We start from the raw sequence: 144,179 nt of genomic DNA on the forward strand, positions 1-144,179 counted from the left end.
AATAAAGGGATCTGGGGACAACATCATGAGTATGTAGAACAGCTGATAGTGAATCCATGGATAACAAGGAGTCAGAGTACTTCTTCCACCATTCCATCTCAAAGGTGTGACAGTGTCGAAAGGGAAGGTATATACAGGAGGATGAACTCCAGGGACTACACATCCCTGCAGAAAAAGCAACAGAGGATGGATAATACATGGGCAAATGAATAACTGGGAAGGAGATAGACAGAGAGGAGGCTGGAAGAACACAACAAGCCAGGCAGCATCAGGGGGGTGGAGAAGTCAATGTTTCGAGTGTAACCCTTCTTCAGGACCCGGGGTGGGTGTGGGGGAGCTGCAGATAGAGTGGATGGCCAGGGCAGGGCAGTGAAGTGGGGAATAGGTGAGGACAGGCAGAAGGTATGACCTGGTTGATCAGTGGGAGGAATGAATCCGGTTGGTGGCAGGGGACAGTGGAAGGGAGTCGGGGGCTGGGAAGGGAGGTTATTTGAAATTGAAGAACTCAATGATTGGTGCGCTGGGCTGTAGGCTGCCCAGACGGAAGATGAGGTGTTGTTCCTCCAATGTGTGGTGTGGTTTGTTGTGGCAATGGAGGAGACCAAGGATGCTCATATTGGAAAGAGAGTGGTTAAGGAATCGAAATGGATAGTGACTGGGAGGTCCGGTCAGCCCTTGCAGACCTGGCTGAGATGCTCGACGAATCGTTCCATAAGTTTATGTTCGGTCTCCCCAATGTAGAGAAGACCACATTGGGAGCACCCGATGGAAGAGAGGCAGATGAACCTCTGTCTCACCTGGAAGAACAGTTTGGGGCCCTGGATGGAAGTGAGGGGTGTGGCGTACTGGCAGGTTTTGCATCTTTTCCAGTTGCAGGGGAAGGTACCTGGGGGTTTTGGGGATTTTCGGTAGGAGGAGTGAAGCAAACCAAGGACTGTTAAAGGGAACGGTCCTTGTGGAAGGCAGAGAGGGCTGGGGAGGGGAAGATGTTCTTTGTGGTGGGGTCAAGTTGGAGTTGGCAAAAGTGTTTAAGGATGATGCGTTGGAAGCAGAGACTGGTGGGGTGGTATATGAGGACAAGGGGATTCTGTCTTTATTGTGTTTGGAGGGGTGGGTTTTAGAGCAGGGGAATGGGGAATGGAGGGGGTGCGAAGGGAGGAAAAGCGCATTATTCAAAATAGGTGGACATCTGGGATGCTCGTGAGTGGAATGTCTCCTCATCCAAGCATATGCAGCGGAGGCGGAGAAATTGGGAGAAGGGGATGGAGTTCTTGCAGAATACTGGCTGGGAGGAGGTGTAGTCCAGGTAGTTATGGGAGTCTGTGAGTTTGTAGTAAACATCTGTCTGGGGACTGTTGCTGGAGATGGAAATGGTGAGGACAAGAAAGGGACGGGAGGTGTCCGAGATGGACCAAGTGAATTTGAGGGCGGGTGGATGTTGTGAGCAAAGTCAATGAACTGCTCCAGTTCAGCCTGGGAGCAGGACGCTGCACTGATGCAGTCATCAATGTAACGGCAGAAGAGTTAGGACGGCAGTCCCCATACAGACGTTTATTACTGTGCTGTGTTTACATCTCTAAGGAGATAGACTGGTGCAGTCTACAAGGAGTGAGTACACAGGAGGGTGGGTACACCATCGGAGGTGATTCTGGAGTTGGATACACCAATTGAAGCTATGCAGGAGGAAAGATACATGGGAAGATAGGCAGTGGATTGTGTGCACAGGATGGAGGATACGTGGGAGGGCAAATACTTTGGAAGGAAGATAAGCAAGAGGAAGGATATGTTGGAGGTGTACAAAGTTAAAAATCACACAACACCAGGTTATAGTCCGACAGGTTTATTTGGAAGCACTAACTTCACAATTTAAAAGTGAGAAGCATCCAAGTAAATGTCAAGATTGTTAATCATTAATTTTATTAACTGAAAGACGATATATGTACCCCTGGACCATTGCCTAAAATATATTTTGCTGCTTTGAGGTTTTAGTGAAACTTATGAATGACACATAATGGTTTAACTTGTCTCATATTTCAAAGTGGAGCTCCTGTACACCCAGTACATTAATTCCCATAGATTATTATTTTTATTTTCCTTTGGGGCCCTGTTGGACAATAGCCTGGCGTTGTGTGATTTTTAACTTTGTACACCTCAGTCCAACACCGGCTCCTCCAAATTATGTTGGAGAGGATATTGTTCCAAACACACTAGCCACTTCCTCAGAGTGATGCAGGACCTGTGAATTTATAAAGCTCATTTGTAGCCGGCTTTTAATTTTTGCATATTTCAATTTAAAAATAACCAGCAGCACAGCTTTATGTTTTAAACAAGATAAAAGCTCAGTTTGTTATGCAACGAGTGCTGAAAGTTATAAACAGTGCTAAAGTAATTAGCTAAAGTATAGATACAAAGATTTCAAGCACAAACATTGCAGGCTTGGGTTGCTTGAATTTTCTTTTCAAAAGTAAATTTGTGACTTGAAGTAGTTGTGATGACTTCTGTAATTGAATAGTATAAGCCTGGTTTTGTGTGATCAACTCAGTCCATCCCAGTCCAACAGCGGCACCTCCAAATCGTAATCGAATAGTCAGGGTTTGCCTTTGTGGGTGGACTCAGTCGGTTCAATAGCTTCAGAGAGTCAATGAAGGAACATTTTCTTTACTGGTTCTGCTGGCACAATACTGTACTTGAAATCTACCTGGAATCTTACTTATTGGAACAGGAGTTTTCTGAGGACCCTTTTCACAGCAACTCCTGGTGAAAGAGAGCAATCCTAACTCTCAGCTATGTTCACAGCTAGTTCAGCTGAAACAGGTGCCCGGATCACCTGACATGATCTCCTGAGATTTCTGCATGAAATGAATGCTCACAGCCTGTCTTAAGTAAATAAATCACAAATATTTGCTATCCTGGAAGAAAATAAAAATAGTAATCCATGGGAATTAATGAACTGGGTGTACAGGAGCTCCACTTTGAAATATGAGACAAGTTAGACCATTATGTGTCATTCACAAGTTTCACTAAACCCTCAAAGTAGCAAAATATATTAGGCAATGTGTAGTTTAGCCCTGGGGTACATGCACATTATATTATCTTTCCTTTGATGTCATTAACGATTAACAATTTTGACATTTGGATGGTTCTCATTTTTAAGTTGTGAAGTCAAGCTAGTCACACCTACTGAGGACCCATTGTCAAGGAGTTTTTCTTTATCCTCTAAAACATTTCATTGACTTTCAAACGTCATCTTGTGAATTCTTCCTGTGGTAAATGCAGCCTCATCCCAATAGTAACTGAAATCCACAAAGGTAATCATGTGACTTCTGGGAAACGTTTGGTAAGATCATCACAAACTCCCTGCAATGTGGAAACAGACCATTTGGCTCAACAAGCCCACCCAGACCCATTCCCCTACCCTATATATACCCATGACCTACACATCCCTGAACACTATGGGCAATTCACCTCACCTGCACATCTTTGGATTGTAGGAGGAAACCCACGCAGACACGGGGAGAATGTGCAAACTCTATCAGTCTTTTGAGGATGGAATTGAATCTGGGTCCCTGGTGTTATGAGGCAGCAGTGCTAACCATTGAGCCACCATGCCACCCATCAAGATGTTTTGTCCGTTTTAAGGACAGATTGGTTTTCTTTACAAAGTATATGTTAATTTCACAATTTAGTGGAAGGAGGGTGCACACACAGGAGGAAACACTAAAGCCACCTATAAACTGAGCCTATATATGGGAGAGGGGTTATGTGGGAAGAAGGAGACATGATGGAAATACTTGGGAGATTACAAATGGTGTGAATGTTGGATCGTTTGTTAATTTTAAAACTGAGGTGGTCACATTTTTGTTGAGCAAAGGTATTGACAGATATAAGCCAGAGGCAGGTAAATGAAGTTAGGCCACAAATCAGCCATGATTTCATTTAATGGCAGGATAGAGTCAAGGGGCTGAATGGCCTACTCCGGTTCCTATGTTCGTAGCTCAGTATGTAGGTGGCTTATTTGGTTGATGAGTCATGGATTGATTTATGTGGTCTGTTTTGACAACGTTCAAGAACCAGTTGAGCTCCTTCTTACAAAATTAAAAAGATTGAGAGTACTTTGTAAAATTGATGCAGAACGAATAATGATATTGCAGTAAAAGAAAGCAGAGAACTGGAGATTTGAAACAGAAATTGCTGAAGACACTCAACAGGTCTGGCAGAATCTATGGGAAGAAAGCAGAGTTAACATTTTGAGACATCAGGACATCAGGACAGTTAGTAGCTGCAAAAAAGTGGTATTTATGCTGAAGCTAAAGTGGGTGAATGGGTAGGCAGGGGAAGTGAGCAGATAGGTAGAGATTGAACCCAGAATGAGAGCTATCTAAAAGAGATTGGTAAATAAGGAGACTATGGATAGGAGGCCAGGACAAACGAAAAGCTAAACAAGAAGTAAGAGTGAGAAAATGGGTTAGCTGTGAATGGGTTAGTAATCCATATAATGTGATAATGGGCCTAGCAGTACATGGGAACGGGTAACTGTGGTAAAAGCAACCTTCACTCGATCTAATCCACTGTATTCACCGTTCACAATGTGGTCCTCTCTACACTGGGGAGACAAAACACAGACTGGGTGATCATTTTGCAGAATATCTACATTCTGACTGTAAAAATGACCCCGAGCTTGCAGTTGTCTGCTGCTTCAACACACCACCATGTTCTTGTGCCAATGTTTCTGTCACTGGCCTGCTGTAGTGTTCCAGTGAGCCTCAGCACAAGCTCGAAGAACAACATCTCATTTTGCACTTGGGAACCCTACAGCCTGCAGGCCTCAGCATCACACTCGGTAACTTCAGAGCTGGATTCCATCCTCCCATGTTTCAGATCCATCACACACCTGCTCCTGTTAAGACACGCATTGCAAACTGTAGATGAGTGTGTCTGTGATGGTCAGTTTAGATATAAAGGGAGGAGACTTGATGAGGTGAATAGTCACCGTCTGGTGGATTGTAAGTAGTAGGGGGCTGATTATACAGCTTTGGCTGACCCCAGCTTGGGTTTTGAAGGTATCCATTCCATGCCTCCCACTGAACACAGTTGTGATCATATCATCATGAAGCAATTGAAGGATGGCAATGAAGTTTCTAAGACATTCACATATTCAGGGCATAATCCACAGAATCTGGATTGACCGAGTCATTTGGTTGGGAGGTTGATGAGTGGAATGAACAGTTCCTAGCATTGTTCTCAATATTTAATGTGGGACAAAGATGGTGTCAGAGGTTACTGTGGGAGTTTTAAACCCACAGTCTGTCTCTCAGCATTGAGGGGATTTCCTCAGCACTGTGATAGGCAATACGACCTTGGTGGGTAGATTTTAGTGGTGTGCAGTACCATGATTGACCACCATGTCACAGTAGCCTTCTAGCACCTTTGCTGCTGGTGGAACATACAGTTCTACATTGCCTTTTCCTGTCTTTGAGGAACTTTTGTCTGTCACCTCACCCCAACATTGAGGCTATGGCTGGCCCTACCACGAGCAAAGAGCTTCCAATGACAATGCTCACAGAAATATCAGAGCACAGATGCCTTTTCATTGCTTTCAGATGGCAATCCATGGAGGGATCAACTTTAAAAAACTTAATATGAATGCAAGAACTGACAAACGGTCACTGGACCCAAAATGTTAACTCTGATTTCTATCTACAGATGTTACCAGACCTGGTGTTTCACTCACTGTCTGTTTTTGTTTGTGATAAAGAAGTGATTAACTGGAGATTAGCACATTGCTATTTGTAGGAGTTTGCGGGGCACATACAGGCTGCCTAGTTTTCTACACTAGAACAGTTGATTATGCTTCGAAAAATATTTCAATCGCAGTAAAGTACTTTCAAATGCCTAGTGATTGGGGATAAATGCCAGTCTTGCTTCCTTTCTAATTATAGAAACATTGCAGTAACTCATGCAGCATGCAGCACACAATGCCCAGTCAGAGGGTGACAAGGAACAGAGACACAGTGATCCTCTCCTCCCCTCCATGCTGACTGGAGATGATCAGAAAGAAATGCCTGGTCATTTGCTAGCTCTAAAGTCTAGATGCCTGCAGATGTAAGCTTAAAAATGTGTTGCTGGAAAAGCGCAGCAGGTCAGGCAGCATCAAAGGAACAGGAGAATCGACGTTTCGGGCATAAGCCCTTCATCAGGAATGAGCCTGCAGATGTAAGGACAATCTTACTATGTCATGTAGTAATGAGGGGAAGTTACAGTGGGTACTTTTCAAATCTGAATATTTCTTTTAAAATAAATTGCAAAAAGTCCCTTAGTAATTTCACTCCTCTTCAAAATCCCTTGTGTGTTGTTCTGTAGTCTGACTCCTTCAGTGCAATATTTACCTTGGCATTGACTTTATTTTCAGCACAATTACCTCATCAGAATGTATACGTTAGACAGGGAACATTACCGAGGTGAAAGTGAGGACTGCAGATGCTGGAGATTAGAGTCAAGAGTGTGGTCCTGGAAAAGCACAGCAGGTCAGACAGCATCCGAGGAGCAGGAAAATCGACATTTCGGGTAAAAGCCCTTTTTCAGGAATGAAGCTGGGAGTCTTGGGGGTGGAGAGATAAGGATGGGGAGTGGGGCTGTGGGGAAGGTAGCTGAGAGTGCAGTAGGTGGATGGAGGTGGGGGTAATGGTGATGGGTCAGAGAGGTGGATGGAGCGATAGGTGGGAAGGAAGATGGACAGGTAGGACAGGTCATGGGGGTGGTGTTGAGCTGGAAGGTTGGAATTGGAGTAAGGTGGGGGGAGGGGAAATGAAGAAACTGGTGAAATCCACACTGATGCCATGAGATTGGAGGGTCCCAAGGTGGAAGATGAGGTGTTCTTCCTCCAGGCATCGGGTGATAAGGGAGTGGCAATAGAGGAGGCCCATGACCTGCAGGTCCTTGGCGGAGTGGGAGGGGGAGTTGAAGTCTTCAGCCACAGGGTGGTGGGGTTGGTTGGTGCGGGTGTCCCGGAGATGTTCTCTGAAGCACTCTGCGAGTTGACGTCCTGTCTCTCCAATGCAGAGGAGACCTCATCGGGAGCAACGGATACAATACATGACATGTGTAGAAGTGCAGGTGAAACTTTGATGGATTTGGAAGACTCCTTTGGAACCTTGGATGGAGGTGAGGGGGGAGGTGTGGGCACAGGTTTTGCAATTCCTGTGGTGGCAGGAGAAGGTGCCAGGACGGGAGGAGAGGGTGGGTTGTTAGGGGGCATGGACCTGATGAGGTAGTCGTGAAGGTAACTGTCTTTACAGAAAGCAGATAGGGCTGGGGAGGAAAATATATCTCTGGTGGTGGGACCTGTTTGTAGGTGGCGGAAATGGTGGAGGGAGTGTTACCTGAATGTTCACCAATCAAACTCAATAGTGACAACTGTTCTAAATTCTGCTAAGAATACAAATCATCCAGTTTTAGATCTCAAGGTTGTGAAAGACGCTATATAAATGCAAATCTCACAGGTTTTTGCCTTTCGCTATCATCCTTTTGTCAGTTAATCAGTCTCGTTTTCACCTCAACACAGACCTTCCCTTTTGTTCTGCTTCCCACCTTAGCCCCTTTCCTGGATTCTGTGTTTGCTTTAAATTTGTTTCATCTCTGACTGTTCCCAGTCCTGATAAAAGGTTGCAGATCTGAAACGTTAGCTCTGTTTTTAATCCATAGATGGTGCCAGGCCCTCTGAGCATTTCCAGTGTTTCCTGTTTTAACCTATTTCTCTAATCAATCTGTTCAGAAACATTGTTACACACCTCTGGAGCAGGTGGGATCTGAACCCAGACCTCCTGATCCAACTGTAGGGACGATTCCACTGCTACAGTTTTAATTTGAAATATATCAATGGACAGAGCTGACTCAGAATATCAGTTGATTGCTTTGTTAAAAGTGCCCACATCCTCTATCTCTGAGCTCTGCTGTGTTCTTGCCGTGAGATCACAGAGCACAAAACATTGATGATAGTGCTACATATGAGATTGCAAAGTAAATCGACCTCACAGCTGCATTTTGGAATTTGGTATTTAAGTTCCCTGCATTAGGTTAATTTATAGCATCTTGCAAATATTAATATTCTTGTAGAACACAAAAAGAGGAGCTTTCGTGTGATTAAGATAGTCATTGTTACAGGTAAAAGAAGCTAAATGCCAGATCAGGAGATCTTTGAAAAAAGAACTTCTCCCAGTTACTATTCCAGTGGCTGATCCTTATTATATTGCATATCTAGCAATAGGTATTGAATGACATTCTAGTGAGAGCTAGTGCTTAAATGAATTCTCGCTCTTGTCCTCAGATGTAATGTCATCCTTCTGAAGGTGACTGAATCATGCTTGGCATCAGTCTAAATGCAAGTGATGTTTGTGATTTATGTCCCAGTATCATTGAAGAAAGCTTTTTTTGTGCTGGGTCCAAATGTGAAAATACCGTCCTGATATAAGAGCACAAATTCCATCACCACCACCTTACCTTAACATTACATCCCTAAATTTTAAAAGGAAAGCATTGCCCCAATCACAGATTTAGGAGGTTAGTTGGATTGTGCACTCAAGATGTCCAGTTTGAGGTTTAAACCCACGACTTTCTGGTTCAAGAGTGAGAGTGCGTCCCCACTGAGCCACAGCTGAAATCTATGTTCACACCAGAGCTGAAGGTCATCTCCTATCTCACAGATCCACACTCATGAGCAAGGAATGCCATTCCCTGTAATGAAGTGCATGGAGTCCACCAAGCACTTTGCTAAATTAAGGGCCACTGGAGATCTGCTGGTAAAGATTAAAATTGCTATTGCATGCATTTTCTGGCTGAGAAATAATATTATAAAGAACGGGAGAACCTCTCCAGGAGTGCAAAACGCCAGATCCAGAATTACCGCAGCATCGTATCAGACTTTTGTTTGGCAGCAGTGTGGGAGGAAATTCACCAACTGCAACTGTTCAAGACGACATTCTATTACCAATGCCTTCAGGGCAACTAGGGTTGAGCAATAAATGTCAGCCTTGCTAGTGATGCCTGCATCCTGAGAAACAGTTTTAAAAGCAAATTGGGACCAGGAATTTCCAGAGGACAAACTCTTACTGATGAATATCAATCCAAGGATGTGAGGTTCTGAGTTCATTGATTGACGTTTGAAGCTGAGGAAGAATGACACTTGTTTAGTTGCTTAAAGTGATAAGAGCAGCCGAAATGTTAAATGGAGAGAAATTATTTTCTCTGGCAATAATATTTGGAGCGTGGCTGCACGATATTCATCTGAGAGAGCAGCTTTACAAGTCTCGGCAGTGGGTAACTGCAGCTTTGAACTCCAAAAGGTCGAGATTCAGTTGGAAGTTTCAGTTGAAGTTGTGGTCCAATCAATGGTGGTCTCATTAAATGACAGAACAGGCTGAATGACCTCTGTCCATTCCTGTGTTGCTTCAGTTGTTGTTCCTGTTGTTGTTTTATGGCAAGAACTGGTGTTCCCATTTTCCACTGTGCTGCCTGCACCCTTACTGTTTCCACATGATTCGTATACTTTACAGAAAGTGCCTCCACTGTTGTAGTAACAAAGTTGGTTATTTAGAAGAATTCTCAGAATCCAAGGGAAGTGCTCCTCAATAGAAAATGCAAAGCGTTTGGCTATTGGGTGTTTCACAAATAAGGCTGGGGAAAAGCATCATTCATACCCTTGTTAAAGGAAATTATGTGTGAAATGAACTGTTATAATACCATAGGAATTATTTTTAACCCATATTCCTCTTTGATTTTACAGACGAGAAAGCTGGAGATGGAACACTGTGCAGAACATGAGATTGACAAGGTAAAATGGCACTTACCTCAGATCACTCACTAAACATTTTAAAGGAGCTCTCAATACACTTAAAGTTAGGGTTAGAGTGAGATCCTGTTGCCACTTAATAGATTGCAATTAATTTCCCTGCATTGGAGTAATTTATAATAGTTTGCATATATTAACATTTTTGCTAAGAGAGGAGCCTGCTGCATGATCAAGGTAGTCCTGATGAAGGGTCCTGCCGGAATGGTTGACTCTCCAGATCCTTGGATGCTGCCTGACCTGCTGTACTTTTCCAACACCACACTTTATCGACTCTGACTCTCCAGCATCTACAGTCCTCACTATCTCATACTGTCATAATTAGTCACCAATACAGGCAAGATTAGAATGGTGCTGGAAAAGCACAGCAGGTCAGGCAGCATCCGAGGAGCAGGAAAATCGATGTTTCGGGCAAAAGCCCTTCATTTATCCAAAATGTCGATTTTCCTGCTCCTTGGATACTGCCTGACCTGCTGTACTTTTCCAGCGCCACTCTAGTCTTGACTCTAATCTCCGGAATCTGCACTGCTCACTTCCACCATTACAGGCAAGACAACCTAAATATCAGACGAGGAGGTCTTTTGAAAGAAGGACTTCTTCCAATTAGTATTTCAGTTATTGATCCTTATTATATTGCATATCTAGTATTAAGTATTGAATAGCATTCTACTTGTGAGAGCTAGTGCTCAAATGAATTCACACTCTAGTCCTCAGATATAATGCCATCCTTCTGAAGCTGCATTTTGTGTGTCATCAATCTAAATACAAGTGACATTTGTGATTTAGGTCTTTGCACCATTGAAGAAAACTTGTTGGTGAGGATTACATATGAAAATGCTGTTCTGATGTAACAGCACAATTTCCATGATCATTATCTTGCCTTAACATTGTATCCCTAAATTTTAAAAGGAAAGGATTGCCAATGATTGTCCATGAAACAAAATTCTAACCACACTGTGCTGAACATTTCCAAATTAATTGTCTTCATTTCGTGTGGCACATGTTTCTACTTCTAGAAATCCCCACCCATCGTGGGGATTCTAACCACACTGTGCTGAACTTTTCCAAATTCATTGTAAATATTTCCTGTGGCAAATATTACTACTTCTAGAAATCCCCTGGTCTCTGTCTCAAAATAATCAATCAGAGTTTGAAAATGCTCAGTTCTCTTTTACAGAGAGATTTGAATGAGAGCACAGCTCACTAATTAACTGCGCTGAACAAAGTTTAGCATTCCTTTCCAGGAAATCAGAATTCAGAGAGAGAATTAGGGCACGTGTACTTAAACACATCATGTTTCAAAGGTCTTGACTTACATCAGCTGCTAATCATTGACAGTGATTATGATGGGGAAGAAATGATCTGCAAACTCATATTTCAGGCAGATGAAGTGTTATCATTTTAATCCAAAGTTTTCACCAGGGGACTATCCCAGTTCTGGTCATAGCAGCAGTACTCACATCCTATAAAGGGAATTGTGTGTTCAAACTGAAATCTTAGCAGGACTTATACACTTAATGTTAAGGTCCTAGGAAGTGTTGCTGAACAAAGAGACCTTGGAGTGCAGGTTCATAGCACGTTGAAATTAGAGTCACAGGTAGACAGGACAGTGAAGAGGCATTTGTTATGCTTTCCTTTATTGGTCAGAGTATTGAGTACAGGAGTTGGGAGGTCATGTTGCGGCTGTACAGGACATTGGTTGGGCCACTGTTGGAAAATTGCGTGCAATTTTGGTCTCCTTCCTATTGGAAGGATGTTGTGAAACTTGAAAGGGTTTAGAAAAGAATTACAAGGATGTTGCCAGGGTTGGAGGATTTGAGCTATAGGAAGAGGTTGAATAGACTAGTGCTGTTTTCTCTGGAGCATCAGAGGCTGAGGGGTGACCTTACAGAGGTTTATAAAATTATGAGGGGCAAGGATAGGTAAATAGACAAAGTCTTTTCCCAGGGATGGGCAAGTCCAGAACTAGAGGGCACAGGTTTGGGGTGAGAGGGCAAAGATATAAAAGAGACCTAATAGGCAACCTTTTCATGCAGAGGATGGTATGTATATGGAATAAGCTGCCAGAGGAAGTGGTGGAGGCTAGTACAATTGCAACATTTAAAAGGCATCTGGATGGGTGTATGAATAGGAAGGGTTTGGAGGGATGTGGGCCGGGTGCTGGCAGGTGGGACTACATTGGGTTGGGATATCTGGTCGGCATGGGCAAGTTGGACTGAAGGGTCTGTTTCTGTCCTGTACATCTCAATGACTCTATGACTCTGTATGAAAATAATGATCACCCTAATCAGTAAGTAACTCCTTTGCACACCATTTCAGACTGAAGCAGGAAACATTTCAGAAACAGAAACTGCTGGAGAAACACAGCAGGTCTGGCAGCAGGGTTAATGTTTTGAGTCCAGTGACACAACTTCAGAGCTCATTTTGGGAAATATTTCGGCCAGATGTTTCCAGGTAAAAATCCCCCTGGACCAACAGCACAGGGTTAATCAGTTTACGTTTTTGTAAGTTTGTATTGTGAAGTAAAACTAAATTAAGGAAATAGCAATTTCCAAACATTTATGTAAGTTTATTTCCTTCCACATTCCTTCTGACTTAACTGAAATTATGATGTTAATGTGATTTATATTGGTGCTAAGGTTCTAGGAAGTAGGTTGTTTGTTTAAATCCATCTAGTCGAACTCATTTACCTGCATTAAACCTCAGACCTTCGAGCAAAACATGCTTCATTTCACTCTGACTTCGGGAAGTCGCATGTAAACTTGGAGTCAAAACAAATAAATTCACAAAAGAAGTAAACTCAAACAGTTTATTGATGTTTTTCACATCAGAAGGTCCCACCTCTGAATGTGTGTTTTTGGGAAAAGGGTAAAATGGGTGAAATGAATGACTGAAATATTGGGGATTTGGTGCATTCCAATGTACCTAATAAGTTCAATCACAGATATCTAGTTAACAAGTTCATTTATTCATCAAAAAAACAAAATGTACTCTGCCACTCATTCACAATTTAGATGGCTGATTTTGATGAAGTCTTATGTGCTATAAGGATCTCTGAACCAAACAGCAGAATATAATGTACACAAAAGTGCCTTCTCATGGTAAATTTAAACCATTGCCATCAGTACACACTCTGCTGCTTGGATTGTCCATTTCCAGAGAGTTTACGATAAACCATCTTACTTTGTGATGTTAATACCAAAGTAGGTTGATTCAATAATACAAACCTCTCTAGACCCAAGTCCATGATTCCATTTCCTCAATACTAATGGCAAATTTTAACTTTAGCATAGATTGGGAGTGGCAGTCAAGCACCTGTCAGAAAAGTGTGAATTTCTGGAGTAGTTTCGTACAGCAATGTTTCCTGGTTGCAACAAGGAAGCATATTGGATTTAGTAATGAATAATACTCCAGTAACCTAACTGTGCACAAACATTTATCAAATAAAGATCATAACATGATCAAGTTCAATGCAGCAGTTGAAAGCAAAATGCATGAATCAGCGACTCAAATGATAGATTTTGATAAAGCCAACTTTAACGAGATGAGGCAGAGACTATCCACATTAAACTGGGAGACTCTGCTAATGGGTAAAACAACTGAAGAACAGTGAAAGATGTTTGAAGAAACAGTTAACACAATCCAAAACCAGTTTATATCCCTGAGAGGGAAAAGCTCTACTTCACAAAAAACAGTCACGGATAACTAGAGATAAGGGATAGCATAAAACTGCAAGAAAAGGCTTACAAAAGTGCAAAAGAAAGGGAAAGATACAAAGACCAGCTAAGGACCACAAAACAGCTTATAAGAGCTACTAAAAGCAATTATGAAAGGAAACTTGCCAGCAATGTCAAAATCAATAAGAAGAATTTTGAGTTACATTAAGGGAAAACAGCTGGTCAGGAGCAATGTTGACCCAATAAAGACTGAAAGTGGGGATATTGTCAATGACAATGGGGAAATAGCAGATATATTGAAATGATTTGTTTGAGTCAGTATTTACAATAGAAAAGAAGGATAGCTTGCCGGAAGTCCTGAAGGAGATAATAGTGGATTGGGAACAGGAACTGAATCAATTAATGTAAGTAAAGCTCAGTAATGAGGAAATTATTGGAATTAAAGATGATAAATTCCCAAAATCTGATGGTTTTCATCCAAAAGTGTTAAAGGAAGTAGGGGATACAGGAATCATTCTCTGGATTGGCAAATTGCACGTGTCACCCCACGTTTTAAGAAGAGCAAAAAAGGAAAACTACAGAATAATAGACCAGTTAGCCTAATATCTGTAGTGGGGAAATTTCTGGAGTCTATACTCAAAGATAGGAGTAACTTAAACATCTCAGGGAGAGCCAGCAGGTAAGCTCATTACATTTTTTGAAGAGGTGACTAAGATGGATTGGACACTGTCTTTGGATGTTGTTTATATGGGCTTAGGTACATAGGAACGTTGGAACAGGAATAGGCTATTAGTCCCTAGACCCTGCTCCACTATTCAATAAGACCTTGGTTGGTCTGTGGTATAACTCCTACATGCCTTGGGCACATATCCCTAGATATTCTTGCTTAATAAAAATGTTTATTTCAGATTTAAATTTAACAAGTGAATTAGCATCAAACATGATTTGAGGAAGAGAGTTCTAAACCTCCACTTCCTTTTGTATATAAAGTGCCTTCTAACATCTCTCCTGAACGGCCTGGCTCTAATTCTTAGTCCTTTCAGAAGACCTTTGTCAAAGTTCCACACAAGGGACTGTTAACTATGATAGAAGCCCCACAGACCTGAGGGCAAATGACTGACCTGGCTGGAAAATTGGTTGAGTGGCAGGTGATAGAAAGTACGGATAATGGGTAGCTAGTCAAATTGACAGAATGTGGCCCGTGGTGACCCATAGCAATCTGTTTTGGAAAATCAATTATTCACATGATTTACTAACAACTTGGATAATGGCATAGAAAGTCATATATCCATATTTGCTGATGACACAAAGTTAGGTGGCATTGGGGACAGTGTAGATGATAGCACAAAATTACAAAGGGACATTGCTAGACTAAGGATGGATATATGAATAGGAAGGGTTTAGAGGGATATGGGCCAAATGCTGGCAAATGGGATTAGATTAGGTTAGGATATTTGGTCTGCATGGACGAGTTGGACCGACGGGTCAGTTTCCGTGCTGTACATCTCTATGACTCTAAGACTGTAAGTGAATGGGCAAAACAGTGGCAGATGGTCTTCAAAGTTAGCAAGCATGAGGTTATCCATTTTGGACTGGCAAAAGATAGATCAGGGCATTTGCTAGATTGTGTGAAGTTAAATACAGTGGATGTCCAATGAGACCTGAGGGTTCAGATGCAAAGATCTTTGGGTGCAGAAAACAATAAAGAAAACTAATGGAATGCTGGCCTTTATATCTAGAGGGCTGGAGTACAAAGATGTAGAACATGACCTGCAGTTACACAAAAACATTTGGAGAACTGTGAGCAGGTCCGGGCATCACAACTTAGGAAGGATAGATTGACCTTGGAGAGAGTACAGTGTAGGCTTACAAGAATAAAAGCTGAATTTCAGAGACTTAGATATGAGGAGGGATTGCAAAACTTAGAGTCAAATGTGTCGTGCTGGAAAAGCACAGTGGGTCAGGCAGCATCCGAGCAGCAGGAAAATCGTTTTGGGCAGAGGCCCTTCATCAGGAATGAGGCTGGAAGCCTCAGGGGTAGAGAGATTAATAGGAGGGGGGAAGGTAGCTGGGAGTGCAACAGGTAGATGGAGGTGCGGATAAAGGTGATAGGTCAGAGAGGAGGGTGGAGCGAAAAAATAGGAAGCAAGATGGACAGGTAGGACAGGTCATGGGGACAGTGCTGAGCTGGAAGATTGGAACTGGGGTAAGGTGGGAGGAGGGGAAATGTGGAAACTGGTGAAATCCAAATTGATGCCCTGGGGTTGGGAGGTCCCGGGACTGAAGATGAGGTGTTTTTCCTCCAGGCATCGGGTGGTAAAGGAGTGGCGATGGAGGAGGCCCAGGATCTGCCTGTCCTCAGCAAAGTGGGAAGGGGAGGTGAACTGTTGGGCCACGGGGCGATGGGGTTGATTAGTGCAGGTGTCCCGGAGATGTTCTCTGAAGCGCTCTGCGAGTAGAGGAGACCGTATCAGGAGCAACAGATAAAGTACGCCTATTGCACCCTCAGCTACCTTCCCCCAAACCCACCCCCCTCCAATTTATGTCTCCATCCCTGAGGCTCCCAGCCACAGTCCTAATGAAGGTCTTTTGCCTGAAACATCGATGTTCCTACTCCTCAGATGCTACCTGACCTGCTGTGCGTTTTCAGCACCACATTCTTGACTCTTATCTCCAGCATCTGTAGTACTCACTTTCGCCTAATTGTATAAATTAATCCTGTTTTATCTGTAATTTATATGGTTAAGGGATGATCTGATCAAAGTGTTCAAGATATTAACAGGAAAAGATAGGGTAGATACAGATAAACTATTTCCACTGGTTAGGGATTCTAGAATGAGGGAACAGGGTCTAAGAGTTAAGGCCAGATGATTCAGGAGAGATGTTAGGAAGCAATTCCACAAGCAAAAGGTGCTGGTTTTTAGAACTCTTCACAAATGGCAGTGGATGTTGGATCAGTTAATTTTAAATTTAAGCAAAGGTATTAAGGGATGTGGGCTAAAGACAGTTAGTACACAAGTTAGCCATCACCTTATTGGATGGTCTCCTCCTATTTCTGTGAAGTTGTTTTTCTGTTTGGCAGGAAAGGAGATGTGAGCTCCTGCAGACATTGTGGAAATGGCTAAAAGGTCTATCTATAGCAGTGCTTGCCAAACTTTTTCCCACAATGATTCAATTTAAAGCTTCCAAAGTTGTCGTAATCCTACAGTGAGATTAGTGAGACAGTTGGATAGGGGTGGATCAGAGTGTGGAGTAAGGGAGACAGACCTGTAAGAGGGGAGGTGGTGGGAAAACTATGGGTGCAGGATGGAGCGAGACTAAGGAGGGAGGCTGTGAGCGTGGGTATCTCTAAGATTAGGAGCGCAGCTCAGTCAGAGCTCCATGGTGGCCACAGCTACTTCAGAGCTTGGAAACTCAAATTTCCAGCTTGAGAGCCCACTCGGTGTCCTGACCCTGGAAAGCCGTGGTCTAAAACCTGTGAGGCCCCAAGAAGCTGAGTGTTCTCTCAGAAATGGCCAAACCGTGATCTGGGATGTTTGTGTTTTTGCTCTCGATTATGCAGTTGAAAAGAAAGACTGGAAAGCTATACTTTCAGGACTCTTGTAACCTAAGGGAGAGAAAGGGTTTGTTGAGATGTGTTCGTGCTGACACTAATTGTAACTTTGAAACTGAGAGGTTAAAGCTGCTGTCAGGCAGATCTCCTGACCTACCGAAAGACCAGCAAACTATGGAACTACACTGTTACGTAATATCACATCTCTGTGGGAGTGACGTGAATATTTGTGGTTGTGCAGCTGCATCTTGCTTGTATCGGTCACTTCAGGTTAAATTCACAATTTATTTGAAGTATCATTTTCCTGTTCATTCAAATTCGAACTAATTCATTGTTACTTTTGTTACAAAGTGGCGACTTCTTGCCAATGTCTGCAAATTCTTTGAGATTATTTTGGTTTACAGTTACTGATGTAACAGGAGGAGAGTGAGGTGGAGAGGTGGAGGAGGCTAGGGTGAGAATCGCAGTGATTGGAAAATAGGCATGACCTCCAATGGTGGAATGAAGTGCACGGGGGAAGTGCAGGAGGCCAGAGTCGGAGGAGGGCAGAAGGGAGTCACATGGACAAGAGAGGTCACAAGCCTTATGGTTTGAGCATGAGCTCAGGGTATGGTGCCACTGAAGCCAGTCAAACAAGCCTCAGCTACAGTGGACGGAGTGGGGAAGTTAAAGGAAGGTAGTGCTGTTACAGGGATGAGGTGAGGAAAGGAGGTGCTTTCCCATCCCATGGATCAAAGAAAGTCTGAGCAGGATGGGCCTCATTGTGTGAATACTCTGTGTAGCCCTGTCCTGGAGGAGACAGTGTATTTTAAGCTCTTAAAGAATGGCTGCCCAACAGCTAACAGGCTTTCCCCATCCCACCTCCCTTCATGAGTCAACGTTCTCCAGTCTTGCCACACGGTGGTGACACTGAGCACAGGAGATGGCTCTTAATTGTCATTAAAACCAGAACCAATTGTCATAGGCTGTGGAAACTCTGGAAACCCTGCCTTCCAGTCAGGGACTGGTGAAAAACGGAGAGTTAAACTCGAGTAGCCAGTTAAGACCAAGAAAGGACTTTTAACTAAAAGAGAAATGATTTTTAACAGGAAGCTGAACCTGATTCCCTGAGTATTTTAATAATATCCTTCTTGCAGTTTTTATTGCTTATTTAGTCACACATTGGCTGCTTCTTTAAGATGATCCATAATCTCAAACCTAGTTAATGACCTAGTTACTTATTCAAATTGAAGGATTATTGGTTTATCTCTGTCCAGAAAGTTAATGTTTAATTCAAGCAATTCTTTATAGCTTCAATGTATTCCCTCAAATACTGAATTATTGTTCGTATTTAGAAACAGGAGAGGGTTATTCCACCTGCTGGGTCTGCTGCCCAGGAACAAGAGACTTTTACACAGGAGGCAATCAGAACCATCCTTCTCCCTGCCAAACAGGGCTAATTCCAGGTACTGAGTATTTTTGCACAAGTACCATTGCTACCCCTCCCAGAATGGGCAAAGTCCCCAGAATTTGTCTTCATCTCCCTGGTGCTGCAGGTCACATGATGATTGCTCGAATCAATTGGGGTAATTATTCCTCATAATCAATTGTCCTTCCATTCAGCTCTGCAGCCTGAGTGAGAATCCCCCCAACTATTGGGGAACAACCAGTTTCGATCTACCAGAAGGTCATGGTTATAGTGTTAAAACTTTGGGTCCTTGAAATTGGTGGGTTTGGGTAACCCCCCCCCCCCCCCCCCACTCCCCCCCCCCCCCCCACTCCATCCCTCACCTCACAGTATGGGGTATGGGACCCCTGAAAAAATGCCAGAAGTTTCTCTGTTCTTGCACCTCCATTTAATTGCACTACTTCTAGGATTGCAGTAGCAACTCAGCTAACCTTTGCTGCATTATATCCTTTGATATGAAATCTTGTAAACAATAATGATCCCTGTCATTATTCTGCATAATTTTGTGGACTTCAGTCTTTTCAAGATATTGTACATTAACCCTCGAGCAAACAGTTTCTCCAATGATGTTGTCCACAGCTGACCTCTCTGTAAACTGATGGGTCAGGACATCCTAGGATAAGATGGGTCAAGTGGACACGCTGTGCAGAATTTCAAGGGTTAAAAGCCAAGCTTCTGGAAATTAATGCTCTTGGGTTTAGAAAGCTGTGAAGGTGATTTAATTGATTTTCTTTTGCATTAGCATGTCCAGTCATCATCTAACTAAAGCCTCCAGAATTTATGGTGCGCAGTTTTAGACCCCTTATCTCAGGAAGGATGTACTGGCCCTGGGTATGTTCAGAGGAGGTTCATGAGAATGGTCCCAGAAATGAAAAGCTTAGCATATGAGGAACATTTGAGGACTTTGGGTTTATAGTCGATGGAGTATAAAAAGATGAGGGGGGAATCTATTGAAATATACAGAATACTGAATGGCTTGGACAGACAATCAGCCACACTATCCGCAACTCTACCAATCTTTGTATTGTCTGTAAACTTACTAATTCGACAGGCCATGTTAACAGGAAATAACATTAGTAAGATAACCATCACCCTTAAGGAACAAATCAGAATTTCAGCACATTCCACTTGCCCTAGCTAATCCAAGACTGACCATGCACTGTTCATGTACCTTGTCAGTCAGAAGTCTTGTGTTGGTATTCCAGAGTGAACTGCCTTTATTAAGTATTACCGTATTGCAATTATTATGATAAGGGCTGAATATATTCTGTGACACTTGTGAAAACATACTTATGTCCTGAGTGTCTTGTACTTAGACCTTTAGACTGGCTCTCTCAGATCAATCTACAATTGTATTTGACCTAAGTCTTACGATTAAACTTAAATTGAAAACCCCAGATCTTACACAACTTTTACCATTCTCTCCTTGTTGAAAGTGATTCTCCTCACTTGGAGCTGCTCACTGAATATTACATCTGTGTGGGCTTGCAAGTTCTTTTTGAAAGGGACAATATCTTGAACACTGTCTTCTCAAGTCATGTTTCATTCTTCTGTCCTCCATACAGTTCAGTCCTTTCCATTACTGTTGCATACAACAGAATTCCAATTGGAAAATCCCACTGCAAGGCCTCAGAGCAGGTTAACAAAACCTTTTTGGTAATATCAGAGACCCTCAGACTGTAAGTCCAGATCATTCCAGGAATAAGATCAGAGTAAAATGTTTCCACCCCTTCTTTAAGTGTCGTGACCACCCCTCTACATTGAATTAACAGGAATGGATTTGTCCTGATTGTGTTAAGCATTTGTACAAGATCATCAATATCACTTTCAACTTTCAGGTTGCTTTGTTGTATTCCGTTCAACAGCAGATTCAACCAATTCAATATGTATATATTTATGACTTTCATACATTAAGTTAGAAAGAAAGAATTGCATTTGTATAGCTCCTTTTACAAGCCAAGGATAGCTTGAAGTTCCTCACAGTGAATGAAGTTCGAATAAAATGCTATTAATGTTATAATGTGGGAAACCTGGCAGCCAATTTGCATAGTTCCCACAAACAAATTACACTAATGCCGTTACATCAATATTTCAGGAGTGACACAGTTTTTTCATTGCAAATATTTATTAGAGAAATAGACAATTTTTGAGACAGGTATTCAGTAATGTAACTAAGCAATTTTTATTTAAATGCAGTAATTTCAGACAATCATGCTGCACCTTCATTGTTATTTCAGTAGAAAAGCAAGGGTTATTTGACATTTTGATCTTCACACTGCTGCAGTTTATTATCTCTAGTACGCAAAGATCTCACTGAGTTGGAGGCTACTACTGTGCATTCTCGGAACAGCCCAATTTTCAGAATCCATTTATATGTGTAGGAACAGCACAGAACACTGGGAATATTTACGCTGCCTATATCATAAGGAATACCTCAGCATATCTGGTATTGATTTACAGCAGAGTCTTGAAGATTGTCAGTGAGAAGCTCCCTTGCTCTGTTGAAACTATGCTGAGAGGACATAAGGAGAAGCCTGGAGCACACTCCAGTTTGCTGGATGGCTGGTATGCAATGTAAAGAGATGCTAACAGCATGGGTTCAATTCCTGCATCTGGCTGAGGTAACCATGAAGGACTCTCCTTTTCAACCTCTCCCCTTGTCTGAGATTATTGGGCTCCTGTTTGAAGCACCACAAGCCCAACTGGCTCAGGAGTTAAACTTCCAGATCTGCCAGAGAGCCTTTCTTTCCAAACAATGTGTCTGAGGATTTCTGGTTCTGTGAAAGGATACGGATGGTGATTTGTCCCATTATGGATCATTTACACAGCTTCACTTTCCCCCAGAGAGCAGAGTTTGTTGCAGTTACAGACTCTGTCATTGAGGGGGTTAGGCAGGTGTTTGGGAAGTGGGCAGTGAGGGGAAGTCAGGATGGAAAGGAGGAGTGAGATAGTTGGTGTGAAGTGTAAGGGTGGTAGGGATAGTGTGTGGAGGTGGGGTAGAGGAGGTGAGGATAAAAAAAAGTTGGAGAAGAAGATGAAGTGACAGTGGAGAAGGCAGTGAAGGTTGGAGGTGCTGGCTAATTTGAGTGAGGTTTAATGATGTTGGTGGTAAAGAACAGTCAGAATTTCCAAGCTCTCAGATATCACATGGGCTCTGACTGAGCGTGTCTGACTCTGTGTGGGCATACATACAGGAGTCACATGATTTCTCACCTCTATCCAGTCAAACAGATGCTGATATGTTTATGACCAATAAATGGAAATGTTCAGGAAAATGAAAAGAATGCACAATTTTTTCAATGCCACTATTTTTTTCTTACTTGTGGAAGATGAATATGTGATTTTTGAACATTGTGAGTAATGGGTGCCATTTGGCTCAGTGGTTAGCACTGCAGTCTCACAGCACCAGGGTCCCAGGTTAGATTCCAGCCTTGGGCGACCATCTGTGTGGAATTTGCATGTTCTCCCTGTGTCTGTGTGGGGTTTCCTCCCACAGTCCAAAGATGTGCAGAGTAGGTGAATTGACCATGCTAAATTTGTTAGGTGCATTAATCAGAGGGAAATGGGTCTGGGTGGGTTACACTTTGGAGGGTCGATGTGGACTGGTTGGGCCGAAGAGCCTGTTTCTGCACTGTAGGGAATCTAACCTAATCCTATTGGGATCTTTTATGAAGCACCACGAACTCAATTGGCTCAGGAGTTAAACCACCTAGGGTTTAGCAGGTAGGAGATAATAAACAATATTTTACTGTTGTCCAAATGCTATTGGAGGTTTCTTCAAACACTCCACTGATTCTTGGTTTCTTCTAGTGCTTCTTCATTTGGCTAACAGATAAGCCATAAGGCAGGGATAATTTACCTTTGGACCATGTCTACTCCAGACATCAACCCGATGTCACTCACTGGAACATTCCGGAAAATCTGGACATACTGCTGTTGTTGGAAGAAAATCTTTTACCAGAGTCTCTACCTCAACAAGCATTGCTTTGCCAGAAACAGGAGCTCATTGCCCCAAAGATCTCTTCTGGTGAGAAAGGATCATTTCAGAGGTCTCATGCAGCTTGCCTTAGGGAACCAGCAGAAAGGATCTGAGAAAAATATTTTTGGAATCGGTTTGGATTGTTCCCTCTCCCAGGAAATTGATTGACTGAAGCAGGTGAGCAAAGAAAGAAATGGCTCTCATCACCCTTTGTACTTGACTTTGCCAAATTTCATGTTTTTTTATTGATAAGGTTGGTATTTTGAGTCCCTCCAGTAACTTATCAATATATAAGCATCTTGCTGCACTTAAATGAGATGGATTAGCTGTCCATTATCCACCCACCCACTTCCAGGTCCTGTTCTGTATGGATTGCTTCCATAACAGCCAACTCATTTTCAACTATTCATAGTTCCTGTTATCACCCATTCAGCATTTACTTCTTCCCCGGCTTACTATCAACAATCCCTTTGTCTGCTTCCCCTAAATACACACAACCTGCCTGAACTTAAATACCAGCTGCTTTCAATATTGACAAAGGTTCGCTGAACTTGAAACATTAACTCTCTCTTTCTTTCCACAGATGCTGCCAGACTTGCTGGTTTCTGTATCTGGGTTAGCTGCTGCTACAGGCTTAACTGAGTCCTGATCGCTGAGGTGTGCCTTCTCTGATTACTAACCACAAGTTTCCTGAGCATTTGTTGAAACAATCTGGTGGTTATGACATCATGTCCGTGAAGGTTTCTAATCAAACAACAATTTGGGCACATATCCAGAGACACCACCCACATACAGTATTGATCTCGAGCTGAATAAAACTAGCCAGCTTTGTTGGAAAGCCCTTCCTGAAGAAGGGCTCATGCCCGAAACATCGATTCTCCTGCTCCTTGGATGCTGCCTGACCTGCTGCGCTTTTCCAGCAACACATTTTCAGCTCTGATCTCCAGCATCTGCAGTCCTCACTTTCTCCTCAAAGCTTTGTTAGAAAAGTAACACCAGTCTCTAATCTAATCTCAAGTAATTTGGTCATGTGTGTAAATTCCCCAAGGTATGATTTTATGGTTCATACTGTTGCCTGAGTTCCCTGTTAAGAAACCTTATTGTTTCTCCCAGGAAACAACACATACCTCCCCCAGGAAAGAGAGAATTAGTATTTCTGTAGTGTCTTTCATAGCCTGGGGCTGTCTCATTGTCCTTTGCAGCCAATGAACCATTTTTGAAGATTAGTCACTTTTACAATGTACAAGATATGGTGACCAACACCTGCAAAACAAGATCCCACAAGCTACATTCCTCCCCCTTCCTTCACACCCCCAATCAACTTCAATCACCTCAGCATTCACTTCCTCATTATTTGTTACTGTGGTCTGTTGCTAAGAGATTTATTTTGTGGGGGTGAGGTAAGATTCGAGACACAATCTGAATATAATGTCCAGGCTTAGAATCTATCTAGGTATCACAGTGTGAGGTTGTCACTCACCCCAGACTTCCACTATCCCACTGCCACCCCTTCCCCAACCCTGAAATAAAATTAAAACCTTTGCTAACTCACCCCAGAACTTGTGTGCAAAATGAAGGCTGGCCTTGCAGTGTGGTGCATTGGGAGTTCTGCACTTTTGAAGGTGTAGACTTTCAGATAAAATGTGAAACTAATCAACCAGCCAACGCTCCCAAGAGCCTGTAAAAGATCCCCGGTCACTATCTTAAAGAAGAGTGGGTAAGTTCTCTTCAGGGTCCTGTCTGATATTTACCCCACAATCGTCATCAGTAAGACGTGATGGTCTGGTCGTTACTACATTGTTGGCTGTGGGAACTTGCTGCGTGCAAATTGGTTACTGTGTTTTCTCGATTACTTCATTGTAACATTGTAAAGGTTCTACAGGAAGGAATTTTTAAAGTAGGAAAACAGAATGTTGATGATAGAGGAAACAGAGTTGGGATGACTAGGTCTTGTTCAGAGTGAGGAGAGGGCATTCATTCTTAATAAGACTAAGGAGTGGGCTGAGGGAAAATGTCAGAGCACGGAATTCGTAGCAAAGGGAATGGTTGAGATGCAGACCACCACTACATCTTTCAAATGAGAAACAAGGCAAATCTTTGGATGCAGAATTACATAAAGTCAGAGGGAGAAAGCAGGGTATATTGGGATTAGTCTGGGATTGATACAGTGCAATGTCGTGAGCATGGGCAATGGAATTACTTTAGGATTGTTATAGGGCTATGCAGTAACACACCTCGGTTCTTCCAACAACACCTTCCAAATCCTCAATCTCTACCAGCTATAAGAACAATGGTAAAAGATACATGGAACACTACCACCTACAAGATCCCTACTAAATCATTCACCAACTTGAAACTATATCACTGTCAATCAGTTCAAATCCTGGATCTCCCTTCCTCATTCCTGTTTATCAATTAATTGTCAATTAGGGATGGGCGATAAAGTCACTGACATCCTGTGAACAAAAGAGAATGGTCTGGTAGCATTTGTGGAGAGAGGACTAGAGATGAAGTTTTGAGTTGAATGACATTTTCAGAGTAGTAGGATTATTTTGGGTTTGATACTGGTCTGCGAAGAACTTGAGACAATGAGATTTGTTTGGGGTTGATGCAAGGCTATGGGCAACGAGATCAGTTTGGAAATTCACTGCAACTCATCAGTAGATATTGTGAAACTTTTATGTGCAGAATTTGCTTTTTTAAAAATTACACTTCAGATCTTTTGAAATATGGATTTAATGGAAATGGAAGATAATCATTATTCTTGTGAGTTTAAATTGGAGACAGTGCCACTTTTATTGAATGTTTGAGTGAAGAGAGTTATGGGTAAAATGTAGACACATGTGGGCACCTTGATTATACAATGTAGATGGGCTTGCTCTTGGCAGCATGTTCTTTAAGATGCCTACAGTGTTCCACAGATACCAGCTCTGGGGCACTTCTAAACATCCTGGAAAAAGCAACCCATACTGTGCATTAATTTATAAAAATTTCTTATTTTCTGCTTTTGTGAGTAAGCTGTTGATGGATCTAAAGGGTGATAGAATCTTCATCATCTGACTTCAGTTTTAACACAGACCCATCTTTGTTCCTGTTGTCAGGATCAAGGTCACTTTCCTCTCCCTCTTCTCCATCATCATGCCTCTCTATTACATGTTCTTCATTTGCTTCTGGCTCGATATCTTCCTTAAACCAGACGGCTTTGTAGCCTTCATCCGACTTCCTCTCCTTGGTGAGAATGGATTTCACCTCTGTGTCATTCTCAATCTCTTCTGGGGAGTGCTGCACTTTGTCATTTTCCTGGACTGTGGAATAACTTTGGGACATGGTGGCAGATTGGATTTCTGAAGATCCTGTTGGTTTGCTGTTTTCCATTGGTGGATCGAGGATAGTAGCCAGCCCAGCAGATTCGAAGATGGGAGGATTCTTCCACCTTGGCCAACTTGATTTTTTGGTCCCCTCAGATTTTGCTTCCTCCAAATATCCTTCATTTTCAAATTGCAGCTTGTCACTGTGTGATGTAATTGAACCTCTGGAAAACTGCAATGGAGAAAAGAGTTCTTGTAATTACCTAATTCCATTTATTGGTAAAGAGTGAGGGCAGGGTCAATTATACACATCAATAGTCTATAAAGAATACTTTTGTGATAGTATAACTGTTAGATCTCTATTAACATTCAAGATTATTCTTATTGTGACTGACAAACAATTAAGGAGTGGGGAAGGAAAGCACCACACTATAGATCCCTTAAAGGACTGTGAAAGCTGGAGGCCAGTTGGAATTTTCTAATTTCAGATTGATAATTTTTGGGCTAAGATTATTGCATAAAATGAAGCAAATGTGGGTAAATTTAGTTCAGTTCAGAGAGCAACTATGACCTTATGGAGTAGTTGAACAGGTTTGAGGGGGTGACTTATCTCCTCCTGCCACCTTGAGTGACATAGTGGTGAGGTAGAACTGGTAGAACAAGATACCATGATGTCACTCTGGGCAAATATGTAGGTGTGGATGAAGTGAAAGTGAAAAGAGAATTATTCAAGAATTGTTATAGCGCATCCCTCCCAGGGCCAGCCCATTGTAGACTTCCACAAGACCAAGAAAAGGCCATTTAGCTCAACATATTGGTGTCAGTTTTTTGAAGTAACTATGCAGTTAGTCTTACTCCACTATGCATTCCCTATAGTTCTACCTCACTTTCACTATCAAGTTGTCTGCTTCTCTTTTGAGAGTTGTTATGGAACTTGCTTCTACTGCCATTATAGGCAATGGATTCCAGGTCACAACCATCCACTGTGTAAGCAAACTACTTTGTTATTTTTTTAATTCACTCATAGCAGGTGAGTGTCTCTGGCTGGGCCAGCATTTATTGCCTATTCCTAGTTTCCAACAATGCTGTGGGTGTAGAATTATACATAGGCCAGGCCAGGTAAGAATGGCAGATTTCCTTCCCTAAAAGACATTAGTAAACCAGATGTTTTTTTTCTGACTGTTGGCAATATTTCATAGTTATCATCAGACCCTGAATTCCAGATTCTATACTGAATTCAAATTCCACCATCTGTCAAGGTGGGATTTGAACCCAGGCCTCTAGAATGTTAGAATGATAATAGGAATGCATAGTGGAGTAAAACTAACTGCGTAGTTACTTCAAAAAACTGACGCCAATATGTTGAGCCAAATGACCTTTCATTGGTCTTCTGGAACTCTACAATGGGCTGGCCCTGAGAGAGATGCGCTGTAACAATTCTTGAATAATTCTCATTACAGTTTCACTTCTCCCTACCCTACCTCCCAGTAACATTCTGGTAATTCGGTGCTGCCACAGGGATTAGTGCTGGGGCCACAGATATTTATTATATATATTAATGACTTGGATGAGAAAAGTAAGAGTAGCCAAATTTGCAGAGGACTCAACAATAAATGAAAAAATAAGTGGTGAGGATGACACAAAGTGTCTGTAGAGGGGCACAGGTTAAGTGAGTGGCAGATTGCATTATGTGGTAAAATGTAAGATTACGCATGGTGGCAGAAGGATTAGAGGATTAAATATTATATAAATGAGAAAGACTATAGAAAGCTATGATACCAAAGAATTTGTAAGTCCTTGTGCATAAATCACTAAAAAGCTAGCATCCAATTTCAGCAGGTATAGGGAAGGCAAATAGAATATTGCCATTTATTTCCAAGAAAATGAAGTATAAAAATAGGGAGCTCTTTTGAAAACTGTACAAGATATTCATCAGACCACAGCTGGAATATTGTGACCAATTTTGCACTCCTATCTAAGGAAAGATATACTTACATTTAAAGCAGTCCAGAGAAGTTTATTACACTAATCCACCACATGGGCAGACTGTCTTATGAGGAGAGACTGAATAGGTTGGGCATGTTCTCATTGGAGTTTAGCAGAATGAGAGGCAATCTTATTAGAAAATATAAAAATCTTCGAGAACTTGACAGACTAGATGTGAAAAAGTTGATCCCACTTGTGGGAAAACATCTAGGACCAAGGAACATAATCTCAGAATAAGTGCTTGCCCAGTTATGATGGAGATAAGGAAGAATTTTTCTCTGAAGTAGTGAATCTGTGAAATTCTTTACCACAGAGAGTTGTCAAGGCTGGATCATTAAGTAAATTCAAGGTTGAGATGGACAGACGGCTTGGATGAATATATGTTTGCTCAATTTGCTCATGATACTGAGATAGGTAGGAATGTGAAGAGGACATAAATAGATATGGATAGATTAAGTGAGTGGGCAAAACTTTAGCAGATGGAGTATTTTGTAGGGAACTGTAAACTTTGGCGGATGAATGGAAAAGCACCATATCTTATACAAGGACAGAGATTGACAGAGATATCTGGGAGTCCTGGTACAAGAATCACAATACGTTAGTACATGGTTGCAGCAAGTGATTAGGAAGACATATAGAATATTGTGTTTATTGATACAGGAATTGACTATAAAAGTTGGGATATTTTGCTACAGTTGTATTGAGCATTGGTGAGGCCACATCTGGAGCACTGTTTAAAGTTTTGGTCTTTTTAGCTAAGAAAGGATATAGATGCACTTCACTAATATTTTTTGAAGAGGAGGATTATCCTATGACGAAAGGTTGAATAGGTTGGGCCCCTTTCCAGTATAGTTTCCAAGAATGAGACGTGATCTTACTGAAACACATAAGATCTTAAGATGACTTGATAGGATGGATGCTAAAAGGATGTTTCCCTTCGTGGGAGAAACAAAGACTAGAGAACCTGATTTAATTAAGACTGAGAAAAGAAGGAATTTCTTTTTCTCAAAGGATAGTGAGATTTATTTGGTACTGTCTTCAGAAAACAGCAGAGGTGGAATTATTAAATACCTTTAAGGCAGAGATAGATAGATTGATTAATGACCGCTAAGGAAGTGAATAGTTATTGATAGTAGATGGGAAAGTGGAGTTAAGGCCACAATCCAATCAATCAATCATTATATTATAGAGGGGCCAAATGGCCTTAATTCAATGCTTGTTCCAGTTATTTTAGATTGTCTCTCTTCATTCTCCTTAGTAAAATATATCAGTTCACCTCTTTCTGCACTGAATTGCATTTGTTTCAGCAAGCCTTTAATCACTTTCCTTGTTTTTTACCATATATCTGAGTTTTGGGTCATCAATAGACTTTGAAATGATACCCAAGAAGTTTTTAGATATAAAATTCTATCATATCCCACTCTTCATCTGGGACAAGTTTTTTCAAGGTTTGTCTAACCAGGCAGATAGGTTTCTCTGTTCAGGTACCTCAGGGTTCAGCCACTCACAATTTTTACCTTATTCACTGATCCGTCCTGTAGTTTTTCCCATTCCATTTTCCCTCTATGGATTTTGTGGAGAAGAATTCCAATGATGATGAAACAAATAATGAGCAATATGGCTAATGGAACTCCAAGAGCTGCCATGTGTTTGGCTTCATACTTCAGCCTTGGGTTTACTGCTGGTGAGCCTGGAAAACAGCATTTTATTGAAACAAATGGCACATTGAATCTCTGTGATATCAATTATCAAAAAAAAATTCTTATTGAATACTATGGATGCAGAAACAGCATAAACTTTGAGCTTGTTAACCCAATCTAGAAATATATCTAATTTAGAACTCTCACCCTTGTATCCAATCAGTCCACATATTCACCCCTCTTCATACCCACCTCCAGTTGCACAACCCATAATAACTTGTATTTATTTTATACAATTAATTAGTAAACATGGTAACATAGATGATAGGAGCAGGAATAGGCCGTTCAATATGATCACGGCTGATCATCCAATTTAGTACCCCATTCTCACTTTCTCCCCATACCCTTTGATCCCTTTAGCCCTAAGACTATCACCTGATGAAGGAACATCACTCCGAAAGCTAGTGTGCTTCCAATTAAACCTGTTGGACTATAACCTGGTGTTGTGTGATTTTTAACTTTGTACACCCCAGTCCAACACCAGCATCTCCGAATCACAAGCCCTAAGAACGATATCTAATTTCTTCTTTAAAACATTCAATGGCTTCAGGGTAAAAACATGCCAAGGTGAGTCATAAGAGTTTATTGAATCAAAACTATCGTCACGAGCCATTTAAGAAGACGTTAGACAGAATGTTGCAGAAATGACGGAGACCTTAGCCATTGGTGAGATCCCCATGTTGTATTTTTACGAGAAGGTCCATTATGTCTTATTCTTCTCAGACACTCAAGAGGCCAATGGTGAACCTTCTTCCCAGGAATTAAGGAGCTTGGAGGGATGTGGTGGGAGTGGGGGATGGGGGGTGGGGGGTGGGCAGAAGTCCTACCCAATGAGCTGTTGGCCAATCGGAGGCTACCTCCACAGTGGCACAATGCCACAAAGTCATGCAGACTGCTTCCAGCACTGCTGCCATCTGAGTCCTTGAATCATGGAGTGATGGGAGATAAGGGACGCATGAAGAGGCCCTGTGTGGCAAAGGAGATTAGCAGCAAGCAGCAACCCCCACATATGTTCTTAGTTGACAATGGGAGAGAAAGGCGGTCCAATGGACTTCTCACTAAGAATTTCAAGCCCTGATGAAGGGCTTTTGCCTGAAACGTCGATCTTCCCGCTCCTCAGATGCTGCCTGACCTGCTGTACTTTTCCAGCACCACTCTAATCTAGACACATATATTTTAGCAAAGCCTGCCCAACATATTGCATCAGTCAACATCACACATCTCACATCCTATTCGGTACCTTATGATATTACATAAAACTCTCAATGGAGCTTCTGTGTGAAGAATTCAGGACTGGACAGCCCCCAGCCCCTGATTGCCATCCCACCTTCTCTCACCTACGGTCATGGGTGCCTGGATCTCTGGCAGGTACAATGTCACCAGCAGCCCTGCTCCTACTGGTGCTGTAGTGATGAATAACCTCTGATTAGCCAGCATCACTTGGTAGGCTGGACTCCCCTTCCCCAAAAACCACCCCTTCTTTGACGGTGGTGGTCATAGGAGGAGGGCCTGCTCTCTCACTCCACCTGATGAAGGGACTGCACTCCGACAGCTTGTGAGATTTCGAATAAACGTGTTGGACTATAACCCGGTTTTGTGTGACTTCTGACATGAGGAGGATGCAGGGGAGCCTTAGGGAAGGGCAGGGGAGTGATTTTCAATAGGACCCGCTTCCCAATGACAGGATCCATCAACCACAAAGTACCTGATAATGAGGACATACCCTCTCCTGTGAAGAGTTTCCTGAATAGCTTTCTAAGGATAAAGGAATGCTGTGTGTGTCGTGTTAATGTATGAATTTAGAGCAGGAATAGACTAATCAAACTTCTGTAAACTGCTCTGCCACAAATGAATCTCGCTGAATGGTGGGGGCTCAGTTTTAATGGGCATTAATTGGTTCATTAATGAACCTGACTGTCAGTAGTATCTGGGAATTCTGTGTTGGAGTGTTGCCTTTTGACTTAATTGGGGAGGCTTTTCCACAGCTAGGAGACTGATATCTGGCATTTCCTGTAGCTAGCTGGGTCCCAGCACAATTCCCTCTGCAATAGGCAGTATTTAATCTAGCCCCATGTTTCTGTAATAACATTAGACTGAACCCATTCAGCTCTACTTGTACCATTCAATTTGCTTCTCTTGTTACAAACAATTCTGCATTTGATAAAAATCCTTTAGTTTTTTTTTTTCAAATTTCCTCCTGATCTAACCTTATTCATTGGTCAAGTTGCAATTAAACTTATCATTAGTTCTTATTACAAACCATTTAAATTTACACAAATTTACTGCTCTGTGGCCTTGACCTTTCCCTTCACGCTGATAAATCTCCCCTCAGTTTAAGTTCTCCTTTCTTTATAATTCAAAGCCCTAGCTCCTGCCCATTATTTGAATTGCCAAGACACCAGCCGCAGCTAAGTTTAAGTGAAGCCCATCCGAACAGTACAGCGTGATCATGGGGATGAGTAAGTGACAGTGACTGTGTGAGAGTGACGTGATGTAAGACCAGCTGGCTTACTTGTTGTTCCGGGTCCATCGGGTGGTTTCCTGGATGGAGTTATTGACCCTGGAGGCTCAGGATTATTTGTTGTTATTGATCCAGAGACCTGAGGTTTTGTGCTTGTTGGTCCGGGTCCAGCTGGCTTTGTTGTTGTGGATCCTTGGGGGGTTCCAGGAGGGACTTTTGATGGACTGGTTGGCCCAGTCCCAGGAGGTTTAGTTGGTGGTTTAGCTGTTCCATTTCCATGGGGTGTGGTCGTTTTCACAGTTGTTGTTGCTGGGTTAGAAATGACCTCATTTTAGTTGCCTGAAACAAATACTGAAACAGCTAGTGTCCAATTGCAGCAAGACCTGGGATAACATCCAGACTTGACTAAAAATTGGCAAGCAACACCCATTTCCCAAAAATGGCAAGTAGTGACTATCACCAACAAGACAGAATCTAATTATCTCCTCTTAACATTCCATACCATGACCATCACTGAATCTCCTAATACTAACTCTCTGGTGGTTACCATTGACCGGAAACTAAACTGCCATCTAAAGAAAAACAGAAATTGCAGGAAAATCTCAGCAGGTCTGGCAGCATTGTGGAAAGAAATCAGAATTACAATTTTGGGTCCAGTGACCCACCTTCAGAACAGTAAATACCATCTAAATACTATGGCTATAAGAGCAGGTCAGCGGCTAGGAATTCCACAATGACTGACCTTCTATATCAGTAATGCCTGTCCACCATCTGCAAGGCACAAGTTAGGAGTGTGAATGAATACATTTGCGTAGTGGATGCAGCTTCTACAACATTCAAGAAGCTTTACACCATCTAGAGCAAAGCAGGCCACTTCACTGGCTGCCAATCCACCTCATTAAATGTTCATTCCATTCACCACTGACACTTCAGCAGCAATGTGTATAATATACACATAGATGTAGTGCATTAACTCACCAAAGCTGTTTTATTAATACCTCTACCACCTAGAAGGACAGGGGCCATGGGTGCAAGGAAACACTGCTACCTGCAAATTCCCTCAGGCTGCACACCATCTAAATTTGGAAATATATTGCCAATCTCTCATTGTCGCTGGATGAAATTCTGGAATTTTTTTCCTAACAACACTCTGGGTATTTCTCCCCAAGGACAAAAGCAGTTCAAGATGTGGACGTCCTAAGGGCTATTAGGAAATTTGGATAAATGATTGCCTAACCAGGAATTCCTATTTCCCATGAATGATTATTTAAAAATTGGGATACCTGAGGTAAATGATGATCTTCAGGCCCTGGAGTGGAAGGAGATCTGGCTAATGAACCTTACACCTGTGAACTGCTTGGTCAGGAAGGAGGAAAACCACTTCGGAACCTCTTCAGGCTTAATTGTCAGTTTATTGTACATCCATCAGGGCCATAGGTACATTAGCAACACACCAATCATTCATTATAGGATTCGAGGTCAGTTTTAATTCTCTTTCTTATTTTCTCTTTTCCGTTTCTCAGTACCCACATTATTTTCCTTACTTCGTGGACAGCCAGTTACAGATTTGTTTTTCAAAATTTAATGTGGCACAGGTACACAATGTGTACACAATGTGTACACAAACAGGTTTGGATGTAATATTGGAATCCTGGTGCAGATCTGTGCCTTGTAATTAAGCAGCAGCCTTGAAGCTCAAGACAAACCCATTTCACTGAAAAATTCTTTTCCTTTCCTTAAATGGCAATAATGCTGAAGCTGGTATCACTAACACAAAAGTTACCACTCATGACGACTAATTATAATGCATTATACAATGGGCATCATATTTGAAATCTAACAAAATATGTCTTTTTTAATTTCTCTGGAAATAAATTGTGAGTGAATTCTTCCTGAAAATATTTACAACCTATGCTACATGTACATTTCCTCAAGTTTCCTTGTAGCTATATAAAACAAAGGGTGAAACTTTTACGGTTGAAACTCTTCACCATTTCTTGACCTTTGGCACTTTATCTGGACATTAAACATCATGGTCAATGTCCAATAGGTGTTGCCAATTTAGATTCATACAAATTGCTCAATATTTTATTGTCAGGCAACAAGGACCTAGTTCAAACAAAACAGTGGAATGTTTTTTAAATAAATAATTCCAGTTACAAGGAAGAGAGAGGTTCCCCCAGGAGTACAGGAGGGTTATTAATAAACTGTCAAATTTCCAATAAGCAGCAGTTGAATTTTGAAGGAAACATGAGAAAGAATGAGACGGACTTGCTATGAGAATGAAATCCTGTGGGTACCATGCATTGTGATTCGGTGAGGACAGGAACATTACAGTTCTTTCAAATATAATTTTGATATAAGTTTCAGAGGAAAGATAATGTCAAATAGATGTGATATTAGATTTTATAAATTATCCTCAGGATATGGAATAGCTAACACACCTCATATATATTGCCCATCCCTAAATGCCTTTGAGAAGTTGTGATTGATTGCCTCTTGAACCACTACAGTTCATGTAGTACCAGTATATCCACTGTGCTATCTAGGAGGGAGTTCAGGATTTTAACCAATGACTGAGGGAATTGCAGTATACCTGTATTTCCAAATCAGGGTAGTATGTGACTTGCAGGGAAACCTGGAATGAATGACATTCACATAATATTATTGTTCTTTCATGGTTTTAATTCTCAGTTGTGAGTTTTTGGACATTATCTTGCCACCTAACTGAGGATTCAAATCCATTCCGGACACTTGAGCAAATAATCCAGCTTGATAGTCCTGGTGCAGACCTGAGGGAGTGCTGCACTGTTGGAGGGACAGTACTGAGGGAACACTGCACTATCAAAGGATCAATATTGAGGGAGCACTATATTATAGATAGTTCATCCTGACAGACCACTAAATTGTTGAAGAGTTTTTACTAAAGCAGTGCTGCACGTTTGGAGGATCAGTGATGCAAGGGTGTTGAATTATTTGATAGTCAATGCCAAGTGTGTCCTGTACTCTCAGAAGTGCTGCCATTTGGATGAGAAATTAATCTAAGACATCTTTCGCTGTCCCGCATGAGTGTGAAGAGCTAATCTCACTGCCCTCTCTCTCTCCTCATAGCCCAGTATCAATCCAAAACTAATTCCACTCACACGCTTGCTATAGTCTGAGATCAATCCAATCTAATCCCAATACCTCACTTTTACTCCATAGCACTACAAACTCGTCCATTTAAAACATTTATTCAACTTTCCCTTAAAAGGTACAATTATCCATTTGTTGTGAGAAAGCTTCCTATGCTCTAAATATTACCATCGTAACAGCACACAAACAAAGAGTCCACGCAACACTTTGAAACTGTTCTGCTTTTCAATTACATAATTGCTGATCTCTTCCATGCATATCCACTTTGCTCCATATCTTTGGATAACAGAGTTTATGGATATTTCATCATGCAACTTATCATTTCTGATCATTTAGCGATTAAAAACCATGTCAAAACCTGGATGCATTGTGAACTGTGAGCAGGATGGTGCAAAGATTCTAAGGAGCAGAGACAAGCTGCTGGAATGAGCAGTGAAGTGGCAGACAGCATATGAAACTGAGAAATGTGAATTGATTTGATTTGATTTGGTGGGAAGAATGGAGAAGCAATATAAACAACAGGGATGATTCTAAAGGGGGTGCAGGGATGGAGGCATTGCGAGATATATGTATATGCAAATCACTGGAAGTGGCAGGGTAGGTTGAGCCAGTGTCTAAAGTAGTGTACTGGATCCTGGGCTGTTTAATTGGGGCAAGGTGTACAAAAGCAGATATTTTAGAATAAACCCTTTAAATCACTTCTTCAGCCGTAATGTCCTGATCTAAGCACTGGATATTTGGAAGGATATATGTACATAGGAACATAGAAACAGGAGTAGGCCATTCAGCCCTGGAGCCTGTTCCACCATTAAATGAGATTTGTGGTCTAACACCATGTACCCACCTTTGACTCATATCCCTTAACACCTTTGCTTAACAACAATTTATGTATTTCAGATTTAAAATTAACAACTGACCCTGCATCCACTACCATTTGCAGAAGACAGTTCGAAATATCTACCACCCTTTGCGTATGGAGCTGCTTCCTAACACTTAACGTAAATGGTCTGGCCTTAATTCTCAATCTCTATCACTTAGTTCTAGAATCCACAATTAGTGGAAATCATTTATCTTTATTTTTCCTCTTAATATCTTGAAGACTTCAATCAAATCAACCTCTAAATTCTAGAGATAAATTTGTGTAATTTCTCCTCATATCTAAACTTCAGAAGTCCCATTATTATTCTTGTAAAACTATGTTGTACTCCGTTCATGGCCAATATATCCTTCATATGGTGTGGTGCTCAGATCTGCTAACAGTCCTCCAAGTGTGGTCTAACCAGCGCTTTGTGCAATTGCAGCATAACATCTGCATCTTGCACTCCAGTCCTCTAGATATAAAGACTAGCATTTTCTTAGCTTTCCTGACTACTGTCTGCACCTGTTTGAGACATTTTAAAGATCTGTGCAGCTGAACCCCGAGTCTCTTTGAACATCCATTCTTTGTAACTTCTAGAAAGTATCCTGATCTATCCATTTTCTGCCCAAAATAGATAGCCACACACATATTTACATTGAAATCCACCTGCCACAGTTTTGTCCATTCACTAAATCTATCAACATCCCCTTCTCATTTTCTGCTAACTACATATGCTCTACTGGTACTATGCATTTTGTGTCTTGTTACGAGAAGTTCTAAATTTGATAAAATGCCTTGAATTATTTTCCAAATTTCCTCCTGATTTAATATTATTCATTGCTCAAATTGCAGTTAAACTTATCATTAGTTCTTATTACAAACCATTTAAATTTACACAAATTGTTGCACTGCTCTGTGGCCTTGACCTTTCCCTTCACGCTGATAAATCTCCCCTCAGCTTGAATTCTCCTTTCTTTATAATTCAAAGCCCTAGCTCCTGCCCATTATTTGAATTGCCAAGACATCAGCCCCAGCTAAGTTTAAGTGAAGCCCATCTGAACAGTACAGCGTGATCATGGGGATGAGTAAGTGACAGTGACTGTGTGAGAGTGACGTGATGTAAGACCAGCTGGCTTACTTGTTGTTCCGGGTCCATCGGGTGGTTTCCTGGATGGAGTTATTGACCCTGGAGGCTCAGGATTATTTGTTGTTATTGATCCAGAGACCTGAGGTTTTGTGCTTGTTGGTCCGGGTCCAGCTGGCTTTGTTGTTGTGGATCCTTGGGGGGTTCCAGGAGGGACTTTTGATGGACTGGTTGGCCCAGTCCCAGGAGGTTTAGTTGGTGGTTTAGGTGTTCCATTTCCATGGGGTGTGGTCGTTTTCACAGTTGTTGTTGCTGGGTTAGAAATGAGCTCATTTTAGTTGCCTGGAAATCACAGAATCAGGATTCATTTGCGACTCTTCAAATACTGAAACAGCTAGTGTCCAATTGCAGCAAGACCTGGGATAACATCCAGACTTGACTAAAAATTGGCAAGCAACACCCATTTCCCAAAAATGGCAGGTAATGACTATCACCAACAAGACAGAATCTAATTATCTCCTCTTAACATTCCATACCATGACCATCACTGAATCTCCTAATACTAACTCTCTGGTGGTTACCATTGACCGGAAACTAAACTGCCATCTAAAGAAAACAGAAATTGCAGGAAAATCTCAGCAGGTCTGGCAGCATTGTGGAAAGAAATCAGAATTACAATTTTGGGTCCAGTGACCCACCTTCAGAACAGTAAATACCATCTAAATACTATGGCTATAAGAGCAGGTCAGAGGCTAGGAATTCCACAATGACTGACCTTCTATATCAGTAATGCCTGTCCACCATCTGCAAGGCACAAGTTAGGAGTGTGAATGAATACATTTGCGTAGTGGATGCAGCTTCTACAACATTCAAGAAGCTTTACACCATCTAGAACAAAGCAGGCCACTTCACTGGCTGCCAATCCACTTCATTAAATGTTCATTCCCTTCACCACTGACACACTGGCAGCAATGTGTACAAGATGTAATGCATTAACCCACCAAACCTCTTTTGTCAATATCTTCTGCATTTGACCTCTACCACCATGGATGCATGAGAATACCACTAGTTGCATGTTCTCTCAGGCTGCATACCATCTACATTTGGAAATAAGTCACCATTCCATCATTGTTGCTGGGTTAAAATTATGGAATTTCTATCCTAACAGCAGTAAGTGTATTCCTCCCCAAGGACAGAAGTGGTTCAAGACAATGACGTCTCAAGGGCCATTAGGATGATGCACTAAATGCTGGCCTAACCAGGAACTCCCATTTCCCATGAATGAACATTTAAAAAATGGGATACCTAAGGTAAATGTTAATCTTCAGGCCCTGGAGTAGAAGGGGGTCTAGCTAGTGGGCCTTACACTTGCTAACTGCTTGATCAGGGAGGAGGAAAACCATTTCTGAATCGCTCTAGACTTAATTGTCAGTTTGTACTTTCCTCAGGTTGATTGGTACCTTCACAACACCCCATTATTTATTATAGGATTTGAGGTCAGTTTTAATTCTCTTTCTCATTTCCACTTTTCAGTCTGTCCCCACATTGTTTTTCTCATTTCATGGACAGCCAATTATAGACTAGCTTAGCAAAATTATTCGCTGCACAGATTGGATTGGGTGTATAAAAAGGGTTTGGGATGTGGAACTGGAATCCAAATGCAGATTTGTGTCTTGTTATTAGGCAACAGCCTTGAGCTCAAGAGAAGCACATTTCACTGAAAAATTATTTTCCTTTCCTCAAATGGTTGTAATGATAAAGCTGGTATCACCAAGTAAGAAGCTGACCCCTCATGATCAATAACTATAACGCATTGTAAAGTGGGCAGCATATTTAAAATCTGAAAAAATAATCTTTTTTAATTTTTCAGCCAAATTTCCTCCATGTCTCAGGGAGTAAATTGTGAGTGAATTCGTTCTGAAAATGTTTATAACCCACGCTACACATTAGTTGCTTCAGTTACTAGATAAATGTGAGGTGCTACATTTTTTGTAAGGTATATCAGGGCAGGACATATACACTCAATGGTGGAGTGCTGGGAAGTATTGCTGAACAAAGAGACCTTGGGGTGCAGGTTCATAGTTCCTACAACAGGTAGCCAGGGTTGTGAAGGAGGCGTTTGATACACTTTCCTTTATTGGTCAGTGCATTGAGTATAAGAGTTGAATGTCATGTATAGGACATTGATTAGACCACTTTTGGAATACTGCATTCAGTTGTGGTCTCCCTGCTGTAGGAAAGATGTTGTGAAACTTGAAAGGCAGCAGAAGAGATTTACAAGGATGTTGACAGGATTGGAGGATTTGGGCTATTGGGAGAGCCTGAATAGGCTTGGCTCTATTTTCCCTGGAGTACCGGCAGCTGAGGGGGGACCTTTTAGATATTCATAAAATAATGACGGGCATAGATAGAGTGAATCGCCATGGCCTTTTTTTCCAAGGTAGGGGAATCCAAAACTGGAAAACATCGGTTTAAGGTGAGAGGGGAAAGATTTAAAACAGATGTAAGAGGCAACTTTTTCATGCAGAGTGTGGTGTGTTTGTGGAATAAGCTGCCAGAGGAAGTGGTGGAGACTGGTACAATTACAACATTTAAAAGGCATCTGGAAGGGTATATGAATAGGAAGGGTTTAGAGGGATATTGGCTAAATACTGGCAAATGGGACTAGATTAATTTAGGATATCTGGTCGGCATGGATGAGTTGGACTGAAAGTTCTGTTTCCATGCTGTACACTTGCATGACTCTATCTGACTTCCTTGTAGCTAATGTAAAACAAAGGGTGAAACCTTTATGGCTGAAACATGTGACCAAGTTCTAACCTTTGGCAGTTTATCTGGAGGTTAAACATCACGGTCAATGTCCAATAGGTGTTGCTAATTTAGGTTCACACAAATTGCTGAACATTTTATTGTCAGGCAACAAGGATCAATTTCAAACAAAACAGTGGAACTTTTCTTTTATGAGATTTAGCTGATGATCACTCAGACCAAGACATACAGTGCACAGATTAATCAATAACTACAAAAGTGAAATTTCCCTGGGCTACAGGAGGGTTACAAGTAAACAGTCACATTTCCAAGAAGAGGCAGTTGAATTTTCACAGAAATGTGAGGACAAATGAGACAGACTTGCAGTGAGAATGAAATTCCTTAGGTACTATGCATTGTGATTCAGTGAGGACAGGAACATTATAGTCCTTTCAAATATAATTTTGACAAGTTTCAGAGAGAAGACATCATCAGATAAATATGTTATTAGATTTTTAGAAATTATCCTCAGGTATGGGAATTGCTAACAAGCCTACTGTTTATTGGCCTTTGAGAAGTTGTGATTGATTGCCTCTTGAACAGTCCATGTGGTACAGGTACATCCGCTGTGCTATGAAGGAGCAAGTTCAAGATTTTAGCCCAAAGACTGAATGAACTGCAGTATATTACCAAGTCAAGATAGTTTGTGACTTGCAGGGAAACTTGGAATGAATGACATTCACATAATATTATTGTTCTTACACAGTATTAATTCTCACTTGTGAGTTTTTTGGATGTTATCTTGCCACTTAACTGAAGGTTTCAAAACCCATCTGGGGACTTAAGCAAATAATTCAGTTTGACAATCCTGGTGCAGTCCTGAGGGACTGCTGCACTGTTGGAGGGGTGGTACTGAGGGAGCACTGCACTGTTAAAGGGGCAGCACTGAGGGAGCACTGCACTTTTGGAGGGGCAGTAATGAGGGAACACTGCACTATCTGAGGATCAATCTTGAGAAAGCACTATATTGTAGATGGTCCTTATTGAGGGACCACTATATTGTTGGAGTGTTATTATTAAAGCAGCGCTGCATTGTTGGAGGTCAGTAATGCAGGTGGGTTGTATTATTTGAGAGTCAATGCCAAGAGTGTCCTGTTCTCTCAGAAATGCTGCCTTTTGGATAAGAAATTAATCTGAGACATCTTCTATTGCCTCAGCGGACTGTGAAGAGGTTCGTGAAGTTCTGATGTTGAGAAGGGTGTGATAGAACTGGGTACCTTTCTTTGCTGACTGTTTGAACAAAGAGAAAGCATTTTCCATGGACTTCAGGTTTCAGCGCTAAGAAAATATCTGATAGGATTAAATGTTTATGGGTTGGTCTGAAGTTTATTACATGAGCCTTCATTATGTGTCTGCAATCTACTCAACCCTTTCATCATCCAGGTTGTGTCTGTCAGATAATGGTGCATGGAACTATATTGAAACAAGTCAATTGAATAATTATACACAGTAACCATAGCAACAGGTTCCAACACATGGAGGATTTTTATTGTCATCTGTCAGGCAGGTTCTTGCATAATAATTTTGTGAAGTTCATGATCATGGAGATTATAGCATCAAAGGAGGTCATGGAGCCTATTTCTGACAATGTCCATTCTTCAACTGAAGCTGGAGGGCTAGCTTGTTGGATTGGGGGGGGGTGTCTGATCTGTTTTGTGTGTGGGCAAATTTAGCATGGAGCAAGATCAAAATTATTCTTTCCCTCTACACTGAGACTTGAAATGGTTAAGGGTGGATAAATCCCCAGGAGGTGTAACCGAGAACTCTGTGGGAAGCTAGAGAAGTGATTGCTGGGCCTCTTGCTGAGATATTTGTATCATCGATAGTCACAGGTGAGGTGCTGGAAGACTGGAGGTTGGCAAACATGGTGCCACTGTTTAAAAAGGGCGGTAAAGACAAGCCAGGGAACTATAGACCAGTAAGCCTGACCTCGGTGGTGGGCAAGTTGTTGGAGGGAATCCTGAGGGACAGGATGTACATGTATTTGGAAAGGCAAGGACTGATTGGGGAAGGTCAACATGGCTTTGTGCGTGGGAAATCATGTCTCACAAACTTGATTGAGTTGTTTGAGGAAGTAACAAAGAAGATTAATGAGGGCAGAGCAGTAGATGTGATCTATATGGACTTCATTAAGGCGTTTGTCAAGGTTCCCCATGGGAGACTGATTAGGAAGGTTAGATCTCGTGGAATACAGGAAGAACTAGCCATTTGGATACAGAACTGGCTCAAAGGTAGAAGACAGAGGGTGGTAGTGGAGGGTTGTTTTTCCGACTGGAGGCCTGTGACCAGTGGAGTGCCACAAGGATCGGTGCTGGGCCCTCTACTTTTTGTCATTTACATAAATGATTTGGATGCAAGCGTAAGAGGTACAGTTAGTAAGTCTGCAGATGACACCAAAATTGGAGGTGTAGAGGACAGCGAAGAGGGTTACCTCAGATTACAACAGGATGTGGACCAGATGGGCCAATGGGCTGAGAAGTGGCAGATGGAGTTTAATTCAGATAAATGCGAGGTGCTGCATTTTGGGAAAGCAAATCTTAGCAGGACTTATACACTTAATGGTAAGGTCCTAGGGAGTGTTGCTGAACAAAGAGACCTTGGAGTGCAGGTTCATAGCTCCTTGAAAGTGGAATTGCGGGTAGACAGGATAGTGAAGAAGGTGTTTGGTATGCTTTCCTTTACTGGCCAGAGTATTGAGTACAGGAGTTGGGTGGTCATGTTGATGCTGTACAGGACATTGATTAGGCCACTGTTGGAATATTGCGTGCAATTCTGGTCTCCTTCCTGTTGGAAAGATGTTGTGAAACTTGAAAGGGTTCAGAAAAGATTTACAAGGATGTTGCCAGGGTTAGAGCATTTGAGCTATAGACAGAGGCTGAACAGGCTGGGGCTGTTTTCCCTGGAGCGTCGGAGGCTGAGTGGTGACCTTATAGAGGTTTACAAAATTATGAGGGGCATGGATAGGATAAATAGGCAAAGCCTTTTCCCTGGAGTGGGGGAGTTCAGAACTAGAGGGCATAGGTTTAGGATGAGAGGGGAAAGATATAAAAGAGACCTCAGGGGCAACTTTTTCACTCAGAGAGTGGTATGTGCATGGAATGAGCTGCCAGAGGATGTGGTGGAGGCTGATAGAATTGCAACATTTAAGAGGCATTTGGATGGTTATATGAATAGGAAAGGTTTGGAGGGATATGGGCTGGGTATTGGCAGGTGGAACTAGATGGGGTTGGGATATCTAGTCAGCATGGACAGGTTGGACCGAAGGGTCTGTTTCCATGCTGTACATCTCTATGACTCTATGACTCTATAATAGTGGAAGGATTGGGGTGGTGGGGTGGGGGAGGTGGGGTGGGTGAAATTTGAGGTAACAGGCACAAAACATCTAGAACATCCTGAGAATAAGTTACATCCCTATACCCTGTTCCCCCTCCACATCCCCCCCTACACTCACCTCAAATTCCAAGTACAAAAACCTCCTGCATATTTCCAATTTCTAATTCAGCACCATCCTTGCAGATGTTAATCCAGAATTTCCTGCTAGCTCCCACCCACTCTATGTTGAACACCTACTATATGGGATAGAACCAAAGAAGTTGGTTGCAAAGGGGCAGGCCATTCAGCTCATCATCTACATGACAATTTCTGGAGCAATTCTGATTTAATTGCACTGCCCCTCCTTATGCCCATAGCCCTACATCAATTCCAATCTGATCCCACTGTCCCATTCGCACTCTCATAGTCCTGTCTCATTTGCACCTCTATCAACCACAGGCTAATCTCACTGCCCTCTCTCTACTCAGAGTGTTATCAATCCAAAATTAGTTCCACTCACGAGCTCACTATACTTTGGAATCAATCCCCATACTTTACTCTCACTCCATAGCCCTAAAATTTGCCGTAATTCAAATATTTATTCAACTTTCTCTTAAAAGGTGCAATTATCCCTTTTTCATGAGAAAAGCTTTCTGTGCTCTAAATACTGTATTACCATCATAGCAGCATAGAAATAAGAGGAGTCCACCCAACCCATTGAAATGTTCTGTTTTTCAGGTAGATCCTTGCTGACTTTGCTCATATTCTGTAAATTCTTTGAATAACAAAGTTTATAGATATTTCATCATGCAACTTATCATTTCCAGTGGTGTAGCAATAAAGTTGATGTCAAAACCTGGATGCATTGTTAGCTGTGAGCAGGATGGTGTTAAGATTCTAAGAAGCATAGACAGGCTGTTGGAATGGGCAGAGAAGGGGCAGACACTATATGAAATGGAGAAATGTGAATTGATTTGATTCAGTGGGAAGAATGGGGAAGCAATATAAAACAACAGGTTATGATTCTAGAAGAGGTGCAAGAATGGTGGGATTACAAGATACACATCACTGAAAGTGGCAGGGTTGGTTGGTTTAAAGTAGCATACTGGATCCTGGGCTTTATAAACAGGGGCAGAGAGTAAAAAGGCAAATAATTAGAATAAACCCCTTAAACACCTCTTCAATTTTAACTATAATACCATGTCCTGTTCTAAGCGCCAGAGTTTTAGAAGGATATATGTACATAGGTAGGCCATTCAATCCTGGAGCCTGTTCCATCATTCAATGTGATTTGTGGCCTAACACCATATATCTGCCTTTGACTCATATTCCTTAATACCTTTGCTTAACAAAAATTTATCTACATCAGACTTAAAATTAACAACTGATCCTGCATCCACTACTATTTGCAGAAGACCACCCTTTGCGTATGGAACTGATTCCTAACATTTAACTTGAATGGTCTGGCCCTAATTCCAAGTCTCCATCCTCTAGTTCTAGAATCCCCAACCATTTATCTTTACCTACCCTTTCTTTTCATCTTAATATCTTGAGGACTTCAATCAGATCACCCCTTAACCTTCTAAATTCTAGAGAAAAATATGTTTAATCTCTCCTCATATCTAAACCTCTGAGGTCCAGGTATTTTTTTTAAACCTACATTGTGCTCCCTCCAAGGCCAAAATATCCATCCTCAGGTGAGGTGCCCAGGTCTGTAAGGGAGCCGGGGGGGGGGGGGGGGGGTGCTAGCTAGGGTTTGTATACCTGCAGCATTACTTCTACATCTTGAACTGTATTCCTCTAGATATAAAGGCCAGCATTCCCTTAGCTTTCCTGACTATTTTCTGCACCTATTGGAGACATTTTAATGATCTATATACCTAAGACCCCAAGTCTCTTTTGCCATCCACTTTATATCTTCTAGAAAGTATCCTGATCTATCCTTTATCAGTTCAAAATGGATTACCTTACATTTTCTTACAGTGAAATCCATCTGCCACAGTTTGTCCATTCACTTAGGCGAAAGTGAGGGCTGCAGCTGTTGGAGATCAGAGTCGAGAGTGTGGTGCTGGAAAAGCACAGCAGGTCAGGCAGCATCTGAGGAGCAGGAAAATCAAGAATGGAAGAGCTATTGCCCGAAACATTGATTTTCCTGCTCCTCGGATGCTGCCTGACCTGCTATGCTTTTCCAGCACCACACTGCCCATTCACTTAGTCTATAAATACCCATTTGTAATTTTATACAATCATCTATACTATTTGTGATGCTGCCTTACTTTGTGTCATCCACAAATTTGGATATATGACTTTCTGTGCCATTATCCAATGAATAATTGAGGCCCACACCGATTCTTGTGAGACACCACTGTTGACATCCTGCTAATTTGAGTACCTACCCATTAGCCCTACCTTTTGTCACCTGACACTCAACTAATTTCCCAGCAGTAATTTGCCCCCAGTTCCTGGGTTTTGGAGGGATAACTCCTGTATCTAGGGAGTTCCTACATGTGCTCTTCTATTTCCTTTAACAACCTCAGATAGAAACCATCAGTGTTTAGGGATTTGTCCCTCTTTAATTTCATTAAATTACTCATTCCTACATTTTACATACATTAATTTTATTAGCTGTTGTTCCTGATTCTTTATTAATTTCATTGGGTCTTCCTGCAAACTTTCCTCTTTTGTTACTATAAATGCTAAGGCAAAGTAATTATTCAATATATCTGCCATTTCACCATAGTCATTGACAATAGCACCATTTTCAGTTTTTAATATGCCAACATTGCTTCTGACCACCCGCTTTCCCGTGAATGAACTGAAAAATCATTCTTACTGACTTTCACGCCCCAGTACATTTCCTTTCATAATTCCTTTTAGTAAATCTCATAAGTTGCTTTTTGGCCCTTTATTGTCTTTGTATCTTTCCCATTTAGTGGGATCTGTGCTGTTTTTGCAATTTTGTAAGCCCTTTCTTTTAGATTTATGTGGTCTGTTATCTCTTTTAGTTGTCCATAGCTGTTTTTTTCAGTGAAGTTATGCTTTTTCCTCTTAAGGGTATGAAGGCATTTGAGAGTGAGCAGAAAACATTGTTTTCCAATGTTCGAGGTGATTTGATGGATGTATTCAAAGAGGGGCTGATGAAGGGCTTTTGCCTGAAACATTGATTCTCCTGCTCATCGGATGCTGCCTGACCTGCTGTGCTTTTCCAGTATCACACTCTTGAGAGGTTGGGTCAGGATAGATAGAGAGAAATTGATTCCTTTGCTGAAAGGGTTGAAAAGCAGAAGCAAATGTTTTAAGGTGATTGGTAAAGGGGCAATGATGATACTAGGAAAATCATTTTTGCATAGTGAGTGGTTAGGATCTGGAATACACTTTGTGTGAGAATGTGGTGGGACCAGGATCAATTACACCTTTGAAAAGACAATAAGATAAGATCATTTGCAAGGCTCCAGAGAAAAGACAGAGAAATCATAGAATCCCTACAGTGTGGAAACAGGCCATTTGGCCCAACAAGTCTACACCGACCCTCCCCAGAGCAACCCAGAAATGGGGTCTCTAGTGAATGTTCCTGCTGAGAGCTGACACAGGTAAAATGGGCCAAATGGCCTACTTCTATATTCTGTAATAGTTTTTAAAATTACTCCAATTTCTTTGTCCCCCTTCACCATGTCTTCGGCTGTCTCCACCTAACTTTCTGGAAATCCCTCTATTCATCTCTTCACCTCTCAACCTTCGCACTTGCTCATTTTAACCTTTCCCCTTCTGACTTGCCAGATATTTCTGCTGCATTCACTTTATTGCTCATTGCCATTAGGTAAATACATGTCGTTATAAAGCAAGGAACTGCATACCTTGGAAATCTGAAACAAAACAATCAGAAATTGCTGGAGAAGCTCTGCAGGTCTGGCAGCATCTGTGCATAGTATTGTTGCATAGATTGTTTCATTCTTTATAAATTGCCCCTGACAGCTTGTCAGTTAGAAATGAGAAATGAGCCCAGAAATAAAGAACCATGTGGAAATGAGGTCTGGACTCATTTACTACTAGAATTACAACTTGGGTGGGGACAAGCAGCAAGTGACAAGGACTGTGACAACTTTATTGTGATCTTTATAAATAGGAATTCCCAAACTATGATAGTGTGGGAGTCAGCACAGTGTGAACTTAGCTGTTGGTTCAGTTCCTGACCCATTGGTTGGCTTACTGAATAAACTGCGGAAGGCTCACAGTTATTGGTATTTAGTAGCTTAGTGCCATGAGATTAGGTGGGTGGCTTTTGCCATGACTGTTGAAGGGTTTAGTTGAATGGACAGTTGCATTGCTGACCCTCAGAATCCTACCTGTAGCATCACTCCCATGTCCAGGGGGCTTTGCTGTTGTGGATCCTGGGGGTCGAGGAGGAGTCTTTGATGGAGTTGATGCCCCAGTTCCGGAAGGTTTAGTGGGTGGTTTTGGTGTTCCATTTCCATGTGTTGTTGTTTTCACAGTTACGGGTGCTGGATTATAAATTAGCTCACATTAACAACCAGGAAAGTAAATGTTAAATCATCAGAAAATAATCAATAAATGTTTAGGTGAATAAAGGGTGGGTTTGCGATTAGTGTTCAACCAAAGATCCCCCCTCTGTTTCAAAGTATGTGTTTGACATCATACAACTTTGTAAGTGTCAATAGTGCATTAAATCAAAATTTAAAATTGTGCAAACCCTTCCAGTGAATTGCTGCATGTTTACCAAATTACAGCATCTTGAGTATTGTTGAAAAAAGACTTTTAAAAACATTTTTGTCTTTCACTTATCATGACAATTCACAAGAAACACCAATGTAAAGGGAAAGCAACATTGATACTGGATGAGAAAAGAGCACTTACTTTCTGTATATCAAACAACTTTTCAGAGCTATGGCAGTAGGCCATTCAGCCCATCAAATCAGCCCAACGTACATTGAGACCATGGCTGAACTTCTTGTTCGATGTCACTTTTCCATGCTATCACTATATCCCTTAAAGTTACCAACCTTAAGAAACCTACCGAATTCCAATTTAAATATACTGAATGTTTGTTATTCCATAGGTTGGTGGAGTAGAGAACTCCAAATATTCACAATGCTCTGAATGAAGAAACACCTCTTCATCTCAATCTTAAATAGCCTGCCCCTTATCTTGAGATTATATCTCCTCATGCCGAAGCCACCAGCTATACAAAACATTCTCTTTTCATCCATCCTGTTACAGCCTGTAAGAACTTTATAAGTCTTAATGAGGTTACCTTTTACTTTACAAAACACAAAGGAATGCTAAGGAACCCACTTTCCTCAATCTCTCCTCATAAGAATTAATGTGATGAACCTTTGACAAACATCTTGTAAGGCAAGAATGTCCAAGTATATGAGGAGGCCAAAGTACACACTGCTCACAATTTCTTATACAACTACAGCAAAACACCTTTATTTCTTCGTTGAAATTCTCTTGAAATGAAGGCCTACAAACCATTTGCATTTCTAATTGCTTAGTACACTCGCATACTAGCTTTTAGTGATTCACAAACAAGGACACCTCGATCTCTTTGGACCACTGCAGTTCCCAACCTCTCAACACTTAGGAGATATTGTGCCTTTCTGTTGTTTTTTCAACCAAAGTGAATAATCTCAGACTTAGTCATATTATATTCCATCTGCTATGTTATACCGCATTAGCCTACCCAAGTTCCCTTGAAGCCTCTTGCATCCTCCTCACAATCCAAGTTCTCACACAGTTTGATGTCACCACAATTTATCCCCACATCCAAATCATTTATATAGATTGTGGACCCAGTACTGACCCTTGCAGTACACTCTCTAGTAATAGCCTGCCACCTTGAGAATAATACGTTTATTTCTATTCTCTATTTTCCCTCCCAACTCATTCCTGTATATAAGTCCCAATCCCATAATTTTATCTGCTAAACTCCTGTGTTGAACCTTATCAAATACCTTCTGAAAATCCAAATATATCACATCCATTGATTTTTTTTTAATCTCTGCAACAAGTTAAGATAATCAAAAAACGGCAACAACTTGGTCAAATATGATTTCTCTTTTGTAAATCCACATTGACTCTGCCCAATTTTGCCTTTCTTTTCTTAATGTCCAGTAATCACATCCTTTATAATAATTTCTAATATTTTCAGCTGGTCTGATGTTCTCCAGTCTCCCTCTTCTCCCTTAAATAGTGAGATTACATTTGCCATCTTTCAATCAGCAGGAACGTTTCCACAATCTATAGAATCCACAATCACTTCCATCAACACTCTGGGATGAAGTTTATCAAATTTAGGAGATTTATCAACCCCAAATCTAACTTATTTTTCAAGTTCTACCTCTTTACTAACACTTTTTTTTCCAGTTCCTCAGGGACCCTTGGTCATCTAGTATTTCTGAGAGATTTTTTGTAACTTGAAGATCAATGCAAAGTAACTGTTTGGTTTCTCTGCCATTTCCTTTTCTTCATTATAAATTGTCCTATCCCTACCTGTAATGCACTCACATTTGTCTGAGTTAATCTTTCACATTTCAGATACCAAGAAGAGGTTTTTGCTGTCTTCCTCTCCATTCCTCACCAGCTTGCTCTTTCCCCTTTCCTGATTAGTTTCTTAGCTCCTTTGCTTGGTCCAAAACTGCTCCCAAACCACAAGTTTGCCATAATGTTCTTACAAGCCACTTCCTTAGATCTAATGTAATTGTTAACCTCTTCCATTACCCACTGTTGATTTCCCTTTTCCTTTGGGCTGCTTGTGCCTTAGAAGAAGGTACAGGTCGTTCTCCCATAACACCATAGTTATGTTCCTGTGCAACGCTGTGTATAGAAAATCGTGCAATAGAAATAATGGGGTCTATGGGAAAAACAGGGTGGGGCAAGCCACCAAAAATGCCATTAAAAATTGAAACAAAAATAGTCATTAGCCTAACATAAACAATAGCACAGTCTAAGTAAATTTTGATCTGTTGTAACTGACCTACTGGAGTACTGTATAGTGTAATTCATCAGAATCTGCAACTGATTGCTCTCGATTGGCAGCAGATCATTTGAGCCAGTCTTCTGATCCCATCCAATGGCAACACTGCACAAGTCAGATCCCAGAATAACATTGCCTTGATAGACCAAGGGCTGAATCTTAATTTCTTTCGCTAGGTGTCAGTTTTGTCAAGCTTTTCAGAGGGTCTCACATCATGATACTTGGTGACATCTATCACCTTGCTTTACAAAACCTGCCTGATTTATTACCTACCCCATCCTTTGGCGGATCTCTCACACATCCTAGCACCATCATATCATGCCATTTCCAAAACAGCTCACCACTTTCTGGATATCCCAGAATTGACCAACATCCATGATGCAGCACTATCTTTAAGACAAGAGCTGATGGTCCAGAGCTGCTCTGCATGGTTCCTGACATTGGCCCTGGATGTTGCAGACAATGGAAAATTGGGGTCTTTTTTTGTGGAAATGCTGCTGATAGGCATGGTGTGATACTAAGGCAGGATGTCCTTTTCTCCCAGGCCAACAGAGGACACCATTCTCCTGGAACCAAGCCAACCTGAACCAGGGTCACCATCTGAGCCAGTGCAGTCTCAACCATCTGAACGAATGCACAGAATGTAGGAAGAAGATCAATGACCTTCTTCACTCTGCCAGTGAGAGTCATTGATACCTCACACTCACTCTAACTCTGCTACTGTACCCACCATTTCTTGCAACATCTTCGCCACTCACTCTCAACCTCGCTAACATCTGACCCTGACTAACCCTGAATCTCTTCTTCACAGCCTACTCATCCCCTCAGGACATCTCCACACATGCACCAGAAGTAACAGTATGCCACCCACCTTTCTCTCCCTCACCCACTATGTGCAGAGTTTCCTGACTCTGACCACCCTGAGTAGCTGACTGACCATATACTGATACTTTTTTTGCAGTTGGTTACCATAGTGATTAGTCACTGAAACAGAATCACATGAGTATGCAGATAACCTTTAAGATCTAACCATATCTTTTAAACAAAAGAGAAAAAAAGCTCTTAGCACAAACAATAAACAATCAAGTTTCAAACTGCACCTCAACACTGTCCTTTTACTGTTAGTCAATTCCAGTGAAATTTCACTCTTATCTCAAAAGATGTTGTGAAACTTGAAAGGGTTCAGAAAAGATTGACAAGGATGTTATCGGGTTGGAGGACTTGAGCTAGAGGGAGAGGTTGAATAGGCTGGGGCTGTTTTCCCTGGAGCGTCGGAGACTGAGGGGTGACCTTATAGAAGTTTATAAAATCATGAGGGGCATGGATAAGATAAATGGACAAAGTCTTTTCCCTGGGGTGAGGCAGTCCAGAATGAGAGGGCATAGGTTTAGGGTGAGAGGGGAAAGATATAAAAGAGACCTAAGGGGCAACTTTTTCACATAGAGGGTGGTATGTGTATGGATGACTCTATGACTCTTTTAAGTTTTTAAATTAACAGATTGGTCCCAGCATTCTGTCCTCAGGCTGTAGAGACATTTTCTCGATGCTTTTCCAAGTCCACTAACACAAACATTTCACGAAGCTCTTCATGACAAAGCGCATGAGTTGACCGATCATATGATGCTGACGTGGAGTCCAGTCGACCACATACTGCAAAACCTAGTGCTGAGGATGAGAATTGCCTAACAGCGAACGGGAACTCACAGCAAATCATGTTACAGACAAATCGCATTTAGTAATGCACAGTATAGGAGAACTACTGTATATCTGTAGTAAATCTTGTAGTATTTTTAAAATTGCCTGTGTACGATCAAACCTTTGAGTGCATTTTCCGAATCTGCCAGCACCAACCTGCCCTTTATACCTTCATAGTTGGCTTTGTTCAGATTTAAGATCATTTTACAAAACAAAATATGTTGTATTCAAACTTAATATGAAATGCTATATTATGCACTTATTTATACCATTTATCAACATCCTAAGGTGCTTCACTGAACCATTATCAAACAAAAATTGATGGTAGGTCAGAAAGCTTTGTCAAATAGTTAAAAGTTAAAAGATCATATTAAAAGAGGAGAAAAGTAGAGAGATGGAGAAGTTTAGGGAGTGAATTCCAGAACTTAGGGTCCAAGTTCCTAAAGGCATGGCAATCAATGGTGGAACAATTTAAATCAGGGCTAGGCAAGAGGCCAGATTTGAAGGAGTGCAGATATCTCAGAGGATGTTTGGACTGGAGGAGATAACAGTGAGAGAAATCACTGACAATAGGTGAGCCAATATTCTTCCCAGTGACAGCACTGTGTCTTTGTCCAACTATGCAACTGCAGCTGCCATCTGTACCTGTTGGTGGGGTCTTTGATGGTGTCTTTGCAGTAATGGTAGTTGTCCCTGTCCCCACGGGTTCAGTTGGTCCAGTTCCTTGAGTTATTGTTGTCACTGTGATTGGTACTGGATTAAAAATTAGTTAGTTATTATAGGTAATGTTATTATGGACATTAGTGAACAATTTCTCATGGCCATTAGATACTTACTGTGACGTGCTAGAAAAGGATATACACAAGAACAGCAGCAAATTGTTATTCTAGATCTCCACAATTGCCTGAAATTTCTAACTGCCTTTAAAAGGAATAAACTTCTAATTCCAGTACTTAATGGAGGGACTACTTTTAAAATTAATTCATGGGATGTGGGCATTGCTGGCTGGGCTGACATTTATTCATATCCCTAGTTGCTCTTGTAAAGGTGATGCTGGAATGCCTCCTTGAACACCTGCAGACCATTTGGTGCATTGGGAGTTATTGGATTTTCACTCACTGGTAGTGAAGGAACAATCATTTATTCACAAGTCAGGATGGTATGTGGGTTAGATAGGAAATTGCAGGTGGTGGTGTTCCTTAGATGGCTTTGATAGAAGTTGTGGTGAATTACTTCAGTGCATCTTGTAAATGGAACATGCAATTATATGGTTAGTCCAGTTCAGTTTCTGGTCAATGGTAGCCCCAGAGGTTGATAGTGGGAAATTTAGTGATGTTAATGCCATTGAATGTTAAAGGCTATGGTTATATTCTCTCTTGTTAAAGATTGTCATTACCTGGCACGTGTGGCACATGTCAGCCTGAAAAATGACTGCCCAGCTCTGGCTGCATTTGGACATGCACTATTTCAGTATCTGAGAAATCACAAATGGTGCTGAACATTGTGAAGTCATCAGCAAACATTCACACTCCCTGACCTTATGATGGAAGGCAGGACATTGATGAAGCAGCTGAAAGTGGTTGGACCTGGGACACTACCATGAGGAACTCCTGCAGAGATATCTTGGAGTTGAGATAGCTGACCTCCAAACACATTACAAACATTTTATGTTGTGAATCAGCTCCGAGATTCCCCCTGATTTCCATTGACTCCTGTTCTGCTCAGGGCGATTTGATGCCACACTTGGTCAGATGCAGCCTTGATGTCAATGGCAGTCATTCTCACATCACCTCTGGAATAGAGCTGTTTTATCCATGTTTGAACAAAGGCTGTAATGAGGTCAGGAACTGAGCAGCCCTGGCGGAACCCAAACTGGGCATGAGTGAGTAGGTTATAGCTATGCAGGTGCTGCTTGATAGCACTGTCGATGACGCCTTCCATCACTTTGCTGATGATCGATAGTAGACTGGTGGAATTGAGTTGGATTCCTGTATTTTTATGTACAAGACATATCTAGACAACTTTTCTCATTACAAGGAGATGCCAGTTTTGCAGTTGCATAGAAAGAGCTTAGCTAGGTGAGTGGCAAGTTCTGCAGAACATGTCTTCAGTACTATTGCTAGAATAGTTTCAGGACACAGCCTTTTCAGTATCCAATGCCTTCAGCTGTTGCTTCATATTGTGTCGAGTAAATTGAATTAGCTGAAAAGCTGGGACCACTGGAAGACACTGATATGGATCATCCATTCGACACTTCCGACTGAAGATTGTTGCAAATAGTTCAGCCTTACCCTTGTTACTTTGTTACCTGTCTTTATACCATCTACATATTTAGCAACTGTTCCTTCATCCAAATCATTGATGTAAATTGTAAAAAGTTGAGGTCCCAATACAGACTCCTACAGAATCTCACTGTCACATTCTGGCAATCTAAACACGAGCTGAGGGATTCAATGGTAATCCAAGATGGAGGACAGGAAACATTTCTGGCTCTAACAGGCTGCTCGTTTTTTCAGGTATTTTAGGTGTTGGAGGTGATTTCCTTGAATTGCAGGAGTAGCAATTACTGTTTTATATGCTGTTGCATTATTTTGGAACTTTGGAGAAACAAAAAGTCAAAACATCAGCACTTTTAAAAGGGAGAAGAACAGACAAAGGCAGCACATGGTCAGGCAGTGCAGGAGAGAGAGAAAGAGAAAGGAACTCACACTGCTAACTGACAGCAGTGAGCCTGCATACTTACCACCTTTGCTTTTTAAGTTCATGTATCGCTGGACTTTGGAGTGCATCTGGGAAAATTAACTGTGAAATTCACAACCAATCTTGGAGGATCCTGTTTGGGAGAGGTCTCAGTACAGAAACAGATAAGTTGAATAGTTTTAAATGTGGCCTTGCTGGAAGTCTGTAGTAGTGAGTAGAGTGGTTTCTCTCTTTATTATATGTTTTATTGAGATATATCTCTTGATTAAACTTAAAAATATAAGCCATAAATATTAAGTTAGCCTGGAGCCATGTTTTGTGGAGGAATAAGACAGTGTTATTTTCTGTGTCTGTAAATTGGAAGAAGCAAAAATTGCATTTAGTAGAATGATATTTTCTTCTTGTTGGATATGGGAGTTCAGGGAGAGTTTATGTGTTACTGAGCTGGTGTATGGGAGAAGATTCACATTTTTGGATCATTGGAATCTCATTTGGGGTAGAAGTGATCTGTACAAGAAGGACAGATTGCACCTAAATTGGAAGGGGACTAACATACTGGCAGGGAGAATTGCTAGAGCTGCTCAGAAGGATTGAAATTATTTGGGTGGAACTGAGAAATAAGAAGGGGATGATCACCTTATTGGGATTGTATTACAGACCCCCTAATAGTCAGAGGGAAATTGTAAGGAGATCTCAGTATCTGTAAGAATAACAGGGTGATTATGGTAGGGATCTTAGCTTTCCAAACATAGAATGGGACTGCCATAATACTGTTAAAGGTTTAGATGGAGAGTTAAGTGAGTACAATAAATTTGTTTGATCCAGTATGTGGATGTGCCTACTAGAGAAGGCGCAAAACTTGACCTACTCTTGGGAAATCAGGCAGGGCAGGTGGGGGAGCACTTTGGGGCCAGAAACCATAATTCTATTAGTTTTAAAATAGTGATGGAAAATGATAGACCAGATCTAAAAGTTGAAGTTCTAAATTGGAGAAAGGCCAATTTTGACGGTATTAGGCAAGAACTTTCAAAAGCTGATTAGGGGAAGATGTTTGTAGGTAAAGTGATGACTGGAAAATGGGAAGCCTTCAGAAATGAGATAATGATGGACAAGAGACAGTATATTTCTGTTAGGGTGAAAGGAATGGCTGGTAGGTATAGGAAATGCTGGATGACTAAAGAACTTGAGGTTTTGGTTAAGAAAAAGAAGGAAGCATTTGTCAGGTATAGACAGGAGAGATCAAGTGAATCCTTAGAAGAATATAAAGACAATAGGAGTATACTTAGAGGGAAATCAGGAGGGCGAAAAGGGGACATGAGATAGCTTTGGCAAGTATGGTTAAGGAGAATCAAAAGGGATTTTATAAATACATTAAAGGCCAAAAGGGTAACTAGGGAGAGAACATGGCCCCTCAAAGACCAGCAAGGTGGTCTTTGTGTGGAGCTGCAGGAGTTGGGGGTGATACTAAATGAGTATTTTGCATCAGTGTTTCTTGTGGAGAGGGACATGGAAGATATAGAATGTAGGGAAATAGATGATGACATCTTGAAAAATGTCCATATTACAGATGAGGAAGTGCTGAATGTCTCAAAACTTATACAAGTGGATAAATCCCCAGGACCTGATCAGGTGTACCCTAGAACTCTGTAGGAAGCTAGGGAGGTGATTGCTGGGCCTCTGGCTAAGATATTTGTATCATCGATAGTCACAGGTGAGGTGCCAGAAGACTGGAGGTTGGCTAACATTGTGCCACTGTTTAAGGAGGGTGGGAAGGACAAGCCAGGGAGCTGGACATCGCTGGTGGGCACGTTGTTGGAGGGAATCCTGAGGGACAGGATGTACATGTATTTCGAAAGGCAAGGAATGATTCGGGAGAGTCAACATGACTTTGCACATGGGAAATCATGTCTCACAAACTTGATTGAGTTTTTTGAAGAAATAATAAAGAGGATTGATGGGGGCAGAGCAGTGGACGGTGATCTGTATGGACTTCAGTAAGGCATTCCACAAGCTTCCCCATGGGAGACTGGTTAACAATGTTAGATCTCATAGAATACAGGGAGAACTAGCCATTTGGATACAGAATTAGCTCAAAGGTAGACAGAGGGTGGTGGTGGATGGTTGTTTTTCAGACTGGAGGTCTGTGACCAGTGGAATGCCACAAGGATTGATGCTGGGTCCACTACTTTTCGTCATTTATATAAGTGATTGGGATGTGAGCATAAGAGATATAGTTAGTAAGTTTGCAGATGATACCAAAATTAGAGATGTAGTGGACAGCGAAGAACGTTACCTTGGATTACAATGGGATCTTGATCAGATGGGCCCATGGGCTGAGGAGTGGCAGATGGAGTTTAATTCAGATAAATGTGAGGTGCTGCATTTTGGAAAGGCAAATCAGGGCAGGACTTACACATTGAATGGTAAGGTCCTGGGGAGTGTTGCTGAACAAAGCGACCTTGGAATGCAGGTTCATAGTTCCTTGAAAGTGGAGTCACAAATAGATAGGATAGTGAAGAAGGTGTTTGGTATGCTTTCCTTTATTGGTCATAGTATTATGTACAGGAGTTGGGAGGTAATGTTGAGGCTGTATTGGACATTGGTTAGGCCACATTTGGAATATTGCGTGCAATTCTGATCTCCTTCATATTGGAAGGATGTTGTGAAACTTGGAAGGGTTCTGAAAAGATTGACAAGGATGTAGCCAGGGTTGGAGGATTTGAGTTGAATAGGCTGGGGCTGTTTTCACTGAAGCGTCAGAGGCTGAGGGGTGACCTTATAGAAGTTTATAAAATCGTGAGGGGCATGGATAGGGTAAACAGACAAGGTCATTTCACTGGGGTGGGGGAGTCCCGAACTCAAGGGCAGAGATTTAGGGTGGGTAGGGTGGAAAGGGAAGAATATAAAAGAGACCTAAGGGGCAACTTTTTCACGCAGAGGGTGGCACATGTATGGAATGAGCTGCCAGAGGATGTGGTGGAGGCTAGTACAATTGCAAAATTTAAAAGGCATCGGGATGGGTATATGAATAGGAAGGGTTTGGAGGGATGTGGGCCGGGTGTGCTGACAGGTGGGACTAGATTGGGTTGGGATATCTGGTCGGCATGGACAGGTTGGATAGAAGGGTCTGTTTCCATGCTGTACATCTCTCTGACTCTATGATTCTTTTATGCAGACTTTTGTTTCCTGTCAGCCAGCCAATCTTCTCTGTAGGCAAGTACATTACCCTTACATCATGAACTCCTACTGTGAGCAACATCTTTGTTTGTGACATCTTGTCAAATACCACTGGAAATTCCGCTAGAGCAAGGGAATACTGGGCAACAATTCCACCAAACTTCCCAAACACAGAAACAAAAGCAGAAAGTGCTGGAAAAGCTCAACAGTTCTGGCAGTATCAATGGAGACAGTGATGGGTTGAAGTGGCAGGCAACTGGAAGCTTGGGATCATTCATACAGACAGAACGTAGGTGTAATACAGAGAAATCACCCAGTCTGTGTTTTGTCTCTCCAATGTAGATGGAACCATATTGTGATCAGTGAACACAGTGGACTGGATTGAGTGAAGTGCAGGTAAATTGCTGCTTCACCTGGAAGGTGTGTCTGGGGCCTTGGATAGTGAGGAGGGAGATGGTAAACAGACAAATGTTGCATCTTCTGTGACTTTATGGGAAGGTGCTGTGGGGCTGTGGGGAATGGAGGAGGAGTGAATCATGGTCTCCCAAGAGAATGGTCCCTTTGAAATGCTGATGAGGAAGGGGAGGGAGTGAATACGTGTCCGGTGGTGACATCCTGCCGCAGGTGACAGTAATAGTGGCTTATGATCCTTTGATAAGTAATCTGTAGGAATAGAAAGTGAGGATCATCCTATCAATGTTGTGGGAGGGAAGGGAACGGGCTAGGGCACAAATGCAGGAAATGGGTCAGACACGGTTAAGGGCCCTATCAACCTTTGCAGCAGGGAATTCTTGGATTGAGGAAACAGATGGACATTTCTGATTCCCCCGCCCCCCCTCCATTACTCTGATTCTGTGATATTAAGTATTTATGTCGGTTCCTTTATGGCTAAAGAGTCTGAAGAACAGCCATATCAGATTCAGAAAGTTATCTCTTGTTTCTCTCTCCACATATGCTGCCAGACCTGCTGAGTTTCTCCAGTATTCTCTGTTTGTTTCCCTTCTAAAGTTAGTTTTAAATCTGCTTCCACTACCCTTTCAGATAGCGCATTTTAGAACACAGCAATTCCCTGGTGCGATGAAAATAAAGATTACCAATGTGCATGAGAAGGAAGTGAATATTCATTACTTTGCTCTTCTGTTTTGTAAATGATTAATCCAGAGCAAATTAAACTGCATACAGATTAAACTTATTGCGGAGTATGGTACAAAGGTCGGGAGTTTAGATCATATCAGGCCAGTGTTGATTTATGAGCTGACTCACATGAAAATGGCCATGAAATCTAAAGGACACTCAATCCAAAGCATCAGCTCTGATTTCTCTCCATAGATACTGAGCTTTCCCAGCAATTTCTGTTTTTGTCACTAATACCTTTCACTGGGCTCTTCAAGCCAATGTGAGTGACACTTGACTCTGGACACCAAGGGCAGAAATTTAGCTAAACAGACTTACACACAGTGGTGAGGGCTTACAGAGGTGATTATGGTAGTGAACAGGAATCTGTTTATCATTGAGTGAGCTTTTCCATGGCTCTTATGTAAGCATCATGATTCTGAGTTTCCCAATTAATCACTGAGTCTACATGTGATGGTAACACAGATCTGTCAATGAAAGGATTTCTACGAAAAGGAACAGCCACAGGGGTCAGATTGGCAGAACTGTTAACTGATTCTTGAGGCTACAACAACCACGGGATGAAAATGTGACAGTAGAGAGCTATCTCCCTAGTCTCACTCTCTCTCTCTCTCCCCGAAATTGAGGTGCTGCTTTGGGAGACTGCAGTGAAGTGTTGTTTTCCAAAATCAAAAAATAAAGAACAGCTTCACAAACTAAACAGATGTGAATGGAAGTAGCTGCGGACATCAGCAGCATGTGTTCCCTCCTCCCTTTGCAACAAGCAAATGCCAGACTTCACGAGGGCAGGATAGATGAATGGCATAACCCTTCCAGATGCCAAGCACCACACTCTGACATTCCCAGTATTTCCTTGCACAGCAATCCTCCAAACAACATACCTTGAAGCTCAATTCATTACTCTCTGGACATCCCCTCACCTTCACGAGAACAGCCAACACTCAGACTCACCCTGACTAACCTCACATCTATGCCTTCTATTCAATATCCTCCACTGTGAAATTCCACCCTTTGTACATAATCCAATTCTCACACTCATTCGCAGCTTTCTTTTCCTGCGATAGAAATGAATTCCAGGGTGAGGCACAGAAATGGACAGGTCAGCTTTCTGGCCATTGGAAATGTACAGCCATCTACAGTATTCCACAGGAGAGAAGATCTCATTCCAGGAGGATGAAGATCTCAGCAGTGAGCTGCCATGAGAACTTGAACTTCCTGAGGCTCTGGCAGTCACACGCCAGTGGACCTAATGTTTGGGGGTTTCACCTCCTTAAACCTAGGTCTCTGTATCTATCCATTCTGCCCTGGGGAGGAGCTGAAGTGAAGACTGTGCTAGTGTTGCTGGTGATTTTAATGCTACTGCGACAGCTTTCTTGCTTCTCATCAAAGAGGCAGGTACAGTTGCTCAAAGAAGGCTAACAGCAGGATTTTCAGATCAAAGTAAATGAAGGCTAAAATTAGGCAAAATAATTTTCAAAACAGTGGAACTCACTTTTAAAGCAGTGACATCAAACTTTCAGATGGCCTTTCACATAGTTTGGTCTACAGCTATGTGGTTTCGTTCCACCACTTTAGTGCCAGTTATGATTGGTTTGGTGGCCAACACTAGTCTCTGAATTATAATTCTCTGGGTTCAAGTCCCATTCCAGAGCTTTGCACAAGAATCACTAAATACAGAACCTCCAGCACAATACTGACAACTACAACTTTGGTGTCACCTTCTAGGTGAAACATTAAACCAAAGTTTGTCTGCTTGAATGGGTTCATTTAGAAGATCCCATGGGGTTATTTCAAAGAAGAGTAAGAGACATAATCTATGATAACATGATTATATTTATCACTTAATCAACATCACAAAAACAGATGCTTTGATCATTGTTACTTTTCTGTTTGTGGGGTCTTCCTTTTGTACAATTTGGCTGCTATGTTATCTATTTTACAACAGTGACATTGCTTCATTAAAATGCCTTTGAGACATCTATCAGTCATGAAAGTCACTATTTAAATGAAATCTTTCATTCTCATTCTTTTAGAGGCTTTTCAGTTTGTTAGCTTCATTGCTCAATGTCTGCCTGTTTTGTTCTCAATGTATTGACTCTAGTGAGCTTCACATAGCTTGGGAAATCTGTTATATCTAGAATTCAGAGGTAAAGGTTCAATCAATTATCTATTTCCGTATTTAAGTGAGCCATTCAACAGCTCTGTGGGGCTTTCCCATTCACCAGCAATTTACCTGAGTAAAATCCAGAAATTGGTGGGATCATGTCAACTGTTTGACCTGACATCTGTTTTCAGGGTTCTAGACCCTTCTCTGCACTACAGTGCCACTTGCTTGGTACTTCAAAAACTGCTGATGACTCTCGATGCCCTTAACATTTCAGCAAGTTGCTGAGTTATAAAATCAACACTGATTGAAGAAGGGTCGAGAGTGTGTGGTGCTGGAAAAGCACAGCAGGTCATGCAGCATCTGAGGAGCAGGAGAATCGACGTTTCAGGCAGACGCCCTTCATCAGGAATCAGGAATTTGCTCCTCGGATGCTGCATGACCGGCTGTGCTTTTCCAGCACCACACACTCTCAACTCTGATCTCCAGCATCTGCAGTGCTCACTTTCTCCTGATCGAAGAAGGGCCAATCACAGTTTCTCGGGATGCCAGTAATTTCTACACACAAGACCAATATTTCAATGGGACTCCATATTACATGTTGCCACAAGTGCTGCAGACAGGAGTTTTGCCTCTTGTTCTGTCCCTTCTTGCCTCCAATGATAGTGTTCCTGCCTTGGAGTCAGAAGGTCCTGTGTTTGAATGTCACTCTGGACAGTACTGTGAGACGAAGAACAGAGCTAATACTTGGAATTTCAGGTGACATCCAGTTGGATCTTGGCTCATTGGTGGATTTAGGTAATCCCTTTCCTTCTCATCTTATGGGAACCCATTAAATAACTTCCAGTATGACCAATCTCCCAGAATCAGCTGTGAGAAAGACAGTCACAGCCATGAAAAGATAATTTTTTGCCAATGTCTGTACAACTGTTAAGCAGTGAAGGAATGGGAGGCAATAGTATAGTGATAATGTCACTGGACTAATAATCCAGCAATTCCAAGAAAGTGTTCCAGGAACAGAAGTTCAAGGCTTATTATGGCAGATGGGGAATTTTAAAATCAATTTTAAAAAGCTGGCTGAAAATCAATCATGTAACCACTGTTGATAGTTTTAAAAACCCATCTGATCCACTAAATTCCTTCCACCTAGGCAAATAAATCTGCTATGCTTTATCTGGCTTGACCCACATGTGACCCCAGAGCTATTGCAATGTTGTTGACTTTAGGAATTGGTGTCAAGCAATAAAGCCAGTGATGCCTTCATCCCATGAATGAATATTACAAATAAACTTATTTACAGTGATTTTAAAGATTGATTAAGACAATTTGCAATGCTTACTCATAAAGTTTCAGACAATAATGTTTTTGGATGTGATATAATGTCAAGCCCTAACTCACATCATCACTATGATAAAGGGTACTCCCCATCTATTTCCACTTTCTACAGCGAATAATAAACAACTACACAGTGAGAGAAATAATCATACATCTCCCATGGTGCGTTTCTATCTTGATTAATCTTACCCCATGATTAGAAACATCAAGTATCCTTCACCCAGAAGGAAGTGCTTGAGAAATTGAGCACATGTGGCAGGGTATGTGGAGAGAGAAACAGAATTCAGGTTTCAAATGCAATATCGCTCTTCCTCAGAATGAAGGAGTCTGAAAAAAATGTGTTTTATTCTGTTGACAATCAGTTCTGGTCTCCTTCCTATCGGAAAGATGTTGTGAAATTTGAAAGGGTTAAGAAAAGGTTTACAAAGATGTCACCAGAGTTGGAGGATCTGAGCTACAGGGAGAGGCTAAACAGGCTGCGGCTGTTTTCCCTGGAGTGTCGGAGGCTGAGGGGTGACTTTATAGAGGTTTACAAAATCATAAGGGACATGGATAGGGTAAATAGACAAAGTCTTTTCCCTGGGGTGGGGGAATCCAGAACTAGAGGACATAGGTTTAGGGTGAGAGGGGAAAGATATAAAAGAGACCTAAGGGGCAACCTTTTCATGCAGAGGGTGGTACGTGTATGGAATGAGATGCCAGAGGAAGTGGTGGAGGCTGGTACAATTGCAACATTTAAAAGACATCTGGATGGGTATATGAACAGGAAGGGTTTAGAGGGATATAGGCCAGGTGCTGGCAGGTGGGGCTAGATTGGATTGGGATATTGGTTGGCATGGACAGGTTAGACCGGAGCGTCTGTTTCTATGCTGTACATCACTTATGATTCTATAACTCTATGATGAATGGGAATGAGGAACAAATGGAACAGATGGAATAGATGGTGAAGATGTCCAGAGCAAAAGACAAAGAGAGTGCTAATAGTACTGGAAGAGTGATAGAAATGCAAAATAGGTGTTAATCAAAAGTATGAATGGTGGAAAGTAGGTGCTCTGCTGAGGTGACCCATGCAAACCAGGCACTAGGCTCTAGATTAGGGGGATAGGGACATGGCAGTTGGGAGAGAGGGGAAGAAGAGGGTGTAATCAAAACGGAATACAGTGTTCATTGTCTGAAGTTGTTGAGCTCAATATTGAGTCCTAAAATGTCTAAGCAGTAAATGAGTTTCTGTTCCTCCAGCTTGAGTTGTGCTATACTATAGCTGGTCTATTTCCAAATGTTAGCATGAGAGCACAATGGTATATTGACATGGCAAGCAACTGGAAGATTAGGGTGATTATTGAAACACATATAGTTCTTATGCGACTTAACAGGTTAGGTATGGAAAGGTTGCTCTCCCTTGAGAGAGAGAGAGTCGAGGACCAGAGGGCACAATCTCAGAATAGACAGTAGCCCAATTAAGACAGAGATGAAGAGGAATCTCTTCTCTCAGAGGGGAGTGCATCTGTGGAATTCTCTATTGTAGAGGGCTTTAGAGATTGGGTTGTTCAGTATATTCAAGGCTAAGATGGAGAGGTTTTGTTTTAATCAGTAAGGGAATCAAGAGTTATGGAAAAAAGACAGGAAAGTTGAGTTGAGGATTATTAGATCAGCCATGATCTATTTGAATGGTGGAGTAGATTCAGACTGAATGGCCTATGTCTGCTCCTATGTCTTATGATTTTCTGTTCTTATTCTCAAAAGATGTGCTCCACAAAGTGGTTACCCAGTCAGTTTTGTCTCGCCCATGTAGAATAGACCTTACTGAGAGCAGTGAACACAGCAGCAGACTGGATTGAAAGAAGTACAAGTAAAAGCAAATTACTGTCAGCTTTGACAAGGGGTCAGTTAGACTCGGAATGTCAGCTCTTTTCTTTCCTTACAGATGCTGCCAGACCTGCTGAGATTTTCCAGCATTTTCTCTTTTGAAGTACAAATAAACCTGGCGCTACATCAGGAAGGTGCGTTTCAGGTCTTGGTCAGTGAGGAGAGAGGAGGTGAATGGGCAAGTGTTGCATCTTCTGTGATCACATAGGAAGGTGCCATGGGGAGTGAAGAAGTGTGAGGAGCCATGGAGGAGTGGACCCTGTGTCACTGAGGCAAAGGTCCCTGTGGAATTCTGACAGTGGAGGGGAAGTGCGTTTGGTGGCAGTAGCCTGCTGGATGTGGTGCAAATGGACAATCTTTTGAATGCAGAGCCTGATGGAGTGGAAAGCAAGGAAAAGAGGAATCTTGTCTTTGTTCTGGGAGAGAGGCAAAGGAGCAAGAACAGAAGTGCAGGAAATGGGCAAACATAGGTGAGGGTCCTTTTAACCACAATGGGAGGGGATTCCTTAGTTGAGGACAAAGGAAAACACATTGGATCTACCCTGTAGAAAGGTGAAAGGTCTAGAAAGTGGACAGAGGACCCCTGTCCAATTTGGTGGGCATGGAGGCAATGGTGATGGAAGAAGAGTTCAATGTCGCGCTGTACCCAAAATTCATTGATGTGAGAGTGTAAGAGGATAAAATGAATCCTTTACCACGCATAAATCAATCTGTACTGGACAGAAGGTCAGAGGGTATAATGAATACACAACAGAGGTGGGATTAGAAGAAGTAAGTCATTTTGAACTTGAAACGTTGGATCTATTTCTTCCTCCACAGATTCTGTCAGACTTGCAAATTGTGTCCAACACTGACTGTTTTTGTTTCAAACCTCCAACATCCACAATACTTTTATCTTTTAACTAACATTAGATTCTGTAGCAGTTACGAGATAGTTTACATTGTCCGAGCAAGTTCTTTTCACACCTGGTTTTGCTGTGGCCACTCTAAATGTGTTTGGAAGACAGGTTTGTGTGCTGAGCTGGATAGGAACATTCAGGTGATGGTAGTGCCCCATCTGCCTGCTGCCCTTGTCCTTCGAAGTGGCAAAGGGCAGGGTTTTGGAAAGTACTATCAAACGGATATTGCTGTGTCACTGCAGTGCATCTTGTAGATGGTATACACTGCTACCTTTGAGCAGCAGTGTTGGAATTCCCAGTGGGAGTTAACCCATGACTTTCTACCCATCCATTTTACTTTGACTGTGTGAACAATGACAGGCAAAACATATGGACATTATATGGTATTCCAGAGAATGTATGGAACTGAAGCAGACCATGTGCCCAAACATCCACACTGGGCTTTATGATTCTCTGAAGCCTCTCCCATCATTCCCCATCCAAATCCATTGTTGTTTGGTTCAGTTGGTCAGATAGCTGGCCTCAGATACAGAGTGATACCAATAGCATGGGTTCAGTTCCTACACTAACTGAGATCAACATGAAGATCCCAGTTTCTCAACCTTAGCCCTCACCTGAGACATGCTGATCCTCAGGTTAAACCTCCACCAGTCATCTCTCTCTCTCTCAAATGAGAGAGTGGGATTACAGAAAGGATTCCATTATTTTTCCAATCACCAATGTTAAGTTGATTAATCTATAACAACTTTCAATCATTCCCAGAAGGTTAGGACTTTTCCCAGGAATACAAACTCAGAACATCACTCTTCTTACTTACATCTTGACATGTCCCTAGAGAAGTTTTAAAGATTGTAAATGTTTAATCATAACTGTAACTGATCTGACAAAACAATGAGGAATTACAGCAATCTCATCAAGTTGCACATTTCACAGCCTATCAGATCGATCCACTTCATTCTAAACTGCCAAATGCTTGAATAAAGCAAAACATTTTTACCGTCATTGCTGGTGACTTGCACTTTAACTGTCGTTGTAACAGTTTGTCCATGTTCGTCATCAGTTGCTGTTATCTGTCCAAGTACAACAGGTAGAGATCACACATTAATACCAGGCATCACAAAGTAACAGATCATCATTCTACAAATCAGCTGAAATGAGTAACACTTTCATTGTGATAAGCTGCAATTAGTAAAGTGATAATGCCCATAATGTTTGAGCTCTGTGATACACGATCATAACTCTAAGTCAGGCGGTGCATTAAATAGTGCAGCAAGGAACAGAATTTGCAAAGAGAAATTGTCAGCTTGACTAAGGGCTGCTTGGATCAGAGAAAAATAGACTTGTTGGGCTGAAGGGCCTGTTTCCACACTGTAAGTAAGTAATCTAATCTAAAGCTAGAAACTGCAGAAAAGGAGAGAGATTGAAGGATCCATCCACCGTAATTAATGAAAACTGGTGGTCAATCCAAAAAATAAATGAACAGACAAATCGATTGTTAATAGGACATGTCTCATTCCAGACCTATTCCAGCCCCCACCCACAAGTCTGTCTCCAATATATTGATGATATCATCGGTGTGCTTCTCTCTCTCGTTCAGAATTGGAAAAGTTCATTGATTTCGCTTCCAATTTTCACCTTGCCCACACTTCCAACTGGTATAACTCTGACTCCTCCCTTCCCTTCCTAGACATCTCTGTTTACATTTCTGACAATAGAGTGGCCACTAATATCCACTTCAAACCCATTGATTCCCACAGCTACCCAGACTACATATCCTCGTACCCTGCTTCCTGTGAAGACTCCATTCCATTCTCCCAGTTCCTCCATCTCCATCACATATGTTCCAATAAGGCCAACTTCAACACGAAAGCCTCTGATATGTCCACCTTCTCCCTCAACCAAGGATTCCCAGCACTATTGTTGCCAGGGCCCTCAACCGAGTCTGACCCCTCTCCCACAATTCTGTCCTTACCCCTCTCTTCTCTCCTGCAACAGCGACAGGGTTCACTTTGTCCTTATCGACCATCCCATTAGCATCCATATCCAGAAGATCATCAGCTGCCATTTCTGTCACCTCCAGCGAGATGCCACCACTAGACACAATTATCCTTCTCCTCCCCTGTCCACCTTTCGCAGGGACCGTTCCCTCCGGGACATCCTGATCCATTCTTCCTTCACTCCCAACACCCGCTCCCACAACCCCACAGCACCTTCCCCTGCAACTGCTGAAGGTGTAACATCTGCCCATTTACCTCCTCCCCCCTTGGTATCCAAGGGCCCAAATATACCTTCCAGGTGAAGCAGCACTTTACCTGCACTTCACACAATCTAGTCTATTGCATTCCCTGCTTAGAATGTGGTCTCCTCTACATTGGGGAAACAAAGCGTGAATGCTTTGGTGAACAATCTGTGTTCTGCCTGGAAAACAGACCCTGAATTCCAACTGCCTGCCACTTTAATACACCACCCTGTTCCCTAGCCAGCATCTCTGACTCCAGCTTGCTGCAGTGCTCCGACAAATCAGTGCAACCTGGAAGATAAACACCTCATTTCCAAGCCTTCTGGACTCAATATTGAGTTCAACTATTTTAGGGCCTGAACTCTCCAGTATCCTAGCCCCCAAACCCACATACCAGACTTTGTTATCACATAGTCTGCAATTACATACTACCTACTGTTTTGTATTTAACAGCTATTCACCCTCCTAGCCAGATCATTATCCACTCCTTTGTCTGTCCAACTGTTCTTCTCTCTCTTTGGACTCTATCCCCACCTATCATTTACTCCCTACCCCCTCCCTCCACCCTATCTTTTGCATATAAAACAACATTTCCTAGCTACCATCAGTTCTGAGGAAGGGCCACTGGAATTGAAATATTAACCCTGATTTCTCTTCACAGATGCTACCAGACCTGCTGAGCTTTCCAGCAATTTCTGTTTTGATTTCTGATTGTTAATTATCATCTCAAAGGGGATAAAGTATAGATTGCACATTTGTGCATAGTTCTGGTTTAACTCTATCTTGAGTGGCTGTGTACAGCTCCAGGCATCGTGCCTCAGTATAACAGGGTATACAGTGGTGACAGTGAGGGAGGACACCATGAAGGGGAGCTCAAGCAGTCAAGCGGAGGAGGCCCAATGGACATAGGGAGAAAGTGAGAAGTCACACAATGCCAGATTATAGTCCTTCAGGTTTATTTAAAATCACAAACTTTTGGAGCGCTGCTCCTTTGTCAGGTGACTTCACTTGATGAAGGAGCAGCGCTGTGAAAGTCTGTGATTTGAAATAAACCTGTTGGACTATAACCTGGTGTCATGTGACTTCTTACTTTGTTCACCCCAGTCCAACACCAGCATCTCCACATCATGGCATAGGGAGGGACAGACAAAGAATTTTATCCCCCAAACATGATCTGTACGTAAATACTCTGTTTTCCTTGTTTAATCTCCCTTCATGTTTGTAAAATCTTGATGCCAATAGAATAAAGAATCTCTGCTTTCCGATCTTTGTCAGTGTGCTTAAATTGGATGTTATGTCATGAAGGATATAGTAACCATAGAGAAATTCATTAGAGCGATGCACAAGTTAAAAGGATTAAGTTATGAGGACAGAAAGATATCAATTTTCATTTTGCTTTTGTGTAAGATTAATGTTTATTTTTACTTCTTCAAAAGGAAGTCAGTGTCACCAGCAAAGCCAGACTTTCCTCCCTATCCCAAATTGTGTTCAGACATTTCAAAGGTCAGTTAAGAATCAACCACATTGCTGAAGGCCAGATCTTGTAAAGATGGCAGATTCCCTCTCTCAAGGACATCAGTGAAGCAGATAGGTTTTCAAAATAATCAATGATAGTAGCCATGGTCACCATTACTTAGACTATCTTTATATTACAGACTAATTAAATGAATTCAAATTCCACCAACTGCTCTGGTGGGATTTGAACTCATGTTGCCAGAGCATTAGCATGGGTCTCTTGTTTACTAACACAGTAACATTGTCACTACACCCCTGTTGTTTCAGTTAATTAAAGTGGTTGATCAGAGTTAATAGATTTTCCATGGGAATTGAGCAGACTTGTTAACACCTCTATTAAAATTCTTCTCCACGATGAACAAATACAGCGTCTCCAGTCTATCCACATCCCTGAAATCTCACATCTCCTCAGTGCCTTCCCTGAGATCTTTGCTGTATGATGTCCACAACAGGGCATAACTCCAGCTGAGACCTAATCAGTGATTTAATAATATTTGTGTATAATTTTGGTGAGGTGGACAAAGGGAAGAAGCAAGGAGAGAGAGAGTGGAGTAGGGAGTGCAACCAGAAGGAAGACAGGGAAGATTTCAGACAGAGATTATGTTTTATGTTCTCACGCTGGAATATGCACTCCTATCAGCAAGCAAATGCTAACGTACTTTGTTTTGTATTGGCAGAATCTCCTTTACCCAAGGTTTACTAGATTCCTGGTACCTCTATCTAAATAATGTAATGAAACATTGCATTATTTAGATAGAGTCTTTGGAAACATTCAAATCCCCACTATTCCATACACTGAATTGAAATGCAGAGCTAACAGTGTGCCATACAACCAAGAGCTTGTGTTGCCAGTTTTACAGCATCTGCTCAAGATGCCACCATCTGTTCTACTGCCATCACACAATGTCCTGCTCCCATTGTCCTATCAGATTTCTTGCCTTTTCCAGTCCACCCCACTTACTGTGAGTATGACTTCCCTCAACTTTTCTACTTATTACAACCAGTTTAATAGGCTCAGAGTGAAACAGTTTTATTTACTGAATGAATGAAATCAAAGTTAATTTTTAACCAAGGTTTGCCTACAATATCTGAGGGACCAAGTATTGGGACAGTTTTGAGTGGCAACTCCATTTCAGCTTTGCTTCAAACATGAACAATAATGCTAGACTACAGAGGTGGGCTGAGTTTGACTGCTCTTCACATCAAAGCTGCAAAGGTGACATCAAGGGAATTGGGTGAAATATTCTGCACTAGTTTGAGTCAAACCTACTACAAAGGAAGAAGTTTGTGGTTGTTGGAGGTTCAAGTTATTGATAGAACCTCATTAGAGGAGTTGCTCAGGGTAGTTCCGAGGTCCAGCAATCTGCTTCATCAACAGCGTTCATTCAGTGATAAGACAAGAACTGGGTATGTTCATTTATGATTGGTGCTGAACATTACACATTCATATCTTTTTTTCAGTTCTCCATTTCCATATGCAGCAAGTCTGATCAACATCGAAGTTTACGTTGATAGGTGGCAATGACAGCAGGTCAGAAGTTAGCAATTCTGCAGAGGGTAATTCAACCTTCTAACAAATTAAGTCCAATTCAGTGCCTACTTGCCACTGAGCAGGAGTTTGATGGAATATTCTCCACTTATCTGGATGTGCGCATTTTCAAGAACAGTAAAGATACTCAATTCCATTCATGACAAAGCAGTCCACTTGATTGACACACCATCTAACACTCTGAACATTCGCCACTGACACTCATGGGCAGCAGTGTGTATAATTTACAAGATGCATCTCAGGAATTCACCAATGCTTCTTCTAAAACACCTTCCAAATCTGAGACCTCTACCACACAGAAAAGCAAGGAATGCAGATGCATGGAAGCACTATAACCTGGAAGTTCCCGTCCAAGCCATACACTATCTAGTGTTGAATATTGCTGCTCCTTCTCTGTTGCTAGATTAAAATCCTGAAATTCAATTCTTAGCTGCATTGTGAGTGAACCTGGACTGCCGTGGTTCAAGAAGGTGGCTCACCACTACTTTCTCAAGGTAATTAGGATTGGGCTTTCCAGCAGAGTCCACATCCCATAAATTGAGAATGGAAAAATCAGGCACCTTCAATGACCTAAAGAGATCTACATGGCATTACACTACTGTGTTGATTAGGTTAACGGACAGTTATTGTATACTGTAAGAAATCTATAATTGAACAGCAAGAAGTCTTACCAATAGATCATACAGTCTGGATACCAGTTTAGTCTTGGTAAAGATAAATCCATCTCTGTTTATGGTGAAATCATCACTTGGTGTAATTTTATATTTTATTGAAGGGTTTGTTTTCTACAAAATAGAAAGGATAATTAAACAAGGTAAGTAACAGGCAATATCAAATTCCAAAATTGCACAAATCGAAATACATAGACAGACATAAACCATTCTTGATCTAATATTCCATTCCACTGAAATCAGGTCAAATTGATCAGGATGATAATTGAGAACAGCATCAGGATTACGATCAGGAGGAGAAGAAGATAACAGTGATATCCTGTTGTACAGAGTGGCAATCTGATGAAGAGTGATGAATGGAAATGATATCGATACTTGGTGAGGAGGTATTGATGGAGGAGAGAGAAGTGTTTATGAATGGAGAGAGATTATTGATGGTCAGAAAGAGGTATCAATGGATGCAGAACAGTAAATTGTGTATTGGTAAACAGTCAGGGATATTGAAGAATAAAGAAGGTATTAGGGATGAATAGTAATGAGCATTGAATCAAGAGAGGAGTAATTCTTGAATAGAGAAAGGCATAGAGAGGGGTGTTAATGAATCAGATTAATATTGGTGAACTGAGGTGTGTTAATAGTAAGGAATATTGATGAATTAAGAAGGGTTTCAATGAACAGCACTGTGTATAAATGAACAGAGATTGGAATATTGATAATCAAAGAATGATAAAGTAAAGCAGAGGGGGTACTGATGAATGGACACAGGTATTGATAAATATAAGGGGTTACTAATGAGGGGGGTATGGATGAATAGAGATGAGTTTGAATGGACAGAGAAGGGCATTGATGAATGCAGTGGGCTGTTGTTGAACAGAGAGTGGGGCTGTCTCAGGAATGGGCAGCATTGCACAGACTGTGCTATGCTGTACAGATTAATCATACAGTTAAGTCTGTGTGTGTTCCCAAACAAACCCACTGCTTCTTTTTTTCACTTACGTCAGGAAAGTCACAATCCTCAGCCCTAACTGTAAGAGGTTTTGTGGATGAACTTTGTTCAAAGACAATACTTCCAGGTTCTAAGTTTTCTTGTATATTTCCATTATAGACCGCCTTTGTAAACTGTGGTGGGCATTTGTTTTCTTTCAAAACATTCAGAGTAACAGTGGTCATGGAGTATTTGTAGTGGTCATTCTCCTGATAAGCCTGAGAAATAAAAACAGATGATTATATCTTAGGCAGTCACACCCAATGCATTGGGTCAATGGAGTCTCCAGAGGTTAGTGGGTTCTCTCAGCACCAATGGGGTTACCCAGGATCTTGCAGTTAATGGGGGTCTCTAGGGGTCAGTAGTGTTTCTCAGGATCAGTGGGGTCTCTCAGAGCCAATGTACATTTTCAGGATCAGTGAGTCTGTAAAGAGTCAGATAGGTCTCTTTGGTTAAATGAGGTCTCTTAGGGCCTCTACAAATCAATGGAACCCCCAAATTTAGAGGGCCTCTGAAAGTCAGAGGGATTTATTATGGTGGGGTCCCCCTGTTACTGGAGTCTCTGAGAATCAATGGGATCTCGAAGGGTGGAGCAGTTTTGTGGGGCCAGGGTGAGCCTTCTTGCTCCTTGTGATCTCCTGGATGAGTTGGTCACCTAAAGGGGTTGAGGAAACGTTTTCTGGAATATTTGCCTGCTAACAGCTGTGTGCCTATTTTCTTCATTTTAACCAGGAGGATAAGTGCATCAATGGGGTAGGCTGCTATTGTAAATCATAGTAAACAAGGCATCCCAACCCTGTTTCTGATTTACTGCATGCGCAGTTCTTTCAGTTTTTACAACTCTGTTGTGGATGGACCGGGACGTGTTTACTGATCTAGCACAGCTGTCCATGTCTGTTGTTTTAGACAGATATTGGGGCAGATTTGCTCCAGTCTATCAAATGCACAAAAAATACACATTGAAAACCAGGTGTAGAGGTTGACATGCCAATTTTTGGTCACTAACAGAATTTGGGAACATGTATCCGAAAACATTAACCAGCACACCCAATTTCACAATCCCTAGTCTCAGCATCCTAAGCTTTGCTTTGGGAATACAGCTTTCCAAAATTTACCATCGTCCAAATTCTCCCATCAGATAGGAAATCCTGGGACACACAGTATGATTGGAATGGGATTGACTCTTGATCACATGGAATTTTAACAGAATGCTCCTATAGTAAAATGCTAGACTTTCCGCATCTAATAAATGGCTTTGAATACAATCCTTGGTGCAAAGAAAAGTTAGTCAAGGATTTGAAAATGTTCTTCAAAGGAATTTTAGAAAGAAAGTGCACAGCAGCACATCCTAAACATTTTCACACTTTGACCCCATTTCAAGTCTAAAAAATTGTTGTGATTCCCAGTATAAACTGAGAGCAGGATGTGGAGGTGAAGGTTGGCAATCTGTGAGAGACTGGGTGGGGAAGTGGGTGACTATGAGAGTTGGATTTTTTTGGAGCAGGGAACACAATTTTTTCTCAGTTGCTCCTCCACAATTGTTGGCACTGCTTCGGAGCTCAGGACCCCACAATTATAGGTAGTCACTCCGTCAGGTGTCCCAAGCCCCAATTTGAGAAGTCCTGGTATAGAGTTTCTCTCTTCTTTAAATCTGACAGTGATTTATTTGAATGATAATGAATCAAATGGACTAACTTTCACATTATGTTATTGCCGATCTAGTAATCAGGAAAATATGTTCTTTTATCATGAAGACATAAGGGCTGGTGTACATACCATGACTGTCAGGACAACTGGATTTCGGCTGGTTACAGGCTTAATCATGGTTATCTCCCCAGTGTTTTGATCAATTTTAAAAGTATTCTCATAATCTATAAAATGAAAATCAGTGAATGAAAATAAAACTCAAAAGACGATTTATTCGTTAACAGGTCAACAACAACATTAGACATTGTTAAATGAAAGGGCTCAGACCTCTCGATAGATAGAGTCTAGATTAGATTCCCTACAGTATGGAAAAAGGCCCTTCGGCCCAACAAGTCCACACCGACCCTCCGAAGAGTAACCCACCCAGACACATTCCCCTACCCTATTTTTACCCTTGACTAATGCACCTAACATTATGGGCAATTTAGAATGGCCAGTTCACCTGACTTGCTCATCTTTGAATTGTGGGTGGAAACCAGAGCAAACCCGCACAGACACAGGGAGAATGTACAAACTCCACACAGACAGTCACCTGAGGTGGGAATCGAACCCTGATGCTGTGCGGCAGCAGTGCTAACCACTGAGCCACAGTACCGCCAACAGCAGCAAGAGTAATTGTTTCCTGATTTACAGAGAGCAACATGGAACAAATTATCCAACAACAATCACTGTGCAGGAAGCTGGGAGAGTACAAATCAGATCAGCTCCAGTGGATCGATAAACCTTTAGAATACAATAGCAGACAGATAACTTAAAGTCTGTGCAAATCGCTGGTTCGGCCCCATTTAGAATCTACGATTCAGTATTAACCCTTTCAGACTCAAACAGAAGAGAGAGTTAGTAAATGTGCAGCAAAGTTTTGGACAGACTCAGGTTTAGAGAGCATAGAGCATAAGAGACCAATGACTGATATTCAAGTCCAAAACCTGTCAGAGTTTGCTTTTTGCCTTCCCTGTTTGGGAAACTCCCGCCTGCCACCAATTGAATGCCAGCAATGATAGCGTGAGGTCCTTAAGAGGACCAGTCAAGGGTCTCAATTAGCAACGGGGCAGGAAGACCATTCCTCCCAAATTATAATCAAAGTGGAGGTGGAAAGGTCACAGGGTCAACACACTCCCCCCCTCCCCCCACACAGCCCTTCTGCCAGATTCAATGCTTCGCTCGTCTTCAAACCTGCCCAAGGGGAAAATAAGACCATAGGTTACAGGAGCAGAGTTAGACTATTCAGTCCATTAAGTCTGTTCCACCATTGTTCTTGGCTAACATGTTTCTCAATGCCATTGTCCTGCCTTCTCCCTGGAACCTTTGATCCCTTTACTAATCATGAAATACACTCATTGGCATGGCCTCCACAGCTCTCTGCAGCAATGTGCTCACCACCCTCTGGCTGAAGAAATTCCTCCTCATTTCAGTTCTAAAGGGTCATCCCTTCTCTCTAAGGCTGTGCCCTTGGGTTCTAGTCTCCCCTACCTGTGGAAGCATCTTCTCCTCATCCAATCTATCCAGGTCTCTCAGATTTCTATAAGTTTCAATCAGATCATTCTTCTAAACATCATTGAGTACAGACCAAAAGTCCTCAACTGCTTTCATCCCCAGGATCAATCTTGTAAACCTCCTCTGGGACCCTCCAAAATCAGTACATCCTTCCTTCGATATGGGCCAAACACTGCTCACAATATTCGAATATTCCAGGGTTTGACCAGAAACCTATACAGCCTCAGCAGACAGTCTCTGCTCTTATATTATGGCTCTCATGAAAAATGCTAATAAATGGACGCTATTAAATCCTACAGAGGTTGCGGGCTGTGACTCCACCAGTGTTTGTAACTTTGTGCTTTTTTACACTGTTTTTGTACTAATAAGGCCAAGTATTCCATATGCTTTTAAAAGTTAAAATTCACACAACACCAGGTTATAGTCCAACAGGTTTAATTGGAAGCACTAGCTTTCGGAGCGCTGCTCATTCATCAGGTGGTTGACTGATGAAGGAGCAGTGCTCTGAAAGCCACTGCTTCCAATTAAACCTTTTGGAGTATAACCTGGTGTTGTGTGATTTTTAACTTTATACACCCCAGTCCAACACTGGCATCTCCAAATTATATGCTTTTTAAACAGATTTCTTTACCTGTTACCTTCAAAAATGTATGTACATACACTCTCAAAACTCTGTGCTTCTGCTCCCCCTTTACAATTAAACCAATTATTGCAGGTAACGTATTAAATCTATAAAACAATTGACTACGGTACCTTTTATGCCATTTACCATTCTGTATTGAATCACGGCTTTGATTTCTTTATCACCATCAACAGCTTGAATCTGCTGAGGTTCCAGCTGCAATGGACCAGTCTGCAATAAACAAGAGAAAGAGCTTCAAGTGATGAGAAATGTGAGCTGGAAAATGAAGTTTAGGAAGTCCTGATTAACTGATACCTCAGTCTCGCCTTGTGTGATATTTCCCATGTAAACTGCATTAAGGCAGATGATGGCAGTGGAAGCGAGAACTTCAAAACAGGGTTCAAACTCTGGCGGCTTGTTATCTTCATCCAGGACATTAATATTAATGGTCAGTGTATCGTTCGGAGGACCAGCTGGAGTTTCCTGAAAACGTGAGAAGATAAAAAGACCTGCAATTCAGAACAGCTTTTGCAGACGAAGTATTTTAGAAAAATACAAGCATTATATCAATGTCAGCCGTTGTTAATGTAATGAAACATCCTGTGGCACTTTACAAGAGTAGTATTTAAATAAAACTATAATTTGGAGTCACACAGGTTTTAAATTGTATGGAGTGCCACAAGGATTGGTGCTGGGTCCTCTACTTTTTGTCATTTACATAAATGCGAGCATAAGAGGTACTGTTAGCAAGTTTGCAGATGACACCAAAATTGGAGGTGTAGTGGACAGCGAAGAGGGTTACCTCAGATTACAACAGGATCTAGACCAGATGGGCCAATGGGCTGAGAAGTGGCAGATGGAGTTTAATTCAGATAAATGTGAGGTGCTGCATTTTGGGAAAGCATATCGTAGCAAGACTTATACACTTAATGGTAAGGTCCTAGGGAGTGTTACTAAATAAAGAGACCTTGGAGTGCAGGTAGATAGGATAGTGAAGAAGGCGTTTGGTATGTTTTCCTTTATTGGTCAGAATATTGAGTACAGGAGTTGGGAGGTCATGTTGCGGCTGTACAGGACATTGGTTAGGCCACTGTTGGAATATTGAATGCAGTTCTGGTCTCCTTCCTTTAGAAAGGTGTTGTGAAACTTGAATAGGTTCAGAAAAGATTTACAAGGATGTTGCCAGGATTGGAGGATTTGCACTATAAGGAGAGACTGAGGCTGTTTTCCCTGGAGCGTCAGAGGCTGAGGGGTGACCTTATAGAGGTTTACAAAATTATGAGGGGCATGGATAGGGTAAGTAGGCAAAGTCTTTTCCCTGGGGTCGGGGAGTCCAAAACGAGAGAGCATAGGTTTAGGGTGAGAGGGGAAAGATATAAAAGAGACCTCAGGGGCAACTCTTTCATGCAGAGGGTGGTATGTGTATGGAATGAGCTGCCAGAGGAAGTGGTGGAGGCTAGTACAATTGCAACATTTAAAAGGCATTTGGATGGGTATATGAATAGGAAGGGTTTGGAGGGATATGGGCCGGGTGTGCTGGCAGGTGGGACTAGATTGGGTTGGGATATCTAGTCGGCATGGACAGGTTGGACCGAAGGGTCTGTTTCCATGCTGTACATCTCTATGACTCTATCACTCTAAAAGAGACAGGAGAGGTAGAGAGACAGAATGGTTTCTGGAGGGTATACCAGAGTTCAGGACGCAGACAGCTGAAGGCATGACCACCAGTGGTCCAGTGTTTCCAATCTGGAATGGTCAAAGGTCAGAATTCAATAAGTACAGCGTTAGGGAGCTGGCGAGGATTACAGAGTTATGGAGGAAGGAGAAAGTTGAGAGCTAGGATAAGAATTTTAAAATCAGGATTTTTTGCAAGTCAGCAAGCACCAGAGTGATAGGATAGCAGGACTCAATATAATTCAGAGAGCAGACTTTTAAATTACTTCAAGTTTACACAGATAGAATTGGGAAAACAGCCAGCAGTACATAGGAACAGGTGAGCCTAGAGATAATAGTGGAAGGAATGAGGGTTTTAAAAACAGATGGGCTAATACACTGATGATGTCAAGCAATGTTATGAAGCTAGAAATAGACAGTCTTTGTGAATATGAAGTTGAAACCTTTTATGGCAAATATGGCAACAAGGTTGTGACACATTGGTTCATCTCAAGCCATTGCAAGCAATTCCATTGTTACTGTAGATATATCTACATGAAAGGAGGTAGAACAGTCACATTCAGCTGGATGGTGGACAGGTGTAAGAGGAGGAGGATGTGAGTAAACATGCCAAAGGTTATAGACAGGTCCAGGAAGAGAAGGAGAGAAAGCTTGCCTTCCTTACAGTAACATGGAACGTCCTTGTAACTTTGGTAAGAGGTGTTTTGTTGTAGTGGCTGGGGCTGAAGCTGGATTGTCATAGAGATGTACAGCACAGAAACAGACCCTTCGGCCCAACAAGTCCACACCAACCCTCCGAAGAGTAACCCACCCAGACCCATTCCCCTATTTCTCTACACCTACACTGACTAATGCACCAAACACAGGCAATTTAGCATGGCCAATCCACCTAACCTGCTCATCTTTGGATTGTGGGAGGAAACTGGAGCACCTAAAGGAAACCCACACAGACGCAGGGAGAATGTGCAAACTCCACACAGACAGTTGGCCGAGGCAGGAATCGAGCCCGGGTCCCTGGTGCTGCGAGGCGACAGTGCTAACCACTGAGCCACTGTGTCCGTGCCTACCAGATATCCTAAACTAATTTAGTTTCATTTGCCAGGACTTGGCCCATATCCCTCCAAACTCTTCCTATTCATATACCCATCCAGATGCCTTTTAAATGCTGTAATTGTACCAATCTCCACCACTTCCTCTGGCAGCTCATTCCATACAAGCACCACCCTCTTCGTGAAAAAGTTGCCCCTTAGGTCCCTTTTATATCTTTCCCCTCTCACCCTAAACCTATGCCCTCTAGTTCTGAATTCCCCCACCCCAGGGAAAAGTCGCAATTTGAATGTGAATCTCCTGGAAAAATAGATTTGGATTTGAAGAGGTAAAAATGAAACAAACCATTGTCAAGGTCTGTTGAGAGGAAAGGCAGGTTCAAGACAAAATGGTTATTTGCACGGATGGTGAGAACAAGGACAGTTTCTTTGACATGAGATTTGGTGATAGCAGATTTAAAAGGGAGAGGGACAATACCTGAAGGGAACTGCTTACAAAATAATCCAACATAGGGGCCATGAGAGGAAGTTGGGTGATCAGCAGATCAATGGGAATAGGGTCAAGAGTTCAGAAGGTGGTTCCCATGGACAAAATGGAGCATGAAGGAAATATGTAAGTTCAGGGCTTAGACAGAGAATTAAAGAACATTTTCACAATTGTCACCTTTTGATGCAGGAAATATTTCTGAATCATAAGCATCATTGTGATATAAGAAACATGGATGCTAATTTGCATACAGCAGTACTGCCTGGCCAGCAATGCAGCAAACCCTCAGTACTTCTCTTTGGCAGTGCTGCCCTGGCTCAACACTGTCTCGTTTTTGATTCACTGAGTCCCCCCTCAGCACTGCTCCTCAATTGATGCAGTACTGTCCCTCTGAGGGTTCAGCAGTTCCTTGGTACTGACCCTCTGACATGGCAGTATTTGTTCAGTACTGTCCTTCCACCATGCACTACTCCCTCACGACTGACTCTGACAATGCAGTGCAGCCTCAGTACTCTCCATCTTACAGTTTGGCACTCCTTCAGCACTGACCCTTAAAAGAGGAGTGCTCCCCCTCAGTATTGCCCCTCCAATAAGTGTAGCAGTCCCCCAGTACTGATCCTCTGACACTGCAGCAATTTCTGAGTACTGACTCTCCAAAAAAGTAATACTCACTTGGTGGTCCCCTACAACCAGTGCAGTGTTTCCTCAGCATTGCTCCTGTGATAGTGCAGTGCTCCCTGAGTACTGTCTCTAAAAGTGTTGTTCCCACGGTACTGACCCTCTGATAATGCAGCTCTACGATTACAAAAGAGTTCAGTACTGTCCTTCCACCATGCACTACTCCCTCACGACTGACTCTGACAATGCAGTGCAGCCTCAGTACTCTCCATCTTACAGTTTGGCACTCCCTCAGCACTGACCCTTTGAATAGGTAGCACTCTCTCAGTACTGCACTTCAGAAGTATAGTTCTCCCTCATTGGTGTCCCTTCGACAATGCAGCAGTACCTTCATACTGACCCTCTGAAATTGTTGCACTCCCTTCGGTATTGCACAGGAAATATCATTTCAGATCATGTGATCAAATTGCTGAGGTGGAACTTGCACCTACAAATTACTGACTCTGAGGTAAGTGTGCTAGCAACTGAACCAAAGCAAACACTACATAATAATTAAATTCCAAACACACAGATTCCTTGGAATCTCACAATCCTTCCAAAGCATAATTGTGAAATGTACATTGAAATCTCACCATTGCGTGTAAAATCAATTGTAAGCTCTTGGTCTTCTCATAATCTAATGGCTTTTGGAGAATAATCTCGGGTGTTGTATCACTCTGTAATTTGAAGTATTTTGCTCCATTCTAAAGAAGGCACAATACAGACAGATTAATTGAGTTCAGTGATGTTGCAATGTTATATATAATCTAATGCATGTGGTCCATGAGCTGGGAATTGACACTTACTGTGTTTGGATCCAAACTATAGTAAACTTGTCCTTTATCAGGATCACTTGCTGTCTCTTTTACCCAGACTGTATTGACAGGGAAGAGCTTCAGGAGAGTGAACAAAGTATAGTAAATGTGTGCACAAATAGCAAGCAGCTAGCCTTTAAATTAAGAACAAACTAGTTTGACATCTGAAGTTCATCTTAAGATCTAAATTTCTTGAGTTTTTTTTGTTCCACTTTTTGTTTTACAGTACCTTCTGGGATCTTGTATCCTCTGTAGTGACCCCTATGTAAAATACCTATTTCATTCAAGTCATCTCTTTATTTTCCATCATTAATTCTCCAGATTCATATTTGAGAGGACAACACCCACTTTGTCAAATTTTTTTTCTTTTAGGAACAATATCTATAGAAACTATTACAATCAATTTTTATGTTTCAAACTAGCTTTCATTCACACTATGACGTTTGCCTCATTATTAATTTTTTAGCCATGTTTTGCTTTTTAAAAATATTCTGTCCAAGCTCCTGGTCTGTTAGTCAGCTTTTAATCATATGCTTTTTCTTTAAGTGTAATTCCATCCTTAACTTTTATTTTAACTAACAAGGATAGCAGATTCTTCCTTTGAATTTTTATTTATCATTGAAATAGATATTTTCTGTGTATTCTGAATATCTCATCAAAAGTCTGCCATTATATCTCAATTAACCTAACATTTCACCTAATTTGCTTGCTCATTTTTATATAGCTCTGATTCATGCCTTCATAAATGCTCTTATTTAAGTTTATAGTGCTAGTCTTGGAGCCACTCTTCTCTCTTTCTCAAACTGAATGCAAAGTTCAATTATGTAATGATCACTTTTGCTGAGGAGTACCTTTATTAATTAATTCTATCTTGTCATGCAATCCCAGGCTTTGTATAGACTACTCTCTGCTTCAAAAAGTGTTGACCTAATAAACTTTCCAAAAAATTTTCTATGAACTTCTTACCCAGTCTAGTTTTGATCATCTTGATTTTTTTCCAATCTATACAAATATTAAAGTCTCTCTTTATTATTCAACATACCATTATAATAATCTCTCATTATTTATTCCTTTATAATCTGCCCTACCATGTGGTAACAGTCAGGGGGCCCATACAATAAATGACTTCTTGTCTTTATCATTGGTCATTCTACACTTAGGTTTCTTAAAACTCAGGTTTCATTCCCATTGTGCTAATACCATCAGAAATAAACAGAACTATATTCTACCTTTGTCTAGCTCCTCAATACACAGGTGCTGATCTACTTTGTCCTGCAGTCATTTCTCTTTCAGGGCTATCAGTTTGTACTTACTTATTTTGATTTGTGTTATCAATTCATCTGTATTTTTTCCCAAGTGCTATATAAATTCATATACAGAGCTTTTTGTTTTCCTACTTATTCCTGGAATGCTAGAACCAGACCATAGAAGTACAGGCCAACCCATTGATACAGCCCCCACTTCAGACTGGAGTGGTGCCACAGCCCTTTAGTTGAAACTTATTTATATTGCACCAGTCACTGAGCCACGCCTTCATTTCTCTAACTTTATTTGACGTATGTCAATTTTCATTTGGAGAAAGTGAGGACTGCAAGTGCTGGAGATTAGAGTCGAAAAGAGTGGTGCTGGAAAAGCACAGCAGGTCAGGCAGCATCCAAGGAGCAGGAAAGTCAGCGTTTCGGGCATAAGCCCTTCATCAGGAATTTGGGGCTGGAAGGGGGTAAATAGGTAAATAGGAGGGTGGGGTAGAACTGGGGGAAGGTAGCTGGGAAGGCAATAAGCAGAAACAGGTGGGGGGGTGACAGTGATAGGTCAGAGTGGAGGGTGGACCGGATAGGTGGGAAGGAAGATGGACAGGTAGAACAGTTCAGGAGGGTGGAGTTGAGTTGGAGGGTTGGATCTGGAATGAGGTGGGAGTGGAGAGATGAGGAAACTGGTGAAATTGACATTGATGCTGTGTGTTTTGTAGCCCCAAGATGGAAGATGAGGCGTTCTTCCTCCAGGTGTCGGGTGACTTGGGATTTGGCGGTAGAGGAGGCCCAGAATTTGCAAGTCCTTGGCAGAATGGATCGGGTGGTTTGGATTTGGCGGAGGAGGAAAGCCAGTTTTCATATGGCTCAGATAATAATCCAGAGATTATTGCCTTTGTGGTTTTGCTTTTTAACTCCTCGTACTGACTATGCAAAGCTTCCTCCCTTTTCCTTCCTATGTCATTGGTCTCTACACGGACTATAACTGGACCCTCCCTCTCCGACTGCAAATTCTTCACTAGCTCTAAGTAGATGTCCCTTAACCTGGCACTGGCTGGGAACTGGGCAATCTCTCAATCCTAGCTGTAAAGAACAGTGTCAATCCCCCTCAGTGTACTTTCCCCAGTAGCACTACATTCCTTCTGCTCTGTCTGCTTGAATAACTTCCTGTACCATGGTCAGTTAGCTGAACCACCCTGCAGCCGTCAATTTCATCCAAACAAACCGAAAATACCTCAAATTGGACAACTGCAAATACTGATATTCCTGCATGCCTGCCCTCTGGGTCCCCTGATCTGCTTCAGCTACAGCCAAATTCCCTAGTCTCAGAAGACTATCCCGAGGAGTTCAAAACACTCAGGCGATTTTCACCTTACTCCAGTAAAATATAGCACTTCCCTCCCCCCTTCATCCAGCTCCCTTACTTGGCCAACTCCCTTCCTTTGTTCAGAGTTGTACTTCATGCTAAGTTACACTGATATGCCTCTTTTTAAATGTTCTGAATTAGCTCTGCCTCAGGTATAGAAAAAATAGTTTAACCTAGTTGCTTTTATGAACTAATCAAGCAGCTCTCCAGTGGAATGCTTGTATATTCCTGCTTAAATATGGATGGAATTTAGAGTCTAAACACTGAAGTTCATTTGATGGTAACTGGGAAAGACAAACAAAATTAGATTTTTGGGAGGTACACATACTACAATTCCTTTTCCTCACCTAACAGCCAGCACTCTGTTCAAAGTTATAATTCATGCATTTGCAAATTCAAATGTCTCATATCTGAGTTCGGCTTGGGCCGCAAATGCTTTTACCAACTTTGAACTGTCCATACTTTTCCAAACCTCCTTGGATCTCAGGATGGTGTCAAAGGACTGAAAATTGCTAATATTGCACATTTGATTAAAAAGTGGTGTTCATTCTATATAGTGTTGATGTGCAATAAACTGTCCTGAAGAAGCTGAGCCTGAAGATAGTTCTTGGCCTTACCTTCTCCTATACCATCCTACCTTGAATCCAATCTCCACCATATGGCATAAAACCACACAATAAAAAAGGGACAAATCTAAATGGGATGGCGGATCAGAGGGGCCTGGGGGCACATGTGCTCAAATCACTGAAGATGACGGCAAACTAAAGAAAGTGGCAAATAAAATGTATGTAATTTGCTTTTAAACATACTGGATCACGGGCTTTATAAATAGATACATAGAGTACAAAAGCAAGGAAATTACAGTGAACTTTTACAAATCACTGGTTCAATTTCAACTGGAATTTTGTTTCCAATTCTGGATCTCACACTTTTGGATGGATGTGAAGGCATATCCAGACGGATGATTTACAAGATTGGCTCTAGCAAAGAGGAATTTCAGTTATGTGACTAGAATACAGGCTTTAGAGTTGTTTATAAAGAAAAAAAGGTTGGAAAGAATCATAAGGGCTATAACAGATAGAAACTGATTCCATTTGTAGAGGAATTTTGAACCAGAGTTCAACAATTTAATGTAATTGACAAAATAAAACAATGATGACAAATTCTTTGTTACACGGTGAATAGTCAAACCTGCAATGCGCTGCCTGAGAGAAAGTGGACACAGATTCAATTACGACTTTCAGAAGGGTGACAGGAAAAAGCAAGGCTGTATTGCTCTTACAGACAACTAGCATGAATGGAATGCGCTGATTGATCTTGTATAGAATCCCTACAGCATGGAAACAGGCCAGTAGGCCCAACAAGTCCACACCAACCTTCTGAAGAGTAACACACCCATACCCATTCCCCCTACCTTATATTTACCCCTGACTAATGCACTTAACCAACACATCCCTGAACGCTATGGGCAATTTAGCACAGCCAATTCACCTAACCTGCACATCTTTGGACTTTAGGAGGAAACCGGAGCACCCAGATAAAACCCACACAGACATTGGGAAAATGTGCAGACTCCACACAGACAGTTGCCCAAGTTGGAATCGAACCCAGGTCCCTGGCACTGTGAGGCAGGAGTGCTAGCAACTGAACCACCTTCTTATGTAACTTGTTATTCTATGATTCTGTAGAGTGGGTGGCACCATAAATTCCACCATATTATACATTACAATGATTGTAATATTTCACTGCAGTGAATGGGAAAATAAATGAAGTTGTTATCTTACCTCGCCAATGCTGTAATTCAATACCTTCTGCGGGAACTTGGGAGGATTGTCATTTACATTGTGGATCTCAATAAATAATGGTAGTGGTTCCTTTTAATGAGAATTAATTAGAAAACACATCAAACAAATAAAGGCTTCAATCTGTTGTTTGTTAATAATGTTTGAAATGTTTGACATTAACTAGATAAGTAAAGCTTGTTACACAGATGTCAATGTGCAATGTACATCATTATGGTATGGTCTTAAATGGTGTTTAGTAACTAAGAGGCTGGGAGGAATAGCTATAAAAATCAGTTGGGGTCGTAGAGCAAGTAGGAAAGACTGTTTAAAAACACGTGCAGGGTCTTTTGTTTTACATATAAAGGCATGGAGTAAAAATACAAAAAGAGTGTTTTGCTCAATTCTGGGCACAAGACTTTAGTATTGACCTTGGAAATTCAGCGACTAGGAGAAATTGCACAAATGGTTTTCTATGGGGATCAGGGAATCAATATGAAGGAAGTGGAGCAGCAGGGATTGTTTTTCTCAGAGTAGAGCTGATTAAGAAGAAGTTTGATATAAGTATTCACAATTTTAAACTGTTTTGGAAGATATACAAATAGCCATTTCTCAGTACTCCACCTGAGTATTGCTAAAACTGGACACAAATGTTTGAGGCTTTTCATCTTGCACTCATCAGGATATTTTGCAAAAATACAATTTCAAGGAAAAAACCCATTATTTACACTGCATGCAAGGAGACTGCTGTTTGGTTGGCAAGTAGATCCTGATTGGTAGAAATGTTGCCATAGAGAATGCTGATTGACAGTTAGAGGCTTTGATAAATTTTAAACCAGCCAGACTGAATTGGTCAGGGCATTGCCCCAAGAAATGAACTCATATACAACTGTTATTTTGTTGAGTTCAAACAGGCATAGTATGTGCACATGTTCTTTCCCATGGCCAATCCACCTAATCTGCACATCTTTGGACTGTGGGAGGAAACTTGAACACTTGGAAGAAACCCACACAGATACAGAGAGAACAGGCAAATACCACACAGCAGTTGGCCAAGGTTGGAATCAAACCTGTGTCTCTGGAGCTGGGAAGCAGCATGGTGTATGCTAATATGTGTTGCCCCTAGTAAACATGAGTGCACCACACTGTGACCCTGACTGACAATCCTAATTGATTGTTAGCATATTCAAGATTATCCATCAATTTTGCTTCCTGTGGAGAGTAACCGGGTAAGATAGGTTTGGTCATTGACAGAGGGGAGATAATCTTATTTGCTTGTTACCAGTACAGTATTACATGAAAGGGTGGTGGAAGCAGATTCAATAGTAACTTCCAAAAGGCAAATTGACGAAAGACTTGTCAAAGATACTACCATAGGAAAAGGGGGAATGGTACCATTGTGTAACTGAGCAGCTCTATCAAAGCACTGGCAAAGATGTGCTGATTGACGTCTCATAGTGCTCTATCATTCTAAGATTATTTTGCAAACCATCATATCGCTCTGATTCATTACATTTCACTTTGCACAAAATTCTACAAGATTTTCAATCACTAATGGAACCATTTTACTTACCGGTGGATCTCCACAGTTTAGTGTGAATATTAATACAGGATTCATCAGATTCTGTCAGACAACAACACACAAAACAATGTCAGACTAAACAGATAAAACAGTGCCATTTTATCATTCTTGACTTTATACATCATTCAAAAAACAAATAATCCTAACACATTGGATGACCACTGAGGTCAATGTTTTTACGCAGAAAGCATACATAACATGACGATGAATATAGGTCTGTGTTTTATGCCCATAAGTTGTGTGCCTTATCGGCCTACCCCTACCCTTTCCACAAATATAAAATCTGGCACAATGCCACCAGGTTGACAATCTCCAGCATCTGCAGTCCTCACTTTCTCCTAGCAGATGCCAGTCTCAGAGAATACAGAAAGCAAATAGACAAGGAAACCAGAAGGTCGCCCAACATTTTGAAAGGAACAAAAAGTAGTGAACTTCTTAAAAAAATCACTCTTTTGCAATTTGTTTCATTGTTCACTTCATTTTTCAGAATGTTGGATGGGACTAAGTTTGTATTTTTTTTACGGTGGGTATGACAAGTTGGCACAATGGTGGGAGATATCCGCAGATTCTAGAGGCAGTACCTTTTTGGCTGATTTTTGAGTTCACATTGACTTTTTTCTGATACCCATAATAAATAAAGACCAATTCAGAAAGTGGGGAGCCTTCAAATTTGCAGCCATGACCAATGTCCTGTATAATCTAATAGTTAAAAACAATGACTGCAGATGCTGGAAACCGGATTCTAGATTAGAGTGGTGCTGGAAAAGCACAGCAGTTCAGGCAGCATCCGAGGAGCAGGGAACTCGACGTTTCGGGCAAAAGCCCTTCATCAGGTGAAGCCCTGATGAAGGGCTTTTGCCCGAAACGCCGATTTTCCTGCTCCTCGGATGCTGCTTGAACTGCTGTGCTTTTCCAGCTCCACTCTAATCTAGAGTCCTGTATAATCTGCCTGACACATGATGATCTGGCCAAGATTCCTAGCTGGCCACAGAGCCACTATTCACACTACCAATTGGCCACCTTCCCACTGGACAGCCACTCATTGACTTGACTCAATGAGATGAGTGAGCTAGGAGTAAGCAGACCAGCTATTTGTCATTTTGCTTCCTGCGCCTCACCAATAAACATAAACCCCAGTCCCTTGTCTCAGAACCCTCAAATGGGCACACTGTTTTGTGTAAATCCCTCTGAATGCTTCTTTTGCCACTTGTGAATTGAATCACAAGTCCCATGTAGCTCATTCAATGCCTTACATTCCAAAACACAATGGTCTAAATATTCAGGAGGTGCCCATTTTTCAGTGGAAGGCCGTGGGGAGGTGGGGGCATGGCACGGGGTGCCACTCTGCGTGTAGGGTGCGCAGGAAAGGGGCATGAAGTGGGAGGACAGGAAGGCATCAGTAGATATTGCTGACTGGGAAGAGGTGGTGCGAAGGAATTCTTTCACACATTACAGTTGTACAGCCCGTCCTTACGGTGCTGAGTGAGGGATTGGCATTGGTTGAGAATGTACCAGACCCTAATTTTTCTTAAAAACTGCTAGGAATGTAAAGGCTATGTTAGCATTTATTACAAGTGGGTTACTGTAAAGGCATAAGAAAATCCTGCTACTGTTATCAGTTCTGAGGAAGGGTCACCGGACCCGAAATGTTGACTCTGATAGCTCTTCACAGATGCTGCCAGATTTGCTGATTTCCAGCAACTTCTGTCTTTATTGCTGCTATTATGTTGTATATGGGTTTTAAAGGGTTAATACTGAGAAGTGCTTTAAGGACTCCACACTGTGATCATATCATGTGGACCTGATGGGGGTCTCTCAGGTATAAGAGCAAATAGCAAGCTCCTGCTCTTAGTCTCTGTAATCAACTTACAAAATTGCTTAAATGTAATAAACTGCATCTTATTTGAAACAAAAGCTTCCTCTTGTTAGACTAGCTAGTGGTTTTTCTCTAATGCATCAGATCAGCCGGCCCTGTAAACCCCACCTTGCAAGAAGATGGTGGCAGAAAACATAGAACATAGAACATAGAAGAATACAGCGCAGTACAGGCCCTTCGGCCCTCGATGTTGCGCCGATCCAAGCCCACCTAACCTACACTAGCCCACTATCCTCCATATGCCTATCCAATGCCCGCTTAAATGCCCATAATGAGGGAGAGTCCACCACTGCTACTGGCAGGGCATTCCATGAACTCACGACTCGCTGAGTAAAGAACCTACCCCTAACATCTGTCCTATACCTACCCCCCTTAATTTAAAGCTATGCCCCCTTGTAATAGCTGACTCCATAACTTACTGCATGATGAGCAGTGATACAGACTCATGCAACGATGTTGTGTGCAGAGATCATCGCTCGTTAACTTATTACACAGAGCCTCGGTGAGACTAAACCTGGAGTACTGAGTACAGGTTTGGTTCCTCTTACCTAAAGGAAGATAAAGTTGCTCAAAAAGAAGTGCAACAACATTTCATGAGATTGATCTTGGGATGAGAGGGCTATCATTGGAGGAGAAATTTAATAGAAGGGGCCTATATTTTATGCAGGTTAGAAGAATGAAAAATGTTCTTATCGAAATACATGAAAGTCTGTGAGGATTTGGGGCTTTTTCCTGCCTGGCTGGAAAATGAAGAACTGGGCATCAGAGTCTCACAGCAACAGGTCAGGATCATGGGGTATAAGAGGGGACCATTTAGTCCATCAAAACTATTCTACCATTCAATGTTTGAATTATGACCTAACTCCATTTCCATGCCCACATATCGCACAATACCATAAGCTAACAAAACAAAATCAAGTTTGAATGTAAAATTAACAGTTGATCCAGCAGCAAATGTCTCTTACAGGAGAGAGTGCCAACATTCTACCACCCTTTTCAATATTAAGGTTTTTTTAAAACTCACTTCAGAAATCTGTACTTCTATTTATAGAATGTATCGCCTCATCCTGAACATCTTGATCAACAAATACTGTTTCATCTAGTTACCCTCCCTGTTTCTTACAAAGTCTTCAAAACTTAGATTAAATCATCCCTAAACCTTCTAAATTTCAGGGAATAGATGTCTAATTTGTGTAATGGCCCTTTGTAATTTAATTCTTGGAGTTGAGTATCATTCTGGTAAGCACTTTTCAAGGTCAATACATATTCTGAAATCCCCAGAATTGCTTACAATACGCCAGGTCCAGTCTACTGAAAGTTAAAAATTGCACAACACCAGGTTATAGTCCAACAGGTTTATTTTGAAATACAAGCTTTCAGGTAGCTTGCACTTCCATATAAAACTGTTGGACTATAACCTGGTGTTGTGCGATTTTTAACCTTGTCCACCCCAGTCCAACACCAGCACCTCCACTTCACTCTATTTAAGGCTTTGTATCGCTGAACCAGGATCTCTATTTTTTTGTAATCTAGTTCTCTGGATATAAGGACAGCACTCCATTCAGTTTTTGATCATTGTCTCTATAAGTTCATGACATTTTAATGATCCGATACCTGGTCATAAGAAAACAGAAGTTAATTTTAGAAGTAAGCCATTTGACCTACTACCCCATAATTCAATATGATCCAGACTGATTTTCTATCTCAATGCCAGTGCCTTGCACTCTTTCCTTGCCCTTTAATGACTTTCATATCTAGAAATCTATCAATCTCACTAACGAATAAATTCAATGACAGTCAGGAGTCTTTCATTGTTTCTAGCCATTCAAAGAACTTCAGCTGCTTTAAAGTTGTGACTGTGCCAACTCTGAATTTATTGCAAATATCAGCATCTCCTGTCTCTATGAATGTATCCCTATGACTGTCTGGAGCTTCTGTCTCCCTGCAATAGCCAGGAACACCTACCTCCACTTGATTGTCAGGAGCACTTGTCACTCCAAAGCTGTCTGGAACTTCTTTCTGACTAGGATGAATTGGAACCTAAATCCCCCTGTGTCTGTCTGGAGCTCTTGTCTCCCAGTAACTGTCTTGAGCTCTTCTCTCCCCGTGTCTCTCTGGAGCTCCTGTCTCATTCTCTGTTTGGATCTCCTGTCTCCCTGTGTCTGTCTGGAGCGCCCGTTTCCCCATGTCCTATCTAGAGCTCCTGTCTCCCCATGTCTGTCTGAAGCTCCTACCTCCCTCTGTCTGCAGCTCCTCTGTCTGCCTGGAGTTCTTATCTCTCCATGTCTGTTGGGAGCTCCTGCCTCCCCGTGTCTGTCTGGATCTCCTGTCTCCCTGTGACTGTCTAGAACTCCTGTCTCCCCGTGACTATCTGGATCTCCTTTCTCCATGTTTCTGCCTAGAGCCCCTGTTTCCCTGTGTCTATCTGGATCTCCTGTCTCTCCATGTCTGTCTAGAACCCCTGTCTGTCTGGAGCTCCTGTTTGCTGCAACCCTCTGGAGCTCCTGTCTCCCCCTGTCAGTCTAGAGCTCCCATCTCCCCATGTCTGTTTGGAGCTCCTGTCTCCTTGTGTCTGCCCGGAGCTCTTGTCTCCCCCTGTCTGTCTGGAACGCCTGTCTCCCCATGTCTGTTTGGAGCTCCTGTCTCCCATGTCTGTCCGGAGCTCCTGTCTCCCGTGTCTGTCCGGAGCTCCTGTCTCCCATGTCTGTCTGGAGCTCCTGTCTCCCGTGTCTGTCTGGAGCTCCTGTCTCCCGTGTCTGTCTGGAGCTCCTGTCTCCCGTGTCTGTCCGGAGCTCCTGTCTCCTGTGTCTGTTTGGAGCTCCTGTCTCCCATGTCTGTCCGGAGCTCCTGTCTCCCGTGTCTGTCCGGAGCTCCTGTCTCCCTGTGACTGTATAGAGCTCCCGTTTCCCCGTGTCTGTCTGGAGCTCTTGTCTCCCCCTGTCTGTCTAGAGCTCCCATCTCCCCATGTTTGTCTGAATCGCTTATCTCCCTGTGTCTGCCTGGAGGTCCTGTGAGCCTGTGAGTGATTTCTCGAGATTACCTCATAATCAATTGATTTTGTGAGCACCAGTTTGCTCCCATTGATAGCAACATCGGGCACCTCCGACGGATCTGCTATTGTAATAGGAGGCGTATTTATTGTTATATTATTGATCACCACTCCTACTTGATTATTCTCATCGACACGCATCGGATTTTCTGAAACACAACAAGCTAAAGAAAGACAAAAAGAACTTTTAACTTACAATTAAGTATGGACAAACAAAACAACTGTAAACATTTTATGTGAACTATAGCTTACCATTGCCGAAAGAGCAGTGTTTATTAGCAACAGCAGTAGCAATTATCTGAAGGACAGCAAACAGGATGAACAGTAAGGTGCAAGGGCCACAAAACATACGGCTTGAATCCATTCTCTTATGGACGCTGAAGGATTTCACCAAAAATGGTAAATAAAGCTTCGCTAGGCTCAAGCCATCCCAGTCTCAACCGCTTCTGTCCATTACAGCTTGGAGCTCCAGAATCTGAATCAAAATAAACTGAAGGAAGCAGATATTGGTGCCTGTTGTCCCAACCTTTGCTTCGTGTCTTTATCACTTTATTGCTGATCTGCTTATCCAGTCACTGTCTAATTCCCCACTATGGAAAGTCATAAAAGCTGATTACGTGTTTTGCATTCTACTTTGACACGACACCGACTGCTGGTTAAAGGCTAAGATACAGTCGCACTTCAAGTGGTTGTGAATGTTTCTCCAAACAGTTGGCAGTACTGAAGTATACACTTCCTGATATATTCTTCTGGTCAAAGTCTCTGATCTCTCACCAAAGACTCAGTAGATTGCTTTCAAGGGTGAAACTTCTAAGGAGCATGTCAGCACTCCCACCCAGCTCACCCAACCACCACCTCGATCAATGAATTGCCACTTAAACCCTCCCCCCAACTGCCTCTAATAATTTACCAGCATCACAGGTACAGGGTTGCTCATTCTCTTGGTGAGACCTTGTGAATGAGCTAGACCAGTTGCAGACTGAGGTCATGCCTCCTCTTTGGGATTACCCCCATCATTCCCACAATAATATCTGGCTCTGCTTACTCGCCAGAAGAAAGTGAGGGCTGCAGATGCTGGAGATCAGAGCTGAAAATGTGTTGCTGGAAAAGCGCAGCAGGTCAGGCAGCATCCAAGGAACAGGAGAATTGACGTTTCAGGCATAAGTTTCCTGAAGAAGGGCTTATGCCCAAAACGTCGATTCTCCTGTTCCTTGGATGCTGCCTGACCTGCTGCGCTTTTCCAGCAACACATTTTCAGCTCTGCTTACTCGCCACTCAACATCCCAATCCTGGCCTTCATCACTTCTCACCTCAGGCATGGCAACCTGGTGCCAGCGAAATCTCTTCACTTACCAGCTCCAACTACTGAACATCATTAGGAACTGAACACTATCCCAGCAGTGGCCACACCTCTGAGTGTTCGATACATGTCAGAATAATAGAAAGTAATTCAAAAATGAACGAAACTCTGGGAGAGGTAACACTAAAATAGAGAATAGCAAATTATTATTGATGGAGTCAGAGTAAGAGAGAAAGTAGTAAAGTGAGAACCCACAACGTGTAGATAACAGGAGTGGGGAGCTACAAGGTGCAGGTTGTCATGTGAAATTAATGATGTTGTGTGATAACAGAGAGAAGGGCAGATCTGGGTTTTAGATATGTCTCGTTACAAGATAGTCTGAAGAGACAGAAAAGGGAAGAAAGGAGGAGTGGTTTAAGAGGGTTTAAGGGTAAGGACAGCATTGCAGTTCTGGAGTAAGAGGTTTCAGAGAGGTCACGGATGGAATTAATTTGGCTAGAACTAAAGAATATAACTACATTGCTCTATGCAATCTATGGATCACCACCGAATGAGAATGATATACAAGAACAAATTTACAAAGAAATTCTCGAGAGGGGTCAACTTCACAGGATAGTTAATTATCTGAGTACCTTCCTGTTTCTCTTAGATTGTTGGTGTCAGGCATACCCTATCCGCCTGCTTGTTCCTAATTTGTCCCTAATTCCCTGTAGATTGCTCTATAGATCCATGTACATTGCTGCATCTTAGTGACTCCAGCTGTTGCTTGAGCTTTGATGCTCAGAGCTCAATTTTATGCCTCAGTGTCACTTCTAGCCCATCTAGGTCATAAGACCATTCCACAACTCCTCACACGCCACAGAGCTACCTACCCTACGATATCTTTTAAGAGAATCTAGATCAAGCAGCCATTGTTTAAACTCAAGGGTTACCCTTTTAACACAAGAGATCAGACAAAATACTTCACTCAAGAGGATCATGATTCTTTGGAATTCTCTTCTTGAAAAAGTGCTGAAACAGAGTCCTTGAATATCTTTAAGGGAGTTTCTTGTTAAGCAGGGGGTGAAAAGTTATCAGGAGTAGATGGAAATGTGGACTTGAAATTAAAATCAGAACAAGCCATGATCCGATTAAATAGCAGAGCAAGCAAGGACTGATTTATATGTTCATATCGTGTTCCTATACCTTTGCAGGCCCTGGCCTGTAAAGACTGCCTCTTTGTATTTTTCTGTATTTTTTGTTGTGTAGTCAAAATGAGAAAAGAATTGTTTTAAAATCAAGGATTACTGGAGAACTGCAGCGTGTTTTGAGAACAAATAACCCAGCACTCTTTGTAAACACTACTTGCACAGCTGCTTGTTCCAGCAGTAGTTGAAGTGAAATTTGCAGATGAGCTGGAGCTGAGGACTTGTATAAAAATGATGGGTTGGCTGTAACGAGTAGCTGACTGGTCCATGGACTGGTGACTCAGTTAGCTGTGACAAAGGCTGTGTGTCCACCAACAACTTATGTGGTTCTCAGGTCACACTGAACAGCCTGTTTGTGAAGAAGATACTGAGAAGTCATCAGATCACCACCAGCCCAGAAATTGACTCCGTTTAATGCAGCAAAACCTGTTTAAAACATGAAGAAACCCAGCTTATTTTTCCTTCAGCAGTTGCAGTCAGCTTTAACTTTTAATTTATAAGTCAGAGAGCTTTCTGTCAGTATTGAATCTGTGTATCCCGCAAACCAGTGAGGCAGTGTTCTGACCAGGACAAGAAATATAAGAATCCACTTAGTGATCCTGTAAACATGAACATTGAATTGCCTAATCAGTCTTAAGTGAAACAAAGTAAAATAAAGAACTGTGGCTGCTGGAGAACCAAAAGCAGAAGGTGCTGGTGAAGTTGAGCAGGTCTGGCAACATCTGTGGGAAGAAAGCAGAGTTAATGGTTTTAGTCCGGTAACTCTTCATCAGGACTGACAGCATTTGTTTGAAATGTTATCTCTGCTTTCTTCCTACAGAGGCTGTCAGACCTGCTGAGTTTCACAGCAATTTGTGTTTTTGTCTTCCCAGTCTTTCCTTTTGCCCATAACACCCATCCTTTAATCCTGAGAGGGTGTGTATGTGTGTCTGTCTCTGTGCTGATGGTTATAATTGCTTACTTGTCGCTAAAGTCTTATATTAAAAACCTGGTCTCTGCTTTCTGTCAACCTCAATCTAAAAGGCAGGTAAATTGAAAAACACTGCAAGCTTTTTAAAATCTTTAACTTTTGTGACAATGCTGGGAATAGTGGGCATGATTTGGAGATGCCGGTGTTGGACTGGGGTGTACAAAGTTAAAAATCACACAACACCAGGTTATAGTCCAACAGGTTTAATTGGAAGCACTAGCTTTCGGAGCGACGCTCCTTCATTAGGGAATTGTGGAGGACACAATTGTAAGGCACAGAATTTATAGCAAAAGTTTACAGTGTGATGTAACTGAAATTATACATTGAAAAATACCTTGATTGTCTGTTGAATCTTTCATCTGTTCGAATACCATGATAGTTTCACTTCTTTCATGTGTAAATCACAAAACATTTTTTTTAAAAGTTGCATTCTCAGGTTAACTGTAACAATTGGTGTTAGTTAGACAATATGTTGAAGGTGTTAGCCCCCTGTGTTCTCTTAACATATTGTCTAGCTATCACCAATTGTTACAGTTAACCTGAGAATGCAACACATTTTCAGCTATAAACTGGAATAGTGGGGTTTGGTTTACTGCAGGCTTCCTCAGTGAGATGTGACACTCTCAAAAGCCAGTATTCCTGATGAAGGGCTTTTGCCTGAAACATCAATTTTCCTGCTCCTTGGATGCTGCCTGACCTGCTGTGCTTTTCCAGCACCACTCTAATCCAGTATTAATAGGGAGATCATCGTTTGATCAGATGAACCAACTCAGCTTTTTCTAGCACCAAATTATTGTCAACAAAGACCTCTGTAAATTAACAAAAGGCTCATGTGGAGAGCAGTTGTCATTGCTATACTCCTGTGCTGGATTGGCAATCAGTAATGGAACAGCCTGAGAGAAATTCCACCAGTAATTGTCTTCACTGATTTCTGTGGATGCAATCAGAGCACTGTCAAACAAACACTTGCCTGCTTTGTGAAGCCAGCTCACCAGCATTCAGGCAAAACCCCCTGCAAAATCATCGGTGATGGACTGCGTACAGTGTGTTGAAGATTGAAAAGTCTCTCCCCCACCAGATCGAATTTTCTAAACTTAAAAAAAAGGCCAGTGTTCCAGAAGAAGACAAAGAAAAAGCTACAAAAGTTCTCCATGAGGTAAAATAGTATTGATATTAGTGCCTGGGAGAAGCCTATTACAAGATGCTCAAAATGGCAACAGCTTGTCCATTAAACCACATGATACTCTGTGTTCAAACACCTTAACAATGAGGCAGAAACATTGCTGGAATGTTTAAAAAAATGGGTAAGTCCTCCACTCAGGAGAAAGCGAGGTCTGCAGATGCTGGAGATCAGAGCTGGAAATGTATTGCTGGAAAAGCGCAGCAGGTCAGGCAGCATCCAAGGAACAGGAGAATCGACGTTTCGGGCATAAGCCCTTCTCCACTCAGGACTCCATTACCGTTTTCAGTGTCCCACCCAATGTTCTCAAAGACTGTCGCGAATCAGCCTGTTCAGTCGTGCGATGATACACACCCAAGACTTTGAGCAGACATTATCCTCAAACGGAGGGACAATAGACAGATACCAATGATCAAAGAGGTGTTTTGAGGTCTCAAAGTAGTCCAGCAACCTGCCATTCAATAAATTCCTGGGATTGTTGAGGATTCACCCAGAGGTCAGAAGTTGGGGTTTGGGAGGGGGGTTAGGAGGGGCGACAGAGTGGGAGAGAGGTCAAGGGAGGCAGGGCGAGGGGCTCCGTAGGACTGATGTGGAGTAAATGCAGTAGAATTCTGACTGTGAAATCCGAGGGCTGCTGCAGTGGGGCAGTAATGCCACCTCCAGTCTCCCCAGGAGCTATCTGTAGTCTTCCAGCAGCTCTGCTCAGCCACCTTGGGTAGCACTGGGTCAAGCATCCTGAGCTCTCTAGTTCCCCCTCCAGTATCATCCCTACTCCTCTCTTGGCCATTCTTCCCATTCTACTCCTGCTGTCCCACACCCTGCCGCTCTCCACTCCTTCATACCTCAGCCCCTGCATCCCACTTCTTGCTGCACCCCTGCCCTCTTCCTAACCTCTCTCAATCTATCCCATACTCATCTCACACTATGCTGTATCCACACCACTTACCCTCAGAACCCTCACCAATCTCCCTCAAAACCCTCACCAATCTCCTTAGGTACATGTGTTGGTGGACTTCGCTGATTGTGGGTGAGTGGACAGAGTGGAGGTCAGTGACCTTGGGAGACCAATAGGACCTGGATGAAGGTGAGAGTACGCAGTGGGTGAGAGTTCTTGATAATGTGTGAAGGTGAGGGTGTGGGTGCCGGAATGAAGGGCGAGGTGAGAGCAGACCCTGAAAGGAGTGGGAAGAGTTGTGGCCCTGAGCCTCGAGGAGGGAGGGGGTGTAACCCGAAGACATGTGTGGGGCAAGGCTGGTTTCTGCCAAACAGTCACAATGAACTATATTCCCAGCAAACCTCAGTATGATGACCTTGACGGGAAGGGAAAATGGTGGAGAGTTGAAAGGGTAGGGTGAACTGCAATATTGCACTTCTACCATATTCACTGGGTAGTAATGTTCCTTTTATTTTGTAAATATTTTTATTGAGAAAAAGGTTTTGAATTTTTTACAAAATTAGGAAATTACTACAAAAAAATTGTATGATACAATAACAGTAAACAAACTATTACTCTATTCCACAAACAAATTAGAAGAAAAAAAGAATAAAGAGAAAGAAAACTACAATTCAATAAATAACTAAATAAAAAAAAAACTAAATTAAACTGAATCGAACCAAGGTAAATTAAATCAAATTAAATTAAGTTACAACACTTCGCGTAATCCCACCAAAGCTCCCCACCACCAGGAGCATCAGTTGGCATACCGGTATTTGTTTGGAATTCTTCCTCCCAGGGACACCCAGACACAGCCCTCATGGGTGCACAAAGGCCCTGACCAATATAGCTGACAAGTCTGCGTCTACATAGTTCAAAAAGGGCCGTCAGGTCCTATAAAAGAGTTCCGTTTTCTGGTGCACCTTACTTGTAAGGAAGCCTGGGGGATGTACTCCATAACTAACCTACACTACCCCGAGAGCCCTGGGGGGAATTTTCCGGCATCCAGCTCATCAGGATGTTCTTCTTCGCACAATGTGAAAGAATATTAAACAGTTTCTTCCCATGTGTGTCCAAAGAGGGGAGTCTCGGCAAACCCAAGAGGAGGGACACCGGATCTACCTTGACCTCGGTTCCCAAGATCCCTTCCAAAACACACACTATAACGCCCCAATACCTACAGAGTTTATGGCAATACCATAAGCAATGAGTAAGAGTACCAATATCTGTTTTACATTTAGGGCATACTGGGGACGCTCCTGTCTTAAATTTCGCAAGCCGCTTCGGTGCCAAATGAGCCCTGTGGAGTACCTTCACTTGCATAGCCTGCATCCTATTGCAAATCAAAACCTTCCTTACATTCTCCCAAATATCCTCCCATGCCTCTGACAAGATCTCCACCCCCAATTTCTGCATAGCTGCTCAATGTCCTTCGATACACTACCTCCTAATAAATGACAGAGGGGGCTTACCAAGAGAGTACCCATGGACCGAAGTACTCTCCTCTCCACAAGAGACTTACAGGGACTAACCATAATGTAGTCTTTCTCTGGACAAAGTCCCTAATCTGAAAATAATGAAAGAGGTCCCTCCTAGATAGTTCATACTTTTGGCTCAACTGCTCGAAAGACCTCCCCATCAAATAGACCTTCTAAACAGGAGACTCCTGTAGACTCCCAGAGCCTAAAGCCAGAATCCATTGATCCTGGCTGGAATCCTAACATTCCTACTATGGCAGTAAAAGGGGAAGTTTTTTGTAAATTGCCCTCGCTTTGTTGCATCATTTTCCATGCTTTAACTGTGTTAAGGACAATCGGATTTCTGCAATGCTCCATTACAGTCCTCATCAAATAACAACAAATTAATGAGGGGCCATTTTGCCTGGGAGGCCTCGATGTCCAGCCAAATTGACCACAGTTCCTGGCAAGCGCAATCAGCCACATAGGATAGTAGGGAACTTAATTGATATTTCTGAAAATCTAGAAAGTCCACACCCCCCCATCCCCTGCAGGAGCTTAATAAGAGGTTGCCTCTGATGCCAGATAAAGGAACAGAGCCAACTGTTAAGCCTCCATAGCACTTGCCTGGGCAGCATCAAAGGGAGCATTCGTATGGGATATAATAAATGAAGAAGAACATTCATTTTGACCAGAGCTATTCTACCCAACCAGGATAGTGGAAGATCCTCCCAGTGCTGAAGGTCCTGTATGACCTTCTCTAGCATCTGCACAAAGTTAGCTTTGTATAATTGATCAAAGCCCGGAGCTATAAAAATGCCTAAATACAGGAAACCTCCCTGTGGCCACCTGAAAGGGAATCAGATTCCACCCCAAAGGTCGGGTACTCTGACGAGACCTTCCACAGGCAAAGCCTCCAACTTCATAAAATTGATTTTTTACCCCGAGAAAGAACTTGTATTAAACAGGGCACAGATATTGTCAGGTTAGTTAGAAAAAGAAGAATGTCATCTGCATAAAGGGTGATCTTATGCCCTCCTGATCCTACCTCTGGGGCAATTATGTTGGGATCCCTCCAGATAGCCTCTGCCAATGGCTCAATCACCAATGTAAACAGCAGTGGTGAAAGTGGGCACCCTTATAGGCTGCCTCTAGCAATGCTAAAATTGTCAGACCTTATACCATTAGTGAGAACTGCTGCTTTCAGGTCACTATATAACACTGCCACCCACCTGGCAACGACCCCTCCAAGACCAAACCGTTCAAAGACATAGAAGAGGTATGGCCACTCCATCCAGTCAAAGACTTTCTCTGCATCTAGGGAGACTACCAAGCCCAGAATTGACCCTTGCTGGCATATCTGAACCAAATTGAATACTCATCTAATGTTTTTAGAGGACCCACAACCCCTAATAAAACCTGGCTGGTCCTCCTTCACAATGAAGGGCAAGACCTTCTCCAACCTCAATGCCAGTATTTTTGACAAAATTTTAAAATCCACGTTTAATAATGATATGGGCCTGTCTAAAGTACAATCCTCTGGGGCTTTCCCTCTCTTGAGAATAAGCGAGATATTTGCTTCTCTCAGAGAGGACGGAAGGCAGTCCTGACTGTATAAATAATTGTATATATCCAACATTGGCCTGGCCAGTATGTCTATGAACTCCTTATAAAACACGCTCTGAAATCCGTCTGGGCCGGGCCCTTTACCACTCTGGAGCTGCAAGACTGCCTCCTGTACCTCTTGGATTGTCAGAGGGGCATTCAAAAGAGATGCCTGCTCTGAAGTTACACCTGGGAGGTCCAAGGTCTTAAAAAAGGACTCCATCTTTGTCAATCTATCCTCACAGCCCTCCGACCGGTACAACTCAGAGTAGAACTTCCTGAATGCAGCGTTAATCTTTTTGGAATCGCAAGTGAGAGTACCAGCTCACTCTCGGGATATGATAGAATGGGGGGCACCCTTCTTTCTGGCCAGGTACACCAGATATCTACCTAGTTTATCACCGTACTCAAATAATCGCTGTTTCGCAAAGGAAATCTCCCTCTTTGCTGTCTGGGTGAGCACAGCATTCAGAGCAGCCCTGAGGGCTGTAATCCACTGCAACTTGGTTACAGATGGTCTGTTAAAGTATACTGTCTCAGCTGCCTTCAGCCGGGCCTCGAGCATACACTGCTGCTCACCCCTCTGCTGCTTCCAAGTCACCGAGTAAGAAATAATCAAACCCCTTGCATGGGTCTTGGCAGTCTCCCAGAGCACCATCAGGTTACTGGCCAGACCCAAATTAATATCCCAAAATATTTTAAACTCCCGCAAAAAATACTGAGTAAACTCGCTATCCTTCAGGAGGATAGGATCCATGCGCCAATGCCACGAGCCTGTCCCAACACCATTGGCCTTAACCTCCATGTACACTGCTGCAAGATCAGAAATGGCTATATTCCCAATTTTGCAGGACAGCACTGAATTCAAAAAGGTCGATGGGGCAAAAAGCATGTCAATCCTAATGTAGCACTTATGTGGGTTAGAGAAAAAGGTGAAGCCCCGACCTTCAGGGTGAAGACATCTCCATATATCCACCAGCCCCATTTCCCTCTTCATGTCCACCAGATGCCTAGATTGCGGGGATATACCCGTGAGACCCCTAAGCAACATGTCCACCTCGGGGTCCACAGGTCAGTTAAAGTCTCCCCCTATGATGCAATCCAAGGGCCATCGACCTGGAAAGTGCATCCGTGAAAAATTTGAGGAGGTGTGCCGGGGGAGGGCAACATACATTCAAAATCCCATACCCCTCTCCACATATTAAAGCTTTAAGGATCATAAACAGCTCATATTGGTCCTTAATTTGGTCTAACAGATGAAGTGGGAGATTCTTCTGGATGAGTATAGCAACTGCTCTACTTTTTGAATTAAAGGATGCAAAAAACACCCGGCTGAACCATCCCTGCTGTAACTTTAAGTGATCCTTATCAATTAAATGTGTTTCTTGCAGCAAGGCTACATCGATCCTTTCTTTTCTAAGGCTTGATCGGTCATTCTTAATCGGTGAATGACTGCCCTTAATATTCCAGGTGCACGATTTAAGAAAATGGTACGCCATAGCCATCTGAAACAGTCCGTGACCAACTGGGAAGAAGAACCCCACTCATAACGCACCGAGTGAAAATTGTAAACAGTTCATATAAACTACCAAATCAACATTTCTAACAACCACTTCTACAAACAACCAACATATAAAACAAATAAGAGGAGACCTTCGCTTTGCCCACAGGGGGCGCTCATACTACGCATTAACCCATCTGTGGCTCCTTCTAGCTGAAGCCATGCCCCAAACCCAGGCAAATCAAAGTAAAAAAAGTTACACGTGTCTTACAACAAGAAAATTAAAAGTGGGCACTTAACCCATCCCATTCATACTTTGACCCTGAGCAATATGGGCAGCACGGTGGCACAGTGGTTAGCACTGCTGCCTCACAGCACCAGAGACCCGGGTTCAATTCCCACCTCAGGCACCTGTCTGTGTGGAGTTTGCACATTCTCCCCGTGTCTGCGTGGGTTTCCTCCAGGTGCTCCGGTTTCCTCCCACAATCCAAAAATGTGCAGGTTAGGTGAATTGGCCATGCTAACTTGCCTGTAGTGTTAGGTGAAGGGGTAAATGTAGGGAAATGGGTATGGATGGGCTGCTCTTCGGAGGGTCAGTGTGGACTTGTTGGGCCGAAGGGCCTGCTTCCACACTGTAAGTCATCTAATGCTGGTTAAAAAAACCCCACCATCCCATCCCGTACTGAGAGAGAGAAACAAAAAAGGAATGATAGAAAAACAAAAAATAATGAGAGGGGAGAAAGAAGGAAGAATAGAGAGAAAGAGACGAAAAAGGGCCCCCATATATGAAAAAAAACAAAACCAGGCAAACTACAGAGGAAACAAAGTGAACACTATTCTCCATATTATTTGAGCTAGTCAGTCCATCTTAAGGTCTCCAGGAAGTCCTTTGCCATTTCGGGGAGTCAAAATTAAACATGGACCCTCCATGGCTGAAATGTAATATTGCCGGATATCTTACAGAGTACTGAATAGCCAAGTTCCTCAGCCTCCGTTTTATCTCATCAAAAGTTTTCCTCTTGTAGATCATGGCTGCCAAAAAGTCTTGGAAAAACATAATTCTTGATCCTTTGTATATCAGAGCACATGGTTCCTTCCCCAGTGCTCTAGAAGCTTCCAGCATCATTTGTTTATCTCTATAGTACTGGAGTCGCACTGGGACTGGGTAGGGCGCTGGTCCGATCCGGGCCAACGCACTGGGCCCGCTCGACCAGCACCCAGCCCGCCCCGACTTCCAGCTTCAACCACTGCGAGAGCCATTGCTCCAGGAAGCTGACTAGCTGGCCTTCTTCCTCCCGTTCCGGCAACCCGATCAGGTGGAAGTTCTTCCGACAGCCTCGATTTTCAAGGTCATTGACCTGCCGTTTCAGGGCCTGGACCCAACCCGCCGTGGATTCTGCCGCAATATCAGAGGCCGTGGTCCGCTACTGCACCTCCACGATGCACTGCCTGAGACACTAGGTCATGCTATGACAGAGATCGGTTACAGGGATCTTCTCCATCGCTGAATCGATCTTCTCTTTGAGTTTCACGAACTTCGAGACCAGGCTCTGCTCCACAGGGAAGTCCCCTGGGGCCTTCGCAGAGATCGACACAGAGAGATCGGCATATCTATAGCTGCAGGGGAGTGCCCTGCTTGTTGAAATCCTTGCTATCCTTTTCCCTTAAGTCATTTTTCTGAATCAATTAAACTGACGTACAGAAATTCTAGGGATCCAAAACTGCAGATTTTTACCACAGTGGGTGAGAAAGGGAGGGTGAATGCACCACTTTGTCTAGGTTTTGTTGCAGAGCTCAGGAGGGCAGACCTACTGGATCACTGCCATCTTGGATTTCAGTAATGTTTCTTTAAATATTTTTTATTCCCAATACATGTTTATCTTTTTCCCCATCTTGCCCTTTCGATGCAAACTTTGCTGCATTTACTGTTTTTGTTTGAGGCAGTAGCACAGTCTGGAATTGGTCAGGACCATATTGTGAGTTATGAAGATTCCTGCCAGCCTGATGAATTTATCTTCATTGGGCACAGCTCGTAGCACATTATGTCATGGATGCACATTTTCATTGTCATTTTGGGTTGCAGTCTAAGCAGTCAGGAGTTCAGTGGCCAACTTTGTAATGGCTGTTAGGAATAAGTTCTACGATTTTGACCCAATGACATTAAAGGAATGGTGATATAGTTCCAAGTCAGAATGGTGTGAAATGTGTGGAGGAATTACATTTATTCAACAGAATTCTATGTCACAGCCAGACCAGCGTTCATTGCCCATCCCTAATTGCCCTTTGAACTGAGTGGCTTGCTTGGGCAATATCAGAGGGCAGTTAAGAATCAACCACATTGCTTAGGGTTTGGAATCACATGCAAGCAAGACTGAGTAAGGACAATATATTTTGTTCATTTCAATACAAGAGCAGGAAATTACTGCTGAGGCTATACAAGGTTCTGGTTTGACTGCATTTGAAGCAGTTTTGAGTCCCATATCTAAGGAAGGATGTGCTGGCCTTGGAAGGGGTCCAGAGGAGCTTCACAAGGATGGTGCTAGGGATGAAGGGCTTGTCATAAGAGGAGCAGTTGAGGCCTCTGGGCCTGTACTTGATGGAATTTTGAGGAAGTGGGATCTCATTAAAACTTAAAGAATACAGAGAGGTCTGGATAGAGTGGACTTGTGGAAGAGACTAGGACCGGAGGGCATAGTTTCCAAGTGAAGGGACAGTCCTTGAGAACTGAGGAGGAATGTCTTTAGCCAGAGAGTGGTGAATCTGTGGAACTTGTTGCCATAGAGGGCTATAGAGGCCTGGTTATTGAGTCTATTAAAGGCAGAAATAGATAGGTTCTTGATTACTAATGGGATCATGGATTCTGGGTAGAAGGGAGGAGAGTAGAGTTGAGAAACGTATCAGCTGTGATCAAACGACAGAGCAGGCTTGATGGGCCAAATGCACTAATTCTGCTCCACTTTCTTGTGATCTTATGGTCGCCTAGAGTTCATTCATGAAGCAAGTGGGGTTTTATGACAACTGACAATGGTCACCATTAGGGTTACCTTTTAACTCCAGGTTATTGAAATTTCACCATCTGCCATAGTTAGATTCACACCTATCCCAGATCCTTAGCCTGGGGCTAGGGACTACTAGTCCAGTCATGTTATCAAAACACGGCCAAGATGCAGGTGGTGTTGCCATGCACCTACTGTTTTTGTCCTCTAGGTTGTTGATGTTGGGGATTTGTAAATTGCTAAAGAAGGAGCTTTGGGTGAACTGCTCATTTTCATTTTCTCATACAGTTTTAAATATCATTCTACAGTTCTTTCACCAATATTGCTAGACTTACATTATTGACTATTTATTTATTACTTCCACTGATAGTGTGTCCCTTGTTTTTCCAAAGTGTTAGTCACCTTGGCAGAGGTGATCATGGAAGTCACCTTGCAGAGTCAGCACAAAGTCACCAGAGAATGATCAGACAGAAGGAGGCATGTCAGTTGGCATGGAATGGTTTAAGGGAGTCTACCGGGGAAATAATGACAATACTCAGTAATAATTTGTTTACTTTTGCTTACATCATAACTTGTAGGAAGCTGCATTTCACTCCTATATCCGTACGTATTGAAATTGACAAACTGTGATCACTTTTGAATATTTGACTCAAACATAATCATCTGTGATCATGACTCACTTGGAAACTATAGCATCCATCAATGCCTGATGCAGTTATGAGCATTTTAAAACATCATTGCATGCTCAATTTTTCCTGGTAAAGCAGCATATCAAAACATCCTCAGACCAATGTGTGTCCATGACGAATTATCCTTTTACCACTTCAACCTCCCAGCTGCCTTTGTCATCGTCAAACACACCATCCTCATCCAACATATCTCCTCCGCTATTCTCCTTGTGGGAAAATCCTTGGTTGGTTCCGTTGATCCTTCTCAAATGATCTCCTGCAATGGATCACTTCCTACCCATAAATGCTACCTTCAACTGCCTGTGTATTAAATTAAGAATTGCAAACAGAACTTTCTCTGTTCTTTAAGCAATCTGCGTCTACTAAAGATGCTCTTTAAAACCTACCTCTTATGGGCAACATGATGGCTCAGTGGTTAGCATTGCTGCCTCTCAGCACTAGGGTCCCAGGTTTGATTCCAGCCTTGGTCAACTGTCTGTGTGGAGTTTGCACATTCTCCCTGTGGGTTTCCTCTGGGTGCTCTGGCTTCCTCCCACAGTCCAAAGCTGTGCAGGTCAGGTGAATTGGCCATGTTAAATTGCTCATAGTGTTAGGTGCATTAGTCAGAGGGAAATGGGTCTGGGTGGGTTACTCTTCAGAGGGTCGGTGTGGACTTGTTGGGCCAAAGGGCCTGTTTCCACATTGTAGGGAATCTCATCTAATCAAAAGTGCTTGGCCATTTGACCTTATACTGTCTCATGTGGCTCAGTGTCTATCTTTAACTTGAAGTCACACAATACCAGGTTATAGCCTAACAGGTTTATATGAAATCCCAAAGCCTTCAGAGCGCTGCTCCTTTGTCACCACCTGACAAACGAGCAGCTCTCTGAAAACTTGTGATTTCAAATAAACCTGTTGGACTATAACCTGGTGTCATGTGACTTCAAACTTTGTCCATCCTAGTCCGACACTGACCCATCATATACTTAGTTTTGATATTAGTTTGAATGTTTTTCATTCAGTTCTTGGTTTAAATCAGAAACAAACAAATGGAGCAAAGAATCATTTCATATTTATTCCATTTGAATTCAGTCGCAAGAAAAAAAATCTTGACATACAGAAGCTTCCCATTTAAATGTGAACATAAATGGACTGTAAAATTAAAATCACATGTGACCAACATTACAATTCAGAAAATTACAAAGAATGAGTGATTGGACTTAAAATAGAGAGAAAAATAAGGAACTCCACCCAAAGTATAGCAAGGATTAGCCACAACAATTTCTTTGACAGATGAGTGAGACAGTATTTAGTTTCATATCTTCAATCATCTGTTGAAAACAGGGTACAGAAATTTGCTAGTCAGATGATCCATTTCTCTCAATTCGGTTTTGACTGACTGTAGATATTGAGACGATGTTTCAGAATTAAGCTTTCAATAGCATCAATGAATATAGAATAATTTAATGGCAATCTGAGAATTCAGTCATGAACTTCTGTCCTGAGGGATGCATAAGATCATTGAACCACCCACTAGTCATTGTCTCCCTCCCAGTCTTTAATCTTTTGAATATCTTGTCCTTATCGGGTTGAAAAGAACGATAAATTCAGATCCACTCTATCCAATGCTGCTGCTCTCATGAGATACCAATCTCTCTGTTAGGTATTAACTTGGCATTCAGAGTGAGCACTCACCTACATTGTCTAGAGTGGGGTCCAAACCCAGGTTCCCAAGGGGTCAGTGTTAGGAGCCCTGTGTTTCTTGTCATAAAAATTAATGACCTAGACGTGGATGTGTAGAGTATAATTTCAAGTTACAGATGACTTGAAATTGGTACTGTGAACTGCACAAAGGAAAATGTTAACCTCTACGGAACAGGAACAAAATGTAAAAGATAAGATTTAATGCAGAGAAGTGATACGTTTTGGCAGGAAGAATTAGCAGAGGCAGTATGCAATTCTAAAGTGGGTGCAGGTGCATAGCAAGTTTTCTGATAATGGAATTTGCCTCCTTTGTTTCTTCTTCTATTTTCTCCTCTGTCTGTGTGACACGTGCTCTTGTGCGTTTCCTGGAACATGTCACCGACAGCTAGCTTGAGGAGCACAGCTCCACATCAAGACTGTTCAACAAGGGAACATTACCATTCTTACAAGCTCTCACAGATGCATTGCAAGGATTTCCAAGTTGATAATCAACGTGATCAATCACATATGATTGTACCTTCCGTGACCATCAAGTCCTGAAATGGAAATTAACTCCAGAGCCTCTGGTGTTGCCATAAAATCCCCATGCTTTCATGTATTGGTGAGGTTTGAACCTATGTACCCAGAGCATTTACCTAGGTCTCAGGATCACTGGTCCAGTGACATGACCACTATGTCTCTATCTTTATATGCTGAAAAATGTGTTGCTGGAAAAGCGCAGCAGGTCAGGCAGGATCCAAGGGGCAGGAGAATCAACGTTTCGGGCATAAGCCCTTCTTCAGGCAGCATCCTTGGATCCTTGGATGCTGCCTGACCTGCTGTGCTTTTCCAGCAACACATTTTTCAGCTCTGATCTCCAGCATCTGCAGCCCTCACTTTCTCCTAATCTATCTTTATATGCACAAGTTACAGAAGGTAGACAGCAGATTGAATAGGGGTTGGGGTAAGGGATGGCATCTTGGGCTTTAAACATAGAGGTATCAAATACAAGGAGGTTATGGTTAACATTTGGAATCCAGCCTGCTTGAATTTCCGTTAAATATCAAGTTAAAAATCTAGTACAAACATTTTCCTTCAATCTACAAAGGAATATCATCAACATGCAATATGAGGAGAATGTTTTAGAGATACTAATTTAAGTGTATGTAGTTTAGAAACTATACCTTTTGTTGAACAAATATCTGTGGAACCAATTGGTTCAAACCATGTTCACTTCAGCCTCTGCCAATTTCTTAGTTTCAGGATCCTTTTCATCACTGAAAACATTGAACATAATTAGTTCACAATTTGGCTGATTAGGAAATTATGTTGGAAAAATTGTCAATGTTTAGAACATAGAACAATACAGCGCAGAACAGGCCCTTTGGCCATCTATGTTACGCCAACCCGTGAACTATTCTCAGCTCATCCCCTACACTATCCCATCATCATCCATGTGCTCATCCATTGTATCTGGTTCAGATGGAGTTCAGCTATATATGTGTGGAACTAAATTCAGTGATATTGAATACAACACTGCACCAGAGGAGAAAAACAATTGTTCAAAGGTGGGACAAAATGACGATGTGATAGAATCTTTCATTGGCAGATGATTGACTTTATAACACTGATGGTATATCAGTATCAGGGGCTGCTCATATGAAAATATCTTATATTTCAATAGCACCTGTCACAGCCCCAAAGTGCTTTACAGCTGAGAAGTTCTTCTTGTAATACATGCTGCCAATTTGTGCGCAGCAAGATTTCAAGAATTTCATAAGGATTAGAATCTGTGAATAATACAGGAATACTGGAACCCTGTGAAATCCTCAACCCTTTACTTACTAAATAACGTCCCTGCCAGTTTGCCACAGAATTGGTTTGATGGGTTTTGGAAGACTTTGTGTACAAATGGAAACAGGAAAATGTGCAAAAATATTGCAACTGCAAATTCCAATCCCATTCTGCAATTTCAACCCAAAAACTTGCTGTATACTAAGTAGGGAATTGGAAGGTAGCTTCTGTTCATATAGAGTCCCCACTAACACACCACAGTTCACCAGAGAACAATGAACTCAAAACATTTCTGCTGACATAGTTAGAACACCACTGTCTCGTTTGGCCTAAATCTTTATTTCTCTGGTATATATTTACCATAATTCCACAGAGTGTGGGATTTGGTATAATGCAGGAAACACATGAGCTATTATTCAAACAGCAGTTACTCTGAAAATTGCATTAAAATTTGCACAGTAGGGATTCTAGATCCCTGTGAAACCCTTAACATATGCGTCATCGTGTACTCAGCTCTGCTTCTCTAGGGATTGGTTTGATGTGTTTATATTAGAAGGGCACCCTTGTGCCAATGGATATGGTAAAATACAGGAAAACATTGTGACTGCAAAATTCAATTCTACTGTGTAACACCCTCCCAGATGGTAAGGAATCAGATGGTATTTTCTATCCTCATAGAGTCCCCAGTCGAAAATGACACAGAACATTGGAGAACAATAAGCTGAAAACCTTTCCTCTGACATGGTTTAAATAATATTTCAATAAGATTAAGTGATTACATAATATTACATTATTTAAGTTGGACAACAAGGTCTTTCACTCTGAGTAAATCTCTGTTTGCAGTTTATAGACAATTCACAGTAAAATCACTTTATTTTGACAGGTTGAATCCTTTGTAACAAAGCAGTTAGCTGTTGGATTCAGTTAACTCTGTTGGTTGGGCAATCAGTTTGCAATACTAGCAGTATGGGTTCCATTCCTGCTCTGGCTGAAGATACCATGAAGGATGTCCCTTCACGACCTCTCTGCTCACTTGCAGTGTGACATCCCTTAAATTAAACCACCACCAATTGTCTCTTGCTTTTGAGATGGCAGCTCAATGGTCTACAAGGACTTTACCTACACATTTTATTAGAGTGTCTAGACAGATCAACCAACATCTCATTCATACAGTCTTACTTATATGGTTCTTACTATTGTTGGGTTATGATGTCATTCAAATTTTTTTCTGGCTTTTGAGATGGATAGGACTTTTGAGAGTTCACTGGTGAAGAGTCCATCACTGTGTCTTTTCTCTCTGTTGCCAAGACAAAATTTTGAAAAATTTAAAATCACTTTTATCCTATTTCTACTTGTTTTTGATGACCAGGTAGGGAATCAAATTCCGCACAGTTAGGGAATGGCTGAAGGGTCTAGCACCAATCAACATCTCAATGGATCAGTTCCATTCCATACTCACTCGACTATCACACTATCATTTCTTTATCAAGGGCATGCTTAATGCATTTGTTGTTCATCCGTTGTTGGCCTTAGTCTGTAATGTAATGACTGAGCGGCAAAAATTGGGTGTAATGCAGAAATGGTGACTATTATGAAATACTTCATAAAATTCTCCAAGGTTGATTGATGATGAATGCAGTGACACAGAGACCAAGTGAGTATGTCTGGTTCAAGGTGAGAATTTGGTTCTCTTGGGGAAAGACACGCTTGAGGTACAGTTTACTGCAAGAAATAAAGTAGACTGTACAACTTTCTCCCAAAAAACCTGTTCTATTTTTAATACAGAATCAGATGATATCTTCTATTCTCACTAAGTCCCTGTAAGAGACAACACTGAACACAGGAGAACAATAAACTCTAATTTTCCTCTGACATGGTTTAAATTATATTTAGATTAGATTAGATTCCCTACAGTGTGGAAACAGGCCCTTTAGCCCAACCAGTCCACACCAACCCTCCAAAGAGTAACCCACCCAGACCCACTTCCCTCTGACTAATGCACCTAACACCACGGGCAATTCAGCATGGCCAATTCACCTGACCTGCACATCTTTGGACTGTGGGAGTAAACCGGATCACCCAGAGAAAACCCATGCTGACACGTGGAGAACGGGCAAACTCCACACAGACAGTCGCCCGAGGCTGGAATCGAATCTGGGACCACGGTGCTGTGAGGCAGCAGTGCTAACCACTGAGCCACCGTGCTGCCCCCATGGACAGCAAGATTTATCACTCTGTGTAAGTCTCTCTATTCACATGTTATGCATTAACATTAATAAATTCACTTTGTTTTTACAGAACAACAAAGAACAATACAGCACAGGAACAGACCCTTCGGCCTGTGTTGATACATTTTGCCCTTCCACATTAAACTGTCTTCAAGTACAGGATCTGTTTCTCTCTGTTCCCTTTTTATCCATGTATTCGTCCAGGTGCTTCCTGAATTCTATTTTTCAATCTGCTTCCACCACCACCTCTGGCAGCTCGTTCCACGCGCACACCACCCTTTGCATGAAGAATGTGTCTCACTCATCTCTTTTAAACTTCCCCACTCACACCTTGAAGCTGAGTTCCCTAGTAATTGACTCTTCCACTCTGGGAAAAAGCCTCATGCTTTCCATTCTATCCATGCCATCCACAATCTTATAATCTTTTTATCAGGTCACTCCTAAACCTCTTGCATTCCAGTTAAAACAAACCCAGCCTATCCAACTATTCTTCATAGCAACAATCATCCATACCAAGCAACATTCTGGTAAACCTTTTCTGTACCCTCTCCAAAGTATCTACATCCTTCTGGTGGTGTGATGAACAGAATTGTACACAACTGTCCAAGTGTGGCCTAACTAAAGTTAGCTAATGCTGCAGATTAATGTCTCTATCCTTATGCTCAATCCCCCTCCAATAAAGGCAAGCCATTTGGATACAGAACAGGCTCAAACATAGAAGACAGAGGGTGGTGGTGCAGGGTTGTTTTTCAGACTGGAGGCCGGTGACCAGTGGAGTGCCACAAGGATCGGTGCTGGGTCCTCTACTTTTTGTCATTTACATAAATGATTTGGACACGAGCATAAAAGGTACAGTTAGTAAGTTTGCAGATGATACCAAAATTGGAGGTGTAGTGGACAGCGAAGAGGGTTACCTCAGATTACAACAGGATCTGGACAAGATGGGCCAATGGGCTGAGAAGTGGCCGATGGAGTTTAATTCAGATAAATGCGAAGTGCTGCAAATCTTAGCAGGACTTATACACTTAATGGTAAGGTCCTAGGGAGTGTTGCTGAACAAAGAGACCTTGGAGTGCAGGTTCATAGCTCCTTGAAAGTGGAGTCGCAGGTAGATATGATAGCAAAGAAGGCGTTTGATATGCTTGCTTTTATTGGTCAGAGTATTGAGTACAGGAGTTGGGTGGTCATGTTGCGGCTGTACAGGACATTGGTTAGGCCACTGTTGGAATATTGCGTGCAATTCTGGTCTTCTTCCTATCGGAAAGATGTTATGAAACTTGAAAGGGTTCAGAAAAGATTTACAAGGATGTTGCCAGGGTTGGAGAATTTGAGCTATAGGGAGAGGCTGACCAGGCTGAGGCTGTTTTCCCTGGAGCGTCGGAGGCTGAGGGGTGACCTTATAGAGGTTTACAAAATTATGAGAGGCATGGATAGGGTAAATAGGCAAAGTCTTTTCCCTGGGATCGGGGAGTCCAGAACTAGAGGGCATAGGTTTAGGGTGAGAGAGGAAAAATATAAGAGACCTACGGGGCAACTTTTTCACACAGAGAGTGGTACATGTGTGGAATGAGCTGCCAGAGGAAGTGGTGGAGGCTGATACAATTGCAACATTTAAGCGGCATTTGGATGGGTATATGAATAGGAAAGGTTTGGAGGGATATGGGCCAAGTGCTGGCAGGTGGGACTAGATTGGGTTGGGATATCTGGCCGGCATGAACCGGTTGGACTGAAGGGTCTGTTTCCATGCTGTACATCTCTATGACTCTATGACTCTATCTCATAGCCCTTTTTTACTACCTTATCTTCCTGCGCTCCACCTTCAGTAATCTGTGCACCCGCACACCCAGATCCCTCTGCATATTGATACTCCTTAGGATGCTGCCATTCACTGCATAATTCCCACCTATACTCCACCTTCCAAAATGCATCACCTCACATTTGTCCAGATTAATCTCCATCTGCCATTTTTCTGCCCATGCCTGCAACTAATCTATATTCTGCTGTATCCTCAGACAATTAGCCTCACTATCCGCAACTCTACCAATCTTTGTATTGTCTATAAACTTATTAGTTCGACAAGCCATATTTTCTTCCAAATCACTTATGCAGACCATGAACAGCCAACGTCACACATTGATCCCTGTGAATCCCTCCATTCTGAAAAGTATCCTTCCACTGCTACCCTCAGTTCCATATGACTAAACCAGTTCTGTATCCATCTTGCCAGCTCACCCCAATATCATGTCACTTCACCTTTTGTACCAGTCTGCCATGAGGCACCCTGTCAAAGGCTTTACTGAAGTCCATGTTGAAAACATCTACCATGAAATCCATGGATGAAGGTAAATGAATTTTGGCAAATCTTATTTCCCAATTGCAGGAAGCTGTAACTTTACTCAGGAAGGTGGTCAAACTGTGCTGGCTATGAATTCTGTATCCCATGGGCTGTTTGCAGATACATATACAAGGGCAATAACCTGGGAAAGACACCCTTGCTCTCCCTGAAATGTACTGGTCTTCAAGTGTGTGGAGTCATTTTAAACTAAGTCGTGCCAACAAGCATATTCTAAGGTTCAGGACTGGGTGCTGAAGATTGCCATGAAGCTTAGGCTACTGTTGGAGGGGCACAATGGGGAAAGGTCACTGTCTGAGGCCATTCAGCCATCACACACCTGATCTACCACCATGTTGTGGGTTTATGATCCAGCAAGGTACTTGTACCTGACACGACAATCCTTATGTTAGCTTCCATAAGAGCTGTATGTGGCTAATTTAATAATAAATATTCAATCAAGAATGACAAATCAACAATTATGCAAACAGATAAGATTGAAGTTAACAAAATTAACAATTTAAATTCAATGTAATGTTATGAAGGTTTGACAATTTATCCTGGTCACTCACCTGCTTTCTGTTGCTCTTGGTTGACAGCTTGTTAGTCTTGCTGCTGATTACTGTCACTTCACCACACAATCCTCATGATCAGCAATGATCTAATATGGGTTGGTTGCATATTTCAGAAACCTTGACTGCTATCCAGGTATTTGTGACTGGATTTCTGACTCACACACTCTTTCTGGTACACAGAGGTAGTGGTAATTCTCTCCCTGCTCACTGGTCACGTAGTCTTTCACATTCTTCTGTATCTTTCAAGCACTATGTTCGATGTGTTGGAATGGTTAATGTTTGGTTTCTGAGATGGGTCATTAATATTTAGCTTCTAAACGTAGATCAACTGGGTATGGTAACCCTGCCTCCATTTGTACTGAATGAAAATTCAACAATGCAATGTGTTTTTTTTGTTTAACATTTGACAATATCAAATTTAACAATACATACTAAATGTCTTGCAAGACCGTTTGAGTGTGGATAATGGTATAACAATATAAAATGGCTCACTCCCCACTTAGCACACAAGCTTTGAAATGGTTTTGCAGTGAACTGCTGTCAGGTAGTATCTATTCCGGACCACCAAATAAACTGAAAATGATGGTCAACCTGTTCACGATCAATGTACTCATTAAAAGCTGTTGGGCATTGGAAAATTTGAAGAAGTAATGTATCACAAGGATGCAATCTTCCTTATGCATTATTCATACTTTTGTTTCCATTTTCATTGTGGAGATCAGAGTCAATGAAGGGCTTATGTCTGAAACATTGATTCTCTCGCTCCTCGGACGCTGCCTGATCTGCTGTGCTTTTGCAGCACCACTCTCTTCCCCCTCAAAGGTCAGCAAGGCAGCCTTTCTGTGGAGCCGCAGGAGATGGGGGAGATACTAAACGAGTCTTTTGCATCAGTGTCTACTGTGAAGAAGGACATGGAAGTCATAAATCCTTCATTGACTCTGATCTCCATAGAATGTGGGGAAATAGATGGTGACATCTTGAAAAATGTCCATATTACAGAGGAGAAGTGCTTAATATCTTCAAAAGCATAAAAGTGGATAAATCCCCAGGACCTGATGAGGTGTACCCTAGAACTCTGTGGGAAGCTAGGGAAGTGATTGCTGGGCCTCTTGCTGAGATATTTGATCATCGAAAGTCACAGGTGAGGTGCCGGAAGATTGGAGATTGGTTAACGTGGTGCCACTGTTTAAGAAAGGTGGTAAGGACAAGCCAGGGAACTATAGACCAGTGAGCCTGACGTCGGTGGTGGGTAAGTTGTTGGAGGGAATCCTGAGGGGTAGGGTTTACATGTATTTGGAAAGGCAAGGACTGAATAGAGATAGTTAACATGGTTTTGTGTGTGGGAAGTCATGTCTCACGAACTATATTGAGTTTTTTGAAGAAGTAACAAAGAGGATTGATGAGGGCAGAGCAGTAGACGTGATCTAGATGGACCAGTAAGGCGTTTAACTCAGTTCCACATGAGAGACTGGTTAGGAAAGGTTAGATCGCATGGACTATAGGGAGAACTAGCCATTTGGATACAGAACAGGCTCAAAGGTAGAAGACAGAGGGTGGTGGTGGAGGGTTGTTTTTCAGACTGGAAGCCTGTGACCAGTGGAGTGCCACAAGGATCGGTGCTGAGTCCACTGCTTTTCGTCATTTATATAAATGATCTGGATGTGAACATAGGAGGTATAGTTAGTAAGTTTGCAGATGACACCAGAATTAGAGGTGTAGTGGACAGCGAAGAAGGTTATCTCAAAGTACAATGGGATCTTGACCAGATGGGCCAATGGGCTGAGAAGTCACAGATGGAGTTTAATTCGGATAAATGTGAGGTGCTGCATTTTGGGAAAGCAAATCTTAGCAGGACTTATACACTTAATGGTAAGGTCCTGGGGAGTGTTGCTGATTAAAGAGACCTTGGAGTGCAGCTTCACAGTTCCTTGAAAGTACAGTCTCAGGTAGGTAGGATAGTGAAGGAAGCCTTTGGTATGCTTTCTTTTATTAGTCAGAACATTGAGTATAGGAGTTGGGAGATCGTGTTGCAGCTGTATGGGACATTGGTTAGGCCACTGTTGGAATATTGCATGCAATTCTGGTCTTCTTCCTTTTGGAAGGATGTTGTGAAAGTTGAAAGGGTTCAGAAAAGATTTACAAGGATGTTACCAACTATAAGAAGAGGCTGAATAGGCTGGGGCTGTTTTCCTTGGAGCATCGGAGGCTGAGGGGTGACCTTATAGAGGTTTATAAAATCATGAGAGACATGGATAGGATAAATAGATAAAGCCTCTTCCCTGGAGTGGGGGAGTCCAGAACTAGAGGGCATTGGTTTAGGGTGAGAAGGGAAAGATATAAATGGGACCTAAGGGGCAACGTCTTCAAGCAGAGGGAGGAACATGTATGGAATGAGCTGCCAGAGGAAGTGGTGGAGGCTGGTACAATTACAGCACTTAAAAGACAAATTGATGGGTATATGAATAGGAAGGGTTTAGAGAGATATAGCCAAGTGCTGGCAAATGGGACTAGATTAGGTTAGGATATCTGGTCAGCATGGACAAGTTGGACCAAAGGGTCTGTTTCTGTGCTGTACATTCCTATGAGTCTATGATGTTATTTACTCACAGAAATTAGTGCTGTTAGTTTCCTGAATGCTTTGAAATTCCTGGTTGTCCTCTCACTGATCTTCAGTGAGGATGCTGTGGATCTGCTACCAGGAACTTGCATCCTTTTATAAGTGGCAACTGCTGCTCAACATTGTGCTGTCATCATGACTTGCTGCCAGCTAGTGAACTCCTGCCAACAACAGGGCAATTGCACCAAAGCAGCAATGTTTATCTTACCTCCCATAAGAATTAGGTATTGGTAATGTAGTACTAAAAGATTCAATATATGATTATTACAGGCGAATTGAAGTTTCGGGCAAGAGCCCTTAATCAGGAATGAGGCTGTGAGCCGAGGGGGTGGAGAGATAAATGAAAGGGGGGTGGGCCTGGGAGGAAGAAGGCTGAGAGTGTGATAGGTAGACAGAGGTGGGGGTAAAGGTGATAGGTTGGAGGGGAGGGTGGAGCAGATAGGTGGGAAGGAAGATGGACAGGTAGGACAGGTCATGAGGGCAGTGCTGAGTTAGAAGGTTGGAACTGGGATAAGGTGGGGGGAAGTGGAAATGAGGCAACTGGTGAAATCCACATTGATGACAGAGTTGGGCTTAATGGTGATGGTTGGAGAGGAGGGTGGAGTGGATAGGTGGGGAGGAAGATATGGGGAGACAGGACGTCTTATTGCTAACGCTTCAGAGAACCTCCTTGGGACACTTGCACCAACCAACCCCATCACCCTGTGACCGAACACTTCAACTCCATCTCTCACTCTACCAAGGGCATGCAGGTCCTGGGCCTCCTCCATTGCCACACCCTAACCACCCAATGCCTGGAAGAAGAACGCATCATCTTCCACCTTGGGACCATCCAAACACATGGCATCAAAGTTGATTTCACCAGTTTCCTCAGTTCCCCTCCCCCCACCTTATCCCATTTCCCCTTCCAACTCAGCACCTCATGACCTGTCCTACCTGTCTTTGTTCCTTCCCACCTATCCACTCCATCCTCCTCTCCAACTTATCACCATTACCCCCACCTCTGTCTACCTATCACACTCTCAGCATCCTTCCCCCCAAGCCCCACCCCCCTTCTCATTTGTCTCATCACCTCCTCAGCTCACAGCCTCTTTCCTGATGAAGGGCTCTTGCCTGAAATGTCGACTCTCCTGTAATAATCATGTATTGAATCTCCCAGTGAGCTGGAATCATTAGTTGCCCTGTGGAAATGGTGACAGTCACTAAAAGTTTCCTAAAGTTCTTCAAAGTTGATAGACATAAATGAAAGAAGACAGAAGCTGTGTGAATACATCTTGGGATTGGTTCAAAGTGTAAATTTAACGGGAGAAAATGGAATTGCTGAAAATGAGGAAAGCACTTTACTTTAAAAGCATACTATTTCTAGTTCAGCTAAATATTTGGATTTAATTGAAAAACTCAAAGAAAAAGTTAGAAGCATAAGAACTAGGAAAAGCAGTAGGTTATCCAGCCCCTTGAGACTGTTCTGCCATTTAATTCAATCATGGCTGATCTCAACTCGGCTTCAATTTCACTTGTTTACCTTCTCCCCATAAGCCTTTATCCGTTACTAATTAAAAATCAATTTCTTCCTTAAATGTCTTCTGTATCCATCACAGTCTGGGGTAGTGAATACCACGGATTCACAACCCTTTGAAAGAGGTAATTCCTCCTTAACACTGTTCTAAATCCACCACCCCTCAGCCTCAAACTATGACCTCTCTTTCTCGGATACAACTGTTCTACTTCGACTTCATCAATCCCCTTCAGCATCTCAGATGTCCTCTCATCCTTCCAAACCCTGGTGAGTATAGATCTAACTGCTCAGAGGGAGAGCTTCGGTTTCATTGGACCCTGGGACTGATTCTGGGGAAGATGGCACCTGTACAAACTGGACAGTTTAGACCTGATCAGAGCTGGGACTGTGTTCCTTGTGAGGTATTTTGGGAGGACTTTAAAGTATTTTGGTAGGGTGTGGTAAGATAGAGAGAGAATCTTTGAGAATAACACCAGTATTCACAAAGCATTTGGAAAGGCAGACAGCCCTCCAAGCCTGTGCTGATACATTTTGCCCTTCCATATTAAAACTGTCTTCACTTAGAGGATCCCTATCCCTCTATTCCCTTTCTATTCATGTATCTGTCCAGATGCTTCTTGAATGTTGCTGTTGTGTCTGCTTCCACCACTTCCTCTGGCAGCGCATCCAGGCACTCAACCTCCTTTATGTGAAAATTTGCCTTGTACGTCTCTTTTAAACTTCCTGTCCCTGCACTTTGAACCTGTGTCCCCTTGTAACTGACCCCCCCACCTTGGGAAGAAGCTTCATGCTTTTAGCTCTATCCATGCCATTCACAATCTTATAAACTTTCATCCCCTCAACCTCCTACATTCCAGTGAAAACAAACCCAGTCTATTCAATTTCTATTTCTTCACAGCTAAAATCCCCCATACCAGGCAACATCCTGGTAAACCTTTCCCTGTACCCTATCCAAAGCATCCACTCCGTTCTGGTAATGTGGTGACCAGGACTGCACAATATTGCAAGCGTGGCCTAACTAAAGTTCTATACTGCTACAGCATAACTTATCTATCCTAATTCTCAACACCCCTTCCAATGACAGCAAGCATGCCATAGGACTTTTTTACTGCTTTATCTACCTGCACTACCACCTTTAACAATCTGTGGACCTGCATATCCATAACCCTCTGCATATCAATATTCCTAAGGGTTCTACCATTCACTGTATAATTTCCACCTGTACTTGACCTTCCAAAATACATTACTTCAAATTTGTCTGGATTAAACTCCATCTGCCATTTTTCTGCCATGCCTTCAACTGATCTATATCCTGCTGTATCCTCTGACTATCCTCCTCACTATCCACCAATCTTTGTATTGTCTGCAAAATTTCTAATTAGACCAGCTACGTTTTCCTCAAAATCATTTGACAGCAGAGATCCTAGCACTGATCCCTGTAGAACACCACTAGTCACAACCCTCCATTCCAAAAAGCATCCTTCCACCATTACCCTCTGTCTCCTATGACTAAGACAGTTCTGTATCAATCTTGCTAGCTCACACATGATACCATGTGACTTCACCTTTTGTACCAGTCTGCCATGAAGGACCTTGTCAAAGGCTTTACTGAAGTCCTTGCTGCTTATCGCTATTAAGTCCATTTGCTTCTAAATATGCATAGATCTTGTGCCTGAGAATCTTTTTCGATATTTTCCCCTCACCAATGTACAATTCACAGATCTGTAACACACGGGATTATCCCTGCTACCCTTCTTAATGAATGACATTGGTTATTCTCCAGTCCTCTGGCACCTCACCTGTGGCCAAAGAGGATACCAAAACGTCTGTCAATGCTTCAGCAATTTGTTCTCTTGCCTCCTTCAATATTTTGGGATAGATCCCATCAAGATCTAGGGACCTCTCTACCTTAATACTTTTTAAGATGCATAACACTTCTTCCTTTTTAATTGCAACTTGGCTTAGAAATTCCACACTCCCTTCCCTGAGAATATCCTCCTCCAATTCCTTCTCTTTAGTGAATACCGACACAAAATATTCATTTACCAACATCTTCCGGCTCCACACATAGGTGCCTTCATTTGTCTTTGAGTGGGCCAACCCTTTCACTGGCTGCCCTCTTGCTTTTTATGTGTATAAAAAACCTTGGGATTATCCTTAATCCTATTTGCTAATGACTTTTTTTGACCCATTTTAGTCTTTCTAATAACTTCTTCCCTGCTTTCCTTATATATTTCAAGGGTTTCGTCAGTTCCCAATCTCCTAGACCTTACGTGTGCTTCCTTTCTCTTTTTGACCAAGGTCATAATAACTCTGGTCATCTAAGGTTCACATAACTTGCCATACCTATCCTTCATTCTCACGGGAATGTGCTACTCCTGAACTCTTATCAGCAGCCTGAAATACTCCCACATGTCCGATATGGATTTATTTTCAAACAGCTACCTCCAATCAAAATTCTCCAGTTCCTACCTAATGTTGTTGTAGTTCACCTTCCCCCAATTTAACACCTTTACCCAATGACTACTGTTATCCCTGTCCATGAGTAACTTAAAACTCATGGGATTATGGGCACAACTCCTGAAACGCTCCCCCACTGAAATTTAACTCACCTGGCCAGGCTCATTTCCCAAAACCAGGTCCAGTATAACCCCTTCCCTGGTTGGACTGTTTAAATACTGTGTTAAGAAACTTTCCTGAATAGTCCTCACAAATTCTACCCTATTCAAGTCCCAAGCATGAAGTAAATCCCAGTCGATACAGGGGAAGTTAAAATCACCCACCACAACATCCCTGCTGTGTTTACATCTTTCCAAAACCTGTCTACATATCTCCCACTGGCTTTTGGGAGGCCTGTAGTGTACCTCCAGCATCATGATTTCATCTTTCCTATTTCTGAGTTCCACCCATATTGCTTCACTGCATGAGTTCTCTGATGTTTCCTCCCTCAGTACAGCTGTGAGATACTCCTTTACCAGTAATGCAACTCCCCCACCCATTTTATCTCCCTTTCTATCACACCTGAAACATCTACATCCTGGGACATTCAATTGCCAGTCCTGTCCCCCTTTCGGCCACGTGTCTGTACTCACGTTAAGGTCATTGTTCCAAATACTAACCAAAGCTCTAAGTTCATCTAGCTTGCCTATTATATTTCTCACATTGAAACACATGCATTTCAGACCCCCTGCCCTGTTCTTTTCAGCAGTGTTTCCTTGCCTATTCTTGTTCTTAGTCAAAATGTGTGGCGCTGGAAAAGCACTGCGGGTTAAGCAATATCCAAGAGGCAGGAGAGTTGACATTTCCAGCATAAGCTCTTCATCAGGAATGTGGCGGGTATGGTGGGGGGGGCACAAGGGGGCTGCAAGATAAATAGGAGGGGGGTTGGGGCTCACCATCTCCATTTCCGGTGACCGACACAACATGGACATCTACTTCAAACTCACTGATTCCCACAGCTACCTGGACTATACCTCCTCCCACCCACTCTCCTGTAAAAATGCTATCCTTTAACTCCCAATTCCTTCACCTCCGCCACATCTGCTCCCAAGAGGAGCAATTCCACTCAAAAACATTCCAGATGGCCTCCTATTTCAAGGACCTCAATTTCCCCTCCCATGTGGTCGATGATGTCCTCCAGGGCATCTTTTCCACTTCCCACATCTCTGCCCTTGAACCCCAGTCCTCCAACTGAAACAAGGATAGAACCCTCCTGGTCCTCACCTTCCACCCCACCAACCTCTGGATTCAATGTATCAACCTCCGCCATTTCCACTGTCTCCAAATGGACCCCAACAGCAGAGATATATTTCCTTCCCCACCCCTTTCAGTATTCTGCAGAGCCCACCAACCCACCCTCCACTCCTAGCACCTTCCCTTGCCACCGCAAAAGTTGTAAAACCTACACCCACACCAACTCCCTCACCTCTATCCAAGGCCCCAAAGGATCCTTCCACATCTGGCAGAGATTTTCCTGCACCTCCAAACACCTCACCTACTGTGTCTGTTGCTCTCGATGTGGTCTCCTTTACATTGGAGAAACAGGATGCCAACTTGCGGAATGTTTCAGAGAACATCTCCGGGACAGCCGAACCAAACAACCCTTCTGCCCTGTGGCTGACCACTTCAACTCCCCCTCCCACTCCGCCAAGGAAATGCAAGTCCTGGGCCTTTTCCACCACCAAATCCTAGCCACCCAACGCCCTAAAGGAAGAGCGCCTCATCTTCCACCTTGGGGCACTCCAACAACGTGGCATCAATGTTAATTTCACCAGTTTCCTCATCACCCGTCCCCCCACCTTACCTCAGATCCAACCCTCCAACTCGGCACCGCCCCCTTGAGCTTCTCCCACCTGTCCATCTTCCTTCCCATGTGTCCGCTCCACCCTCCACTCTGACCTATCACCATCACCCCCCACCTGCATCCACCTATCGCCTTCCCAGCTACCTCCCCCCCCTCCAGCCCCACACCCCCATCCTTTTTATCTCTCAGTCCCCTTGGGCCACCCCACATTCCTGATGAAGGGCGTATGCCCAAAATGTCGACTCTCCTGCTCCTCGGATGCTGCCTGACTGGCTGTGCTTTTCCAGTGCCACACTTTTTGACTCTGATCTCCAGCATCTGCACTCCTCACTTTCTCCTGTTCTTGTTCCTAGTCATGTTTACCTTGGTTTCCACTTTTCACTCAATTTCTGCATCTACTGCCCCACTCCTCTGGTTCCAATCCCCCTGCCACATCAGTTTAAACCCTCCCCACACATTCTCCCAAATACACCCCAAGGACATCAGTCCTGGTCCTGCCCAAGTGTAACTCATCCAGTATGTAGCACTGACCCACAAATCTGAAAGGTTTCCCTTCACACTATATTTTCAGCCACATATTCATCCTATATTTTCTGCTGTTTCTGGTCTGACTAATTCGAGGCACTGGTAGCAATCCTGAGATAACCAGCTTTGAGATCCTACATTTCAACTTCATTCTTAGTTCTCTATATTCTGCTTTTAGGACCTCATCCCTTCTTTTTTAACCTATAACATTAGTCCCAGTGTGTACCACAACCACTGGGTGCTCACGATCCCCCTCCAGAATGTTCTGCAACTACTCAGAGACATTCAGGACCCTAGCATCAGGGAGGCAACACACCATCCTGGACTCTCGTTTGCACCTATCCATTCCCCCTACGATTGAATCCCCCATAATTATAGTATTTCAATGCCTATTTCTCCCTCCCTCTGCAGCAGATCCAACCAGGATGATATGAATTTGGCTGCTGCTGGTATCCCCCAAGAGGCCATTCCCCACAACAGTACCCAAATCAGTATATCTGTTTTGCAGGAGAATAGCCACAGGAGATTCCTGCACTGCCTGCCTAGCCCTCCAGCTCTGCCTGGTGGTCACCCATTCCCTTCCTGCGTGTGGGGTCTGTGTTTGCAGTGTGACCACCTCTCTATACTTGCTATCCACAATACTCTGGACCTCATGAAAGTGAAAGTTATTGTATTTAATTCCTTTCCTCATTTTGCTCTTGATTATTTTGCAATTTTGGCTTGTTATTAGTGTCTTCTACTGTGAAGACGGATGCAAACTATTTATTCAATTCCTCTGTCACTTTCTGGTTATCTATTATTATTTCTGCAGCCTGATTCACTAAGATGCTTATGTTTACTTTGGCTTGTCTTGGTTTTTATATATTTCAAGAAGCTCTTGCCTTCCATCTTGACATTACTGGTAAGTTTATCTTCAAAGTCTATTTTCTCCTTTCCTTTGGTCAAATTTTGTTGGTTATTTAAACTTTCCCAATCCTATGAATTACCATTAATCTTTGCCAGATTATATGCTTTTTCTTCAATTTGATGCTAGTCTTAACTTCCCAGGTTTGCCATGAATAATGTACCCTTTCCCAGACTCTTTCTTCCTCACTGGAATATATCTTTGCTGTGAGCCATGACCTATTTTCTTAGTTCTTTTCTACTTTCTGTTATTGCTGCTAAACTCCTTTCCCAGTTCACTTCAGCGTAGTTTCTTTGCAATTAACCTTATTAAAGTTGAACAGTCACTTCCAACACAAGTTCCTTCCTCTTAAATTAAATGCCAATTCTACCATGTTATGATCAGCATTTCCAAGGCAATTTTTTTACTCTGACATCATTTATTAAACCTACCTCTTTAAACATCACCAGGTCTAAAATAGCCTGATTCCTGATTGAATCTACAACACATTGTTTTAAGAATGAACTCTATGAATTCTTTATTATGGCTTCCTCTCCCAATGCAACTATCTATATGAAAATCAAATTTACCCATGATTAATGTCCTGCCTTTGTTACATGCCTTCATTATCTCTTCATTTATTCTCTGTCCTACCAAATAGCTACTGTTAAGGGGCCTAGAGACTATTCTTACTAAAATCTTTTTCTCTTTTATTTCTTACCTCCACTCATATGGTATTACATCTTCTGATCCAAGATTAGCTATATGAATAGGAAGGGCCAAATGCTGGCAAATGGGGCTAGATTAATTGAGGATATCTAGTCGGAACGTACAAGCTGGACCGAAGAGTCTGTTTCCGTGCTGTATATCTCTATGACTCTATTATACTCAAGAGAAATCAGGAGGACAAGAAAGGAACGCGAGATAGTTCTGGCAAATAGAGTCAAGGAGAATTCAAAGAGATTCTACAAATACATTAAGGGCAAAAGAGGAACCAGGGACAGAATAGGACTCCTTAAATATCAACTCGGCTATCTACATGTGGAACCGCAGGAAATGGGCAAGATACCAAATGTATATTTTGCGTTATTATTTACAGTCCTGAGAAGGATATGAAGGCTAGAGAACTTGGAGAAATAAACAGCAATATCTTGAAATGTGTCCATATTACAGAGGAGAAGGTGCTGGACATCTTAAAATGTATAAAGATGGATAAACCCCCAGGACCTAATCAGGTATGTCTCAGAACTTTGTGAGAAGCTAGGGAAATGATTGCTGGGCCCCTTGCTGCGACATTTGTATCATCGATAGCCATTTGGCTCAGGACCTTCAGGTGACCATCCTCCAAAATGGACTTTGGGATATGCAACAATGCTGAATGGCTGAGCAGATGCTGATAGCCAAGTTCACTACCCATGAGGATAGTCTTAACTGGGGCCTTGGCTTCATGTCACACTACAGGTAACCCTGTTACACTACACACACTCTCTCTCTCTCTCTTACATGCTCACACAGTCACACAGACCCTCTCTCATACACACACTGTCTCACAGACAGACACACACACACCCCGCACACTCCTACCCACACGCACACCCTCTCACAGACTTACACTCCATCACACGGACACATTCTCACACAAACACACACATTCACATACACACGCACACATACTCACATGCACATATTCTCTCTCTCTCGCTCACACTTACGCACACATATAAGTCTACAGGGTGAATTTGCATTTGCAGAATTGTATTTGCAGACACTATTTTGTTCAACACAGACACGATCTACAGGCAGTCAACTCATATGACATTTTATAAATTCCTACTTTGGAAATAGAACCAATCAGACTTAAGATTGGAAAACAGACAGATTCTAACCTCACACCTTTAATGCATTGTCTGAGCTGAGATGTCACCTTTTTTTATAAAACCTTAAGTTATCTAGGAATGTGACTTGAAAGAAGTTTCAGGATTTACATATTAATAAATCGATACCTGCGACCCATTCTAAAAGATGAAAGACTTAATGGGAATCTAGGTTTGTTCAATATATTGTATCAGTTGCATGACACTACGATCTTTTGCTATAAATTCTGTGTCTTATGATCCTATCCCACTAGTTACCTGATGGAAGGAGCAGGGCTCCGAAAGCTAGTATTTCCAAATAAACCTGTTGGACTATAACCTGGTGTGTTGGAACAAGGACAAAGTTGAAACTTGCAGAATAAGTACAGCTTTGTGCAATTCTTGAAGAGTGAGGAACAATCATCCAGCAATAAAAGCTTCACAAACATCTGCTATTTTTGAAAAAAAGAACTCATTCCCATTTAGCACCAGTGGAGCTTTTACAGCAACATAAATGAGATTGGTAGTTACTATATGAACAAATACTTAGCCTTTAGTTTTTCCTAATCAAATGTATCTCTGAATTGAAATGCATGAGTTAAAACTCTGTGACTGGTTTAGAATTGTAACAAGAAGCAATTGCTCAGATAATGTGTACATCACGGTTCGAGGTAAATGAATTTTGGAAAATCTTGCTCCTCCACTAGATGGAGCTGGAGTTTCATTTAGACATATGGTCAAACTATGCTTCTATCTGGCGGCATTTTGGAATCCAGAAGAAAGGCTTCAGCACCCTCATCTACAAGAATGAGAATTTGGGACCATAATATAAGATGGTCACTAATATATCCAATAAGTAATTCAGAGGAAACTTACCTTCCCAACAGTAAGAAGGTGCAATCTGTGACAGCTGGGAATATTTAAGTGAATGGTACAGCTACATTTAAGGGAAAAAATGATAACACTTTGGGGGTCAAAGAAAAAGACAATGCTGAGGCACAAAGCATGGGGCGGTGCTAATGACGGAATGAAGCCTATACAAAGTCTAGTTGGGACAGTAGTATTTGGTGTTTTCACAATCTGTGTCTTAGAATAAGGTCACTCCTGGCTCTTACCTAGTATATGTTACCTGTCTAATGATGGCAAAACACCTGCTCCTACAATTGTAGCAAGTATTAAGATGCAGAGTCCAGCTCGGGCAGTGAAACTAGTCATCACTCCTCTGAAATAAAAAAAAGTTAGTGCGTGACAGCATGTGGAACCAATGCATTTTAAAAATGTAAATCCCAGGCTGTCTTCCTCTCCCTATTGTATAAACACATGTTCCAATAACAAGTTGCACAGTTCCTGGACTGCTTACTGTGAAACAAGAGAGCGGGGTCCAGTGCTCAAGAATCTTATTTCTCATCGTTACCTGTGATTACTGTCCCAATAGCTGTTACTCTCCTGTGGTAACTGCCCCATATCTCACACTCTTCCATGATTACTGTCTCAATACCTCACACTCTCCTGTGATTACAGTGACACAGTGGCTCGGTGGTTAGCAATGCAGCCTCACAGCGCCAGGGACCCAGGCTTGATTCCATCCTCGGGTGACTGGCTGTGTGGAGTTTGTGTATTCTCCCTGTGTGTGTAGGGGTTTCCTCCATGTGCTCCAGTTGCCTCCCATGGTCCAGAGATGTGCAGGCTAGATGGATTAGTCATGCTAAATTGCCCAGTGTCCAGCAATGTGCAGGCTAGATGGATTAGCCAAGGGAAATACAGAGTTACAGAGATAGGTTAGGGGTGTGAGTCTGGGTGGGGTGCTCATCAGACAGTCAGTGTGGACGCAATAGGCTGAATGGCTTGCTTCCACACTGTAGGGGTTCTATGATTACTGTTCTGACATTTCATACTCTCCTGTGTTTACTACCCTGATATCTCACACTCTCCTGCGATTGCTGCTCGATTTCTCATACTCACCTGCTCCACGGTGATGAATAGCCTTGAAGGAAAGACAGTCTGTTAAATGGTTTCTAAATTCTTGACTTTGGTTGTCTCTTAAATACAGTCTGTTAGTTTGAACACAGATGGAGAACTAGTCAATTTTTTTTATTATAACAACTTAAGTTTACTTAAATTATTACTATTGCCATGTCACTGAGTAATTCCATTAACAGGGTCTATTGAGAAATGTGGTACACTGCTTATTTTGGATGATTAATATTGTCACACTGCAGTCCAATCAATTCCCCCAGTTCATGTTTTCCTCTTTGCTTTTTTTTAATCTTTTGATTTCTGGAATGTAAACCATCAAAAGTTGGACATGGTTACCTTACTTTTGACCATTACATTACAATTTGGTGAGAAACCCAATGTAAGGAACAAATTGAGTCCATTGATTATGAATGGGCAATGACTTTCTTGTTTAACACAATGCATTATGCATCATTGTTCTCTTAAGCAAAACTATGAATTATTTGTGTCACGGAAACTCAATGATCCCAACCCTGAATAGAAAGAAACAAGGACACAATTAATAAGGAAAGGAAACAGATTTAATATGTGGTGGGATAAATGACAATGGAAGCTGCTAGACTATGTTGTTGCCAGGTTTCACCTCATGTTGGCTTGACAGTTCCAAAGTTGGTCCAAAAGTTAACTATCCATAGGGAGTGAAAACTGATCACTATTCAATTTAAGGTTATTGCCAAATGATCTGTGATGCTATCCAGTGCAGATAAGAGCTGTCCTCTTTATTCAGGACTGGCGGAGGAGAAAGCCAGCCTGGCCTCAGTTAGTCATCCAGGTTAGTGCTGTTTCCATGGACTAGAGGAGCACTCACAATGCAGGGAGAAGGTCAATGATCGTACCTGCTCTGTCAGGGAAACTACCATCATGTTGTCCCTGCTACCTCACATTCACTCGCTCTTTTCTACTTCACTCACCTCCCATTGAGACTCACTATGTACCACTCTCACCTCTGTCAATATCTCCTGTATTTACTCTCCCCTAGCCAATCCCCCCTCAATATGAACCCTGCATGCCTTCTGAGATGCCTACTTATCTATTTGGGTCAGCTCACCATTCTTCCTGCACCTGCACCAGCTCACTGAATTCCTCCTTTTGCTTTATCCCAAGAGAAAATGTCTATGACTCTATGTCTCAGCCTAAGGACAGATGCTGTCCTTGACTTTCTGTGTTGGAATGGTGACTGAGGGTGGCTTGCTTGCCTTGACTGCGGATTACTCCTCTTAAACTTTGAGATATGGTCAATTTTGCTTGAAGCACATTGTGTTTGCCACATAAGTTGCTGGCACAAGGTGAAGCATGGGATTGATGTAAAGCAACATGTCCAACCTCTCAACTGATCACCGCTGACCACCAAGACAAGCTGCCTAGCTTTATGTCTGCACTAAAATACAAGTAAAAATAAAAAGTAGTGGTTCTTTAAGCTCTGGCTAGGGGAACAATGCTTAAAATGGCAAGACAAGGCAGAGAAGCTCTAAGCATCCAAGCAAGTGCAAAATGAGTGGGTGCTAAGAGAGCAAGTGAAGAGCCTGAGTTGTATCTGAGACCAATCCATGAGATGGATACTCATTCCATAAACACAAAGTGTACTGGCAGCAGGATTCCAATGAGAAGTGCCAGTGCTTTGAGGTGTAGGTCCCACCTGTGTCTCAGAGATGTGCCCTGAGGGTGTAGCGAGGCTGATATGTGTCTAGTGCCAATGTCCATGAATGAGGGGGATGTGTACAATTATTGCCCAAAGAATCACTGTGCAGATAGAGGCTATTCAGCCCATCGCGGAGCCACCATTCCTCCAAACAGCATCCCACCCTATCCCCATAACCCTGCACTTATTATGGTTAATCTACCTAGCCTACACATCCCCGGGCCTAAGGGGAAATTTAGCATGTCCAATAAACCTAACCTGCACATCATTAGATTGTGGGAGAAACGCGGGGCACCTGACAGAAACCCATGTAGGCATGGGAAGAACATGCAAAAATCACACAGACTGTCACCCAAAGCTGGGATAGAACCAAGGTCCATGGTGCTGTGAGTCAGCAGTGCTAACACTGAGCCACCATGTCGCCCCACAGAACATGCCCTGAGATATGAATGACTGCTAGCCAAGACAGAGGGCGAGATGAGCAGGAAATGCACTGGAGATATCAGGTAACCTCTTTAACTTTCATGTCAGGAATTGTAGCTGTCTTGTTTCTATCCAGTCTTGTTTATATTCCTTTCACCAACAAGGACAGCTTCACAATTTCCCATGTTATACTCCATCTATCAACTTTTTACCACTCATTCAAATTATTATATCCCTTTGTAGATGTTTTATGACCTCCTTACCAGTTGCTTTCCAACTCATTTCTGTATCATTAGTAAATTTGGTTTCAATATACTTGATCCCTTCATCCTTTGTCATTAATAAATTGTGTGTAGTCCCAACATTTATTCCTGTGATAATCTTCTAGTTAGAGTTTGCCAACCAAAAAAATGACTCATTCATCTTGATTATCGTAACACATCGTGTCCACCAACCAAACATTTGTAATTTTTTCTATACCATGAGCTGTTATCTTGTGAAATGATCATTTCTGTAACACTTCAACCAAATCCGAACACACTTCATTTACTGGTTCCATTCATCCACCCTGCGTGTTATATCCTCAAAGAACTTTACTAACCACCATTTCTATTCCGTAAATCCATCCTGATTCCACTAGATTGTATTTTCTAAATGTCCTGCTATTACTTCTTTAACAATGAATTCTAGCATTTACCCAACGGCAGACAACAGGTCAATTAGCCTCCATTTTCTGCTTTCAGTCTCTTATTTCTTGAATAGGAGCATTACACCATCACCATGCCTCGAAGATCCTATACTGTGTGATCATTGATTAATCTCACTATGTATTACCAGATTCCGCAGCGCTTGTTCCCTGGTTGATACCAGAATGTACTGTTCTAAGAAACGGTGTTGAGTATACCATAAATCAAACCTCAAAGCTACTTTTGCCAATTTGATTTATCAAATCCATATGAAAATTAAAATTGCCCAGAATTATAGTAGTACCTTTCTAAAAGTACGCATTATTTATAGATTAAAATTATGCTCTACAGAGCAGATATGCCCAGGGAGACTATGAACTCCCACCAGTTTTTGCTGAGCAATTTTTATTAATTTTGCTCAAAGAGCAGAAGAGGAGGATTCATGCTTCTGAAAGAGCATAAGAGAGTGGGGTGGGCAGCTTCAAGAAGGGTGGGTTCATAGCTCCTTGAAATTGGAGTCGCAGGTCAACAGGATGGTGAAGAAGACGTTTGGTATGCTTTCCTTTATCAGTCAGAGCATTGAGTATAGGAGTTGAAGATCATGCTGTGGCTGCACTGAACATTGGTTAGATCACTTTTGGAACATTGTGTGGAATTGTCAGCTGGTTCCCTCCTATAGGAAGGATGTTGTGAAACTTGAAAGGGTTCAGAAAAGATTTATAAGTATGTTGCCAGGGTTGGACAGTTTGAGCTATAGGGAGAGGCTGAATAGGTTGGGGCTGTTTTCCCTGGAACGTCAGAGGCTGAGGGGAGACCTTACAGAGGTTTATAAAATCATGAGGAGCATGGAATGGGTAAATAGACAAGGTCTTTTCCCTGGAGTAGGGGAGACCACAACTAGAGGGCATAGGATTGGAGTGAGAGGGGAAAAATTTAAAAGGGACCTAAGGGGCAACTTTTTCACACAGAGGATGGTGCGTGTATGGAATGAACTGCCAGAGGAAGTGTTGGAGGCTGGTACAATTACAGCATTTAAAAGGCATCTAGATGGTATATGAATAGGGTTTAGAAGGGTTTAGAGGATATGGGCCAAGTGCTGGTAATGGGACTAGATTAGTTTAGGATATCTGGTGAGCATGGAAGAGTTGGACCGAAGGGTCTGTTTTCCTGCTGTGTATCTCTATAACTCTATTTCTGTTTTTCAGCAGCAGCTACAGCAGCTCAAAGGCTGGGAGATTGGACCAAGGGCCTGCCGGGAGCGGTGAGTCACTGATTCGAACCTTTAAAAACTTACCTCAAGTGCGGGAGTCCTCCATTTCTGTTTTTCAGCAGCAGCAGCAACTTGAAGGGCGGGAGCTTGGACTTTTGTTTTACTTTGTGATAAGTAGACTAGCAGGGATGGCAGTGCAGAGATAGGAATATTCCTCCTTCAAGATGTTTGAGGTGAGGGATGCCATTAGTGTCCCATCCAAGTACATCTGCAGGAAGTACACCCAACTCTCGCTCCTCCAAGACCGTGATAGGGAAATGGAGTGGGAGCTGGATGAACCTCGGGTCATTCAGGAGGCAGACGCTGTGATAGATAAGAGTTGCAGGGAAGTAGTTACTCCTAGGCATGAAGAAAGCTGGGTGACTGTTTGAAGGGGGAAAAGTACAGTCAGTGGAAGGATCCCCTGAAAACATGCATACCGGTTTGGATACTGTTGAGGGGGACAACTTACCAGAAGTATGCAGTGGGCCCAGGTCTCTGGCACAGAGCCGGTCCCTGTTGCACAGAAGGGCAGGAGGGAAAGGAGGAGAGTGGGGACTCAATAGTTAGAGGGTCAGATAGAAGGTTTGTTGGGAACGAACGAGACTCATGGTTGGTGTGTTGCTTCCCAGGTGCCAGGGTCCGTGATGTCTCGGATCATATCTTTGGGGTCCTGAAGGGGGAAGGTGACCAGCGTCAAGTCATGGTCCACGTAGGTACCAACGACATAGGTAGAAAGAGGGATAGGGGTGTAAGGCAGGATTTCAGGGAGCTAGGATAGAAGCTGAGAGCTAGAACAAACTGAGTTGTTATCTCTGGATTGTTACCTGTGCCACGTGATAGTGAGGCAAGGAATAGGAGAGATATCAGCTGAACATGTGGCTGCAAGGATGGTGCAGGAGGGAGGGTTTCAGGTACTTGGATAACTGAGGAAGGTGGGACCTGTACAAACAGGACAGTCCTCACTTGAACCAGAGGAGTACTAATATCCTGGGTGGAAAATTTGCTGGTGCTATTTGGGTAGGTTTAAACGAGCTCAGCAGGGGGTTGGGAACCTGAGGTGTAGTTCCAGTGCACAGGAGGATGAGATTAGGGAGGGCATGGACAGGATTTCACAGCCACAGGAATGTGCTGGCAGACAGCAAGCTGGTTTGAAGTGTGTCTACTTCAACCCCAGAAGTATCCAAAATAAGGTAGGTGAGCTTGCAACATGGATAGGTACCTGGGACTTTGATGTTGTGGCCATTTCGGAGACATGGATAGAGCAGGGTGAGGAATGGATGTTGCAGGTTCCAGGGTTTAGATATTTCATTAAGAACAGGCAAGGCGGTAAAAGAGGGGGGGTGTGGCCTTGTTAGTCAAAGATAGTATAACGGTGGCTGAAAGAACTTTTGACGAGGTAGTGTGGGCTGAGGTTTTTTATAGGCGTCCGCAGAGTTCCAGGGAGGTGGTGGAGAGGACTGGCAAAATTATTCTGGGTAGGAGTGAAAGGAACAGGATGGTCATTATGGGGGACTCTAACTTCCCCAATATTGACTGGAAATGCTATACCCCTAGTACGTCGGATGGATCAGCTTTTGTCCAATGTGTACAGGAGGGCTTCCTGACACAGTATGTCGAAGGGCTGACAAGAGGGGAGGCCACACTGGATCTGGTGCTTGGTAATAACCAGACCAGGTGTTTGATTTAGTTGTAGGTGAGCACTTTGGAGAGAGTGACCATAATTCAGTTACATTTAGTTTAGCGATGGAAAGGTACATGCCACAGGTCAAGAGTTATCGATGGGGCAAGGGCAATTATAATGCAATTAGGCATCAATTAGGATGCATAGAATGGGGTAGCAAAATGCAGGGGATGCAGACAATGGAAATGTGGACTTGGTTTAAGGAACAGATATTGCATGTCCTTGATAAGTATGTCCCTGTCAGGCAGGGAGGAAGTGACAAGGTAAGGGAACTGTGGCTTACTACAGAATTTGCATCTCGTTAAGTGGAAGAAGGAGGCTTGTGTTGATGAGACAAGATAGTTCAGATGAGGTGATGGAGAGTTATAGATCAGCTAGGAAGGATTTAAAGAGAGAGTTAAAAAGAACAAAGAGAGGACACGAGCAGTCTTTAGCAAATAAAATAAAGAAGAACCCTAAAGCTTTCTGTAGGTATGTGAGGAATAAAAGGATGACTAGGGTAGAATAGGGTTTAGATCAGAGTGGTGCTGGAAAAGCATAGCAGGTCAGGCAGCATCCGAGGAGCAGGAAAATTGACGTTTCGGGCAAAAGCACTTCATCAGGATTAGAGGCAGGAAGCCTCCAGTGTGGAGAGATAAATGGGGGGAGGGGGTGCTGGGAAGAAAGTAGCATAGAGTACAATAGGTGAAGTGGGGTGGAGATGGAGGTGATAGGTCAGAGAGGAGGGTGGGGGAAGGTAGCAAAGAGTACAATAGGTGAACGGGGGTGGGGATGGAGGTGATTGGTCAGAGGGGAGGGTGGAGTCGATAGGTTGAAAGGAAGATAGGCAGGTAGGACAGGTCATAAGGACAGTGCTGAGCTGGAAGGTTGGAACTGGGGTGAGGTGGGGGAAGGGGAAGTGAGGAAACTGGTGAAGTCCACATTGATGCCCTGGGGTTGAAGTGATCCGAGGCAGAAGATGAGGCATTCTTCCTCCAGGTGTCGGGTGGTGAGGGGGTGGCGGTGGAGGAGGCCCAGGACCTGTATGTCTTCAGGGCCAGTCAAAGTCAGAAGTGGGAAGTTGAGTGTGGACCCTGTGAAGGTCGGAGAGGTGCTAAACAAATATTTCTCATAGTTTTCACTCAGGAAAAGGAGAATATTGTAGAAGAGAAGAATGAGATACAAGATAAAAGCAAATTACTGCGGATGCAGGAATCTGAAACCAAAAGAGAAAATGCTGGAAAATCTCAGCAGGTCTGGCAGCATCTCTAAGGAGAGAAAAGAGCTGACGTTCTGAGTCTAACTGACCCTTTGTCAAAGCTTTGACAAAGGGTCAGTTAGACTCGAGACGTCAGCTCTTTTCTCTCCTTACAGATACTGCCAGACCTGCTGAGATTTTCCAGCATTTTCTCTTTTGGAATGAGATACAAGATATTATACTAGAGAGGATCGAGATTAGTTATGAAGAGGTGTTATCAATTCTAGAAGGAGTGAAAGTAGACAACTCTCCTGGGCCAGATGGGATTTATCCGAAGATTCTCTGGGAAGCTAGAGAGGGGATAGCTGAGCCTTTGGTTTTGATATTTGAGTCACCATTGTCTCCAGGTTAAGTACCAGAGGACTGGAGGATTGCAAATGCTGTGCCCTTGTTCAAGAAGGGCAGTAGAGATGACCCAGGTAATTATAGACCAGTGAGTCTTACTTGTATTGTAGGAAAGGTTTTGGAAAGGATTATAAGAGATGTGATTTATAATCATCTAGCAAGCAACAATTTAATTTCAGATAGTCAACATGGTTTTGTCAAGGGCAGGTTGTGTCTCACAAACCTCATTGAGTTTTTGAGAAGGTGACCAAGCATGTAGATGAGGATAGGGCAGTTGACTTGGTGTACATGGACTTCAGTAAAGCCTTCGATAAGATTCCACATGGTAGGCTGTTGGAGAAAATGCAGAGGCATGGACTTGAGGGTGCTTTAATCATTCCTGAAGAAGGGCCTGTGCCCGAAACGTCGAATCTCCTGTTCCCTGGATGCTGCCTGACCTGCTGTGCTGTTCCAGCAATAAAGTTTCAACTTTGATCTCCAACATCTGCAGACCTCACTTTCTCCTGCTTTAATCATTTGGATTAGAAACTGGCTTTCTGAAAGTAGGCAGCGAGTGGTGGGTGATGGAAAATATTCAGCCTGGAGTCTGGTTACGAGTGGTGTGCCACAAGGATCTGTTTTGGGACCACTGCTGTTTGTCATTTTTATAAATGACTTAGATGCAGGCATAAGTTGATGGATCATTGAATTTGCAGATGACACTAAAATGGGTGGAGTAGTGGACAGTTTGGAAGAATGTTACAGGTTGCAGGGGGACTTGGATAAACTGCAAAATTGGGCTGCGAGGTGGCAAATGGAGTTCAATGAAGGATGAGAGACTTAGATCTGTTCTCATTGGAAAGAAGAAGGCTAAGAGGGGACTTGATAGGACATACAAGATGATCAGAGGATTAGATAGGGTAGACAGTGGAAGTCTTTTTCCTAGGATGATGACATCAGCTTGTATGAAGGGGCACAACTATAAATTAAGGGGTGATAGATTTAAGACAGATATCAGAGGCAGGTTCTTTACTCAGAGTGGTAAGGGCATGGAATGTAGTTAACTCAGCCACATTAGGGAGATTTAAACAATCCTTGGATAAACACATGGATGATGATGGGATAGCGTAGGGGGACGAGCTGAGAATAGTTCACAGGTCGGCGCAACATTGAGGGCTGAAGGGCCCGTTCTGCACTGTATTGTTCTGTATTCTAACTCTAAATGCGGGGTCAGAAGCTTCTCAAATGGTATAAGGGAGTGCAGCAACAGCAGCTTCATGAAGAGAAGAGCAGACCTGTAGGTATTTCTTCCATGTATTGTTTGATTGGCCAAGTGGTTTAGATCAGGAGATGTTGTTGCAGCAGTTAAAAAATAATCACTTTTAAAATATTTAACTAAATAATTCGGTAAAATAGAGATGGCAGTGCATGAAGTGTACTGTGACTGTATTCTGTGTGAATTGGTGGATGCAGGTGAGATCCACAGTGATAACATTTGAGTCACTGGCTACTCAAGGAACCTTGGCTCAGAGTTGATGAATTGATGCTGGCCTTCTCTGCATTTCCATCATATGCTCATCTCCCATTCATCCTTAACCCTCCTAAACCTCAGTCTGGTCAGTGCGGTAGACATTGTCGACATGGACTTCAGCAAGGTCTTTGTCAAGGTACCACATAGTAGACTGGTTAGTAAGATCAGATTACATGGGATCCAGGGAGAACTAACCGATTGGATACAATATTGGCTTGACAATGGGAGACTGATGGTGATGGTAGAGACTTATTGTTCAGATTGGAGGCCTGTGACCAATGCTGTGCCGAAGGATTGGTGCTGGCTCCACTGTTGTTTGTCATTGATATAAACAATCTGGATTAGAATAGAGCTAACATGGTTAGTGAGTTTGCAGATGACCCCAAAGTAGGTGGTAGAGTGGTCAATGAACAAGCTTATCGAAGAGTACAATGGCATCTTGATCAACTGGGCCAACAGGCTGAAGAATGGCAAATAGAGTTTAATTCAGATAAATGTGAGGTGCATTTTGGTAAGACAAACCAGGACAGGACTTACACAGTTAATGGTAGGGCCCTGAGGAGTGTTGTCAAATTGCAAGACCTAGGAGTGCAGATACATTGTTCTTTGAAAGTGGTGTCACAGGTAGACAGGTTGGTGAAAAAGGCATTTAGAATGCTTGCCTTCATCAGTCAGAGTATTGAGTACTGCAGTTAGAATGGCGTTTTACAGCTATATTGGACATTGGTGAGGCTACATTTGGAGTACTCCATACAATTCTGTTCACCCTGCTGTAAGAAAGATGCTCTTAAACTGGAAAGGGTGCAAATAAAATTACAAAAATGTTACCATGTCTGGAAGGTTTGAGTTATAAGGAGATGCTGGACAGGCTGAGACCTTTTTCCCTGGAGAGTAGGAGGTTGAGGGGTGACCTTAAAGAGGTTTATAAAATCAAGAGGAGCACAGATAAGGTGAATAACCAAGGTCTTTTCCCCAGGGTAGGGAAGTTCAAAACCAGAAGACATAGTTTTAAGGGGAGAGGGGATATATTTAAAAGGGACCTGAGGGGCAACCTTTTTACAGAGGGAGTGGTGCATCTGAGCTGCCAGAGGAAATGGGAGAGACGGATACAATTACAGCATTTAAAAGACATTTGGATTTGGATGGGAAAAGGTTTAGAGGGATATGGGACAAATGCCAGCAAATGGGACTAGTTCAGTTCAGGAAACCTGGTTGGTATAGAGCAGTTGAGCCAAAGGGCCTGTTTCCATGCTGTATACCTCTATAGCTCTATGGTCCATTAGATAGATAACAGTGAAGACATTCACTCCCATTGCAACTGGTTATACACAGAACTAAAGGAGAAACCTTTAGTTTGTTTAAAACAAAGTGTTTGACCCAGCTGCATCACTTCTGAAATATTCCACTTACACCTGCTTAAAACAACTAGCAAAGTTAGGATCCGGGCTACTTTCTTGAAATGTTTTGAGGGAGTCCGGCCTTGTCCATAACAATGGAAACCTCCAGAGTATTAGTGCTGATGTGTGCCCCCACTCCTGATGTAAGTCTTTCCTGCCACAATTGTACCCATCCTCACAGCAGTAAAGAGAGTGCTGCATTGTCAATAAGACAGTGATGAGGGAGTTGCTGCACTATCAAAGAGCATGCACTACATTATGGAAGTGCAGTACCTTGGGAACACAGTATGGTTGTAGAGTCAATACTGAGGAAATAATGCATCGCCCAGGGCTCAGTTCTCAGGTTGAATTGTTGGAGGTACAATATTGAGAGAACGTAGCAATTTCAGATGTCCTGAGGGAGAGCTGCATACTCGGAATGGCAGGGAAGCACTGATGGAGCGCTGCATTGAGGTAGCAGGATAACTGAAAGAGAACTACTATTTCTGTGGGGCTGTCTTTAGAATGAGACAACAAAATGAATGCTCCATTTGCTCTCATAGACAAATACAGGGATGCCATGGGTCACCGACAGAACAAGAGCATAGGAATCCTTAGAAATCCTGGTATCCTGGTGGCTAGTTTTCTGCCTGTTTGTCCAATGTAGAGTTTACTACAGTTCTTGCAAGGTATTTTGTAAATGACTTTAGTTTTGCTCGTTGTCTGTATAGGATCCTTCAAGTTCATTAGCTGCTGTTTTAGTGTGTTGGTGGATTTGTGGGCGACCATGATGCCAAGAGGTCTGAGTAGTCTGGCAGTCATTTCTGAGATGTTTTTGATGTAGGGGAGAGTGGCTACAGTTTCTGAACGCTTTTTGTCTGCTTGTTTGGGGTCGTTGCTGAGAAATTGATGGACTGTATTCATTAGGTACCCATTCTTTTGAATACACTGTATAGGTGATTTTCCTCTGCTCTTCGTAGTTTATCTGTGCTGCAGTGTGTGGTGGCTCATTGAAATTATATTCTAATGCAGCTTCGATTGTGGTGTTGGGATGATTGCTTTTGTAGTTAAGTATTTTGTCTGTACATGTTGTTTTCCTGTAAACACTGGTTTGAAGTTCCCCATTGGCTGTTTGCTCTACTGCTACATCTAGGAATGGCAGTTTGCTGTTGTTTTCCTCCTCTTTAGTGAAGTTTATGCCAGTAAGGGTATTATTGATGGTCTTGAAGGTTTCCTCTAATTTGATTCATTTAGTGATGTCAAAGGTGCCATCCACGTAGTGGTTCCAAAGTTTGGGTTGGATGGTTAGCAGAGCTGCTTGTTCGAGTCTCTGCATTACTGCCTCTGCTAAGAACTCTGATATCGGAGATCCCATGGTTATTCTGTTGGTTTGTCTGTAGGTTTTGTTTTGTTGTAGGTGAAGTGTGTGGTAAGGCATAGGTCCACTAGCTTGATGATATTGTCCTTGCTGATGAAGTTGATGGTGTCTGGTGTATGTTTCTTTGGTTCTTCTAATAGTGTAGTCAGTGTTTCCTTGGCCAGGTTGATGTTGATGGATATGAACAGGGCTGTTACATCAAAGGAGACCATTATTTCATCCTCTTCTATCTTGGTGTCTTTGATGGTCTTCAGGAATTCTTGGATGGAGTTGCGTGAGTCTTCTACTAAGTGTTTTAGACTTTAGTGTAGCTCCTTGGCTAATCTGTAAGTTGGTATTCTGGTTAGCAAGACTATGGTTCTGAGGGGGCCTCCTGGTCTGTGAATTTTGGGTAATCCGTAGAAGTGTGGTGTGTTGGATACATCTGGTTTCATTTTTTTGGAAGTCGGTCTTATTTATTTCTCCAGATTTCAGAAGTTTTTTGAGTAGGGCTGTGATTCGGTTCTTTAGTTGTGGGGTTGGGTCTATCGCCACTTGTTGGTAAGTATTGGTACCTGTAAGCAGTGCGTTCGCTTTGTCAATATAGTCTCTTTGATTTAAAATGACTGTCAAATGTTCTTTGTCTGTAGTAGGATAACTATTTTTATTTTTTTAGTCCTTCTAGTGCATTTCTTTCTTGCGTATTGAGTTTGTTTCCTTCTTTTGTTCCTGCTTAATGTTGGTGCGACTGTCTGTCTGATGGTTTGCTGGGTTTCTTCTGTGAGTTGGTTGTCTTTCAGTGTTGTTTCTAATGCTGCTAAGAAATCTTAGAAAACCTTGCAAGAACTGTAACAAACAATACATTAGACAAACAAACAGAAAACTAGCCACCATGAACATCAATTAGCCACAAAAAGACATGACCCACTCTCACTAGTATCTTTACATACAGATGAGGAAGCACACCACTTTGACTGTGACAACACATCCATCCTATGACAAGCCAAACAGAGACCCGCAAGAGAATTCCTAGAAGCATGGCACTCCAACCAGAATTCTATCAACAAACACCTTGACTTAGATCCCATTTACCATCTCCTAAGGAAAAGAACAGGAAATGACATCACCGCAGGAAATGATATCACCGCAGGAAATGACATTATCAACGCAAGGAAACTTAAACACATAAATAAGAAGCGGGCCATACCACCAGTGCTTCACAGGAGGCTCACTGATGATGTTATCTAGTATGGAAATGAAACATCTGAAAATGAACCCTTCAGCTCAGCGACCAAACTTACATCCAGACAAAGTGTATTGTTCTCCTATAAAGGGCATCAGTGAACCTTTCCTTTTATGTACCTTTGTTATTTTGCCAATCAATAAAAACTTCAAATGATCACGTTTTATATCAAGCATCTTGTTTCTTTTCCATCAAGAAATGAATGACCAACAGATCTCAAGGAGAGAAATGCACACTCTGAGAACAGGAATTTATCTCCAGCAGTCTTACAGCATTTAGATTCTGATTCTGTTAGACAGCCCATGATCTGAGAGATTGTAGACAGTTAGGAAGAAAATGTCACCATGGTCTTACCAGACCATTGGGCTGCTCTCTGACTAAAGGGAGACAACTAGTGGTGGTTTAACCAGGCAAGGGGAGAGATTGAGAAGCAGAGTCCTCATGGTAACCTCAGTTACTGCAAGAATTAACCCATGCTGTTTGTATCATTCTACATCGCAAAGCAGGTGTCCAGCACAAGTAGCAATTCACAGAAGGTTTTTTTTTAATTCATTCATGGGATATGGGTGTCACTGGCTGACTAGTATTTACTGCCCATCCTTCTTCACCCTTGGAGGATGGTGGTGAGTTGCCTCCTTGAACCACTGCAGTCCACATGTTGTTGTTGCCCACAATGACCTGAGGGAGGGAATTCCAGGATTTTGACCCAGCGGCAATGAAATAATAGTGAAATATTTCCAAGACAGGATGGTGAGTGGTTTGGAGGGGAACTTGCAGGTGGTGGTGTTCCCATGTATCTGATGCCCTTGTCCTTCTGGATGGAATTGGTTGTGGGTTTGGAAGGTGCTGCCTAAGGATTTTGGGTGAATTTCTGCAGTGCATCTGATGAAGGGAATGGATGCTTGTGAATGTGGTACCAATCAAGCAGGCTGCTTTAGCCTGGATGGTATCAGACTTCTCAAGTATCATTGGAGCTGCATCCATGCAGGCAAATTGGGAGTATTCCATCACATTCCTGACTTATGTCTTGTAGATGATGGAGTTTGGGGGAGGCTTTGGGGAGTTAGGAAGTAAGTTACTCAATGCAGTATTCCTAGCCTCTGATCTAGTCTTGTAGCCATTGTGCTTATGTGGTGAGTCCAGTTGACTTTCTGGTAAATGGTAAGCCCAAGGATAGTAGGGGATTTACTGATTATAACAAATTAATTTCAAAGGGCAATGGTTAGATTATCTCTTATGGAAATGCTCTTTGCCTGGCATTTGTATGGTGTGAATGTTACTTGCCACTGTCAGCTTAAGCCCAATGTCTTGATTCTTTCTGCTGCTAATGACAGCAGAAGGAGTTAGCACCTGAGCTCCCAGAAAAACAACCCTTAAAATTCTCATGTTTAAAGTTTAATTCCCTCATCCAGATCTGCAATCCTCCTCATTCACTCCATTCCTCTGACTCTGAACTCACACACATCCTCCCCCAAAATTGACAGTCCAACTCCTAGGCCTGAAACACTGGAATCTCCTTCATAAATCTCTCTTTCTTGTTACCTCTCTTTAAGGAGCTCCTTAAAACCCACCGCACTGGCCACTCCTCCCAATATCTCCTATAGCGGTGCATATTTTCAATCACATTGCTGTTCAAGGCCTCAGGATATTTTTATTGTAAGGCAATCTATAAATGCAAATAAATGGTTTTGTGAAAGTAATGTAAAACATTTTTCTAAAACGAGGCAAAAGTCTGAAGAGATCACAAAGTTTTCAATATGAAATGGTGGACAGTGAAACTGGTTACACTAGTCAGTGAATTAGTATCAAGGGACATAGACTGAGGTCATCATCACAAGAATGAAATCAAAGTTGGTTGAAGGTTTTTCACATCAAGGGATATTAAACAAGGATGTGGGATTAAAGGTTTCCTTCTGTATTGCTGCATTCTTGGGATTCTGGGAGATGGCTAAAAACTGATTTGTTCTTGATTAGATACCCCTACAGTGTGGAAACAGGACCTTCAGCCCAACAAGTCCACACTGACCCTCCAAAGAGTAACCCACCCGGACCCATTTCCCTCTGACTAATGCACCTAACAGTATGGGCAATTTAGCATGGCCAATTCACCTGACCTGCACATCTTTGGACTGTGGGAGGAAATCGGAGCACCCGGAGGAAACCCACGCAGACACGGGAGAATGTGCAAACTCCACACAGTTGCCTGAGGCAGGAATTGAACCTGGAACCCTGGTGCTGAGAGGCAGCAGTGCTAACCACTGAGCCACCGTGCTGCCCAATTTTGATTTCCATCTGCAGAATTTGTTTTTTTTATTCATTTGTGGGACTTGGGCATTACTGGCTGGCCAGCATTGAAAACCCATCCCTATTTGCCCTTGAGAATGTGGCGGTGGGCTGCCCTCTTGATTCGCCACAGTCCACTTGCTGTGGGTTGACCCACAATGCCAGTCTGGAGGGAATTCCAGGATTTTGACCCAACAACTGTGAAGGAACAGTGGTATATTTCCAAGTCAGGGTGGTGAGTGGCTTGGAGGGGAACTTGCAGGTGGTGGTGTCCCCAAGTGATGCCAGTTCCAATGAAAATAGGTGGCCCATAGTTTTTTCAATTGTACATGACTGTACATGATTGAAGGGTCAAGAATCTGACACACGGATGACTGCCTCCACACTCAGAAGCTAGTCTTCTTTTTGTAAAGGCAACCTGCGCCTCTTTAGCTAAGGTTGAGCTGAATATCACTGGAATAGTTTCAAACCGAAGAAATTAAATGCCTGGTCACAGATGTGGCACTGAAGAGACATACGCCTTAATTTTCCAAAGGGGAAAGGAGCTCTCAAGGACCACTCCCAAAGGGGTTAGAAGCTGTTGCAGGGAATTCAATTCTCAACGTCTAAACCTAAAGGTCAGGTGGTAGAAGAAGTCAACAATTTCCAATGAATAGTCAGGATCAGTGAAAGCATCATCTCCTACCCACTACACTCTCGCACTGCACAATGCATGACATTTCCATCGCTTCCCCAGTCTTATAAAGTCATGAAGGGTATAGATAAGGTGAATGGCAGGTGCCTTTTCCCTAGGGTGGGAGATTTTGAGACTAGGAGGCAAACTTTTAAGATGAGAGGAGAAAGTTTTAAAAAAAGACATGAGGAACAATTATTTTTAGTGGTTAGCACGTGGAATGAACTTCTAGATGAAGTGGTGGATGCGGGTACAGTTACAATGTTTAAAAGCAATTTGGAAAGGTACATGAATAAGAAATGCTTGGAGGGAAATGGGCCAAGCGCAGACAGGTGGGACGAGTTTAGTTTGGGATTATGGTCGGCATGGACTGGTTGGACCAAAGGGTCTGTTTCCGTGCTGTATAACCCTATGACTCTCTGACTCTGTGACTGTTTTGCATCCAGGTATTCCAGCTCACCCTCAAATACTAGATAATGAAGCCAGCCTCAATCTCTTCTCCTGTGTTCTAGAGGAGGGTCACTGGACACGAAACACTAATTCTACTTTCTCTCCACAAATGCTGACAGACTTGCTGAATTTCTCCAGAAATCTCTGATTTTGTTTCACTTTCCTCTCACTGCAGCCAAATGCCTTCAACTATTCAGCTGGTCTAGGCACATCACTCAAACAAAGTGCATTAAAATCAGTGACATAATGTCCTCTCTCTGCAAGTCAACATGGCACCCAATACAGCAGAGCTAACAGGGGACAAAGACCTAGAGGATTCTGAACTTGATGCCGGAAACAGCTCTCAGCCTCATCTAGCACCTGTAATGGGGACGATCTCATCCGACATCATTGGGAATATTCAGGACCCAGATTCCAGTTCACCCCCATCCTGCTACGTAGATAAGCAAGCTATTGATGAAATGACTGCGACATCTTGTTTG

The 144,179-nt window shown here is 42.4% G+C and overlaps 1 protein-coding gene and 1 long non-coding RNA gene across 9 annotated transcripts; one reads left to right on the forward strand and one right to left on the reverse strand.

Moving 5' to 3' along the window:
- The first annotated feature begins 6,113 nt into the window (after positions 1 to 6,113).
- LOC148146875 (uncharacterized) lies at positions 6,114 to 52,471 on the forward strand. Its single transcript, XR_015760144.1, has 3 exons — positions 6,114 to 6,213; positions 9,779 to 9,826; positions 50,689 to 52,471. It is a non-coding gene; the product is annotated as an uncharacterized LOC148146875 (long non-coding RNA).
- LOC122558087 (cadherin-related family member 5) lies at positions 25,040 to 92,130 on the reverse strand. Of its 8 annotated transcripts, XM_043706407.2 has the most exons (18): positions 91,672 to 92,126; positions 91,411 to 91,583; positions 86,486 to 86,536; positions 84,916 to 85,005; positions 80,507 to 80,593; positions 80,294 to 80,404; positions 76,152 to 76,319; positions 75,968 to 76,067; positions 73,790 to 73,884; positions 72,025 to 72,231; positions 71,029 to 71,142; positions 66,052 to 66,124; positions 52,485 to 52,592; positions 47,494 to 47,649; positions 37,085 to 37,342; positions 32,004 to 32,261; positions 29,309 to 29,481; positions 25,040 to 26,037 (listed from the first exon to the last, which is right to left on the reverse strand). In XM_043706407.2, exons 1-18 carry the CDS (start codon positions 91,781 to 91,783, stop codon positions 25,528 to 25,530), a joined length of 2,844 nt encoding a protein of 947 aa, XP_043562342.2. In that variant the 5' UTR covers positions 91,784 to 92,126; the 3' UTR covers positions 25,040 to 25,527. The 8 variants fall into 8 exon arrangements, with proteins under 8 accessions (XP_043562342.2, XP_087852580.1, XP_087852577.1 ...); XM_087996454.1 differs by lacking the exon at positions 91,411 to 91,583 and having other exon boundaries at positions 91,672 to 92,130; XM_087996451.1 differs by lacking the exon at positions 52,485 to 52,592.
- Positions 92,131 to 144,179: the final 52,049 nt, after the last annotated feature.

This window comes from Chiloscyllium plagiosum, unplaced genomic scaffold (genome assembly GCF_037043375.1).
Source record: "Chiloscyllium plagiosum isolate Xiang-an unplaced genomic scaffold, Cpla_swu_hap1 HiC_scaffold_18, whole genome shotgun sequence".
Taxonomy (NCBI): Eukaryota; Metazoa; Chordata; class Chondrichthyes; order Orectolobiformes; family Hemiscylliidae; genus Chiloscyllium; species Chiloscyllium plagiosum.

What these genes read in the sequence shown, in the direction of transcription:
- LOC122558087 (XM_043706407.2), bottom strand. Translation starts at nt 91,783, where the DNA reads ATGGATTCAAGCCGTATGTTTTGTGGCCCTTGCACCTTACTGTTCATC. An exon ending in AATTGATTTTACACGCAATG is followed by an intron (nt 76,320 to 80,293) that starts GTGAGATTTCAA and finishes TCACGTTTTCAG; the next exon opens with GAAACTCCAGCTGGTCCTCC. An exon ending in AGGACGGATCAGTGAATAAG is followed by an intron (nt 26,038 to 29,308) that starts GTAAAAATTGTG and finishes TCTCCATTGCAG; the next exon opens with TTTTCCAGAGGTTCAATTAC.